Here is a 144,179-nt window from a genome sequence, read left to right as displayed (position 1 = left end):
CCCAGCGGGATGGTCTGACGGACCCATCGTTCAATGCCGTAGTGCGTGTGTACACACCTTTACACTGATGTAGACACAAAAACACCTGATCTGGAGGTTGGGCCCCTGTATCAGAGGGAGGGAAGGTTATTAGTTGGCAGGACCCCCATAGCTCTTGGGCCCCCTGCAGGTGCAGGGGTTTCTTTCTTAAAGCGGTATTGTCACCATAAAAAACACATTTCAACAGCAACTGGTCTGAGTGTATTAAGTGATAAAGATGCTAATCCTGCATTCAAAACTTTTTTTGCTGTTATGGTTTGGAGGTATCACATACTTTAGGAGCACTGGCCCTAGTGCCAAAAAGTTGAATACTGGGAGTTCTTTTGAATGCTGGGAGTTCTTTTTATCTATAATATTGTTAAGGTGGTGCTCTGTTGACCACTCCACTGAGGTGAGAGAACCCTTAGAGTGCAGAGTCTAAGTGCCCACGGGTGTTCACCAGAGCGCCCCGCAAGGGCCGATGGACTTTCAGCTGCCTATTGTTCACCAGGTTGCACTCCAGAATTCCCTACAGTGGATAGGAGAATAGGGGACACCCCGATGTGGAGGTGAGTCTTGAAATGTCTCTGAGTGGCAGATAACAGGAGGATGTAGTAGTTAAACAATCCGGGTCAGAGGCAGGCAGCACAGGTTCAGAGTGTTTGGGCAATCCGGGTCAGAGGCAGGCAGCACAGGTTCAGCACGTTTAGGCAATCCGGGTCAGAGACAGGCAGCACAGGTTCAGCACGTTTAGGCAATCCGGGTCAGAGGCAGGCAGCATAGGTTCAGCAAGTTTAGGCAATCCGGGTCAGAGGCAGGCAGCACAGGGTCAAGACGGGTAACAATCCGGGTCGGGGCTGGCAGCAGACAGGAAGGTCCAGAAACAAGCCGAGGTCAAACCAGAGGAGTGGAGATCAAGAGTAGTCAGGACAATCCGGGTCAGCAACAGGAGGATCAGAAATATAAACAACAGGACTGGCGAACAGACACACTACCTGACAGACAGATCAGCGCAGAGTGCTGTGAGCAGCTGCCTTTTATACTGCAGGGGGGCCGGCTCTGGGATTGGATTTGGCGCCACGCATGCGTCATCACGTACGCCTGCCGCCGCGCACGCGTACAACATGCCAGACGCCGCTTCCGCCCACTTCCGCACGCGTCCCCTGGCAACAGAGACCAAACCATCGCCAGGGACGCATGCGCACGTACAGATGCTTCCGCCCAGAGCCCGACCCGGAAGTGCGACCCGCGGCAAACCACGGCGCTCCGATTCCCCCGCAGCAATCCGGCCAGGCTGCACAGAGGATAGCTCAAGGACCCCCAGACCAGGTGAGCTTATTGCCGCATGACCCTGACATTGCCCCCCCCTTAAGGGCAGTCCCTGAATGACCTCTGGTCTGGGTTTCGGGATGATTTCTGTGAAATGCTCTGACCAACCTGGGAGAATGTACATTCTGACTGGGTTCCCATGAATTCTCCTCTACACCAAACCCTTTCCATTTGACCAAATACTGCAGCACTCCCGACCGAAGCCTGGAATCCAAAATTCTTTCTACTTCAAATTCCTCAGCTCCATCTACCAGAATTGGTTGTGGAGGGTTACTGGATGAGCGCCCAAAGGTGTCTGGAACAAATTTTTTGAGACAGGAGACATGAAAGATTGGATGTATCTTCAAGGAACCAGGCAAGGTAAGTTTGAAAGCCACCTCATTGATTTTCTTTTCAACTGGAAATGGACCAATATACCTTGGCCCCAATTTCTTGGAAGGACAGAGTAACCTCAAGTTAGTTGTAGCCAACCAGACCATATCACCTGACAATAATTCTGGACCCTTCCTTCTCCTCTTGTCAGCTTGTTCTTTCATTGTTTGCTGAGTCTGCTGTAAAACTTCTCGCACCAGTTTGAAATTTTCATTTAATTTAGAAATCCTGTCCTGTACTTCAGGAACTGAAGTCTCTTCCAGTACCCCAGGAATATTGGTAGGATGGAATCCATAATTCAGAAAAAATGGTGTCTGACCCGTAGAAGAATGTACAGCGTTATTAAAAGAAAATTCTGCCATTGGTAGTAATGTTACCCAGTCATCCTGTGCTGATGAGGAAAAACATCGAAGATACTGCTCTAAAACTTGATTAACTCTCTCCGTCTGGCCATTAGATTGAGGATGGTACCCCGAGGATAATGAGACCTTAACCCCCAATTGTGAACAGAGCTCCTTCCAGAACTTGGATGTAAACTGTACTCCACGGTCTGATACGATAATCCATGCAACTTGACAATTTCTTGTAGAAAGGTCTGGGCAGTAAGGACTGCAGAAGGAATTTTCTTCATTGGTATAAAATGTGACATTTTGGAAAATCTATCAACTACCACTAGGATTGTGGTAAACCCTTGAGATGGAGGAAGTTCCACAATGAAGTCCATTGAGATCATGTCCCAAGGGCGGGTGGGTATGGGAAGTGGTGACAGCAAACCCCATGGGCGGAGTCTAGGTGTCTTGGATCTAGCACAGGTAGCACAGGAGTCCACAAATAATTTACAATCTTTAGACATTGTTGGCCACCAAAACTTCCTTTGAAGGAGATCAAGAGTTTTCTTAAAGCCAAAGTGACCTGCCAGCTTGGAGTCATGATTCCATTGAAGTATTGATGTTCGCAGTGTTTCAGGTACAATGATCTGATGATCTTTATAAAAAATTCCGTCTTTACATTGAAATTGATCTTTCCACTCTGGAGGCAAAACAGTAGATGCTTGACGGATCTGGTCTATAACTTCAGGTAGGGATAAGAGGAAATTATGATCTGGTAAAATGGTGTCCGGAGACTCAAGAGTTGCTTCCTCAGATTCTGTGGAATACATTCTGGACAAGGCATCAGGTTTCACATTCTTTGATCCTGGACGGTATGTTACATGGAAATCGAAGCGTGAGAAGAACAATGCCCATCTTGCTTGTCTAGGTCTGAGTCTCTTAGCTGTTCTGAGGTATTCTAGGTTCTTGTGATCCGTGAAGATTAGAATTGGATGACGTGCCTCTTCCAGAAGGTATCTCCATTCTTCCAGGGCTGACTTAATTGCTAACAGTTCCTTGTCACCAATATCATAATTCTTTTCTGAAGAATTAAGTTTTCTTGAGAAAAATGCAATAGGATGTAGAAGTGCCTTTGGACCAAAACGCTGGGAGATGATGGCCCCAATAGCCCTATCAGAAGCATCCACTTCAACCACGAAGGGTAAGGAAGGATCAGCATGCCTAAGGATTGGAGCAGATGTGAATAGTTGCTTAAGTTCCTCGAAAGCCCTCTGAGCCTCTATTGTCCATTGAAAATGGTGGTGCTGCTTGGTCAATTGAGTGATGGGTAGAACTACTGTGGAGAAATTTTTAATAAATTTTCGATAAAAATTGGCAAATCGTTGAACACTCTTTTTATCGGTTGGGACTGGCCAATCAAGTATTGCTGAGACCTTCTTTTGATCCATGGAAACTCCTTGGGAAGAAATCTGCAGTCCCAAGAATTGAATCTCTTCCTTGTGGAATTCACATTTCTCTGGTTTGGCATACAACCCATGAGTACGTAGTCTTCCCAGAATCTTTTTAACATGCCCCTGATGTTCTTCCAGAGATGAAGAGAACACAAGAATGTCGTCCAAGTAAACTACCATAAAATCATCGAGGAAATCTCTAAATATGTCGTTAACAAAATGCTGGAAGGTTGCCGGAGCATTGCACAATCCGAACGGCATGACTGAATATTCAAAATGACCGAAGCGGGAGCGGAATGCTGTCTTCCATTCATCACCTTCTCGTATACGGACCAGGTTATATGCCCCTCTCAAATCCAGTTTAGAAAAAATGTTGGCAGAACGTACTCTTTGAAAAAGATCTGTGATAAGTGGCAAAGGATATCTATTTTTAACGGTGACTTTATTTAATTCCCGGTAATCCACACAAGGCCTCAGTGATCCGTCCTTCTTTTCCACAAAGAATATGCCTGCCCCGGCTGGAGAGGTAGAAGGTCGGATAAATCCTTTTTTCAAATTTTCGTCTATATATTCCTTGAGTACCACTAATTCAGCTTCAGAGAGAGAATAGAGGTGACCAAACGGAATTTCTGACTTGGGCCGAAGTTCAATTGGGCAATCATAAATCCGATGTGGGGGTAATCTATCTGCCCCTTTCTTATCAAAAACGTCCATGAACTCACGGTACACAGAAGGAATACAGTCTAATTTCTTAGCTTCTGAACATAATAGTGGGCCACAAGGGAGAAGACAGGATGATTTGCAGTATTCAGAAGTAAATGAGACGTCCTGAGTTCTCCAGTTTACGCTGGGATTATGGGCCTGTAACCAAGGCATTCCAAGGATAATTGGGAATAACGGGGAATTGATTAAGTTGAAACTGAGGTATTCTTGATGATGAGTATTGGTAGTAACCAGGAGGGGAACAGTTTCATGAGTGATTGGACCGGAATTGATACCGGATCCATCTGCAAGCTGAATGGAGAGACTCTGTTCCTTTTGACGGAGAGGAAGGTGGAGACTCTTGGCAAGGGTGACATCCAAAAAACATGAGCAAGCTCCAGAGTCCAGAATAGCTTTAATCTCGCTGATTCCGTCTGGGCCCTGAAGAAACAAAAACAAAGGAACATGAGTAGAGATAGGGAATTTCATAAGGTCCCCATCAAATCCTGACATCAGGTTCTTACCCGCTGGTCTCACGGGACAAGCCTGTCGAAAATGTCCGGGGGCTCCACAGTATAGACATAAACGAGAGGTAAAGCGTCGTTGACGTTCCTCAGCTGAGAGTGAAGGTCGAGCCAGACCTAATTGCATGGGTTCCACTTCATCTCCCCCAGTAGCTGAAACTCCTGAAGATGCTGGAGGACCTGAGCTAGGGATAGGATAAGTCCAGGAAGAAGAAGCACCTCCAGCTCTTTCCAAACGCCTTTCCCGAAGGCGTCGATCAATCTGAATCGAAAGAGCAATAAGTTCTTTAAGAGTAGCAGGAACTCCGACCCGAGCCAGTTCGTCCTTTAACTGATCAGAGAGTCCCTTGCGAAACTGGAACCGGAGTGCTGCATCGTTCCATAGCGTGTCATTCTGCCAACGGCGAAACTCTGTGACATATTCTTCGACCGGACGTCTTCCTTGTCGAAGTGCTTGGATAGCAGTTTCAGCAGTAGCTGCCGTGCCTGGGTCGTCATAGAGCTCTCCTAAAGCTTCAAAAAGAGTAGCCACAGTCTGAACAGACTCATGGCCCTGATCCATCATCTGTAAGGCCCATGCTTGTGGCTCCCCCTGTAGCAAAGAGATTATGGCACCAACCTTGGAAGCCCCGGAAGCATATGTTCTTGGCTGAAGTGAGAAGTATAGTTGACAGGCACCTTTGAAGAGTCTAAATTTACTCCTGTCACCAGAGAACCGATCCGGTAGTGGCATTTTAGGCTCCGGCTGAGGAGTAGTTACTGTAACACTAGGAGGAGGGCCTTGTGTAGGTGAAGTGGCAATTCCTTGCACTTGGGTTTGTAACTGCTGATAGCCTTGCTCGATCTTTTGGACGGACAGTGTCAAATTAGCGATCTGCTGGCAAAGTTGGTCAATAGGAGACATCCCTCCAGAGGCGTCCATAGTGGCTGATCTGTACTGTTACGGTGGTGCTCTGTTGACCACTCCACTGAGGTGAGAGAACCCTTAGAGTGCAGAGTCTAAGTGCCCACGGGTGTTCACCAGAGCGCCCCGCAAGGGACGATGGACTTTCAGCTGCCTATTGTTCACCAGGTTGCACTCCAGAATTCCCTACAGTGGATAGGAGAACAGGGGACACCCCGATGTGGAGGTGAGTCTTGAAATGTCTCTGAGTGGCAGATAACAGGAGGATGTAGTAGTTAAACAATCCGGGTCAGAGGCAGGCAGCACAGGTTCAGAGTGTTTGGGCAATCCGGGTCAGAGGCAGGCAGCACAGGTTCAGCACGTTTAGGCAATCCGGGTCAGAGGCAGGCAGCACAGGTTCAGCACGTTTAGGCAATCCGGGTCAGAGGCAGGCAGCACAGGTTCAGCACGTTTAGGCAATCCGGGTCAGAGGCAGGCAGCATAGGTTCAGCACGTTTAGGCAATCCGGGTCAGAGGCAGGCAGCACAGGTTCAGCACGTTTAGGCAATCCGGGTCAGAGGCAGGCAGCATAGGTTCAGCCCGTTTAGGCAATCCGGGTCAGAGGCAAGCAGCACAGGGTCAAGACGGGTAACAATCCGGGTCGGGGCTGGCAGCAGACAGGAAGGTCCAGAAACAAGCCGAGGTCAAACCAGAGGAGTGGAGATCAAGAGTAGTCAGGACAATCCGGGTCAGCAACAGGAGGATCAGAAATATAAACAACAGGACTGGCGAACAGACACACTAGCTGACAGACAGATAGCGCAGAGTGCTGTGAGCAGCTGCCTTTTATACTGCAGGGGGGCCGGCTCTGGGATTGGATTTGGCGCCACGCATGCGTCATCATGTACGCCTGCCGCCGCGCACAACATGCCAGACGCCGCTTCCGCCCACTTCCGCACGCGTCCCCTGGCAACAGAGACCAAACCATCGCCAGGGACGCATGCGCACGTACAGATGCTTCCGCCCAGAGCCCGACCCGGAAGTGCGACCCGCGGCAAACCACGGTGCTCCGATTCCCCCGCAGCAATCCGGCCAGGCTGCACAGAGGATAGCTCAAGGACCCCCAGACCAGGTGAGCTTATTGCCGCATGACCCTGACAAATATATTCCTCCTCTTCCTTTGATTTCCCTGCCTAGCTGATCACTTGTGTTTACAAGCAAGGCTGAGGTGACTCAGTGATTGGATGTGTAAATAAAAAAAAGACTCTGGGAGGAGGGCAGCTAATAAATACACAATGAGCAAGAGAAAGGAAGGGGGGGGGGGAAGAGTCAGGGAGGATATGATGTCAGCATTAGCTTGGCAAGATGGCCACTGCCTAGAGTAGTATTTTCTGCTTTTCCTTTGTAAAATTCACAGGAATCATTACATGGATAGCACAATACATCTGTTATGTAAGTAGAAGTAGTATTTATCTACTTATATATGTGTTTTTTATTTCTAGGTTAGCATGGGTGTCACTTGTTCTTTAAGCTATGTACTTGTGACCTAATAGCCACATCACCCAGGTAAGTATACCAACATATGCCAGGGATTGCATTACATGGCCACAGCACATGGATCTCATAAATTGTCCATGTGGAAGACTAGTTAGGAAGTGCAATGCCTGCTAATGAATAGGGAAACATGCACATACATGCATGATTCCCTATTCATTTTAAGGGAACTGATCTCGGCTGCTGATGTGCAGAAAACTACAGGAGTCTGTGGTCTTTGCACATTGTGGGCACACCACTTTCCAAGCAGGAAACGTGCCAAGAATGGTGTCCCTAGGTACTATGGTGGACACAACAATCCAGAATGCAGCAAAGGTCAGCACCAGTGCAACTAAAAAATTAGCTCTTTATTTAAACTTATTAAAAAGATGAAAGGCTGCATAACCTGACACAGTTGGCTATCGCTGGATACAGCCATACTTTTTGATATGTTTCATTTAAAGAGCTTGTTTTTTAATTATACTCGGAGGTGCCGACCTTTACTGCCTCCATGCAAGATGCAATGGAATTCCACTAGCAATTGCAGTCATAGGTGTGCTAAGCCAAAGAACGTCTGATTGCAAACCTTCAGCTTAGGAAATCGTATAATCGATTTTTCTAAAAATCCGAGAAAAACAATATGAATAAGAAGTTGGTTCATTTATTAGTACTTTCTTATACAACCTACTATATACTATTCAATTTCGCAAACAAATACCCAGATTCTTCCAACATGTCTGATCAGATTTTTATTAAAAAAAAAAGGAATAATTGTTCACTTTTTCTTGGAAAAAAAAAAGATTATTTTCAATTTTTACGCTATTTGATTGTTTTGGTCGAATAAACGGGAAAATCAAACATTTTAATTTTACCATGTATGGACACCATTAAATTTGTAAAATTGGAGTCTAAAGAATGAAAACATGATTCATAAGAGCAGGCCAGCTCCTTCCATTGTTCCAGTCTCAATTGCCCAATTGCTTAAAGTCTAAGACTAAAAATCTACTCAGCAGCACTGAAAAGGCTTAATGTTTCTTTAACAGTTTCACAGCATCAGACCTTTGTTTCTATTATACAAGCCTCATTTTTAGCTGCACAGAAGAAAACTGCCCGGGCATTTTTCCCCTGATGCTGTGTAAAGTATAATGGGATTTCTGATGTTGTTGTACTCGTTCTGCTGTTTTGATGCAAATTTCTTTTTTTTAAATTTGAGATTTGAAGCCTAGCGTGTGCAGCTGGAAGGGGTGATCAGGACACAGGACAGTTGGAACTGTGTCTCATGCTCCCTGTCACCTCCTTTCAACCAAAAAGATGGCTGCCCCCATGAAATCACAAACATTTGCCTGATATTTTAAAACAGGGTCGGTAAGAGATTACAGTATATTACCTATCTATTTTAATTAACATAACTAATGTAACTTAATGACAGTATGTTTGTTTAGGCTGAAGTTCCAGTTTAAGTGCCCATTGTAGGCACAGTCTACTGCAGATTAGGGTCAGCATGGGCATTATCACTGGTGTGCAGATACACAGCCTCATAGACAGCAAGCTGTGATGCACTGTATGTTCTGTTAGCTTCTTCTCTTCGCCAGCATTACAATTTTCAGCAATTTATGCTACAGGATTTAGGGGCAGTGTAGAGGCAAGGGGCAATTGTAAACACTGCTGGGTCCCCCAGATCATCCCTCTGTTTTATGCTCCCCAGGGCCCCAGCAAAATTTTGTCAGATAGCAACTCACCTTTTCTGGCTTGCTGCTTCACCCATTCTCCCTGTCTCAATTCCCGCTGGCTGCCTCTTCTCTATGACTCGTCATGTCATTACAGAATAACATGTGCCAAGTCACTGAGAAGAGACTAAAGACAAAAGCACATGGACAGGAATAACGCACCAGCAGGGACAGGTGAGTTGCTATGCTGACAAAAACAGTGAAGGAGGCCCTGGGGAGCATATTAAAGTTGAGGGGAGAGTAGGGTGGCAACTGGCTCCAGGACCCTGGGGGGTTAATATGCTGCAAGGTTGGAGGGGGGCAGGTTGGGACCCCCAGGTTAATTTTACCCCAGGTTTCTCCTGGGGCTTGAATTGGCCCTGCGTAGATCTAGACCAGAGAGGACAGAAAGTCTTTGCTCATTATGCACAAGTAATGAGTCTGGCGTGCTCATAACTATGATGTCGTTGACAAACAGTTCTTCCTTGAGACACTTTTGGTCTTTACTAACCAATGAATACCAGGAACGATGGACTCGCCCAGAAAGCTCTCTATCCCAGATGCTCTAACCCAGCCATGCAGCCTTCACGATTTGCCACTTGTCGCTCACATTCTTACGCTTGCTTGTTTTTCCTGTTTTTGATGGATCACCTTCAAAAAGTTCACTTCCATTGTATCATGTTAATAAACATGATTCACATCACCTATCAGTGTTTTTTTCTAGCTGTGGTTGATCAGTGTGTTACGTACGCTGTGTAACAGCACAGGTTTACATAGCATTATCTCCTACAAATACATAATATCATTTTGACAGCATCCTGTAATTTTATATATTCTTTCCAAGCAGTTATTACAAAATATTATAAATGAACTCTCACAACCTGTCTCATAGAATCTGAGTACAGAACATCACTACACAGCAGTCTCCTCCTAAAACCATTGGTATTTACATACATTCATTGCTATCACAATTTTAAAAGAAGGATGTGAATGGTTGTTCAGTCTATTCTATCGATCCCAAAAAACATACCACATACAAAAAGGTTAGATGCCAATAAGAATATAAAACCTTCAATTACTTAATTCACTTTTTCTCCTACAATTTCTCCTATGTGATAATTTTCACAGCTTAATTAAAAGCCTTTACAGCCACCAGAAAGCAAGAAAATACTCAGAATTAGTTTGACGGTACTTTTATACCTACTTTTTGGTACTTTTTCAATTGCAAAAGGTTATTTTTTTCATGCAGAGGATGAAAAATGATCTCCTAAGAGAAAACTTAAAATGAGATTGTGAATTCTTCTGAGGGACAGTACACACATAATGATCATTATTAGAAAGTGGATTATAATTAGGGTCAATTGGTGTGTAATCTGGACTTTATTAGGTTGATAATTCCAGCTCTACCTGTTGCTACGATTTCTGTCAAACATTATCTCAACTTGTTTATGGTCTTGTTTGCAGGGCCAGCGCTACCATAGAGGCAAAGGGGGCAATTGCCCCAGGGCTCCCAAAGTGTCTCACCCCAACTTAACTGTTGCTCCCCAGGGCCCTTAAGCAGTCTTTGGCAGAGCCAGGGGGTGTCAGCCCCTGGCTCAGGGGCTCTATGGGGAAATCTGGCTGCATAAAAGGGTCTCTACTGCCGCTTTTTGGTTGGGGGAAATCAATCTGGGGGGCCCCAGGTTAATTTTGCCCAAGGGCCCCATTGTTACTAGAACCGGGCCTGCTTGTTTGTTTATGTAAAATACAGCCATTCCACAGCGATTGCTAAAGACTGTCAGATTGTGTGTGTCAAAGCTGCTGTTAGTAACTCAGTTAGCGCAAGTGTGGTAAATAAGTAACAGTAGTATGGATGAAGTCTGCACACTCCCAGGCTAGGAAAGTCCAAAAAGCTTTATTGATGAATCACAGGCACAGCATAAAAACGGCTGACATTTTTCGGACTGAATTGTCCTTACTCATAGCCTTCAATAACCAATCAGGTATAGAGAAGTACAGCGGTTTTTCCTTTTACTCTATTCTACGGAAAATAAGTAACAGCTGTTCTTCGTGTGTGCATATGTGTGTGCGTGTGTGTGCGTGTGCGCGTGTGTATGTCTGTGTGCGTGCATGTGTGTGTGTGCGTGTGTGTGTGTGTACAGTGTGTGTGTACAGTGTGTGTGTACAGTGTGTGTGTGTGTGTGTGTGTGTGTGTGTGTGTGTGTGTGTGTGGCTGCAGCTGGTAACTAATAGAGGAAAAGGAAACTACTAGAGAATTCTGTACTGCAAATCGAGAACGGATTCCGTTCAATTGTGCTCATGGTCAGTTTTGTAAATTCTTAGCTGTCTTAAGATGGAAATAGTAGGTAATTTCAATACTATTAAATTACAAAAAGATTGGAGTATCACTGATACTTCCTTATTGGAAAATTTTAGTAAGCATGACATTTCACTTTAACCACTTCACCTCCCTTGCTACGCTTATCTACTCCCCACAAAACTTCATCTGAAGCTCAGGGGAGTAGATAGGCGTACTTGTGGTAAACAGTGTGCTGTATGCCCAATAAGCTATCTGATTATATATATAGGGTATCATTTTAACCGTGACAAGTGAGAGAATAGATTTTGTGGTGTTTGACAACTGAGGGATAAGTCATGTGATTTTTTTTACCGGAAAACTGAATGAAAAGCAATAAAACTGTTATTTACATGTACTCTATACCCCTAAATAAATACTAGTAAAAAAAAAACAAAAGTGACATCATTGAAAAGAGAATACATAGTTACCCTAGGGACTTAGCTTTTAAAATATGTATGCCATGAGAGTGTATTACTGTTAATCATGAAGATAAGGGCTTTTTAATTACTGATAGAGTACAATGAGAAAACAAAAAACACAAACCAGAAACTAATATATTATCGCCATACATTGTACTAGGAACATTATTTAAATGTTGAGATAACCAGGACAAATTAGCAAATACAATGTGTGGGTTTTACCTATGGTAACATTGTTTATTTGAAAACTATAGTGCATGGAAATGGAGAAATAGTGTATTTTTTCTTTTTTTTTCTCATTTTTCCCTTTAAAATGCACAGATAATAGCATAATTGCTAAAAGCAAATATCACCCTCACAAAGCATAATTTGTGGCAAAAAAACAAGATATAGATCATTTACATCTGATGAGTAGCAATAAAGTTATTGGTGAATGAATGAGAGGAGCGCTGAAATGTGAAAATTGCTCTGGATTTTAAGCAAAAAACCCTGTGGAGCTGAAGTGGTTAACCTTCAACAATTTCCTCTCAATCCACCCAAAAAAAGTGCATATATATATATATATATATATATATATATATATATATACACACACACACAGAGACCAGTGATCACAAAGTGCATGAATGATTGCAGATGTGAAGTGCACACGAGAGCCACAATATTGTCTGTAAACTTATAATCAGTTTGATAAAGACAGTGAACTACTTGGTCACGTCAAGTGGTGTGTATATATATATATATATATATATATATATATATATATATATATATATATATATATATATATATATATATAAAATAGCTTCCTGAACCCAACAAAATATTTAAAAAAATGCCATTTTAAGCAGTAATAAGCTAAACATTTTCCTAACATAAAACTCTCCAGTGACCTAGACAGGGAATTAAATGTATTCAATGAAAGCCTCAAGCTGCAGGTTAATTAACCAGCTGTCAGTTAACTGATCAGCAGCTGCGAGCTTTGCTCAGTTTCTTTCCCCTGTATGAGTCAGAGCAAATCTGCATATTAGGAGACCTTTTTTTGTACAATACTAGTCACAATGAGCTTGAATATTTTTAAAAAAATGAGAGGTAGGGAAAATAATGAAAGTTAAATTTTGTTTAGTTTATTAAAAAACAGGAAGGTGATAAGGTGAATGCGTTCTGTGCGAACATTTTGGTTGCTAATCTGTCTGTCTGTCTGTAACCACTTAAGAAAACCCAAGGATAGAATTGGTATGTCCTCTCTTAGACTTTTGGTTGGTTGCTCCCTACAAGAGTTAATTGTTTGGATTATGACCAAATATATAGATGTACGTTCTTGCTGGATTTGCGTGCCCCCCCCCCAACACACTCTTCCCAAAACAATAAATAAAGAAATAAATAAAATCAGTTGGTTCTTCATTGACCTTAGGCTATGAACAAGACATTAGACTATGACTATGTAGGTATTAGACTCCTCCGAAGGGATATTCATGACTATGTATTCTGAAAAGCACTGTAGAAGATGCCAGTGCTATATAAATGCATGATAATATTAACACAAAGGAAGCATACATTCCTTATCTGATACAAACAAAAAACTCTACTTACAGTAACTGTGCTCACCAAGTCCTAGTTTACCAAAAGTGGAAAAAATTGATGAATGAACAAAATTAAATATGCGTTCTTAAAACAGAAGGTATTTGCAATAATTCAACTTTCAGTGAGCAAGTATGATGTCCCATAATGTATCACTGCCAACTATGCAAATCAGCTCTTTATGCCCCTAAAAGCCAGGCACACATCTAGAACTGCTGGTGTACAGTAAACCTATAGTTTATAAGCTTTACAGAGCCACACCAGCCCAACATGCATACAGCTGTTTCTGAGTTTTTTTGCTCCTTATCAGAGCATGGCATGGATTGACATGCTCAATGGGATAGGGTTTGGGCCAGTACTATGGAATAACCAGATAGCTCATGGTGACCCAAACTACTATGAAGGTGTAGGGGGCTTAAATAATAACTTATCCCTTGTAAAAATTAAAAAAAATGTGTGGGCCAAAAAAGTAAGTATGATTTTGCATTCTTAAAAATGTCAACAATTCTTTCTGTTTTAAGTAGGCAAAATCATATTTAGCAAAGTTTTTTTTATTTTTTAGTAAGAGGGTTTTTTAGTCTCTCTATGCCCTTTATACCTTTTTACTGGTTCTGGCTCACCATGAGGTGTAGGGATATTCTAGAGAACAAAAATTATTGTCCTAATTCTGTTGTTAAGGAGCTGTCCACCATCACACAATCAAAAATTCCAAATAGCCCCCCTGGTAAGCTCCAGTCCTTTGCTATGATGGTGGCCACTGAAGATCTAAAGCTGCAGTGAGTATTTGATATATTTGCCCAAAAAATGTTTGTTTGTTTTTTCACTTTAGGTAAGACATTTATATTTTTTACTCTATATAAACAGTTTTAATCTCCCAAGGGCCTTTTTTGTTAATAAGCCCTCCATCGTTAGTGATGCAATTACATGCATTAGGTGAACACCAAATGACTACATACTGTGTTTTTATTCATACACAGTTCTTATACATTATAAATTTGGGTCACATGTTAAGTAATATTAATATATATATAAATTATGTGCACACAATCATTAATGTCACTATGAGCAATGATTTTTTTTCCTGTGTGTATTTCATAGATTTAATTCCCTATCTTTTCCTTTCAATATTTTTGGTCAAGTTTTCAGAAAGATACATGGCTGTTTTTAAACATTAGCAGAAATAGCTATGGTAAAAAAAAAAAAAAAAAAATACATGATAAAATAAATGTGACTCTTTTGTTTTAATTCAGGTAAAAAGTAGTTTTACAGCATCTGCACTAATATTTTCAATTATGTTTAAGAAAAATATGAGTATGATAATATACTTTTTTGTATGTCTCAAAAGTTTAATGAGCGCCATAATGAAATATGAGCTGATATTAAAAAAATATGTATTTATAATATATGTAATAATGTGCGACGGAAGTGTGTTATTATAGAAAATTTCAAAAGTTGCAGTTATCAGAAGTCAGTTTTAAATGAAATGCCAAAAATTATATTTTGTTTTTCTCCAAGTGCAATAGCGTGGGAACTGATAGATGTATGACTAAATAGGAGTATTTAATATAAAGATTTTTTTATCATAAAATGCATTAATGCTAAAAAAAAATAAAAAATGGCAGCAACACCTGAACACTTGAATTAGTTAATTGACATAATGAAAATTACATGATTTAAAAGATAAAACATGCTCTGTATATTTAACTATAGTATGTGCTTTTTGTAAATTGTAGTATGAATACTGCAGGTAAAAAAAATGGCGTCAGCATACGAAAAATAATTAATTAAATAAATAAGTATTTATGCATTATATTTGTGTTGAGCAGTTTCAGTGCAGAGATGTAACATTTCACATACAGTTTTAAATTCTCAGCTAAACAGAAATGATCCAGTATACAGGTATTAAAAATGGAAGAATTGAAAAAGTAAAATATGAAAAGATCAGCTAGATATCATATAAAAAGATCAGCTAAATATTAGACCATAATATACATGAAAATAAGGATAAAATAAATAATAATAATTTACAGAGATATTTTAAAATTCTATATCCAAATGCAGATTTATTTTTTTAAAGGATTTTTTTGGAAGTGTTTATCATTTTTGAAGGCTGCAATGTAAATAAATATCATTATATGCTCGTTAAATTGAAAATCTGATGTTTTCCCATTAATTGGGCCAGCTTAGTTTAATAAATGTGTAAGTTCATTGTGTTTTGTCTGTAAGTTTATTGTGTTTTGTATGTAAGTTTATGGTGTTTATAGTAGCCACGATGTTTTGACAGTAATAACCCTCTACTTCTGTAGAGTACATAAAGAAGTCTACCGCTAAGATATGAATAATTGTAACGGTGATAACTGTTTATGATAGTTGTTGACAGTTTTTCAGCAGTTCAGTAAGTATACTGTTAATTATCTAACCAACAGTAAATATTGGCATCATTTGACTTTCAGACTCTGAAGATGTCGCTATCATCCAAATAAAATATATTTTTTATTGCAATACAGAACAGTGAAAAATACATATAGCATTCAAAAATCACATGTTCTAGAAATATATACAGACCAAAACCACCGCAAACTACCGAATTGTGCATTATAAAATATTAAAAACGTAGATTACTTTTTTCTTACCTTGTTTTGGTTTTTTAGTTTTCTCCCTCAAGACGTAGAATATTGTATTATGCTGTTTAATTCTATTCCCCCATGGAAGGCATTTAACTCATTAATAATGATTCCTTTCCAAAAGCAGTACTGTTTCCCAGTTCATCACAGGAACTTGCAGCATCCATCATCTGACAGAGCTCTCTGGAAGAGCACGGAGGAGAAGAAAGAGGAGGGGTGGAAGGTAGACAAGGGCTGGATAATAGTGAAGTCCAGATACTCTGTATCTCATGTGGAAAGCAGATGATTACAATACAAGATCAATGATTTCTCATCATCGACAGCTGAGCAACATTTTTTTCTCCAGCAATTATTTAAGTAAAATGAGCATCTATTTAATTAAAAGATACTTTGTAACACTTATGCTACTGCTGTATTTTTTGCCTCTTTAATGTTTATCGGAATGTAAACTTCTGCTGTATTGAAAAGTGCCAGAATGGTCTTAAGTAACTAATAATGCTTTTTGATTACCTGGTGTGGATTAGTTTCACATTCTTCTGCTTACTAAGCCTCTTACAGACATTGCATGATAATTGTCGACACTAACCATTTATGGTCAAGGTTGTATGACAGTCCTATGTTCAAACAGTCCTCATCCATTGCAAACAACTGACCCTGGTCAATGAAAGAGTGATCACTGTCTTGGATTTCTTCTCAGCCTATCATTATAGTACTCTCTTGCAGCTGGCCAACTTTCTCCCATCCCTTCTCCAAAGGAAAGAACATCAGTTTTGGATGAGCCAAGTCTAGATGTTTGTAAAGCACTCACTGGCCATATGGTGATTGGTTACTTTACTGTACAGTGAACTACGTCCAAAGTCGAAATTTCACTATGCACAACTAGACTTCTCTAAGCCTAAGACTCTAATGAGAATTTATCAAAAAACACCACCTTACATTATTAGACATTTTCAGTAGATTCTGTGTTAGATTTGATAAAACATTGAATCCAACAAAAATTCTATTAAAATGTAATACTGGGAACACACAATGCAATTTCCTGTCCGACTGACGGGTGATCGAACAGGTAGTTGTACTGTGTGTACATGTCCAAACTGCTCCCGATCGATAAAAGGATCAATTTTCCAATGATAACTAAGCAAAATCGATCCCTTTCTCGATCGGAAACAGATTGGACTTATCGGAAATAATCGCCTGATTGCTAACAGTTGGACAGGAAATTGCATTGTGTGTTCCCAGGACAAGGTGCTTTCTATTTTCTAGGGCGGGAGTAGCATGCCATTGATGCTTTCTATAGCTTTGTACTACGCATTGAGCTACCGCCAGAGATTGCAACAGATATCTGATATTGATCGTTAAGGCTTCATTTCCATATGATGCAATTTGCGTGCTGCGTCATAGTCCGAAGCGATAATAGGGATAGCAATAGGGATTCGGATGTGATCTGTGGCTGTCGTTTCAGGTCCAGATTCATGGGCAGGGAAACATAGCGGATCGCCACATGTGAAAACTGAGCCTTACCAGATTTCAACCTGATCCAATGATGTATGATGGCTTTACAACCACATAAACACTTTCAATTTGTGTCACCCAAAATGTGACTGTTTTGGAAGAAAAGTTGGTGTGCAGCTGCCCTTGATGCTGCTGATCTCCTTTCTATTGTTCTGGTGGGATGGAATAGTGATGCTCATCATCTGCACAAAATTATGCAAAATTACGGTTCCTGGCTACAATTACAAAGAAAATTAATTTCAATTTTTCTAAATTTCGCATTACAGTTTTGTATCATAATTGCAAATTCTGATGCAAAATTACGATTAAGAGAAATTTGTTCTCGGTCATCACTAGGATAGAGAATAATTGGCCACCTGGTCCTCACCACAGTGCCCTGCAAGAGATAATGGACTGCTGCTCTAGTGGGCAACAGATTCTTCCCTACCAGTGACAATCAGGTCACAGTACATGGAACAGAGCGTCGATGTAAACAAGGGCCCCAGGCCCTGAACTAACCACACAACCCCACAGCATAATGCAACCTCCACCAAATTTGACAGTAGGTAGCAGGTGTTTTTCTTGGAATGCAGTGTTCTTTTTCCACAATGTTTAACAACTGTTCAAAACAGAGGCGCCAGATAATGATAAAATAGTTAAAAAAACATTTAAAAATGGGGGCGGTAGTGGTGGACTTACCTCCCACAAGTAGACACACAGTCAGTTATGTGTTCACTAAAAAATATCTTTATTCAAATTGACTCCAAAGTAATAGCAAGGCATTTCACAGGGAACATCCCGCTTCATCAGGCAGTGCATGGGGCTTGTAAAGATCCAGCCAGGTATGAGCGCCTTGCATTTCCCCAATGCAAATCGCTTTTTGTTATGACCAAATAATGTTATGACCAAATAACTAACTTTTTGTCCCATAATTCCAAAGAACCTTGTTCTAAAATGTATCTGACTTAATTGAGCATTTGCACACAACAAGCAACTCTGTGGCAGATTGAGCTACTTCTTCATCACAATGCCATTCAGATGTTCTTTGTGCAAACTGAGCTGAATTGTAGAATGATGTACAGATACACCATCTGCAGCAAAATGTTCTTGTTGGTCCTCAGAGGTGGTCTGTGGGTTGTCAGTAACCATTCTCACAATTCTGCACATATGCTGCTCCTGTATTTTTATGGCCTGCCAGACCTGTGTTTAACAACAACTGTGCTTGTGGCCTTCCATTTCCTAATTACTTTCCTTACAGTTGACAGTTTAAACCTTAGAGATGGCTCTTTTGTAGCCTTCCCCTAAGGGCTATATTACACTGAATGCATTTTAATGCATCACGTTTTAATGTGGGTTTATTTCTCCATAGCAGTGCATTGTGAAAAAACGTCAGTTTTTCAGCATAGTGTAAAAGAGGTCATAGGGAAACATGGACACTGGACTTCACATCAGTTGTCCTTTCAGTTACAACTGATAATGAGCTTGATTAATCAAGCAGCGCAGCTTAATGAGCGCTTGTTGCCATGTAAGGGGGGGTGCCTTCCTTAGTTATGTGCATTGCTTCCTGCTGCGTAATATGTTGGCGCTTTATAAATACAATAAATAAATATAAATAATTAATTAATATTAACTGCGGGTGGCCCTGCTTCTGTGAAGTATTGGTACCACTGTATTGCTACATTGCTATGTGTGGGGAGCCAGGTTGTGGTGCTGAAGGACAACACCACATGGTAAACCTCGCTCTCCATCGCCCATAACATGGGAGCATCGCTCAGGCTTTCACCTGAGTAATGCTCCCTAACGATCTGCCATCGCATGAGTAAACTAGCAATAGGATTTGCTGGTAATCCTCGCACGATGGCAAGGTGATATGTAGCTTCCATATGCACGCTACTTATCACCTTGAATAGCATCAGGCCCAATATCTATTGGAACGCCACTATTGCCGCCTTGTACTGCCCAATGCAATAAAAAGGCATAGGAATGCCCTCCACTCTGTGCTTATCTTTACGCTCAGTACAATAAAAGGCGACCTTTCCCATATAAAACCATCGTACATTGATTGGAATTGGTTCAAGTGTATGGGCTAAACACTAAATAGCCTGCACTCACACCAGAGCCAGTTCTCTCAAGAAGCAAGGTGAAACATTTGCATCAGGTGCAGATTACAGAGGCAGCAGGTTTGTACTGTGTTGAAACTTACAGCATGCAGTCAGAGTAGGAGGAGAAGAGAGAGGAGAGCGAGCAAGGTAAAGTGGTCATCATTGGGGAAAAGCTGCTTGTTGTGCTGTGTGAGGAGTCTGACAGTGAGTGAGGAGGGGGGAGGCAGGAGAACAGCAGCAGAAGGGTGGAGGTGGCACTGCTGTCCTGACTGAGGAGGAATGGAGAACGACCAAAGGGCTGAGTTTGAGCAGTTTTTTGTCACAGACTCGCAGCCAGCCAGCATGTTATTGTGTTGAGCTGCAGCATGTCAAGTCCCAAGTTGGTGCATATGCTCCCTTGCTGACTGAGAATTTTAATTAAAGCAAAGTAAATTGTCGGGTGCTGTACGATCATTCCAAATGGGGGGGGGGGGCATCATCACAAGTTTGCCTCAGAAAGCAAGAAGTCTAGAACCGGCGCTGTGACCAGAAATGCTGAGAGGGTGTCCATGTTACATTGTTACAAGCAGACCCAATTAAATGTAACCGTCCTTGCTCCACTATGTCAAAGCAAACCTGTGACTTTTCCTAATCAAAAAGTTAGACACTTACCTCAGGTGAAAAAAGCCTCTGGATCCTACACAGGCTTCCCTCTCCCATGCTACTGCGCAGGTGCGAGCTGGGACTGTTCCTCCAAAAGAAGGACAGTTGGGAGCTATGTGGTCATGGTACATTGTACAGGTAGTCATACTGCCAGTTAGAGTAAGACTCACCAATTACTGGCGTAAAACTGATTAGGTGGAATAATGCTAAGCATTGCATCCAGAATCATGGAGATCCGCCCCTAGCTGTTCCTATGACGAACTGATCATTGACTAGTTCAATAATTCCCAACTGGTGTGCCGCAACACATTCATTGTTGGCCATTTTTTTTTGTAGCCCTGCACCAAGTACTATGAGCGGAGGGTGGAGGCAATTCAGTGAGGCGGGAGCCAGAGAGAAATACTTGGAGAGGAGGAGGAGGGGAGCGATCCTGGCTATGGAGGGGTGAGTGGACATGAGCTCAGAACGTCCTCTCTGCTCTAAAAGATACACAACAGCATAATAACGTTTTACATATTGCCCCTGCAACAACCTAACCATACCAGCAGCAGCATATTATCCCTGCAGCCCCCCCCCCCCCCCCCCACACACACTAATTGTGCAGCAGCATTGTCCCTCTACCCCCCTCCCCTATTGTGCTGGCAGCAGCATATGCTCTCTGAGCCCCCCATTGTGCCAGCAAGCATAAGCATATTGTTTCTGCAGCCCCCCCCCCCCCCCCAATGTGCCAGCAGCATCAGCATATAGTCCCTGCAGCCCCCCCCCCCCCCCCCATTGTGCCGGCAGCAGTCAAATTGTCGCTGCAGCCCTACAATGCTCTAACCCTCATTTTCCAGTGATTTAATGATTATTATGCTATCATATGTGACGTGTCACGGATATCTGAATGTTTGGCGTAATGTGATTTGTCACGGATATCTGAATGTTTGGCGTGATGTGTCAGGACCTGGAAAAGGTTGGGAACCACTGGACTAGTGTTTACTTCTAGTGCTTCTTCAGCATGTTAGTTGTTCCTCTAGCAACTCTGCCATGGTGTACAAATGTGAAAGCGTTCTGTTATGATGCACAGTAGAATCTCGTTATAGTAAACTCTGATATAGTAAACCTCTGGATATAGTAAACTAAGGTCCCAGAAAATGTGTCTGTATAAATATACAATGTATGATGCTCTGATATAGTAAACTTCTGACATAGTAACCTACTTTTCCTGGTCCCGTGGCGTTTACTATAAAGGGATTCTACTGTATTAATGATACTGTATACATCATAGTGTACTTCTACTGATCAGGAACCACTCCCAACATTCATTTTAGAAATGTCCTCCCTGAACATATTCAAGATGTTTTAATGTTGGGATTCACTCCAACTAAATAGTTGTCTACATAATCCCCCACACTTCAAACTGTATTTTGCTCACATTGCTCCAACCATTCTAAAGTAAACCTGCAACCAGGGCGTCACATGGGATGCTGGGCAGCCGTGAATAGTATCAGCGACAGGAAGCTAAGCAATTACTGCTAATGTTATCATCCAGTACAACTGCTAACTACTATGGCACATACTGCTGGTGTAACATGTAGCTCATAGCAACTGCACTAGGTAACATTAGCAAATAGCAACGACTGCCTGCAGCTACGGAGTCTCCTGTTTGACATAGGCCTCAGGGACTTTCCACACTGCATGCACTTCAGTCTGATTTTTGAAAAACATGCGTTTCAGTCACATGGGCACCATGATTAACCTCCTTGGCGGTAATCCCGAGCTAGGGTTGGGGCAGAAAACTGCATATCAGAGCGGTAATCCTGACATGTGCTCGTGATAGCTGCCGGAGGCTGTATGTAGTGCAATGCGTGCAGCGGCCGTTTCAACAAACCTCCTAGAGGATCCCAACATCGGCCGCCATTCTTCTTCCTCTCCTCCAAAGCTCTGCTTCTTCCTCATGACGACAGCCGGCAATCTCCCTTTAGGGTTGCGCAAAAGGTGGATCAGCGCAACACCAGGCCGCCTCCGAATGGCCTCCAATCAGAGATGCGCTGAGCCCCCCCAGGAACTACAAACACACCTTGAACCCAAACAGAAGCTCTGCCTATACACCAAAAGCATGGCTGTTAAGTGGGAGCAGCTGACCAAAAACAAATTAAATTAGTACATAGCAAGGAAATGAGCAGCGCTACTTAAAAACAGACTAGTGCCTACCTGCAAAAGAGTGCAAGCCCCACTTGTGGGGTCAAATACACACCGAGCATACACATGACCTGTCTACCACTAGAGGAGGATGTTGGTTTCCATTAACAGCTTGCATGCAACCTATTAAGTACTCGTCCCTCCCACTGCGAAGAAGTCAATCCTCCATTGGAGGGACTTAACACTAACTAAATCCTAACCTATGTATATGCATAGCCTGTGTGCGCTACCAAATAAAATTGAAAAATCGAAAATTGCCCAAAAAGGTGGATCAGCGCAACACCAGGCCACCTCCGAATGGCCTCCAATCAGAGATGCGCTGAGCCCCCCCAGGAACTACAAACGCACCTTGAACCCAAACAGAAGCTCTGCATATACACCAAAAGCATGGCTGTTAAGTGGGAGCAGCTGACCAAAAACGAATTAAATTAGTACATAGCAAGGAAATGAGCAGCGCTACTTAAAAACAGACTAGTGCCTACTAGAGTTGGGCCGAACGGTTCGCCTGCGAACGGTTCCATGCGAACTTCCGTGGTTCGCGTCCCGCATGCGAACTTTTGCGGAAGTTCGGTTCGCCCCATAATGCACCATGAGGGTCAACTTTGACCCTCTACATCACAGTCAGCAGGCCCAGTGTAGCCAATTAGGCTACACTAGCCCCTGGAGCCACTCCCCCCCTACTAAAAGGCAGGCAGCGGCGACCATTACGGTCACTCGTGTGCCTGCATTAGTGAGAGTAGGGCGAGCTGCTGCACACTCTCTCTCATAGGGAAAGATTAGTTAGGCTTAGCTTGTCCCTGGCTGCATACCTGTTCTGTGAACCCACCACTGCATACCTGTTCTGTGAACCCACCACTGCATACCTGTTCTGTGAACGCACCACTGCATACCTGTTCTGTGAACCCACCACTGCATACCTGTACTGTGAACCCACCACTGCATACCTGTTCTGTGAACCCACCACTGCATACCTGTTCTGTGAACCCACCACTGCATACCTGTTCTGTGAACCCACCTCTGCATACCTGTTCAGTGAACCCACCACTGCATACCTGTTCAGTGAACCCACCACTGCATACCTGTACTGTGAACCCACCACTGCATACCTGTTCAGTGAACCTGCCACTGCATACCTGTACTGTTCAGTGAACCCGCCACTGCATACCTGTTCTGTTCAGTGAACCCGCCACTGTATACCTGTTCTGTTCAGTGAACCCGCCACTGCATACCTGTTCTGTTCAGTGAACCCGCCACTGTATACCTGTTCTGTTCAGTGAACCCGCCACTGCATACCTGTTCTGTTCAGTGAACTCGCCACTGTATACCTGTTCTGTTCAGTGAACCCGCCACTGCATACCTGTTCTGTTCAGTGAACCCGCCACTGTATACCTGTTCTGTTTAGTGAACCCGCCACTGTATACCTGTTCTGTTCAGTGAACAGTTTGGTGTGTCAGTGTGAAGCAGTACCTTAATTACACTACCTGATTGATGTATACACATGCAAGATGTTTTAAAGCACTTTAGGCCTGTCATTTAGCATTCAATATGATTTCTGCCCTTAAAACGCTGCTTTGCGTCAAATCCAGATTTTTCCCGGGGACTTTTGGCGTGTATCCCACTCCGCCATGTCCCCCTCCAGGTGTTAGACCCCTTGAAACATCTTTTCCATCACTTTTGTGGCCAGCATAAATTTTTTTTTTCAAAGTTCGCATCCCCATTGAAGTCTATTGCGGTTCGCGAACTTTAAAGCGAACCGAACCTTCCGCGAAAGTTCGCGAACCTAAAATCGGAGGTTCGGCCCAACTCTAGTGCCTACCTGCAAAAGAGTGCAAGCCCCACTTGTGGGGTTGAATACACACCGAGCATACACATGACCTGTCTACCACTAGAGGAGGATGTTGGTTTCCATTAACAGCTTGCATGCAACCTATTAAGTACTCGTCCCTCCCACTGCGAAGAAGTCAATCCTCCATGGGAGGGGCCTAACACTAACTAAATCCTAACCTATGTATATGCATAGCCTGGGTACGCTACCAAATAAAATTGAAAAATCGAAAATTGCGCAAAAGGTGGATCAGCGCAACACCAGGCCGCCTCCGAATGGCCTCCAATCAGAGATGGTTTGGTCAGCTGCTCCCACTTAACAGCCATGCTTTTGGTGTATATGCAGAGCTTCTGTGTGGGTTCAAGGTGCGTTTGTAGTTCCTGGGGGGGCTCAGCGCATCTCTGATTGGAGGCCATTCGGAGGTGACCTGGTGTTGCGCTGATCCACCTTTTGCGCAATTTTCGATTTTTCAATTTTATTTGGTAGCGCACCCAGGCTATGCATATACATAGGTTAGAATTTAGTTAGTGTTAGGCCCCTCCCATGGAGGATTGACTTCTTCGCAGTGGGAGGGACGAGTACTTAATAGGTTGCATGCAAGCTGTTAATGGAAACCAACATCCTCCTCTAGTGGTAGACAGGTCATGTGTATGCTCGGTGTGTATTCGACCCCACAAGTGGGGCTTGCACTCTTTTGCAGGTAGGCACTAGTCTGTTTTTAAGTAGCGCTGCTCATTTCCTTGCTATGTACTCCCTTTAGGGTTGCAGCGCCACCCGGAGGATGGACTGAAACCTGCAGCGCTGGAGCCAGGGAGGTGAGTGATTGCTGGAACTGCTGCAGATCTCCCTGGCAGCATGATTTTTTCCAGGTTTTAGGGTCTGAAAGGGTGCAAAAGCATTACACCGCTTTTAGACCCTAAAATCTGGAAAGAATCATAACGCCAAATGGGTTAAGATAGTAATCCCCATGCCCTGTACAGAGTAGGGCATTCTGTTTTTGAAGGACACACGAGGTGAAAATAAACAAATGAAATAAACAATTGCATCTCTCCGTCTTCTCCTAAAAAAAACTTTTTAAGATATTCCACAGTTTTATTTTATATTTAAATCGACTTTTTAATTGTTTTACCATTTTATTGTTTTTGCTCAATGACCCATTCATTGAAGTATGCCAGAGCTAAAATCTATGAACTATTATTCGTTTTTATCTTTTTCCTGCTCTCAGAAGCCATTTTCTGCGAGGATAGACATACCTAATGTTTAACTCTTTCAAGCAGAGAAAGAAAAAAAGGGACACAGTATAGTTATTTATGTGCTATATTGTACATACATATGTCTATCTCATCGTGTCACGTCACCTCGGGTATTCTTTAACCTAATGCTGCATTTCTCCTGCGTTTACGTTTGGGTTATTGGGAGGGTATGCAAACTGCATAACAAACGCAGTGCTATGTGATTTTACTATGCAATCTCCCATTTGATAAACTTCTGCCGCTTTTTTTTTTTTTTTTACACATTAGCAGTTGTAATCGTGCCCACTGATTGCACCCAAGTGGCAGTATGTATATGGTGAACAACAAAGGGGATAGTATTGCACCATATTTTAGTGGTGGTGGGGGAGTGGAGAGAAAGGGCCCCAAGGCTACCCTTTGTGTTCTGCCAGCCAGGAAGGAGTTGAACCACTGGAGAACTAAGCCATGTATGCCACAGTATTCTTGTAGCTTATTAAGCAAGATTTCATGATCAACTGTGTCAAAGGCCGCCGAGAGGTCAAGCAAAATCAGGATGGAACATTGGCTTCTGTCTCTTGCCATGAGCAGATCATTGCAGATCTGGGTAAGGGTTGTTTCACAGTTGTGATGCAACACTTGCATATCATGAGATGTGACTTTTCCTCTATAGCATTCCTGTTTTTACAGGGAACGCAATGCAATTCCCACTGTGATCCTAGCCTCAGACTTTTTTGTTGTAACAGACACTGTTCTGCACACTGTAATGCAGTCTGTGCGCAGTTCACATCTCATCAGTTACGATGTGATGCAAGGGATACTGTTATTACAAGGCAGAAAATGCAGGCACGCACGACGTTAGTTAATAAAGGTGCGCAATGGTGAGTTGCTTCATTGCATGTGTTACATTGCATGCCACCACAAATGTTGATTCGGGTTGCATTACATGTACACTGTGACACAACGCAATGCTACTCTCCAGTGTGGAACTAGCCTAAAGCCCACACTGTCCTGTAGTCCTCTGCCGCTTCCTAGGACATTCCTGCACATCATGTTCTCCTCTTTGTGCAGGAGCGTGACTGTGTGCACAGGCATAGAACCTGAAAGGAGCTTGTCGGATTCCTTTGGGGGGTCCGCACTCTGGATTGGAAGAGCAGAAGACAACATGGGGAGCATTTGGAGGATTCTGAGGCTTCCCTCTCCGTAGGTAAGTATTTAACTTTTGACCCAAGGTTTGCCTTGGCTACACCTTGATGCAGCAAATGCTACTTTCAGCGATTGGAAAAGAGATAGGATCAATAGTTGTCCTTCTCAAGATCATCATAAGAGGGGTGCTGTGGTCATCTTAGTGGATATCCATTATTCATTCGGTGAACCACCCCAGTATACTGTCTGGTGAATACAGATCTTTAAATGTGGTAGAGTTTACCATGTGTTAGCGCTGTATAATAGAGATGATTGTAATCTGCTAATCAGAATTACAGCAAATTTTGCATACATTTTCACAAATACGGACATACATACTGTAATTACAATTTGGAAACTCAATAGATTTTGAGTAATCCATTCGTAATTTCATGCCGATTTAATAGCGGTTAATAGCAAAGTCCCCGTACATGCTGTCGTCACAAAAATTGCAACGTATGTTAAGGGGAATAGTGGCAACAAGTCAAAAAGAACTTATAGTTTTTGAGAAAATTGATTTAAAAAACCATTTTTCTAGATTTTTAGAATTGATTTTCTCAAAAACTAAAAGGTCTTTTTAAAAAAAAAAATTCTACTTGTTCCCACTGTTCTGTAACATACGTAGCAATTTCGCTGATGATAACATGTATGGGGGCTTTGCTATTAACCCCTAAAATTGGCACAAAATTACATGAAAATCGAATCGATTGTGTATCCTAATTGCGAATTACGGTGCAAAATTACAATTATGCGAAATTCGTGCTCATCGATTCATATAAACAGTTTAGCAGCATTCAATCTAATCACCTACCTTCTTCCACAGTAACTATATAGAGCATGTTACACTGCCTTCCAGTCACCACAACAGTGAATCCTGAAGTTCCGTTTACCCCAAGAGACACACTGGTCCTACCTCTCCAGGTCCCTTGTCCAGGCACCTCCACCCTAACAGAGTCCACGGTGACCAGCAAGCAACTTCCTTTCTTGTCTCATCACTATGATGGTGAGTCGGTGGCAAAGAGCTCCTAATAAGGTACCAATCTGACTTGCCAAGAAAGCAACTTCAGAGTCATCTTGGAGTGTAGGGATCACCAGCATCTTCATTGTGCTAGCTTTGTTGAAGAGGGCAGAATTAATGATTTTAGAGCAGGCATGTCCAAAGTCCAGCACAGGAGCTAAATGCGGCCCGTCAAGACATTTCTTGTGGCCCCCGAAAGCTCTCTACAGACGTTAATTCCATGCAGCCTGCAGGCTGTAGCGCTGCCTGCAGCAGTAACAGCTACTGATTAGCAGCTGCCATTGTGCTAAATGCACACAGTATATGGGTTATTTCCCATGGAAATTCTTTATTTGACAAAATATTTAATTTCGCTAGTTCGGCCCCCTAGCACCCTCAAGATCGGCAAAATGGTCCTTGGCTTAAAAAGTTTGGCAACCCTGGTCTAGAAGGTATTACTGCCTGGGTACATTAATTACTATGTAACTTTCTTCTGTAACTTGTTTTCAAGGTTGGCTAGATAAATTGTCGGAAACATGGTAACTTTTTTTTTTGCCAATACAGATTAACCGGTGGAGAAGGATGTGCACTTGTGAGTGTGAAACCACCTGAGTTATCATCGATCGGGCCCATAATTGGGATGTATTATGTAACCAATCTGTTAATTTCAAATGGAATAGATCTGATAAATGGATGAATGAAACTATCGATAAGTTGATAATTTGTTACCGATTAGTACCATCAACACTATGCGATCTTGGAGTAGAGAGTAGATTAAAATTACACAGGCCAAGCACCAACAAAAATGGTGCTGCTATAGGCGGCAATAGTAAAAGCCAGGATTAGCAGCAAGGAGGTTAAATTATGGCGTCTGATAAATAGCGAGTGCCTAGGGCACCATCATTTAACATCCTTGCTGCTAATCGCAGCTTTTACTATTGTCGCCTATGGGGACAGGGAATAGGTTCAATTAGCCAGATGGTTAGGGTTAGGCATGGGGATGGAGTGCTTTGGGTTAGGCAGTGGGGTTCGAGTGGTTAGAGTTAGGCAGCCGAGGTGGAGTGGTTAGGCATAGGGGTGGAGTGGTTTTAGGGTTAGTCAGCAGGAGTGGTGAGGCTAGGGTTAGGCACCTGGGGGGGGGGGGGGGGGGGGGGAGGTGTCTTAGGATTGTTAGGCATAGGTAGAGGGAGGGTTTAGTGTGAGAGTAGGTTGTTTTTGCAGCCCATCACCACACGGCTTCAGTGCTCGCATAGTGATTGGCTGGCTGCAGGACTCCTGCACACTAACCAGGAAGTGTAGGAGGCAGTGCGTTCGGTGGGAGTAATGCCAATAACACCTTGTTACTAAGGTTGTTTAATGTTTTAGGACATTTCTAAGACCTCAAACAACCTTAGTAGCATTTTCGGGATCACCCTGCGCCATCTTTTTTGCGGCACCATTTTTTAATGTCCGCTGTGATCTGGTCGATTGGAAGGTGAATTGTTTGTTAAATTGTATTGTTAATCTGCAACTTTAGATTTGCCAAAATATACAGTAACACTAAGGGGTCTCTGCACTGAAGCTGTATTTTATGACAGTATATTACTTTTACCCCAGAAGTTGGTCTTTATTCTCCTTTACCAACCTCCACGGTAAAAGCATAAGGGCCCATTTCAACTAGACGTGAATTCGTATTGCAATTTTCCCCAATGGCTCTGCAACCAATGCATATCAATGGAGTTGTTTCCATTAAATGCGGTTGAGCCATTGCGGCCCAATACGGTGCGCTGCAGGGAGACATATGGATTGCATGCTGCAGATTTCTGCAGCACACATCTGATTCCCCCCAGCAGTAAGTGACAGACGCATCTGGACTTCCCGCGGCTGGTTGCGTTACTGAAAGCCGGATGCAGAAAGCATCTGGTTAGTGGAAACCGGCTCCAAGGCCAGGAACCCACTAGCAGCGCTTTTTTAAGCCTTTTGTATGTGCTTGTGATTTACAAAACTCTTGCTAATGTAATGCTATGAGTGTGATCCCACTTGAGGGATGTGATTTTCTAAAGATCCCCCATAGCATTACATTAGTGAGAGGATTTCAAATCACTAGTGCTTAGAAAAGCACTGCTAGTGGGTCCCAGGCCTAACTGTCATCAGATGAAACTTCAGGATTTTTATACATTTTAGGTTATGACAGCCAATGAGGTGGCATGGAACAGTAGTGGATAGCATGCTTGCCTAGCAACACTAGGGTCCCTGGTTTGAACCTGGGCCAGGACACTGTCTGCATGCAGTTAAGGAGTTTGTATGTTCTCCACGTGTCTTTGAGGGTTTGTTCAGGACACTCTGTTCCTCCCACATAAAAACATACAGATAAGTTAATTGGTTGTTCCCAAAATTGGCCTTAGCCCATGATATGACTATGCTGGGAATTATATTGTGAACTCCTCTGAGAGACAGTAATACCAGTTGTTCCTCTCCTCTTGAGAAAGCAGGTTGATAACTGCGATAAAGGATCTCTAGAAAAAAGAGGAGCGCGCCATAGTGCGTTACATCCAAGAGGGAAAATTTATTGTGGTTAAAAGTTATACTCACAATGTTACAGATATAATGAGCGTGTCAGCGGGTTAGCCAGCCGCTTCAGTTCAGTGGAGGATGGCTTTTTCTAGAGATCCTTTGTCAAGCAACCCCTAACGGAGCGTCGCAGTGCGCTCATTCGAAGAGGAAGCATCTATATGTGATAGCCTGGGTCCAGGAGCGCAAGAAATTTGTTTATTGATAACTGCGATACTAGTGGAGTCTGCTAGGGGAGTCTCGGGCCAGATTTATTAAATCATTACCGAAGGTTTTTTCTTCTAAAACTGTTCTAACCAGCGGAAGAACAATTCTGCATGATAGTAAGAAACTTCCCAAAGCCTATGTAATAGCGGCAGTTTAGGGTGGATTTCTAGAGCTACACTACAGTTAAGAAAAGTGCAAATCCATCCCTAAGCTGCTGCAGATTAAGAAGTGCTCATTAGCAGTTCTACAGATAGTGCAGGCTGTATGTGATTTGTGAAGGGCTCCTCCCTCCTCACTCAGAGCTTGCTGACAGCAGGCGTGTTGGTTACCTCAGCAACAGTAATTCCCCTCACACACAGCACTGCCCGAAAGACCTTCCTAGCTCCTTCTATTCCTTACAGTTTAAGACGGAATCTGTACTATCTAGTGATTTCTTAGGATGGCTGAGACAGTTCTGCACGGATTTCTAAAAACCTACTAATATTTTGTCTCAGACACTCTTGATAAATCTGGCCCTCTGTTCCTCACTGCCTTTTTGCCACCGCCCACTCTGCAACTGTACCTTGCATCCTAGGTGATGTACTTCACTTCTACTATACAGGCTACTCCCTGGTCAGCCTGCAGCATGGCTGGGCTAATGCAGAGGCACGGGAGGCCAAAGCTTATGAGTGCACAGCCCTGAAGGTGCACATAAGAGCAACACCCCCGCCCCGCCTCCAATTGTCCTCCTTGCCCGGTCATAACAAGTTGCTGTACATTAAAATGTACGTGCACATTACAGTTCAGTGAATCACGCCCCTTGTTTCTATGTCTACAGGTATTTTGTTTAGAACACATTTGTCTGAGAGAAACTTAATTTACTGCAACATACTAAACGATTTATTTCAAGTATGATATCCAGGAGTAGAGGACCATAGAAATACTTTCTACTCCACCGGTAAGGCAAAAATTCATCAGACTGGAACACAGATATTCACTGCCATCCTGTGGCTTATGGAGGAAGTATAAGAAGACAGTATAACTTGAATAGGTGAAGCCTGTATTCAAAGTGATGCAGTGGCATAGCTATAGGATCATGCTTCCCAGTACAAAAATTCCAGGGGTCCCCCCATATAGTACGTTGCATCTGGTCTGTAATAAATAGTACCGTATGTTATACAACAAATGTTCGGACTAGGAAAATAACGTGTATGTTAGAATGTGCAGTGTCTGCGTTATGACCGCGTTGTAGCGCAGATATTATACAATGCGCATAATATGAACTTAGCCTTTTTCCAAGTGCACTACTCAAATCCTGCTGATTTCAAAGGGTGTTTAACTTAATGCACCACTCTGGGATCAAATGGGAACACTCAGCCACATTTATCAAGGAAATCAAGAGAATGAACAAAAACATTTTCTCCTTATAGTCAGAGATCACCTGGTTTTAATTGTGCTGTAATTACTGTACAGGGAGTAAGTCTGGCAGAAAAGGGGTCTAAAAATCCATATACCTGGCTAACCTATACTGGGGCACATATACCTGGCTAACCTATACTGGGACACATATACCTGGCTAACCTATACAGGGGCACTAATACCTGGCTAATCTATACTTGGGCACCTATGGCTGGCTAACTATACAGAGACACCTATACCTGGCTAATATATAACCTATTGCTGGCTAACCTAAACTGGGGCACCTATACCTTTGCTAACCTATACTGAGGCACCTATAGCTGGCTAACCTATAGTAGGGCACGTATAGCTGGCTAACTATACTGGGGACACCTATACCTAGCTACCTATACTGGGGCACCTATACCTGGTGGCACCTATACCTGGATACAGCATCATGGAATATGTTGGCGCTATATAAATAAATAATAATACCTATAATGGCCTCAATTCACTAAGCTTTATCAAACACTTTATCAAAAAAGTTAAATCTAATTTTGAATTCACTAAGGTGTTATATATTTATCAAATGTTTTATGGATAAAACATGCAATAAATCTATAACACCTTAGTGAATTCAAAATTAGATTTAACCCATGAGGTAAATTATCAAACATTTGATAGTGTTTGATACAGCTTAGTGAATTGAGGCCATTGGGGTACCTATGCCTGGCTACCTATACTGGGTGGCTAAATGCCGCATCACCAATACACCAATAATGCAAATTTTACACTCTCGCCATAGAAGCAATTTAGCCTAGAAACTGCCCTGGATTAATTTCTGAGATAGACAGGTGGTGTTATTGTCTTATATTGTATGCTCTTATCCTGTAATATAGTACTGCTGATCTGATAGTTTCAGTCAGCGTGCAGTCCAGGAATCCAGGGTTTTATCCTGCCGACTACTCTCTGCACCTCCTGCTGACCTTAACATATATGCTGCTGCCATTGACGCCCTTTGGGTTTGATAAGTATCTTCTTTTTTTTTACTGCTGTGATGTGTTTAAAGGGAAGGTGCAGGCAAAAAAAAAGAGTTTCACTTACTGGGGCTTCTACCAGCCCCATGCAGCCACTCACTGCTGCTCCAGTCCCCCGCTGGCAGCTAGTTTAGTTTTTGCCGACCTCGGAGGTCGGGGGCCGCATTGAGTACATTTTTACGCATTCTCGCTAGTGCAGGAACATTAACACATAAATTTTTACGCGTTAGTGGTGCAACGAGTAAATTTTTACGCATTGCACCACTAACGCGTAAAAATGTATGTGTTTTGATTTGATTTGTTTTGCTTCAGATTTGCTTTATTTATCTCTGAGTTTAGGAGTGTATGGTCTAGAAGCACAGGCCAAACATGGTTTCATCTGACAGCATATGCTATCGCTTACCTGCAGAACCACTGCATTCATGCAGAACAAGGTCTACATCATTAACTACCAGTGTGACATCAGCCTACTCATCTGGTGAATTGCTATTTTCTCCCAGCACAGCAGAGTGGCGCAGCGGAAGCGTGCTGGGCCCATAACCCAGAGGTCGATGGATCGAAACCATCCTCTGCTATCTTTATGTTTTCTGCAAAATGTTTAATAATTTTTAGCAGTATTTATTTTAAACCAAATATCTTCCTACATATTAATGTTTGTAATGAAACCATATAATTTGGGACAAGGCAATATTGTTTACAAAAAAAAAACAAAAACAAAAAAAACACCCAGACATAGATTTTTTTTTTCCAGCAATTACACCATTGTAACTTTTTTTTAATTTTTTTTCATTCAAAGAGATGTGAAGTGTCTTTAAAAGAAACCTGTAATGTACCCCCCCCCCCCCCCGAAAGTTTCACTTACCTGGGGCTTCTGCCAGCCCCCTTTACCGTCTCTTAACGATCCTCTGATCACCAGCCACGGCTCAGTTTCGTTATCGTAAGTTGATGGCGCCTGCCACGCATGTCCTTGTCCGTGCTCCCCTAGCCGGGAGCACCCTGCGCAGGTGCAGTACATAGTTTTCTCATACTGCGCCTATGCAGGACGTTCCTAGCGACAGGTGCACAAATAAGGATGGCGCGGCCAGGGCCACGCAGGCGCAGTGGCCTTCGACAACGAAACTGAGCTGCGTCAGGGGACCGGAGGATCGTTCAGAGATGGCGCGGGCACAGGGAGGCTGCATGAGGCTGGCAGAAACCCCAAATAAGTGAAACTTTTTTGAGGCCCTTACAGGTTTCCTTTAAGCAAAACAGAGAAAAATATTTCTTTAATTTCCCCTCTCTGCTCTTTCTAAAGTTCTTTTTAGTACAACTGAAAAATGTGTAATGTTTCCATTAGACACTGCCTCAACCCACAAATTATAATAATAGTGTTACTATTATCGCTACAGTTGTTTTTTCTTAATTTGCAATTGGCACTGTAATTAGTGATAATAGCAAAACATGTTACATAGTTATTTTGGTTTGAGAAAACACATACAACCATCGAGTTCAACCAGTGTAAAGTACAACCCCAGTCTGCTCCCTCACATATCCCTGTTGATCCAGAGGAAGGCGAAAAAACCCTTACAAAGGCATGGTCCAATTAGCCCCAAAAGGGAAAAATTCCTTCCCGACTCCAGATGGCAATCAGATAAAATCCCTGGAACAACATCATTAGGCATTACCTAGTAATTGTAGTCATGGATGTCTTTCAACGCAAGGAAAGCATCTAAGCCCCCTTTAAATGCAAGTATAGAGTTTGCCATAACGACTTCCTGGGGCAATGCATTCCACATCTTAATCACTCTTACTGTAAAAAACCCTTTCCTAAATAAATGGCTAAAACGTTTTTCCTCCATGCGCAGATCATGTCCTCTAGTCCTTTGAGAAGGCCTAGGGACAAAAAGCTCATCCGCCAAGCTATTATATTGCCCTCTGATGTATTTATACATGTTAATTAGATCTCCTCTAAGGCGTCTTTTCTCTACAACCCAGTTTATCTAACCTTTCTTGGTAAGCGAGACCTTCCATCCCACGTATCAATTTTGTTGCTCGTCTCTGCACCTGCTCTAAAACTGCAATATCTTTTTTGTAATTTGGTGCCCAGAACTGAATTCCATATTCCAGATGTAGCCTTACTAGAGAGTTAAACAGGGGAAATATTATGCTAGCATCTCGAGTTTTTATTTCCCTTTTAATGCATCCCAAAATTTTGTTAGCTTTAGCTGCAGCGGCTTGGCATTGAGTACGATTATTTTAACTGGTATTGTTAGCAATTATATAACTATTTAAAAGGAATGTCTAGTGATTTTTTAAACTTTTTTTTACTGAATGGCTTAGCCCTGCACTATGTTAAAACAAATATTTTATTTAATTTAACTTGCACCTGTCAGGTTTCAGGTGACTGCAGAATTCTGGTAACTGTTTTTTTAGCAGCATCCCCAATCCCTCATCGGCTTTTATTATTATTATTATTATTTTTTTTTTATTTATATAGCGCCAACATCTTCCGTAGCGCTGTACATAGTACAAACAAATAATGGGGAACAAATATACATAAGAAATACAAGACACTGTACAGTCGTGACATTGAATAGAATAAATACAGATACATACATAGTTGATATGTAGTTGGTACATGTACATATGTTAAAATTACAGCAGTATGAGAAACACTAGGATGAGGTCCCTGCCCTTGCGAGCTTACAATCTAGAGGGTAGTGGGGAGGAAACAAAGGGGAAGGAAACACCAGGATTAGTGGGTGAGCCAGTGTGCCTTCAGTGCTGCCTATAGCAGCAGCTGCCTATAGCTTGATGCTACTACAACAAATGGACAGTGTGAGAGTGCATATATATCTGTACCTATGGGTGTATGACTAGAAGCACAGCCAAATTTGACCATTGCTGACATCATATGCTGTTGCCCACCTTCAGAAATGTTCACTTGCTATGGCATTGCCCCCACTCTCCTCCAGCGAATCCCTGTGCCCACCTGAGTGCCCTCCCCTGCTCAGTAGCATACAGTTAACTGTTTCTAGGCTCCAGCAGTGTGCAATAAACGGGAAAGGCCAGCTCTCTGCAGCAATGCTGTGTTACTGGGAGAATGAATTACACAGAGTGGTGCACACACGCAGTGTTGCTCCCCCTCCTGGTTCCTTTTTAATTGTAGCATAACAATCAATAAGGAGTGGGTGGTACTTTTTGCTAAGAATTATTTAATTGTGTGTGCATTTTAAAGAGGGGTTTGTCAACCAGAAAATCAAATTGCATTTACCCGCTGCTGTGTTTAGCCTGCTACTTTACCCTGCATTGCAAGCGCTCCAATCTATTCAGAAATGTTTCTGCTGTAATAAATCTTATCTCAGTCGGCCTGGCTCTATTTTTTACATTGCCGACGAGAAGGAAGCTTGTCATCACCCCTCCCACATGAAAAATTCCATTCACAGAATTCTCTTTATTTACTATATAAACAAAACGTGGACAGTGCAATACATCTGCTATGTAAGTAAAGCAAATAGTTATCTACTTATATATGTGTGTTTTTTTCTGATATAGTATGGCTGTCCCTGCTGCTTTAACCACCTTAGCGGTATGGACGAGCTCAGCTCGTCCATTACCGCCAGAGGGTGCCGCTCAGGCCCTGCTGGGCCGATTTTGATAAAATAAAAAGCAGCACACGCAGCCGGCACTTTGCCAGCCGCGTGTGCTGCCTGATCGCCGTCGCGAGCAGCGGCAAAAGAAGGTCCCCCCAGCCGCCCGAGCCCTGTGCAGCCGGAACAAATAGTTCCGGCCAGCGCTAAGGGCTGGATCGGAGGCGGCTGACGTCAGGACGTCGGCTGACGTCCATGACGTCACTCCGCTCGTCGCCATGGCGACGAGGAAAGCCAAACAAGGAAGGCTGCTCATTGCAGCCTTCCTTGTTACTTATGCTTGCCGGAGGCGATCGGAAGAACGCCTCCGGAGCACCCTCTAGTGGGCTTTCATGCAGCCAACTTTCAGTTGGCTGCATGAAATAGTTTTTTTTAATAAAAAAAAAACCCTCCTGCAGCCGCCCTGGCGATCTCAATAGAACGCCAGGGTGGTTAAAGGGAATAAAAAGAAAAAAATTAAATTATTCCACCATTTTCAGCCATGGTTTTAAAATAAACCATGCTATTGTAGATAAAACACACACATTTTATTTGCCAGTTTGTCTTGGTTTGTCCCTAGTACAATGTATGGTGACGACATTATATTTGGAAGTATACTTTATTGTTTTTGGTGTTCTTATTTTGCTCATTGTAAAATGCTAAGTCCCTAAAGTATTAATTTATGTATTGTCTTTTAAATTACATAACTTTGGCATTTTTTTCTCAAAGATAAAACAAGTTTAATTAGAACACATGGAATACCTGTTGAATACACTTTACATATTCATAGATTATCGTGAAGTATATATTTTTTTCTGTCATGTGCCCCAATGGCCCCACCAGCTCATTATTATAATTATTTATATAGCGCCAACATCTTCCACGGCGCTGTACAGAATATTTTGTCTTGTAACTTAACTGCCCCTCAGAGGGGCTCACAATCTAATCCCTACCATAGTCATATTTCGATGTATGTATTGTAGTCTAAGGTCTATTTAGGGGGAAGCCTATGAACTTATTTGTGTGTTTTTGGGATGCGGAAGGAAACCTGAGTGCCTAGAGGAAACCCATACAGACACAGGGATAACATACAAACTCTGTGCACATAGTGCCCCAGCGGTGATGTGAATTAGGCCAAGGTGAATGAGCTAACCACTACACCCCCCATAAAATATGTATTAACTTGGAATTATTGCCACCAGATTTATTGTTCCTTACCTTTAGTGAGTAGGTTCCATATAAAAAAAAAAAATTGGTTCATCCCTGCCGAATTTCAGTTTCTATAAAAGCAGATTAGTTACATTTTGTGATCATCCCAGAAAAAAAACTGTTATAAATCACCCTATGACATTAAGATGTACATGGAAGGTATTGTTGCTTTTGGTGATGTTTTTCTGATGTGACCTGTACCAAGAGCTCAGAAGGAAGGCTTTAAAAATAATTGTGCCCCGTGTGAGGATCGAACTCACGACCTTCAGATTATGAGACTGACGCGCTACCTACTGCGCTAACGAGGCAGCTGACTGATCACATCTACATATTGATAGCAATGGAAATTGGGTAGAGGTACACAGCTCCTAATACAAGCATCTTGATTGTTTTTAAATACATTAAAAACAGACAGTCCTCAAATTACAAGCAACACAAGTAAAAAAAGGTTTCAGAGATGCAAAGTTCCCATCATGCTAGATGTTTGGTCCTACATATTATGCTAGCTACTAAGCAGTGCATAGCAGCCCACTGGATATCTCTTTTTTTGTGTTAAGTTTCTTTTTATTTCAGGTATTATGACTACTGAACTGTAGCTATTAGACTGTTGGACTAATGTTCCCTTATGGATCCTATCATCATGATAACTTACAACTATGCAATTTAGGTAGTTATTATGCTTTTAGTATATGTTCAACTCTTTCCTACTTCTATTATGTATGCTTCGTTATAGTGAGCATGCAATGCTAATATCATTAATGTATTAAAGTATTCATGGTACTTTATTTTGTAATAATTGCTACCTATCTGCTAATCTCTTTTTGTTATGTACATTTTTACTAATTTTCAATAAAAATTATTGATAAACAAAGTGATACAAACGAAATAATTTATCCACTTTTAACACAGGACTCAACTTACAAACAGATTCAACTTACAAACAATCTCCCGGAACAGAACATGTGTGTAAGTAGAGGACTAGAGGACTCCCTGTACAAACAATGCACTAATTCCTAAAGTGTAACTGTCGGGCATAAAATCAAAAATCAATTCTTTATTTTTATCTGGTAAACAAGTAATAAGGATACTAACCAGGCAATCCAAAAGTTTAAATCTCTATTACTTTTCTTGTTGTTATATGATCATTACCTAGTTTACTTAACTCTTATTTGGTACACACAAAATTTGGTACACAAAAAGGAAGTTGCAGGGCATGCTGGGTTGTCTTTTTTTGCTTTTGTACTCCCCCTCTGTAACGATTTGTGTCAGCAAAGAGCAGAATTCTGATTATAAGGTGATCTGCAGTATCACCTATAATGCAGATGTATACCTGATTATATGGTGATCTGCAGAATCACCTATAATACCGGTATATCAGAAGCTGTGGTGACAACAAATAGCAATGTGATTGGTGCAACAGTAGTACTGATAGGTTTAGCAATACCTCACCAGAGGAGCTGGTGGGTACTAACAGTACAGCGCCCCTCACCAGAGTCAAGGGCCCTCTGGTGAGAGTAGAGTGGTCAGACAGATCGGGTTTGGCAACAGACAGACAGATGCAGTACAAAATCGGAAGGCAGAGACTGGAAGGTATAAACAGGCAGAGTCGGCAGCAAGATCAGATGGGCAGAGGTACAGAATCACTGAGCAGAAGAGTAGTCAGAACGAGCCACAGTCATGCACAAATAATAACACAGTAGTATAATATTTAAGGCTATCAAACAATTCCTATCTTGTGTGAAATCCCCGGTTTCCTCCCGGATCAAAGCACACCGGAACTATCTAAGGGTTTGAGCGCTAACACCAAGTATTCGCAACAGCAGACAAGTTGCGAGTGATTCAGCTAGGCTTATGAAGCAGAGGAGACCCTTCTGGCACGCCCCCTCCAATCAGCCAATGTGGAGCGGCGAGCGTCTCCTCTGACGTTAGTCGACCGGCCGGTCAGCTGACGCGCCTCCTCCCCTTATAAAGGTCTTGTCTGTGCGCGCGCGCACGCGACAAAGCAACCCTATGTGCAACTGACAGACCCGTCCTCGGCGTGCTAGACGCCTGAGGCACGGATACAACGCTAGACAGGGAGCTGGAGGCAGCTGCGGTGGTAGTGCTGTTCACCGCGGCTGCCTCTCCAACGTTTGTTACACCCTCAGATTTACTGGCTGAAGCCTCTTTACCTCCTGTTTTCCCCTCCACACCTCTGTTCCTCTCTGATTGGCCGATATTTCTCATGCTGAGACAATGCACTTTCTATAGTGAAGGGCGGGCAAATAAGACAGGGGAGACTAAGGGAGGAAATTCCCTCAGAATTGACCTCAAAATAGCTACACTTAAAAAGGGAAATGCTAAGAAGGATTTTTTCTTTGTTTACTGTAGAAAAATCACTAAAATCAAAATGTGGACAGTGCAATACAAATGTTATGTAAGTAGAGCAATTATTTATCTACTTATATAAGTGGTTTTAGGCCTCTTTCACAGTGCGACGTTAAAGTCGCACGTTAGAAAATGCTTTAACCTGGACTAACGCACAGCACTATTAAGTCTGTGCAACATTCACAGTGCACACGTTGCGTTGTGTGTAACGTGTAGCAATATTTAGAGAGTGCTGCATGCTGTGCGTTTAGCAATAAATCTGCTGCGTTGTGTGTGTTGCACATGCTCAATAATGTTTTTTTTTATGTAACGCATTCGCCGTTTTCGTTCCATCCCAGAGCGACGAAAACAACGCACCAAACGCAGGGCTAAAGAATGTACTATAACGTCTAAGTTGCATTAGGGGCATATTTTACGACCTTAACGTCGCATCAAACGCAACGTCCCACTGTGAAAGAGGCGTTATTCCTGGGATAGTATGGCTGACTAGCCCAGAAATGCATTAACCATTTCACACCTAGAACTTTTTTTTTTTTTGTTATTTTCGATGTGCCTTTAGTTTGTTTTTGACTACTTACAATACTGTAGCATGAAACAACAAAATGTGTAATAACAAAAACAGAACAATACATTTTGTACATGACGACAACTTTGTGTGTAGGAAAGTTGTAACTTCAGTTGTTTGTAAGTTGGGGACTGAAATTTGACATCTGTTTCATCACTCATAGTTTAAAAATAAAATTTCTTGCTGTAGATAAAAATCAAAAATTGTATTTGTCTATTTGTGTTGTCCTATATTAAATCTTCAATTTTAAGCTCTAAATATAAAGATAAATATTAATTTGTCTACAGACCCTCTTATTTTTTGAAGTGTTGAATTTTTTACACTGAATATAAAGGAATATTCAATGTAATATGTAATGTAAGCAGGAAATTGTAAAAAGTCCTCAGAACTCTTGAAAAAAAGGAATAAGCAGACATTCATAATTGTATAAAGTAACAGGATAAAAGGAAATCGCCCAACGTGGGGCTCGAACCCACGACCCTGAGATTAAGAGTCTCATGCTCTACCGACTGAGCTAGCCGGGCTATATGCAACAACAGGCACTCTTCCATTTCTGCTGCTAATTAGCAAATGTGTAATGAGTTGCACATTTGGTAATAAAACATCTAATTGTTTCTGCCCGGGGACCTTTCGCGTGTGAGGCGAACGTGATAACCACTACACTACAGAAACCACATGAAATGCTAGAGCAGGATAGAAATGTTCCAAATGTTGACTTTATCAATTTATTTTTTTGCGCTCAAAATGAAATTTTTGCCCTAATGCATTAAACACAGCAAATAATGAACATGAAACACTATAAGACCTATTCTGTTCTAAAATGACAGTGACATATAAAACATGTTTTGTTGCTGTGCCTCAATATATAAAATTTAGGGCAATGTGTTGTCATAAAATGCACCAAACCTGGAAAACCTGAAGAAGGCAGAGAATGGATTTGCGGTAGACCAACACCATAGTACTAAAAAATAGTCCGTGCTGAGATTTCAAAGCCAAAACTTACTCAGAAGTGTAGAAACATAGCATGTATACACAGTGGCACCTCTACTAACTGCAGGGCAGCAAAGCTATACAGCTGTCTCTGTGGCGCAATCGGTTAGCGCGTTCGGCTGTTAACCGAAAGGTTGGTGGTTCAAGCCCACCCAGGGACGCTTTCTTTAATCAACCTGATTCCTATTACTATTCTTGCAAGTAACCAAATGCTACGGATTACCATAAAGTATAAGGATAAACAATGAGGGGTTCTGACTGAGTCAGACGACCAACAAGGATTTATAAAAATATCAAAAAACTTTATTTATCACATAAGAAAAAATGTATCAAAACTTAACAAGACAACTTTGTTAAAACCAAGAAAGGTTTTAACACCTCGCTCTCTACTTACGCCATCCAACACACACACGTCCATACACCACTTTCAGCCTGACCAATGATATATTGGACTATAGATGAAAAAAAAAATAGATGAAAAAAAAAAAATAGATGAAAAAAAAAAATAGATGAAAATGCAACAATAGGAAAACCATTTCTGAGGATAATGGCAAATTAACTAAAAGTATTTACAGCATGGCTAATTCAAAATAATTACATACTGTCACAATTTAAAAAAAACATTTTTTTCTTTACATTTTCAAAATCCATTTTCTCAAAAACCATAAGATCTTTTTGATTTTTTTTTATTTGTTCCCACTACTCCCCTTAACATACCCAGCAGATTTAGTTACGATAGCATGTATGGGGGCTAAATTCGGTGGTACAGTATAATTTCGTTATACCAAACTCTGATCTAGTTAACATTTAACGACGTTAAAGTCGCACGTTAGAAAGTGTTTTAACGTGGACTAACGCACAGCAATATTGTAACGATTTGTGTCAGCAAATAACAGAATTCTGATTATAGGCGATCTGCAGTATCACCTATAATGCAGATGAATACCTAATTATATGGTTATCTGCAGAATCACCTATAATACTGGTATATCAGAAGCTGTGGTGACAACAATATATTGTGATTTGGTACAACAGTAGTACTGATAGGTTTAACAATACCTCACCAGAGGAGCTGGTGGGTACTAACAGTACAGCGCCCCTCACCAGAGTCAAGGGCCCTCTGGTGAGAGTAGAGAGGTCAGACAGATCGGGTTTGGCAACAGACAGACAGATGCAATACAAAATCGGAAGGCAGAGACTGAAAGGTATAAACAGGCAGAGTCAGCAGCAAGATCAGATGGGCAAAGGTACAGAATCACTGAGCAAAAGAATATTCAGAACGAAATAGGGTCATGCACAAATAATACACAGTAGTATAAAGATTAAAGCTATCAAACAATTCCTATCTTGTGTGAAATCCCAGGTTTCCTCCCGGATCAAAGCACACCGGAGCTATCTAAGGGTCTGAGTGCTAACACGAACTATTCGCAACAGCAGACAAGTTGCGAGTGAATCAGCTAGGCTTTTGAAGCAGAGGAGACCCATCAGGCACGCCCCCTTCTATCAGCCAATGAGTAGTGGCGAGCAGCTCCTCTGACGTCAGCCGACTGTCCGGTCAGCTGACGCACCTCCTCCCCGCATAAAGGTCTTGTCTGTGCGTGCGCGCATGCGACAAAGCAACCCTATGTGCAACTGACAGACCCGTCCTCGGTGTGCTAAACGCCTGAAGCACGGATACCAAGCTAGACAGGGAGCTGGAGGCAGCCGCGGTTGTAGCGCTATTCACCTCGGCTGCCTCTCCAACATTTATTACAAATATTAAGTCTGTGCAACATTCACAGTGCACACGTTGCGTTGTGTGTAACGTGTAGCAATATTTAGAAAGTGCTGCATGCTGTGCATTTAGCAATAAATCTGCTGCGTTGTGTGTGTTGCACATGCTCAATAATGTTTTTTTTTTTAATGTAACGCATGAGCTGTTTTCGCTCCATCACAGTGCGACGAAAACGGCGCACCAAACGCAGGGCTAAAGAATGTACTATAACGTCCAAGTTGCATTAGCGGCATGTTATACGAACTTAACGTTGCATCAAATGCAACGTCCCACTGTGAAAGAGGCCTTATTCCTAAAATAGTATGGCTGACTAGCCCAGAAATTCATTAACCATTTCACACCTAGAACTTGTTTTCACATTATGGACTAGAGCAGCTTTGATATTTGTAGTTATGTCCATATTTAATCAGTTAATCAACCATTGTGTAAATTTTTTTTTTGTTATTTTCGATGTGCCTTTAATTTGTTTTTGACTACTTACAATACTGTAGCATGAAACAACAAAATGTGTAATAACAAAACCAGAACAATACATTTTGTACATGACGACAACTTTGTGTGTAGGTAAAGTTGTAACTTCAGTTGTTTGTAAGTTGGGGACTGAAATTTGACATTTGTTTCCCTACCTCTCAAGCCCGCTGTCTGGGTGTCACCCTGGACTCCGCACTCTCCTTCATTCCCCACATCCAAAACCTCACAAAGTCCCTCAACTTCCACCTTCGTAACATCTGTAAGATTTGCCCTTTCCTGACCTCTGCCACCACCAAACTCCTCATCCATGCCCTCATAATTTCCCGCCTTGACTACTGCAATGCCCTACTGTCTGGTCTCCCTATGACCCGAACAGCCCCACTGCAGTCCATCATGAATGCGGCAGCCAGAATTATCCACTGCTCCCATCGCTTCACCACGGCAGATCCCCTCCTTGGATCCCTCCACTGGCTTCCTATCCAGTCCGGAATCAGATTCAAGATACTGTGTCTGACCTACAAATCTGTCCACAAAACCTGTCCAACCTACATTTCCGATCTTACTCAGAGGTACACACCTAGCCGCTCACTCCGCTCTTCCAATGAACTTCGCCTAACCGCCCCCCCGCATCACCCAGTCCCATGTACGCCTTCAGGACTTCTCAAGAGCTGCTCCAACACTATGGAACTCCCTACCTCCACCCATTAGGGCAGCCCTCTCCTTCAACATCTTCAAGAAAGCCCTCAAAACTCACCTTTTCACTCTGGCCTACTACCCCTCACAAGTGCTCTAAACCCACAGCTGAACTCTGGTCCCCTACCTTCCGTGTCCCAACCGCTCCCTCTAGATTGTAAGCCTTTGGGCAGGGTCCTCCTCCTTTTGTGTCCTACCTGATCATGCACCTCCATTACTGTGAACCCATGCTATGCATCTGAGGGAACCTAACTTGCCTAATCTCCATGCTCCCCTCCAGTGACTAACCATTACATTGTACTCATACTGTGCGGCATGATCTGGTCTTTCTTGTATTCAGGTATTGTCATTTTGCTGTATGTCACCCTTAAATATTGTATGTATCCCTATTTATTGTCCAGCGCTGCGTAATATGTTGGCGCTTTAGAAATACAATAAATAATAATAATAATCTGTTTCACCATTCATAGTTTAAAAATAAAATTTCTTGCTGTAGATACAAATCAAAAATTGTATTTGTCTATTTGTGTTGTCCTATATTGTATCTTCAATTTTAAGCTCTAAATATAAAGATAAATATTAATTTGTCTACAGACCCTCTTATTTTTTGAAGTGTTTACATTTTTTACACTGAATATAAAGAAATATTCACAGTAATATTCAATGTAAGCAGGAAATTGTAAAAAGTCCTCCGAACTCTTGAAAAAAAAGGAATAAGCAGACATTCATACTTGTATAAAGTAACAGGATAAAAGGAAATCGCCCAACGTGGGGCTCGAACCCACGACCCTGAGATTAAGAGTCTCATGCTCTACCGACTGAGCTAGCCGGGCTATATGCAACAACAGGCACTCTTCCATTTCTGCTGCTAATTAGCAAATGTGTAATGAGTTACACATTTGGTAATAAAACATACAGTTGTTTCTGCCCGGTTTCGAACCGGGGACCTTTCGCGTGTGAGGCGAACGTGATAACCACTACACTACAGAAACCACATGAAATGCTAGAGCAGGATAGAAATATTCCAAATGTTGACTTTATCAATTTATTTTTATGTGCTCAAAATGAATTTTTTGCCTTAATGCATTAAAGAGAACCTGAGGCGGGGTTCTTACATCGCAATCCTTAGACAGAGGCTGGGTCTGCCTATAGAGCCCAGCCTGTGTTGCTCGTTAGTTTCCTCCAAAGACCCCCCTACGCGCCGTCAGACCCCATAAAACACAGCCGCGTTATGCAGCTGTGTTTACCTCACGAATGTCAGTCTCGGCTGCTCCCCCGCCTCCTGAATCGCTCCGGTCCCTGCCTGCGGCCCTTTCCTCCAATCAGCGGGGAGGGAAGGGACGTGGGTGGGGACCGGAGCGATTCAGGAGGCGGGGGAGCGGCGAGACTGGCATTAGTGAGATAAACACAGCCTGCTGCGACACGCTGCGTGTCGCCAGCGCGGCTGTGTTTTATGGAGTCTGACAGCGCGCAGGGGGGTCTTTGGAGGAAACTAACTAGCAACAGAGGCTGGGCTCTATAGGCAGACCCAGCCTCTGTATAAGGATTGCGATGGAAGAACCCCGCCTCGGGTTCTCTTTAAACACAGAAAATAATGAACATGAAACACTATAAGACCTATTCTGTTCTAAAATGACAGTGACATATAAAACATGTTTTGTTGCTGTGCCTTAATATATAAAATTTAGGGCAATGTTGTCATAAAATGCACCAAACCTGGAAAACCTGAAGAAGGCAGAAAATGGATTTGCGGTAGACCAACACCATAGTACTAAAAATAGTCCGTGCTGAGATTTCAAAGCCAAAACTTACTCAGAAGTGTAGAAACGTAGCATGTATACCTTCAAAGTGGCACCTCTATTAACTGCAGGGCAGCAAAGCTGTACAGCTGTCTCTGTGGCGCAATTGGTTAGCGCGTTCGGCTGTTAACCGAAAGGTTGGTGGTTCAAGCCCACCCAGGGACGCTTTCTTTAATCAACCTGATTCCTATTACTATTCTTGCAAGTAACCAAATGCTATGGATTACTTCATGTGATCACTAGTAAAAAAGACAATATACTGTATTTTCATGCCATACAGTACATAAGCTTTACTGATAAATACATTTCAATTCTCTTGTGCTTGAAAATAATCAGTCAAGTTTATGAAAATGACACTTTCCTTTGGAAAACCAGTGAAACCCTGGCTCGAAGATACTTATCAGGGCATCTTCACAAATAAAACGAAATGCAAGTGAGAGGAATAAAGGCAAATACTTTATGCAGCGCAAGTGCAATGTTCACCTGTAATGCTGCAGACACTGCTTACATACATATGCCTATGATAGGTATTATACTATGAGCCCATCAGAGGGGCAATTAAGCGAAAAAGTATATACTTTATACAGTGCTGCGTAAGATGGCAGTGCTATATAAACATTTAAATTCACTTTAGTGAAAAAATCAGCCTGCCAGTTCTGTTCAGCCACTGGCAGGCTGATCACTGGGGCCGGATGTTTACAGGGATGGGAGCTCACGCTCGTGCAAGCTCCCACAAGATGATGTCATATGGCGTCCTGGAGCAACAACAGCGCCTCTCTGCCACCACCAATCTGCATTAGGCAGTGGCAAGTGTTTAAAGGACAGGTCTGAGGTAAAAAAAACCAAAAAAAAAAAAAACCCGGAGTATAAAAGCCACGGCAAGGGACAGATAGGCTGCCAGGGGCTGGAGGAAGCCCCAGGTAAGTAGATTTTAATAAGTGTTAGTATGCTTGCCACTATATATACACATGTCTATCTCATCTCGAGTACCAGAACAGGTCACCAGTCACAGAGCTGTGCCTCTCCAACAGCTGAAGCAACTGTGTGGTCTAGAATGTTTGCTCAGCAATATGAACACCAGCTGTCAGCAACACTGGGCTGGGAGCTATTTACCACTAATCACTTGCTCACACATTATCGAAAGATGTGTTCATTCCATAACAAACAATGCAATAACGTGTGTTTTGTATTGATGCACACAGTGTGCGCTGCGTCATGCAGTGCATATAGTGTGATAGTTCAAAAAGGAAAAAAAACCTGTTTCCGCCCGGTTTCGAACCGGGGACCTTTCGCGTGTTAGGCGAACGTGATAACCACTACACTACGGAAACCATTGTGAGCATGTTTCAAGAGCTCCAGCACACCCTCTGATTTTAAGAACAGAAAAGAAAGGTATAATAAAGACCACTAAATGTATTCTATGAATGACATTTTTATAAAACTACTGAGAGTATAAATTACATTTTAATTAATACTTAGCTACCAGATATAAGATAAAATAATCTCGTATAAACTGAGATCATGGAGGAAGAGAGAACAAAACAATTAAAATAATGAAAATGACAATACCAAAGCTGTTTGTAGCCCTAAAAATGCCGCTATCCTATCTTTTCCTGTTTGATGTTTATTGATGTGTTTTTATGCACCTCTATGTAACTAAGATACAATTTAAGGCCGTTTTGATTTCTTATGTTATTATGAAATCGTGCCTTATGCTTTGCTGTTTTGCTGTCTTTTTACTACTTGAAATTAATAAAAATTATTGAACAAGAAAATAATGAAAATGGTTTAAAAATTGGAAAAACTGAAAAAATCTAGTAAAAACAAACAAACAAAATAATAATAAAATGTATGTGAAAGGGTACCTGAAGTAACATGATGAGATACATGTGTAGAATGTAAACAAGCCACAATCCCACTCAGAACTTAGAAAACACCTGTAGTGGGAACGAGCCCTTCTTGTTAGTTTTTCAATTGCAAAATGCTGAAAAGGTATTCTAAGAGAAAATTATCTCTTAGGGGAAAACTCAGGAGAAAAGGTTATTGCATATGGGCCAAGGTCTCATCTTCTGTTTTAAATAACTTTGAAGCACTCTGCAGGTGAAAAAGTACCAAAAAGTAGTTGAAAAAGTACGGTTAAAATTATTCAGTGCTGCATAATATGTTGGCGCTTTATAAATACAATAAATAATAATAATAATTCTGAGTATTTACGTGCTCGCTGGTGGCTTTAACCTCTTCAGGACTGCAGTGCTAAACCCCCCTAGTGACCAGGCCATTTTCAGTAAAATGTGCCACTGCAGCTTTAAGACTAAGCTGCAGCTCCGCACAACACAGCATACAAGTGATTCCCCCCCCCCCCCTTTTCTCCCCACCAACAGAGCTCTCTGTTGGTGGGGTCTGATCGCCCGCATATTGTTTATTTTTTTTTAAACAAATATTTTTGTTCCTGTTTTTATTTAAAAAAAGTATGTTCCTTTAACAATATTCCCTCCCTCCCTCCCCACAGCCAGCAAATTGTGGCGATCGGCTGTCATAGGCTTCTGCCTATGAGAGCCGATCACTCTCCAGTGTCCCAGGGGGACAGTCGTGTCACACGGCTGTCCCCAGTATATCGCTGCTGCCGATCGCAGCGCTGTACACGTAAATAGACGGTGATCACGCCGTCTAACAGTCTCCCGAGCGCCGATAGCCGCTCAGAGACTGAAGGCGTGGCGGAGCTCTGCCCCCCAAGCCAGAAATGCGCGTGCAGCCTGCGCGCGATCTCCTGCAAAACAGAGCCCCAGGACTTTACGCCAATCAATGTTAGGCGGTCCTGGGGCTGCCGCCGTGGCCACCTCCATCGGCGTGACGCGGCCGGCAAGAGGTTAAAGGTATTTTATTGATATGGTAAGGAAATATCACCTAGGAGAAACGTCAAAGAAGAAGTGATTGGAATATGAGCCGTTATGTAATAATCCAAGTGCAAACTTTATTTTACAGTATTGCTAATAAAAATCCAAGCCTGGCTTGCTAGATCACATAAGTTCTCTACTTATCTTGTGTTTTCTAACGGGGAGAACCAATCAGGTGTGCAATGCCTTTTTTTGTATGTTTGTTTGTTTCACTTTACAGCGCATTATGTAAATTAGCTTCCAGTTTGGGAAGAAAAAAAATGGTTTCTGCCTGAGCCAGGGACCTTTGCATGTTAGGCGAATGTGATAACCGCTAATTAGAGATACTATGGTGCAAGAAGTAATGGGAAAAGTCTATATCAAATGAAGACAAGGCAAGACAGACTATTTATCATTATAGTATTACTGACATTATTACATGATGTCTCTTGCTCACTGATAGATAAAAAGATGGAAGATATGACTGTTCATCTAGTACCAAATACATCCCGTTCCTACATACATAGAAGGAAGCAATCATCAGGCCTCTCCTCAAAAAACCTTCCCTAGACCCAAATGCAATGACCAGCTACACACATGTCTCTAACCTTTCTGGTTAAGGTAATTGAAAAAGCCGTATTCCTCCAGCTAGAAGCCAAAATCTTACAAAACAACAGTCATGACCCATTCCAGTCTGGTTTCAGGAAGCATTCCAGCACTGAAACTCATCTAAATCTGCAACCACCTGCTCATGGCAAGAGACAGAGGAGAGTGCTCCATCCTGATACTGCTAGACCTTTCTGCAGCCTTTGATACAGTTGACCATGACATCTTGATAAGCAGGCTACAGGAATACTGCGGCATTGATGGCATAGTTATTCAGTGGTTCCAATTCTCGAGTGGCAGAACTCAAATTGTGTGTATGGAACCCTTCCTGTCCACCTCTGTACCACTTAAGTATGGGGTGCCCCAGGGCTCAAATCTTTTCTCCCCTGCTTTTCACAATTTTACATGTTACCGCTTGGAAAACAAATCCAAAAACACGGCCTGACATACCACTGCTATGCTGACGACACCCAATTATATCTTTCATTCAAGCCTGGTGTGACAGACCCAACTTGTGACGATTAAGGTGGCCATACACTGGTCGATTTGCCATCAGATTCGACCAACAGATAGATCCCTCTCTGATCGAATCTGATCAGAGAGGGATCGTATGGCCACCTTTACTGCAAACAGATTGTGAACCGATTTCAGCCTGAAACCGTTCACAATCTGTTGTGGTGGTGGTGCTGCTGCTGCCCCCGCCCGCCCGCATACATTACCTGCTCCGCCGGCACGACTCCAGTCCCCCGGTCACCGCTGCTCTGTCTGCGCTCTGGTCTCCAGGTCCGGCATGCCTCACTTCTTCTAGCCCGGCAGGAAGTTTAAACAGTAGAGGGCGCTCTAATGTTTAAACTTCCTGCCGGGCTAGAAGAAGTGAGGCATGCCGGACCTGGAGACCAGAGCGCAGACAGAGCAGCGGTGACCGGGAGACTGGAGTCGCGCTGGCGGAGCAGGTAATGTATGCGGGCTCTATTGCGTCGGTCGTCGGGCACTCGAACGCCGCTAGCGATGCGCTCTTTACCCGCGGGCGATCGACGGTTATTTTCCGCACGGCGCGATCGACGGGATCGGACGAAATGGATCGAAATTCGGCGTGTAGCGTGAACGATTGGCAGCAGATTCGATCCCAGTGATCGAATCTGCTGTCGAAACGGGCACAAATCGGGCCAGTGTATGGCCAGCTTTAATGCCACAACTCAGATGTCTGATTATTGGTGATCTGCGGAATCACCAATGATGCAGACGCTATACCCGATTATGTGTGATCCGCAGAATCACCAATAGTACCAGTATAGCAAGACCAAGAGCAGAGTATGTAGTGTTTGGTGCAACCGTAACTTTAATAGTTTTTACAGGACCTTACGATAGGAGTTGGTAAGGTACAATCTGGACACAAACAAGACAGATTAGACATAAGGCTCCCCAGTGGGGCTGGGAAGAACGCGGACAGAGAATACGGAGATAGTATAGCTAGTCTCTGCCAGGGATGCCGGCGAGAGACAAGAACCAATCAGACAGATAATCACAGATATTCACTAGATAGCAAACTAATCCTATCAGAGGAGCTAGCTTAACTGGCAGCAAGAAGCTACCCCAGGCCTTTCCAGTGGAACAGGAAAGGTGACACAAGGGACTTAGACCGCTTTGGTAAAACCTTTCAGTTTGGGAAGACCTCACCAGAGGGGCTGGTGAGGTACTATCAGTACACGAAGCGTGCACTAGCGTACAAGCTCCAGCAAGCTGGAGAACAATACTGGAGAGGCTGAAACTCCGAGGAGCAGGTGATTCAGAATCTAATGCAGGCAAGAGACAACAATACTACAATAACAGATACCCCACAGAGCAGGTAATTACGGCTGCATACAGCCTAGCAGAAATATAAGACCAGAGGAGCTGGCGTAGCTATACCTCACCAGTGGCGAGGAGGGCCCACAGGTGAGTAGAATGATCAGGCAGGCAGAGGCTCAGCAATAGGTAGGCAGATTGGCGAAAGTACAGGATCAGAGGCAGGATCAGAGTCAGAGGAAATAGCCAAGAGTCATACACAGGAGATCAATACAGTAAATAATATCCTAATCTTGGGTGTGAGGTCCCTGGTCTCGACACCCTGGAACTGGTCTAAAGTATAACACAGCAATGATACAGAATCCTAATCATGGGTGTGAGGTCCCTGGTCTCGACACCCTGGAACTGGTCCGAAGTATAACACAGCAATGATACAGAATCCTAATCTTGGGTGTGAGGTCCCTGGTCTCGACACCCTGGAACTGGTCTAAAGTATAACACAGCAATGATACAGAATCCTAATCTTGGTCTGAGCGCTGACACACAAGCGTTCACGACAACAGACAGCGCCAGACTGAAGCCGGAAGGCTTAAGAAGCAGAGAAGACCTCACTGGCACGCCCCCAGCAACAGACAATCCGGGGCGCCGTGAGTCTCCTCCGCGGTCAGCTGATGAGCTCTCTCCCAGAATAAAGGTCCTGTCTATGCGCGCGAGACAGCGTCCTTACAGACAACAGGTAGTTCCGTCCCCGGCGTCTTAGACGCCGGAGGGACGGACAGAGGCCCCGAGGCAGCCGCGGTGGCAACGCAGCCCGCCGCGGCTGCGCTTATTACATCACTACAACTATAAACACCTGCTGAGGCAAACTCTAGCAATTTGATAAGTGACAACTGGCTGAGACTAAATACAGATAAAACTGAAGTCCTTCTGATTGGAGGGCAGCTCATGACAACAAAACAACTTAACTTGTTGTCTTCACCACTGGGAATAGGAGGCACAAATCTACACAGCTCTGAGCATGTGCATAGCCTGGGAGTTCTAATTGATGGGGATTTAATCTTCAGAACTCACATCTCTGCTGTGGTGAAATCATGCTACTTTCACCTGAAGAACATCGCAAAAATCAAGCACCTCATCCCCCCAGAAGATCTGCCAACCTTAGTCCATGCCTTCATTATATCCCGACTAGACTACTGTAATGCTCTCTACACCGGCCTTCCAAAAAAGGACTTGTACCGCCTACAGCTGATACAGAATACTAGACTGTTAACCAACCAATCCCGTCACTGCCACATAACACCAATCCTGCACTCCCTTCACTGGCTACCTATAAAATGGACGGTCCTATCCAAGATCGGTCTACTGACATTTAAATCACTTCATAATCTGGGCCCTGGATACATGAAAGAAATGTTATAGCTGCATAGCAATCCCTGCAATCTCAGATCCACAGGTTCTAATAATCTTGTTATACCCAGAGTCCACCGGGAAACTTTTGGTCCCAGAGCCTTCTGTCATGCTGCTCTTACATTATGGAACTCCTTACCTCAGCAGATCAGGACAGCTCCATCTCTGGACGTGTTTAAATCCAGACTGAAAGCCCACCTGTTCAGTTTGGCATTTTCAGAAATAAAATTTTTGTTGTTGTGTGAATACTTCATCCGACTACCAACTACTGAATCTGAGATAGTCTAAGCGATTTGAGTCCTATGGGAGAAAAGCGCTATAGAAATGTTATTGTTATAGATACATAGATGACATTACATTAACTGGTTTGAGACTGTGAGTAGTTAAAACTATTGCCTAATACACATGATGAGATTTTCTGGAAGATTTCCTGCCAGCTCGATTATATCCAACCTGTCCGATCGTATTTCCGATCGATTTACCATAGAAATGAACGGAAAATCGATCCGTAAATCGATCAGGAATTAGATCGGACAGGTTGGAAATATTTGATCTGGCAGGAAATCATCCAGAAAATCTAATCGTGTGTATTAGACATGAGACACACTTAAAGAGAAGTACATGGAGGCTGCCATATTTATTTCCTTTTACACAATACCAGTTGCCGGGCAGCTCTGCTGATCTCTTTGGCTGCAGTAGTGTTTAAATAACACCAGAAACAAAATTGTGGCTAATCTAATCCCTCTCCCCTCCCCCCCATCTTCAAGTAATCACAAGTGTAATTCAAGGTTATTAGGGCTGGTTCAGACGGACGTTTGGAGGCGTTGCGTTTGCTGGCGTCGCGTTCAGCAGCGTTTGTGTGCGTTTGGATGCGGTCGCGTTTTTTCTTCCCCTAGGGGGACATTAGCCGTCGCGGTTTACCTCCCCTGGAAGCTACATGTAGCTTCCAGGGGCTCCTTGAACGCCAGGGAAAATCGGGACCCAAACGCCGCGTTTGTGTAAACGCGCTTGAAAGCTTGGTACAAACGCTCCCATTCACTTGAATGGGAGCGTTTAACACCAAGCCCTGAACGCTGGCTGTAAACGCTCTGCAAACGTCCGTCTGAACCAGCCCTTATGCTGTTGCCTTATCTTTTAGAGCAAAGAGGAAGTTCTGAGTTTAGCTTTAATCTTGTGGTTGATGCAAATTCCTGTGAGAAAGCAATGTTCTTGTGTTTCTGCTGCATTGTTCTTGTGTTTAATTGTGTATGGTTCTTCATTAGCATTGGGGGAAGGTATACAGTTCTTCATTAGCATTGGGGAAAGGCATACAGTTCTACATTAGCATTGGGGGAAGGTATACAGTTCTTCATTAGCAATGGGGGAAAGTATACAGCTCACTACTTGCATAGCTACTGGCCTGACTAATAAAGTGACTACACTGCCAAACTCCTTTGTATGCTATGTGTAGGAGGGCAATTACAATGATGGGAGGACCATAAAAGGGACACTATGGGGTATACTCACAAAAGAACATTCAAATTTAGGTGCACAGGCCACACACATAAACTTTAGCAGATGTTATGCAAATTATATAACGCATGCTACGGTATTTGCATAACTCATGTTACACAACATGCATTGTCTGCATAACTCGTGTTACAGAAATTGCAAAATGTCCATTACAATTCACTTGCACAGACAGCGCATGCACATTTTAATGGACGCTACGCAAACGACATAACGCACGTTATATGTTTTATGTGCAACAAACGTAAACCAAGGTGCTTGTTCACATTTAATGCGTTTTTAAATGTGCTTTGTAAAACAAAGAGAAAGGCTACACTCACACTGGGGCATTACAACAGACAATATAATAACATTGCTAAGTCAATGCATTTATATTTTAATGGTACGTTCAGCCCATTAACAGTGTGTTGTGGTGGAATCCAACGTGAGGTATGCTGTGCAGTGCTGGACAACATGTTCATGTACAGTTGCAGGGAAAAGCACTTTGCGCTCACTGTATGAGTGTAACGCATGGTTCAACTTTTTCCTACCAGGTTAGAGATGACAAACCTACATATATAATGTGTACCAAATGGCACTTTAGACAAAAAAACCCACTGTGCATAATAGAGTTTATAATGCAGAATGTGGGGGAAATTATTAATCAATCAATCAATCAGCCAGGATGCAAGTTTATCACCTATACCCCCAATAAATGATCAGAGAGTACTCCTGCTGCTCTGAAGTAATAACACATATGCAATTGCTGTCACCTTCCCTGGTGGTCTAGTGGTTAGGATTCGGCGCTCTCACCGCCGCGGCCCGGGTTCGATTCCCGGTCAGGGAACAAGGATTTTTTTTTATCCCCGTTTGCAGTTTCCTAGTAACAGCTATGTTAAACTGATCACCACATAGTTAAAGAAAGAAGAAGAAGTGCATCATCTATTTTGTTTTGTTTTTTCCCCCCCAAAGTTACAGATAAGTTTATGGTGAATCAGAACTTTATTTTCTAACAAAGGCAAGTAAGTTGGATGCAGAGGTTGTGTCAGTGATCTCTACACAGCATCGTAGCATTACTTTGTTTTTTTGTTGGCCTCCATTTTCGAAAAATGGTTTGATTGTTTTTGTCTAGTGTAAATCTAGCTTTAAAGAGACACTGAAGTGAAAAAAAATATATGATATAATGAATTGGCTGTGTACTATGAATAATTACTAGAAGATTAGCAGCAAAGAAAATATTCTCATATTTTTATTTTCAGGTATATAGCGTTTTTTCTAACATCACATCATTCTCTAATATGTGCAGATTACACAACATTCAGCATTCAAAATGATTCTTTCAGAGCAGTCTGTGAACTAATGACCTCTCCTCTGGCAGAGGAAAAGTAAAAAATTAAATAACAGTTGAGATAATAAAAGTCAGAAAACAGCCCTCTCCACGACTTTGAAAGTCGTAGAGCTTAATGGCTTTTTTGTATAGAGATAACAACTGGAGTTTCTTAACTCTTCCTGTACTGGATACAATTAGACTGATGTATCTGATCTTAATGTTTTATTTCTTAGCTGTACTACACATACAAATCATAATATCATAATTTTTTTTTTCGCTTCAGTGTCTCTTTAAATCCCTATTTATTTTGTATTGGTGCCTTAATGGTCGTTCCTGGGATTACCATTTCTAAACCATCAATATGGAAGTCTCAAATACAGAAAGTGAGAAGAATCTCTTTCAAAACTTGAAATAATGGTAACCCAGGGGATTTGTTCCACAATCCAAAAACAGTTATAATAAAATAGTATAAAATTAAAATGTAAACAAGACTTTTACTACAACTAACAGAATCATTGCCATCTGTTGGCTCGTCCCAACCTTTTTAGTGGCTTTAACAAGAAACTTATCCAATTAGTTACTTTTGAGGATTTCACGAAAATGTGACTTTGCACAGTTTCTACACCCAGATTAAGTGCAATTAAGTGCAATCCTGCAGCACCAAAGGGAGAAGAACTATTGGCTCAGTTGTGATGACGTGACGCATGCATACTTTTTTTTGCTTCTTTTGTATACCAAGACGTTGCTTGTATATCAAGTCAAAATTTAAAAATGTTTCTGCTTGTATTGCAAAGTGCTCTTAAACTAAATTACTCTCAATCCAAGGTTGTACTGTATGTATTTTCAGGATTATAAGAAGTACATGGAGAAGTACATGGAGGCTGCCATATTTATTTCCTTTTACACAATACCAGTTGCCGGGCAGCTCTGCTGATCTCTTTGGCTGCAGTAGTGTTGGAATAACAGAAGAAACAAAATTATGGCTAATCTAATCCCTCCCCCCATCTTCAAGTAATCACAAGTGTAATCCAAGGTTATTATGCAGTTGGCTTATCTTTTAGGTTGCTTTCACAGTGGGACGTTACAGGCGCACGTTAGTGCAGCCTGTAACGCAGCCCCACCACACAGTAATGAAAAATCAATGAGCTTGTTCACACTGCCCACGTTGCGTTACATTGTAACGCAGAAAAGTGCTGCATGCTGTGCGTTATGCGCGGCTAAGCCGCGTTAGACTGTTTGCACATGCTCAGTCATGTTGGGGAGGAGAGGAGAGCGGCCGGGCACATAGCTAATTAATATTCACTGCACTCAGTGACGTGCAGTGTTTACTTCCTGGAGCGGCCGCTCTGTGCGACGATTGGCCGGGCGGGATCACGTGATGCCGCATGCGTCTAAGAGTATGCATCACGGACGCCAGAGTGAGCTGCACAACGCGGCTCACTCTGACGTCCACATCAGAGAGCACCAGGCGTTGTGCTAGGGGCACGTTATGTGCCCTATAACGTCCCCTAAACGCAACGTCCTGGTGTATAACTAGCCTTAGAGCAGAGAGAAAGTTCGGAGTCTGTAATCTTGTGGTTGATCTATACCTGATTTAAATTCCTGTGAGAAAGCAATGTTCTTGTGTTTCTGCTGCCCTGTTCTTGTGTTTAATTGTGTATGGTTCTTCATTAGCATTGGGGGAAGATATACAGTTCTTCATTAGCAATGGGGGAAAGTATACAGCTCACTACTTGCATAGCTACTGGCCTGACTAATAAAGTGACTACACTGCCAAACTCCTTTGTATGCTATGTGTAGGAGGGCAATTACAATGATGGGAGGACCATAAAAGGGACACTATGGGGTATACTCACAAAAGAACATTCAAATTTAGGTGCACAGGCCACATACATAAACTTTAGCAGATGTTATGCAAATTATATAACGCATGCTACGGTATTTGCATAACTCATGTTACACAACATGCATTGTCTGCATAACTCGTGTTACAGAAATTGCAAAATGTCCATTACAATTCACTTGCACAGACAGCGCATGCACATTTTAATGGACGCTACGCAAATGACGTAACGCACGTTATATTTTTTATGTGCAACCAATGTAGACCAAGGTGCTTGTGCACATTTAATGTGTTTTTAACCACCCTGGCGTTCTATCAAGATCGCCAGGGCGGCTGCATGAGGGTTTTTTTAAATAAAAAAAAAACTATTTCATGCAGCCAACTGAAAGTTGAGAGCGGCGGCGATCGGGCAGCACACGCGGCTGGCAAAGTGCCGGCTGCGTGTGCTGCTCTTTATTTCATCAAAATCGGCCCAGCAGGGCCTGAGCGGCACCCTCTGGCGGTAATGGACGAGCTGAGCTTGTCCATACCGCTAAGGTGGTTAAATGTGCTTTGTAAAACAAAGTGAAAGGCTACACTCACACTGGGGCATTACAACGGACAATATAATAACATTGCTAAGTTAATGCATTTATATTTTAATGGTATGTTCAGTCCATTAGCAGTGTGTTGTGGTGGAATCCAACGTGAGGTATGCTGAGCAGTGCTGGACAACATGTTCATGTACAGTTGCAGGGAAAAGCACTTTGCGCTCTCTGTATGAGTGTAACGCATGGTTCAACTTTTTCCTACCAGGTTAGAGATGACAAACCTACATATATAATGTGTACCAAATGGCACTTTAGACAAAAAAAACCACTGTGCATAATAGAGTTGATTGTGCCAAAAATAATTCCGGGTACAACTCACCGTTGTACTTGGTGAAATAAATGATTCTGATTATGCAGAATGTGGGGAAAATTATTAATCAATCAATCGGCCAGGATGCAAGTTTATCACCTATGTCCCCAATAAATGATCAGAGAGTACTCCTGCTGCTCTGAAGTAATAACACATATGCAGGTGCTGTCACCTTCCCTGGTGGTCTAGTGGTTAGGATTCGGCGCTCTCACCGCCGCGGCCCGGGTTTGATTCCCGGTCAGGGAACAAGGTTTTTTTTTTTATGCCTGTTTGCAGTTTCCTAGTAACAGCTATGTTAAACTGATCACCACATAGTTAAAGAAAGAAGAAGAAGTGCATCATCTATTTTGTTTTTTTCTCCCCCACAGTTACAGATAAGCTCATAGTGAACCAGAACTTTATTTTCTAACAAAGGCAAGTAAGTTGGATGCAGAGGTTGTGTCAGTGATCTCTACACAGCATCGTAGCATTAGCTTTTTTTTCTGTTGGCATCCATTTTTGAAAAACGGTTTGATTGTTTTTGTCTAGTGTAAATCTAGCTTTAAATCCCTATTTATTTTTTATTGGTGCCTTAATGATCGTTCCTGGGATTACCATTTCTAAAGCATCAATACAGAAGAATCTCTTTCAAAACTTGAAATAATGGTAACCCAGGTGATTTGTTCCACAATCCAAAAACAGTTATAGTAAAATAGTATAACATTAAAATGTAAACAAGACTTTCACTACAACTAACAGAATCATTGCCATCTGTTGGCTCGCCCCAACCTTTTTTTGTGGCTTTAACCAGTTGCCGCCCGCATCACGCCGATGGGCGTGGCCGCGGCGGCAGCCCCAGGACTGCCTGACACCGATTGGTGTAAAGTCCTGGGGCTCTGTTTTGCAGGAGATCGCGTGCAGGCTGTGCGCGCATCTCCTGCTTGGGAAGCGGAGCTCCGCCCCGCCTTCAGTCTCCAAGCGGCTATTGCCGCTCGGGAGACTGTTAGACGGCGTGATCGCCGTCTATTTACATTGTGCAGCGCTGCGATCAGCAGCAGCGCTGCACTGGGGACAGCCGTGTGACACGGCTGTCCCCCTGGGGGACAAGAGAGCGATCGGCTCTCATAGGCAGAAGCCTATGGCAGCCGATCAGGGCCGGCGCTACCATAGAGGCAAAGGGGGCAATTGCCCCAGAGCTTGTAGGGGCCCCCAGTGGCTACAAGATGAAAAAAAAATCAAATCGACCTTATAGTTTTTGAGAAAATCGATTTTAAGGTTTCAAAGCAAAAAAATACACATTTAAAAACCTGCCGACTTTAATGGTCAATAGCAAATCCACCTTAAATTCTAGAAACCCTAAATTTGCAGGATATGTTAAGGAGATCATTGAGAATAAGAGGAAAAAACAATTTTTCAAAAAGACCTTATAGTTTTTGAGAAAATCTATTTTAAAGTTTCGAAGGAAAAAAGTATACTTTTAAATGCAGTAAATGTCACTTTTAGTAGCAAACCTAACGGTAGTGTAATTTTACATGCATCAAAAGAAAGCAATAAATTTCCTGACGGGGTTTCCTGGGGGTCCATACGCAGCCGCAGCGCTTTGGCCAGGGATCGCTATAGAGCCGCAATATGGCTGTATGAAGATCCCTGGCATTTTTTCCTATTTTCCCAATTTTTTTTTTATGTTTAGAGTGTGGGAATTATTTTTTTTTAAATGATGTGGGGTCCCCCCTCCTGAAACTTTTTAACCCCTTGTCCCCCATGCAGGCTGGGGTAGCCAGAATGTGGAGCTCCGACCGATTGGAGCTTCACACCCTGACTATACCAGCTGCAAAAAAGGTCCCTTAATTTTTGTTCCGGGGTATCTGTTGGGGGCCCCCCCCCCAGGTTTATTTTGCCCTGGGGCCCCATTGTTGCTTAAACCGGCCCTGCAGCCGATCACAGTAATTGGCTGGCTGTGGGGAGGGAGGGAAGAGATTTAAAGAAAGTGTTTTTACAAAAAAAAAAAAACAAAAAAAAAAAAACGAACAATATTTATTAAAAAAAAAAAAAAATAGACATGGGGGAGCCATCAGACCCCACCAACAGAGAGCTCTGTTGGAGGGGAGAAAAGGGGGGGGGCATCACTTGTGTGCTGTGTTGTGCGTCCCTGCAGCTTGGCCTTAAAGCTGCAGCGGCCAATTTCACTAAAAATGGCATGGTCACTAGGGGGGTTTAGCCCTGCAGTCCTCAAGAGGTTAACAAGGAACTTATCCAATTAGTTACTTTTTAGGATTTCATGGAAATGTGACTTTGCAGTTTCTACACCCAGATTAAGTGCAATTAAGTGCAATCCTGCAGCACCAAAGGGAGAAGAACTATTGGCTCAGTTGTGATGACGTGACGCATGTATACTTTTTTTGCTTTTTTTTGTCAAAAGTCAAAATTTAAAAAATGTTTCTGCTTGTGTTGCAAAGTGCTCTTAAACTAAATTACTCTCAATCCAAGGTTGTACTGTATATATTTTCAGGATTATAGGCTACAACAGTTTTATTTTAATCAGCATTGTATATTCCAAATACAAATCTAAAATTAGCTTAGCACTCCCTCTGCTGGCTTGACTGGTGAACCGAAAGCCTAGCAATTGTCAGCACAATATTAACTGTTACATCAGTGCACTAGAATAATGTACCTTATCCCTTGCCCTCTAATGCAGAATGTCTATAGTACATAAGCGGGAAGAAAAAGTTGTCATTTTTTAATGATCCTACCACGGCATTCATACTTTCCTGTAATATAGTGCCAAACTGTGCAGTGATCATCTTAAAATCTAGTATGTCTATTTTCAAGGAATGCATAGTCATTTTCTTATTTTAGTTTATAGGATAGAATAGGAAATATTAAACATACAGGAAGAATCCCAAAAGTAGAATTTTTTTTTTAAGATATTGGAATCTATCCTACTGTTAAAGGGACTCCGAGCTCATAAAAAAAAATTAAAGTTGTACTCACCTGGGGCTTTCTCCAGCCCAGTGCTGGTCGGGAGGTCCCACGACGGCGTCCTGGCTCTTCTCCCCGCTCCGGAATGGCTGACAGGCCGCAGCCCGGGCGACACTCTCCCGAGTGTCGGGCTGTTCCTTCCGCGTATGACGCGGATTACGTCACACGCCGGCCGCCTCGCGTCATCACGGCGGCCGGCGTGGCAGTACGGCGCATGCGCGCTTTAATCGCGCATGCGCAGTACTTTCACGCCGGCCGCCGTGATGACGCGAGGCGGCCGGCGTGTGACGTAATCCGTGTCATACGCGGAAGGAACAGCCCGACACTCGGGAGAGTGTCGCCCGGGCTGCGGCCTGTCAGCCATTCCGGAGCGGGGAGAAGAGCCAGGACGCCGTCGTGGGACCTCCCGACCAGCACTGGGCTGGAGAAAGCCCCAGGTGAGTACAACTTTCATTTTTTTTATGAGCTCGGAGTCACTTTAAGAACAAATAATTAAAAAAAAGGTACGTTTAGTGTGAAATTTACTGGATAAATTTAAATGAAATCATAAAGAAACAGTATACATTACACATAAAATAAATGCTTACCTGTGGAATGAGAATACCTTTACTTATTCTACAGAACATTCTGTTTTCTTTAGGGTTTAAAAGTAAACATTAAAGAAAAAGTATACATTTTCAAACTTTCAGATCAGATACCCCCATAGTTGAGCAATTCCCTTGCCCACACTTTTTCAGCTTGTGAGCTACTTCTAAAATTACAAAATTCAAAATATTCTACCAGGTAGAATCTACCTACAGAAGCAAGCCGCAACTGCAGCACATGCACAGCTGTCCATCAGTGATTACCACAGGCCGCAACTGCAGCACATGCACAGCGGCAGCCCATCAGTGATTACCACAGGCCGCAACTGCAGCACATGCACAGCGGCAGCCCATCAGTGATTACCACAAGCCGCAACTGCAGCACATGCACAGCTGTCCATCAGTGATTACCACAGGTCGCAACTGCAGCATATGCACAGCGGCAGCCCATCAGTGATTACCACAGGCCGCAACTGCAGCACATGCACAGCGGCAGCCCATCAGTGATTACCACAGGCCGCAACTGCAGCACATGCACAGCGGCAGCCCATCAGTGATTACCACAGGCCGCAACTGCAGCACATGCACAGCGGCAGTCCATCAGTGATTACCACAAGCCACAACTGCAGCACATGCACAGCGGCAGTCCATCAGTGATTACCACAAGCCGCAACTGCAGCACATGCACAGCAACATTCCATCAGTGATTACCACAAGCCACAACTGCAGCACATGCACAGCGGCAGTCCATCAGTGATTACCACAAGACACAACTGCATCACATGCACAGCGGCAGTCCATCAGTGATTACCACAAGCCACACCTGCAGCACATGCACAGTAGCAGTCCATCAGTGATTGCCACAAGCCACAACTGCAGCACATGCACAGTAGCAGTCCATCAGTGATTGCCACAAGCCACAACTGCAGCACATGCACAGCGGCAGCCCATCAGTGATTACCACAGGCCGCAACTGCAGCACATGCACAGCGGCAGTCCATCAGTGATTACCACAAGCCACAACTGCAGCACATGCACAGCGGCAGTCCATCAGTGATTACCACAAGCCGCAACTGCAGCACATGCACAGCAACATTCCATCAGTGATTACCACAAGCCACAACTGCAGCACATGCACAGCGGCAGTCCATCAGTGATTACCACAAGACACAACTGCATCACATGCACAGCGGCAGTCCATCAGTGATTACCACAAGCCACACCTGCAGCACATGCACAGCGGCAGTCCATCAGTGATTACCACAAGCCACAACTGCAGCACATGCACAGCGACAGCCCATCACTGATTACCACAAGCCACAACTGCAGAACATGCACAGCGGCAGCCCATCAGTGATTGCCACAAGCCACAACTGCAGCACATGCACAGCGACAGCCCATCACTGATTACCACAAGCCACAACTGCAGCACATGCACAGTAGCAGTCCATCAGTGATTGCCACAAGCCACAACTGCAGCACATGCACAGCTGTCCATCGGTGATTACCACAAGCCACAACTCCAGGCAGTCCATCAGTGATTACCACAAGCTGCAACTGCAGCACATGCACAGCGGCAGTCCATCAGTGATTACCACAAGCCACAACTGCAGCACATGCACAGCGGCAGTCCATCAGTGATTACCACAAGCCACAACTGCAGCACATGCACAGCCGCAGTCCATCAGTGATTACCACAAGCCACATCTGCAGCACATGCACAGCTGTCCATCAGTGATTACCACAAGCCACAACTACAGTACATGCACAGCGGCACTCCATCAGTGATTACCACAAGCTGCAACTGCAGTACATGCACAGCGGCAGTTCATCAGGGATTACGACACGCCACACCTGCAGCCCATGCACAGCGGCAGTCCATCAGTGATTACCACAAGCCACAACTACAGCACATGCACAGCGACACTCCATCAGTGATTACCACAAGCTGCAACTGCAGTACATGCACAGCGGCAGTCCATCAGGGATTACAACACGTCACACCTGTAGCACACGCACAGCGGCAGTCCATCAGTGATTACCACAAGCCACAACTGCAGTTCATGCACAGGAGCAGTCCATCAGTGATTACCACAAGCCACAACTGCAGCACATGCACAGCGACAGTCCATCAGTGATTATCACAAGCCACAAATGCAGCACATGCACGGCGGCAGTCCATCAGTGATTACCACAAGCCACAACTGCAGTACATGCACAGCGGCAGTCCATCAGGGATTACAACACGCCACAACTGCAGCACATGCACAGCGACAGTCCATCAGTGATTATCACAAGCCCCAACTGCAGCACATGCACGGCGGCAGTCCATCAGTGATTACCACAAGCCACAACTGCAGCACATGCACAGCGACAGTCCATCAGTGATTACCACAAGCCACAACTGCAGCACATGCACGGCGGCAGTCCATCAGTGATTACCACAAGCCACAACTGCAGTTCATGCACAGAAGCAGTCCATCAGTGATTACCACAAGCCACAACTGCAGCACATGCACAGCAGAAGTGCATCAGTGATTACCACAAGCCACAACTGCAGCACATGCACCACAGCAGTCCATCAGTGATTACCACAAGCCACAACTGCAGTACATGTACAGCGGCAGTCCATCAGGGATTACCACAAGCTACAACTGAAGCACATGCACAGCAGCAGTCCATCAGTGTTTACCACAAGCCACAGCTGCAGCACAACGTCAGTCCATCACTTATTACCACAGGCCGCAACTGCAGCACATGCACAGTGGCAGTCCATTAGTGTTTACCTCAAATTGCCAACTTTACATACTTGAGGAATTATTTTAAAAAATGTCTTTTTAATAGTGGATTTGTAGCCTGGATAGCTCAGTTAGTAGCACTTTACTATGTTGATTTGATTTTAAACCTGTGTGAAGAGACTTAGCGCGCCTTTCCACTAAAAATCACATATTATAAAGTAAAATCACTACTTCCTAAGGAAACCAGATTTGTACATAGCCATCATTTTAGGACATTCCTATCCTCACTAGGTTGCAATGACTAGACAAAAGGTAGGTGTGGCTTGAAATATGTCACACAGTTAATAACCTTGGGGCCTGGATAGCTCAGTCGGTAGAGCATCAGACTTTTAATCTGAGGGTCCAGGGTTCAAGTCCCTGTTCAGGCGATGATTTTTTTTAAAGTCTGTCACATAGATTTGCCTTCCTAAACCAGAAAGTGCTTTTTGGCTCTTCTATGCTCACTAAAAATGATCATTGTTCTTTATTCCTCATTACTTAGAAGAGTTCCTCAACTAGTCACTGTCCCAGGGGCAGTATATCTACGCCCTGCAGGACTTCAACTAAAGTCCTAGGGGCGTAGATATACAGTGCTGCCCATAATTATTCATACCCCTGGCAAATTTTGACTTAAAGTTATTTTTATTCAACCAGTAAGTAATTTTTTGATGGGAAATGACATAGGTGCCTCCCAAAAGATAATAAGATGATGTACAAGAGGCATTATTGTGGCAAAAAAAATTCTCAGCTTTTATTTACATTTGAGCAAAAAGTGTCCCGTCCGAAATTATTCATACCCTTCAAAAACTGTCACAGTCTGTGGGAAAATCCAACATTCTATACCATTCCAAATAGTCTACGCTGTTCTAAAGCATCCTAATTACCCCGACTAATTGGGAACAGCTGTTTTAATCATTAACCATTAACAGTGTAATAGCAGCCATTGACTTATTCCCCTTGAAATTCAATAGGTGAAATTTGATTGGCAGGTGTAGGCTCCACCCACTTTCCTGAATATAAGTCCCAGTCACCCAATGACCAACTGTGCAAAGTTTAAGAACTCTGCCACTAACAGTGTAAGAATGGCTGCAATTTACATTTTCCCAGTTACATTTTTTGGCTCCACCCACTTTGTGTACCCTTGACACACAGTCACTCAATGATCAAGTTAGTGAGCTTTAGGATTCCTGGCATTGAAAAAGTGTTAATGAAAGCAGTTTAGCCAGCAAAGAAATCTGATTGGCTGTTTGTGGCTCCGCCGCTTTTAGTGAATTTGTACCCCAGTCACCCAATGACCAACAGTACCAAGTTTGAGGCCTCTGGCATTAACAGTGTAAGAATGGCAGCAGTTTAAATATTCCCCTTGAAAATAAATAGAATTTTAATTGGCTGTTGTAAGCTCCAACCACTTTACATATATGTCCCCAACAAATGAACAGGCTTTCTGCTGCCCATAACTAACACCACATAAAGAACTACTATCACCTTCCCTGGTGGTCTAGTGGTTAGGATTCGGCGCTCTCACCGCCGCGGCCCGGGTTCGATTCCCGGTCAGGGAATAAGGATTTTTTTAATTCCTGTTTGCAGTTTCCTAGTAACAGCTACGTAAAACTGATCACCACATAGTTAAAGAAAGAAGAAGTGCATCATCTATTTTGTTTTTCCCCCCCCCAAAGTTACAGATAAGCTCATGGTGGACCAGAACTTTATTCTCTAACAAAGGCAAGTAAGTTGGATGCAGAGGTTGTGTCAGTGATCTCTACACAGCATCGTAGCATTAGCTTTTTTTTTCTGTTGGCCTCCATTTTCGGAAAATGGTTTGTTTTTGTCTAGTGTAAATATAGCTTTAAATCCCTATTTATTTTTTATTGGTGCCTTAATGGTCGTTCCTGGGATTACCATTTCTAAAGCATCAATATGGAAGTCTCAAATACAGAAAGTGAGAAGAATCTCTTTCAAAACTTGAAAAAACTTGAACTAATGGTAACCCAGGGGATTTGTTCCACAATCCAAAAACACTTATAGTAAAATAGTATGAAATTAAAATGTAAACAAGACTTTTACTACAACTAACAGAATCATTGCCATCTGTTGGCTCGTCCCAACGTTTTTTGTGGCTTTAACAAGAAACTTATCCAATTAGTTACTTTTGAGGATTTCATGGAAATGTGACTTTGCAGTTTCTACACCCAGATTAAGTGCAATTAAGTGCAATCCTGCAGCACCAAAGGGAGAAGAACTATTGGCTCAGTTGTGATGACGTGACGCATGTATACTTTTTTTTGCTTTTTTTGTATACCAAGACGTTGCTTGTATATCAAGTCAAAATTTAAAAAATATTTTTGCTTGTATTGCAAAGTGCTCTTAAACTAAATTACTCTCAATCCAAGGTTGTACTGTATATATTTTCAGGATTATAGGCTACAACAGTTTTATTTTAACCACTTTAGGATCCTTGGTACGCATATCCACGCCCCTTTAAACTTCACGTGCGGATCAGGGGGGTAGATATGCGTACTGCTGCCTTACCGTCACGTTCACGATCCCCGCGCTGTTTTCCGCCGATCCACCGTCCCAGCCCCCTCCATCTGTGATCAGGATGTGAGAATCTTTTGATTCTCAATCCCGATCACCGTTCCCCTGTCTTCGGAGAGCTTGTTAACGTCGCATAAGCTCTCAGACCCTACACTTCCATGTTCCGCTGTGTTCTATTAATAGAAACACGGTCTCAATAGCACCATCTTGTGGCCAAAAAGTAAAATACACCTATTTATGCCACTATACTGTTTAACATAGAAAGTTTATTATTATTAATTTTTTTTATTATTACTTTTAACCCATCCATCCCTGCCCCACAGTTACAGAAATAAAACACTTGTTAAAAAAAAATAAAAAAAATTACATCACTTAATTTTTTTTACATAAATAGTTACCTTAGGGACTCTTGTAATACGGAAGTCATTAGAGTATATTTTTTCAAAAAAAGTTCTTGTAATAAGTGAAAAAGTATTAAAAATCCCTAAATGGAAAAATGCTCCTTTATTTCCAGATAAAATATTATCACCATACATTGTACTAGGGACACAATTTAAATGTTGTAATAAACCGGACAAATGGGCAAATAAGATGTGTGGGTTTTAAGTACCAAAGCACATTTTATTTTAAAACTATAATGGCTGAAAACTGAGAAATAATCATTTTTTTTCTTTTTTTTCCTTATTATTCCCTTTACAATGCATATAAAATAAAATAATTCAGAGCAAAAACTACCACCCAAAGAAAGCATAATTTGTGGCGAAAAAAACAATATATAGATCATTTCAGTGTGATAAGTAACAATAAAGTTACCGCTGAATGAATGGGAGGAGCGCTGAAATGGGAAAGTTGTTTTGGTTTTTAAGGGGAAAAACCTGTGATCCTGAAGTGGTTAATCAGCATTGTTTATTCCAAAAACAAATCTAAAATTGGCTTAGCAGTAGCACTCCCTCTGCTGGCTTGACTGGTGAACCGAAAGCCTAGCAATTGTCAGCACAATATTAACGGTTACATCAGTGCACTAGAATAATGTACCTTATTCCTTGCCCTCTAATGCAGAATGTCTATAGTACATAAGCGGGAAGAAAAAGTTGTCATTTTTTTAATGATCCTACCACGGCATTCATACTTTCCTGCTTTGTATTTGGCACTGTAATATAGTGCCAAACTTTGCAGTGATCATCTTAAAATCTAGTATGTCTATTTTCAAGGAATGTATAGATGATGTCCAAGAGGCATTATTGTGGCAAAAAAAAAATCTCAGCTTTTATTTACATTTGAGCAAAAAGTGTCCCGTCCAAAATTATTCATACCCTTCAAAAATTGTCAGTCTGTGGGAAAATCCAACATTCTATACCATTCCAAATAGTCTAAGCTGTTCTAAAGCATCCTAATTACCCCGACTAATTGGGAACAGCTGTTTTAATCATTAACCATTAACAGTGTAATAGCAGCAATTGACATATTCCCCTTGAAATTCAATAGGTAAAATTTGATTGGCAGGTGTAGGCTCCACCCACTTTCCTTAATATAAGTCCCAGTCACCCAATGACCAACTGTGCAAAGTTTAAGAACTCTGCCACTAACGGTATAAGAATGGCTGCAATTTACATTTTCCCAGTTACATTTTTTGGCTCCACCCACTTTGTGTACCCTTGACACACAGTCACTCAATGATCAAGTTTGTGAGCTTTAGGATTCCTGGCATTGAAAATGTGTTAATGAAAGCAGTTTAGCCAGCAAAGAAATCTGATTGGCTGTTTGTGGCTCCACCCCCTGTAGTGAATTTGTATCCCAGTCACCCAATGACCAACAGTACCAAGTTTGAGGCCTCTGGCATTAACAGTGTAGGAATGGCAGCAGTTTAAATATTCCCCTTGAAAATAAATAGAATTTTAATTGGCTGTTGTAAGCTCCACTTTTTTTGGCTCCACCCACTTTATATATATGTCCCCAACAAATGAACAGGCTTCTGCTGCCCGTAACTAACACCACATAAATAACTACTATCACCTTCCCTGGTGGTCTAGTGGTTAGGATTCGGCGCTCTCACTGCCGCGGCCCGGGTTCGATTCCCGGTCAGGGAATAAGGATTTTTATCCCCATTTGCTGTTTCCTAGTAACAGATCTGTTAAAATGATCACCACATAGTGCATCATTTGTTTTGTTTACGTTTCATGGTTTAAATATTGAGGATTAAAGACTTTAACTGTTTTACTTTAATCAGCAATGTACTGTATATTCCAAACACAAATTTAAAATTGGCTTAGCACTCCCCCTGCTGACTTGACTGTTGAACTGGAAGCCTAGCAAATGTCAGTACAAATTTGAATTGCTATTTCAATGCATAAGATTAATAAACCTTGTCCCTCACCCTCTACTGCATTCATATTTTCTTGCTTTGCATTTGGCACTGTAATGATAGCACCAAACTGTGCAGTGAACATGTTAAAATGTATTATATCTATTTACAGGGAAAGTATAGTGATTTTCTTATTTTAGTTTGATTTATTAAGCTAAACATTACATTATTTTTCAACATATTCTTATTATTTAATTGGGGAAATAATAAATATTAATCATACCGGCCGAGTCCCATAATATTTTATGTTCATTTAAAATATTGGATAATAGTCTAATGTTAATAAATAAAAAAAAAGTGATTTTAGCATGAAAGTCACTGGACAATTGTAAACGAAATCATAGATACTGTATATTTTAGACATAAGATAAATGCTTACCTGTGGAATGAGAATACCTTTACTTGTTATTCCGACCATTCTATTTTCTATAGGGTTAAAATGTAAACATTAAAGAAAAAGACTAAATATGCGAACTTTCAGATCAAATACACAATAATTGATTCCCCTGGTTTGTATCCATTAATTTAATGGGATGTTCTACTTAAAGTCATTGGGAATCGTACAAATTAATAAATAAATAAACCAGATACTGGAGAGGTAAGGCTCTGATCCTATAGGACTTTCCCTCTTATCTCCCGGGCCCCTTTGTTGCAGCAGCAGCTCCTCCATTTGTATCCCCCCCCCCCCCCTTCGGAAGTTTTCGGGAGCCGAGTCCTCCCGAAGACAGGCGGCTCCATACTGCACACGAGCGAGTGTGCAAGAGAGGGCGCTCGCACATGTACAGCATGGAGCGTCCCATCTTTGAGACCACTTAGGGTCCCGAAGATTTCGAGGCCTCCTTCGCGGCAGAGAGCATTGTTTGACCAAATTGGTCGAATACTGCTACCGGGGTGCCAGCGCTTGAACCGGGACGGGGAGGAGAGTGGGAAGGCTCTATAGGACCCGTAGTCTTCCCTCTGCTTAGAAAAGTGTCTGGCGATTCCCATTCACTTTAAAGACTTGTATATAAAAGAGCAAATAACCTGTTTGCCAGAAAAAATAACCTTATTTCTGCTGAAATAATGCCATTTTCCACATCACAAAATGTATTTTAAAAAAAATGGTGCTCAGGGTTCAGGTACCTATAGCTGGGAGATTTTGATGGTGAGATAAGCTTCTTTTGCAGCTCACAGTCCAAAATCTCTGAAGGTGATACAGGAAAATGCAGAGAGCAAGGGGCAGCAATGCCAAATAATAATAATCTGAACATTTGTATAGCGCTTTTCTCCTGTTAGACTCAAGAGCTACAGCCACTAAGTCGAGAACGCTCAAGGGACCACCCTGCAGTGTTAGGAAGTCATGCCCAAGGACTTCTTACTGAACACATACTGACTCTAGCCAAGAGTCAAATCTACACTATCCAGCCAAAGGAGCCAGAAAAACAGTAGAGGGGGAATCAGGCAGGCCAAAGTCAATAGTACACCGTGTTGCAAATTATTATGCAAATTATATTTTCTCTGATTTTATTATTCGAATGTTACGGAACAAACCTCCTAATGATAATGGTATGTTTTTCAAAAATAAAAAAACTTGAATTTCACTGGTCCAAATGATTACGCACAAGAGTTTCAAAACATTTTATAGGTTAAAGCAAGTTAAAAAATGGTAATTTGCTGAATTTGCAGGAAAAGGCTGTCTACCTCCAACTTGAAGCCAGGCTCTCCAGAAACAACATCCTTGACCCTCTTCAATCTGGTTTCAGGAAATATCACAGCTGTGAAACAGCCCTCACCCAGATTTGCAATGATCTGCTCATTGCAAGAGACAAGGGTCAATGTTCCATCCTGATTTTGCTCGACCTCTCAGCGGCTTTTGACACAGTCGATCATGAAATCTTACTCAATAGGCTACAAGAGTACTGTGGCATAGATGGCATTGTTCTCCGGTGGTTCAACTCCTTCCTGGCTGGCAGAACACAAAGGATAGCCTTAGGGCCCTTCCTCTCCAACCCTGTACCACTAAAATACGGTGTACCTCAGGGCACAATATTATCCCCTTTACTGTTCACCATATACATGCTGCCACTTGGAGAAATCATACAAAAACATGGCCTGACATATCATTGCTATGCTGATGACACCCAGCTATATTTGTCATTCAAACCTGATGTCACAGACCCTACTCCACAAATAAACGCATGCTTAGCTGAGCTTCAGGAGTGGATGAATAATAATTGGCTAAAACTTAATGCTGACAAAACTGAGGTTCTTGTTATCGAGGGCCAGGGCTCAACAGCAAAGCAGCTCCAGTCTCAACCAACACCGCTAAGGATAGGGAGCTCAGACCTGAACAACTCAGACTGTGTGCGCAGCCTGGGAGTACTGATTGATGGGAAATTAAGCTTCAGGAATCAAATCTCAGCTGTTGTGAAACATTCCTTCTTTCACCTAAGGAATATTGCAAGGATTAAACACCTAATTCCTTCAGAGGATCTTCCAACCCTAGTTCATGCCTTTGTCACATCAAGGTTAGACTACTGCAACGTCCTCTACACAGGCCTGCATAAGAAAGACTTACGCCGCCTGCAATTAGTACAGAATGCCGCCGCAAGGCTGTTAACGAGCCAACCCCGCCATTGCCACATAACACCAACCCTGTGCTCACTCCACTGGCTACCGATAAAATGAAGAATTCTGTTTAAGATTGGCTTACTGACATTCAAATCCTTGCACAATCTGGGCCCTGGATACCTGAAGGACTTGTTGAAGCAACATCACACCCCCCACAATCTTAGATCAAAAGGACGTAACACCTTGGTCACCCCCAGAGTCCACCTCAAAACCTTTGGAGACAGAGCCTTTTGTCATGCTGCCCCTACACTTTGGAACTCCCTGCCACACCCAATCAGGACAGCCCCATCCCTGGAAGCATTTAAGTCTAAACTGAAAACCTACCTTTTCAGTCTGGCATTCATGAACATTGACTATCTCCTCTGTAACACAACCCAGCCTGAAACCCTGTATTAATCTGAGACACAGCTATGCGCTTTGAGTCCTATGGGAGAAAAGCGCTTTACAAATGTTATTGTATTGTATTAGGTCATATGTTCTTTTCAATCAAAAACATCTTCGCAGGTCAAATTATATATTAACATATTGACCCCTTATTTTATAGCAGCTTCTTCATTCTTCCATCCATTGGACCTGTGAGTTTTTGGAGAGCTTCTGCCTGACTTTCTTTGCAGGATGGCAAAATAATTACAAGATATGCACCTAGCGCTGTGGGGTTCTCTCAACGAGCCGGGTGTTAGACAAGGGGATCCCTTAAATATTTAGTGTATAGTCTAAAATGTGTAAAGTGTATAGTCTAAAATTTGAGAAATCTCTCAAATCCTCCTTAAGAAGGCCAACGTCCATTGGCTGAAATGCGTAGAAGTTTAACTTTAACTATCTGCAACAATCTGCACAGTTCCTGAGCAGGAGGCAAGCCGGGGAAGCGCGCAACGGCCGCCCGCACACGAAGTTCCAGAGACCTGAAGTGGTGACGTCACCCAAGAACAGTTGTCATGAAGCTGTGGTTAGGCACAGCTTTGTATAAGGTTGGGTGCTTGATATTGTGACCTAGGCAGTGTCACCAGCAAAGTCTTTCTCCAATATATCAGCGCACCAAGTTAGTTGCAATCACGCTCTCTATTGTATCCACAAAAAAGTTATCCGACAATTTGGTTTGGGGGCCTTGCAGGGACCCCCTTTATCAACCATAAACCACACGCCTTGATAAAGGGGGACCCTGCGAGGCCCCTGAAATAATTGTGGGCTAACTTTTTTGTGGATACAGATGGCTCAATAAAGAGCGTGATTCCAACTAACTTGGTGTGCTGATATATTGGAGAAAGTCCCCCAAGAACAAGCGCTAGCTAAGACTGGCTGGGCAGAAGTGCAGCGAGCGGATGTCTGGGACTTACAATCGGAACTGACGTATGCTGCACTGAGACACCAGCCTCGGGAAGCAGCGCGCGGATTTTTCAGAAAGAAACTACCCCGGACCCGCAGTTGAAAGTGCAATAGCCGGAGGGGAGCGGAGACGAGAGGGAGCATAGATCATCTGTGGAAACACACTAATGGTGAAATCCTGCTACGTTAAAACCGTGAGTGTTAAGGTGACCACTAATGATCCAATTTCTAGCGAAAAATCGTTTGAGCGATCAGAAATTCTGATTGGAAGTGAAATATTGTAATACATCGTTCACTACACCATCAACGAACCAATCTTTGCTTCCTATCTATCACAACCAACAAGAAAATCCAAATTTTGGTTCGACGAAATTTGTTCGGACGACATTTTTTTTCACTCGTTCATAATCGATTGTGTCCCATCAACAGAGGTTATTTACAACCAATCTGATCAGAATTTCTGATCTCTTGAATGATTTTTCGCTACAAATTGGACAGTTAGTGGCCACCTTAACACAGCTTGAACTCATTACACCCAAGGGATGACTGTTTTTAACAGTAAAAGGAAGCACAAGAGACTACTCTAGGAACAAAGTTTTTTATTGGTGTGGACCTTTTTTAGCATCAAGAAATTGTGTTCACATAGAGTAGTGGGTGGAAGGGCCCCTTCTACTATATGTGTGTATGATGAAAGTGAATGAGTGATGCAAACAGGTTTTTTCTATGGTTTTAAATTTTTGAATGTATGGTTTTATAGTTTTTTGAATTGGTACATACTTTAGCGTGTGTTAAACTTATTTTATAAATTTTAGGATGGCAAAATAGCCTCCTTGCACTGCAGATGTAAATTGCATCCTACCCGCATAGATCTTTTGCTGCAAAGGTGCTCAATAGCATTGAGATCAGGGAGGACGGGAGCCACACAATGAGTTTCTCTTCTTTTATGTCGATAGTAGCCAATGATGCAGAAGTATTCCATGTAGCATGAGATGGTGCATTGTCATGCATGAAGATGATTTTGTCACGAAAAGTAGAGTTCTTCTTTTTGTACAATGGAAGAAAGTGGCCAGTCAGGAACTTCACATATTTTCCAGCTCTCCCCTCAAAACATGACTCCACCACCTCCGTCTTGACATCACAACCTTGTTGGTACATAGTGGCAATCCACAAACCATCCACTACTCCATCCACGTGGACCAAAACTGTACACCATTGAACAAAACTGTAGCTCTGACTGCAGCTGCTTGTGAGCATTGGTGAGGGGTGACCGGATTGAAGATTTACGCATAATTGCAATCGTCTGGAAGATCCCGCACCCCGATTTTCACAGACTCAAGAGGCACCAGGAGCTTCAAATTTGTGCTTACTGCTTTGTAATGGCCTTTTAACAACTGCTCTCTTAATCTGATGTATTTGGCAGAAATCTTCCTCATTTTGCCTTGATCTGCACAAACCTGTGTGCTCATTCAGTCAGCCACAAATCTTTAAATAGTACAGTGAAATATCTTATATTTTCACACCTTGTCGAAGGCATTCAACTATTTTTTTTTAGATTGCAAGCTCGCAAGAGCAGGGCTCTCAGCCTTTTGTGTCTTGGAATTTGTTATACATTTTATTCATCATGTTATTTTTGTCACTGTAATTACCAATACTGTATTTTTTTTTTACCAATTCTGTATTTTGGATATAGGTGTACACAATTGCCTGTATTGTTTTGTGCCCCATGTTTGTTTCTTACTTTGTACAGACACAGAATTTTTTGGCGCTTTATAAAATAATAATATTTCACCCTTTCTGTCAGCAGAGAGATCCTTGTTCTTTCCTTGAAAATTGTGGCCTGCTTATAATGTGGAACATACTTCTTTAGTGGTTTTTCCTTTAATAGGGCTCCCCTGGCAGACTAATTATCACAGGTATCCGATATTGATTTTAGTGATCAAAAGAGCCCTGAGACTCAATACCATGAATTAGTTTAATTGAAAAATTGAAAAAAACCCTTAGGGCTGGTGCACACCAAGATCGGTTCTGGAGCATTTTTTAAAATGCTTGCAGGGGGAAAACCGCTTGGCTAATGAAAGTGAATGGGGTGGTGCACACCAGAGCGGTTTGTTTTTCCCCCAACGCAAACTCCTGTCCTGCAGCATTTTTTAGATTTCTGAGGCGTTTCTGCCTCAACGTTAAGTATAGGAAAGTGGAAAACCGCTAGATCAGAGCGGTTTTCCAAGTGTTTTTGTTACAGAAGCTGTTCAGTAACAGCTTTACTCTAACAAAATATGACATCTGCTACACAAAAACGCTCTGAAAAACGCTAGGCATGTTTAGAAAATCTCTCTAAACATACCTAGAATCGCTTTGAAAATCTGCTTCAAAAACCTCTAGCATTTTGCAGATCTGCTAGAGGTTTTGCGCTGGCCCTTAGAGTTTGCAGCATAGTAGTGCGGTTTAGTGCAGGTAGTTATACAGGCCGGAGTTCAGCAACAAATCAATTACAGAACAGGGATTAGTCATAGGAGCCAGGACACAAAAACTACAGCACTGGTGAGTGGCATTCCCCAGGCTTAACGTAACTGTGCACACATGCATAACACATAGCTCTGCACCTCTTGGAGCAAAGTCCTGCATCACACACAGACTGGCCTATTTTCACCAGCAACTCCATGTCTGAGGCTATGTTTATGCATGGTGAACCACATATAGACACATCTGTTATGAACACCAGACCCAGACAGCTCATTGACCATCACATTAAATGATGCAGGATCACTACTTTTTGCATTACAGATTGCCCAGCAAGCGCATGGTGAACCAGAACTCCTGGAAATGTGTAAGGGGCTGAAAGAGAACAAAATCTTCCTTAATAGGATGCTATGCAAAACAGAAGTTTGCCTTCTTTATGCATGAATGTCAAAATATTGGAATATCTGCCATTGTAAATTTGGTGATTGTGGAAACAAAGTGGAGATCAGCCTAACTGCCTTTTTATTAATCGCCAAACAGTGTTCTCCATTGTCACAGTGGAGAACACCGAAGGATACAGTGCAGAACAGAGTGCTATTTGTTTCAAACCCCCTTTGCTATAGATGGCCATTTTACGTTTTTGTGATATGAGGACGCAGCGCAGGTAACTGTGGGGGAGATTTATCAACGCATTAACGACAGTTCTTTCTTCTTAATCTGTTCTAACCAGCAGGGAGAACAGTTCTGCATGATAATAATAACCTTAAATCCTAGGTAATAGTAGCAATTTAAAATTAATTTCTAGACCTGCACTACAGTTAAGAAAAGTGCAAATCCATCCCTAAACTGACGCAGATAGCAGTTCTACAGATGCAGAACTGCAGACTAGACATGATTGCAGAGTGCAGGCTAGACATGATTTTGTGATGTGCTCCTCCCTCCTACTGAATTCCTCCTCAGAGCCTTCTGCTATCAATACAGCAGGTGTGTTGGTTACCTCAGCAACAGCAGTTCCCCTCACACACTGCACTGTCTGAGAGACCTTCCTAGCTCCTAATATTTTACAACAGTTTTAGAAGGAATCTGCACTATCTAATGATTTCTTAAGATGCCTGAGACAGTTCTGCATGGATTTCTAAAAACCTACCAATATTTTGTCTCAGACACTCTTGATAAATCTGGTCCTGTATGCATAGGTTCTCTAGAAAATAGCAACAAGTGCAGCTGGCAATCGTTACACAATGCAAGTGACTGGAGCTTCAGCGTAACAATGCATGGTAATTACAGTAACAGTAAACACATCAGATTTTGAAAAGCGGCAAACAGAGAAGTGGCAATCTGTTATCACACAGTCAGGGCTCGTTCACACTACGGGCATTTTGGCGATTTTCAAAATCGCCCATAAAACAATTGTGCAATGCATCTCTATGAGAAGGTTCATATCAGCACGTTGTGCCAGCTTTGCAGTTGGCAAAGCGGTGCCTGTACCATTTTGGGGGCGTTTTTGCTATAATGGAAGGTATAGGAAAAACGCAAAACGCTCACAAAATCGCTTTGTGCAGCGATTGTGTTCTCATTTTTAAGAATAAATTCATTGTATTGATGAAAGAGTTGGCTTGTGTCAGGGAGTGAATTGCAAAATCGCTCTGGTAAAGCGTTTTTACCAGAATAGCAGCACCTGGAGGGGGGGAAAAATGCACAAAACTGCAAAACACTTGCGTTTTCCATTTTAGGTGTGATTGAGGCCTGAATTCTTTATAAATAGGCCACTGTAATGCAAGGAAAGGAAAGGTAAAGTGATTTTTTTCTTCCAGTTCTGTTGTAACTGCATTACTACAACATGTTTTGTTTTCTTATCCAGTGTGATTGCTGAAGATGGTTATGTTTCTGTGTGCTTTAAGTTTTTATTTTACTTTACTGTAATTCCTTTATCATTGTTAGAACTTGTGCACAGACGTAGAAAGTAAAGTTAGGCAACATTTAGAGCCAAATGGTTCCTCATCTGTCATAAAATAAAATGCAGCAAACCTTATGATCCGGAAGGGATGTGAGCTAGACTAACAGCATGGTGCTAAAAATAGACCTCATTGAGTTTTTACAGCCAGAGCAGCCTTACCACATTCACAGCTTTTACCCAGGAGTGTGGAGGAAAAGCTTATACAGTAATGGGTACCTTCAGAGTGACAACTGATCTAACTGCAGGGCAGCTCTAATGCACAGCTGTCTCTGTGGCGCAATCGGTTAGCGCGTTCGGCTGTTAACCGAAAGGTTGGTGGTTCAAGCCCACCCAGGGACGCAATGCTTTTGTCCACTTGATTCCAATTTTTCCCTTGAATGGAACGTGACATCAAGATACACAAACCTAGTATGGAGTAGTACACAGTAAAACAAATGATATAATGATTTGTAAATAAAACATTAGGAGCAGAGACATAAGTCTAATTTTGTTTCCAGTACAGTAAGAGCTAAGAAACTCCAGGTGTTATCTATGCAAAAAAGCCATTGAGCTCCACAAAGTTGCAGAGAGCTCTGTCTTCTGAAGCTTGTTATCTTAACTGTCAGTGATTGTATCTTCTTTTTCTCTGCTGAGAAGGGGTTCAAAAGTTCACTGCCTTTCTGTAAAATCATTTAGAATGCTGAGTAGTGTGTAAACTGCAAATATTAGAGAATGATGCAATGTTATAAAAAAAAACCCGATATAACTGAAAATAAAAATATTAGAATATTTTCTTTGCTATTTATAATCTAGTAATTATCTGTACTACACAACCAATTCATCATTTTTTTTTTTTGCTTCAGTGTCTCTTTAAGCAGCCTGGCCCTCAACAATTCCCTAAATAATCGTCATAGTCTCACCTCTTAGGCTTCTTACACACTAAAACGTTGCGTTAGGTGCTACGTTAAGGTCGCATAACGTGCACCTAACAACGCATGGTGGTGGTGGCAGAGGACGTTAGCAAAGAGCCGCATTAAGTGGCTCTTTGATGCGTCCGTGATGCGTACTATAGTACGCATGCGCTGGTGGAGACCACGTGAGCGGAACACTCCGCATCACGTGGTCCCGCCAGTGACGTCAGCACAGTGCAGTGAATATTAATTAGCCATGTGGCTAATCACTGAGCCTGTGCAAGCAGGCTAACGCGGCAAAGCCGCTCTAACGCCGTAGCATGCTGCACTTTAGATTGACGTGCAGCGTTACAATGTAACGCAACGTGGGCACTGTGAACAGCCCATTGCAGTTACATTGCTGTGCGTTAGGGAGCGTTACAGGCTGCACTAACGTGCGCCTGTAACGTCTTACTGTGAAAGCAGTGAGACGTGTGTTTATAGCAAACTATAAACACACTATGACACACTATGAAACTTCATAGGGAACACTACTCCAATTATAGCACTCTACAACTTGAAGCGTTGTAACTGGCGGAATAGTGTGGGTGTAGTTATTACTACAACCCATCTGAAACCTAAAATTTCTAGAGGGTGCCGTCATAGGAGAACTGTTGAAACAACAATCACATACTAGCACTAGCCTCTTAATTAATTGTATTAATTAACTAGCTGCCAACGAATTGATCTGCAATTATCGCCTTTGATAGATTTCAACTTCCTGGACCAGAGTACATTTCCCTGTGTTTTTATTTTTGGTAAGGACATGCACAAAGATGCACTAGCAACGATTTTCATACAATTTTATGACAATGACCTTGGGAAATCAAGCAATCTTTATTTACATGTGCCGGCTGCCAATCAAATGCAAACACAAAACAAATACCTAGTTAAAGTGGATCTAAACTCAGAACTCCCTCTCTGCTCGAAAAGATAAGCCACAGCATTAAAATGTATGCAAATCATAAAAACCTGAAGCCTTAACATGGCATCACTTTCCTAGGAGCAGTGAAAGGGTTAAGCCTCAGGGCCAGTTTCCACTAGTGCAGAATCCGCAGCATTTACCCCCATGCAATTAGAGCAGGGAATGCTGCCTATTCCGTCAATAAGCTTGGCTCCCGAATTGCATGATGGTGCAATTTGGATTGCATGCGCAGTTTACCGCAGCATGCATCCGAATTCAGGATTTGGCTGCAGCTTCACAGGTGCCGCATCAGATTTGGAAACCGAGGCGGCACACCAGTGGAAATAGGCCTGCAGTGTTTCCTGTACAGGCAGAAAGCCTTGGCTCTCTGATTCACAGCTGCTGATAAGAGCTAATTGGAGCCTTTGATCTAGCTAAACAAACACAGAGCACTGTGCATTTCTTTAGCAACCATATGTGGAATAAAGACTTTTCATTGTGTGCTGTGCAAGAGTTCCCTTTAAACATTTCATTTACCAAAAAAGGCATGACTTTGTTTGGCTGCATAATCACCATCTACATTTATACCAAGTTCACACTAAGGATTATTACGTTACGCCCACACATTAACAAGGTTATTACTCAACACTCACTCTGCACATTAGTTTTCATAGTATGATAATTGCCATGATACTTTGCTGGTTAAAGGATACCTTAGCGCTTATTAAAATTAAAAAACGGAGGGAGCAGGCATGTGTAGGAGCCTTTTCTCATGCCCACCACTCCCTCGTTCTCTACCAGGACTGCTCTGTGCATGCGCACTACGTAGTGCACATACGTTGCGCTCTCCCAGATGCAGGCGCGCAATCAAGGACTCACGTCGCTCGGCAGCACCTGCGCAGTTCGCATTGGCTTGGAAGTAGGTTTGGGGAGTTATTACACCTTGGCGGAGGGGGGCAGAGGAGAACGGGGGGAGCAGTGGGCATGAGGAGAGGCTCCTACACATGCCTGCTCCCCATTTGAAATTTAATAAGCGCTAAAGTATCCTTTATCGATGATGGCATCTAGAAATGCAGTGTATAAAATGTTTTTGGATAAAGTGGTCCGTTACAACGTAGAGATGTGAAGATGCCCATACAGTTGTATGAACTGTGCATTCACATCCAGCAACACAGTGCACAGGAACATGCACAGTGTCAGGCAGGGGTCAGACTTGTTGAAAAAACGTGTGTGGCATTTTGCCACAGTGCGAAATTGCATGTGAAAATGCAAGTAATGCTTTCTTGTGGGGCTGGGATTCTACATAACATTTCTGCACAGCGCATGTGATTCCTGATTGAAATGCACTGGCTACTGTACGAAAAAACACCTGCATTCAATTGCAGGCAAATGCACATATTGTGTGGAAGATTGCGTTCAAAGTATTGTCTGTGGCTCCCACAGACAAGTGTGATCCAGAGTTGTGGCTTTGGGAGTCTTGGGCATGCGCAGTTTGGAAACCGAATCAGAAATCCGCACCCCCAGGACACTCCTGGGCTGTGGCTTCTGCACTCTGCCATGAGGGAGCGCTCTCAAAGAGGGCATGCATAACCTAGAACTGAACTTCATCCAAATCAGTAACTGATACCCCCTTTCCCATGAGAAAGCTTTTCCTTTTCTCAAACGGATTATCAGGGGGCTCTGAATGTCTGATATTGTGGTGAAACCCCTCCCACAGTGTGATGCCAGGACCATGGTGCTTACATCACACTGTGGGAGCCTTGTTGCACTGTGGTAATAACAGCTGTTTCCAACTGCCAAAAAAGCAAGCAGCTTCTCCTTCCATGGACATCACCTGCCAGTAGTAAAAATGTCACCATGGGATAAATGTCAGAATGTAAGTCAGGGAGAGGAAAGGTTTTACAATTTACTAAATCATTTATATATAATTATTGTAAAAATGAAGCCATTTTGTTATTACATTATTTTCAGTTGAGTTCCTCTTTAACAGAGCATGTGTTCTTCTGTGGAGATCACAGCTGTGAACAGGGCCTACTGCAGGACCATGGAGGCAAGGACTCTGGAAATGAGGGGATAGGAAGTTTATCTGCACACTAAAGGAGCCTTGGGTATGAAAAAGTTTTACAATTTTCATCACCACAGGTTTAATGTAAGTATATTTTTCACCCAAATCCTAACTGGCACAACAATAATGAAAACAAGCTTAGTTTATGAAAAGTGTTTCCTTGTCTTAAATTCCGATTTTTTTCTCACAAATTGCAAAATAGTGCTCATGTGTACAAATCTTATCATTCCAAAGTCCCTTAGTCCACATGTGGGCGCAGTCCTCATTGCCGCTTTGACTTGGCTCACCGGGCTTCCAACTCCTGCAAGACAATACAGTAATGATCAAGCTTTTGATTCTAAGTTTAAAATGTTCTTCATCTTCACTTTTCAAGCAGTGAACGCCATTTGGGAATCTATAAAGTGGCACTCAGCTCATCACTGGTTGATAAATAAGGCGATGGCTGCTCACTGGAGCTGTCTATATTGGCAAAAGTGGCGATCAGAGGAGACTGACAAATGCTTCTGAAAGTGCAGATCATTTACATTGGAGCCTTAGCAACAAAAAGGTTAAAAAGAGAATGCCCACCTTCAAGAATGCCTTGAAGCTCTGTAAACTTTGTATAAAGTGTCACAGACCGCTAGGCCGGTCTGCGGGTGGGGTAAATCGATCAGCGTCAGAAATCCTCTTACACGGTCATTTGTTCATCACGAAGGGTAACCCGCATTCGCAATTTGATGAACTGACTCGCGAAGGGAGCGTTCTGATACCAACCGAATCACTCCACACACATATACAATTCAAAGATCTGCCACCAAGCGAGTTACACAGCCCGCTACTGTAATTTTACTAGGACTTCGAGAACACTTTAGTAACCCCTAGCAGTATGCAAGAATCTGGGCCAGATCGTTATGTCTGGGCCGGGTTCTCGCATACGGGTTATAAATGTATACTTCTATTAAACACAGGGTAGCGAGTTCAGGAGAATAGGTACGATTGTGTATGTTCAGCAACAGGTCATAACCGCTAAACGATTTTTTAAACGTTTAATAACACAAATGCATTACATACAGTTATATACACCTATTAACATATAAAACACAGAGCTTAAAAATAAAAGGAATAAAACAGAAAGTTCTTACTTAGTTAGCTGAGCAGTCCATTTGAATCATGAAGAAAATAGTCCAGTTTAAACGTAGGCATTCAGCTTAAAAGTCCTTTGTACACAACATGCGCCCGGTTCTTCCGTGAGCACATGTCTGGACTTCCCTAGTCGATGTAAATTGAAGAACTGGGTGGAGTTCCTTGCAAACGCTTTTTACTGACCAGAGTTTTGGGGCGGTCACTACCTGGAAAGTAGGTGTGTTGGAGGCAGGGTTACCTCCTGGCAAGTCAGGTTACCACCCACAGACTTGGAGCAAGGAATGTACCAATTATTAATAATTTGTGTAATTCCGCCCCAGATGGGTGCATCGCAGATCCGAGACCATATTCATAAGCAGCATGCGACTCTGTATTAAATGAGACTATACACGCCTAGTCTAACGAATTTGCTCTACGCATGCCGGATAAAGCGGTTTCTCAATTGATTCCTGATAGCTAGAGAATGATAATTCATGTGAATTATAGACCTGTTTCCTAGGTATCAGGAAATGTAATTTTGGTCTTGCTGTGACAAACCTATTTTGAATTATTAATAAGTTAACGTTCCCTTTGTGTGAAGCTATACGCTTGGAGGGAAATTTTGAATCTCAACCAGTTTGAGCTGGTTTTCCTTTTGGGGAAAGATGAGCTATGTACCAAATGGCTTCTCGGCAGGGGAGCTAGCCAAGTGTGAATTCTGTCCTGACCTGAACAGGATGTGGGGGGAAGGTTACTGTTCTCAGTAAGAGAGAGGGAAATTGACATCTATTGTGCATTTACCCGGGACTGACAGGGACTGCGCACGACTATGCGAAAATCGATGGCGACTACGCGCACGACTTCCGTAATGTTCGTCACATCTCCCTCCTACCAGCCGGACGCACAGAGTGGGTCTGCATGACTCGCTCTACGCGGCGCTTAGCTACTGACCGGGTTCTCGACTTCTTATCTGACTGCCCGTTAGACAACTCACCAGAAGCGTAAGGCCTCATGGTCCGGTGTGTCCCAGTGTCCGCTTTGCGGACGGTGCGATGCACACCAACAGGCTTACCTCTAAAGGCCTGGCTGGGTTTGCATAGCGCTTCCTGTAAGGGAGAGAGTCGTTGGCTGACATCCGGGTCACTTCCTGACTCTCGGGTGTCAGCCTGCGAATCTGGAAGCAGCGTAGCATACCCCTGCTCTAACTGACTACACCTTGGCACAACATTTTGGTCAGCACAACCTAGGTGAACATTAGAGCACAATTTTAAAAACGAATTTGCCTTCACCTGGGTGGCGAGGCTTGCCCCTTCTCCAGGAAGGATAGAGGGTGGACCTGTGGGCAGTTTTGCACTGGGTTGCTTCTGCAAGGGGAAGGCATGCAAGGGTGAGACAGGGAAGGAACGGCCTGTCTCCACCAGCTGTTTGTTAACAGCAGACAATGGTGGAGCACTCTGGCTGTCATAGCAGGAGGGGAGGTCTAGGCCCCCAGCTGCCTGCTCTGACACCTGGCCTGCTTCCACTGCCCTGGACGGATATGACCCAGGCAAAACAAGACTGTTACCTCTTAGATTAGAGACTGTCACATTTAAACATACATCATTTTTAGCACTATGAGATTCAGCATGAAAGCTATTAGCAACATCTGGTACAACATTAACATCACAGTTACGTTCATTTTTCACATGTACACAGGTATCTGGAACAACAGTGACAGGTTTAGAGTCAGACAAACCGTGACTAGACAGCTGTCCATTAGAAACAGGTACCGCTTCCTTCCCTCCTTCCCTAGGAGGGCTAGGTACCATTACCCTGGCTGCCTCCCTCTGTCCCACCCCAAGCTTGTACAGTACCTGAGTGGGTCCAGACTGGCAATCCGGGGTGTTGATCACAGGTTCATAAAAGGATCGTAGGGTGCCAAGATCGGTGCCCAACAGCACAGGCACTGGGATGTCATCTGTCACCCCCACAACTTTTGACTGGCGGCCCCTTCCCCAATCGAGAACAACACGAGCTTTGGCGATGCGTGCGTGTGTGCCACCAACTCCCAAAAGTGTGACACGCTCATTAGGCAGGAAATTCTCCCTGGCTACAAGATGAGAGCGAACCAAGGTAAGCTCTGCGCCTGTGTCGCGGAAACCAACAGCGATCTGGTCGTTAACTTCCACGACTTGATGATTTCCGGAAAGTCGAGGATTTGCTGCTCCCATGACGAGGTAGGCGTGTGCAGTAGAGGATGCGCTAGCCACTTCTGCGCTAGGCTCTGGAGACGGCGTCCTCACCTCGGGGCAGGCAGACTTGAGGTGTCCTCGCTGTCCACAGTGGTAACACTTCGGAACATATGTGGCATCAGGCGGATGAGTTGCAGGTGCAGCATCCGGCCTCTGTGGCTGTGGGACCCGATTCCCACGGTTAGCAGGGGGAGGAGAGCTGGGTTGCATAGGTCTCCCCCCTTTCCAGCTCTGGGCTGGAGGTCTGCGGCTGTCCGGAACACGGGTGGCCACAAAAGTGTCTGCAAGTTCTGCGGCAGCTTTGGCGGATTCAGGCTTCCGCTCCAAGACAAACTGCCGGACATCTGGAGTGCAGCAGTTCAGCAACTGCTCCTGTACGATGAGGTCCTCCAGACCTTGGTGAGAGTCTTTTTTGAGGCCCCGTGACCACTGCCTGAACACAGTCAGCAGGCGACTCTCCAGGTCGGTGTAAGAGTCGGTGTGGCCTTTCTGCAGGGAGCGAAACTTTTTGCGATAGACCTCTGGGGTCAGCTGGTATTTGGCGATAATTGCAGCTTTTATCGCCTCATAGTCATTGTCCTTGTCAGCGGGTAAGTCCACAAACGCCTCAAGCGCTTTGTCCCGCAAGTTGGGTGTCAGATATCTCGCCCACTGCTCCTGGGGCAGATGATGCTGACGACAAGTCTTTTCAAATGAGTGTAAATAAGTGTCCGGGTCAGTTCCCTTCTCCATTTCTGGGAACTTAAATTTTGGAGTCCCAAACGGGCCTGCTGTGGGCCGGGGTTCCGGAGCACTTTGCGAGGGATTTTGGCCTTGCGCTCGCAGGTTGGCCATTTCAAGGTCATGTCTGCGTGCGGCTGCTCTCTCCTCTCTTTCCGCTTCTCTCTCAGCAAGCCACCGGCGCTCTGCCGCTTCCCTTTCTGCCTGCTCCCGGCGTTCTGAGGATTCCCGTTCCGCCTGGCGTTCTGAGCGGTCAGCATTTTCTCTGACAATCTGCATGTACAGCTCAGGATTTGTATCCGCCAGTCTTTGTAAAGCATGCTGCATTCCAGCCTCAGGAACACAGGAACGGTTGGCATGGGCGGGCTCCTGCCGGCCACCATGCTCCTCAGCAGTTACAGCGACCGGTTCAGACGCGGTACCGTTTTCCTCTGGGTCTGGAAGTGGGTTGCTTTGCTCCAACCGCTCACTTTCCTCTGCCCCAGTTACAGCACCGTCTGAACCAGGAGTGTGCTCTCCCAGCATCTGCTCCGGCTGGGTATTCAGTCGCAACAAGTCCTCAATCAATTGCGATTTCTTCTTTCTATAAGTCACAATGCCTTTTTCCTCACACAAGTTTACTAGGTCTGCCACTGACATTTTCTTGTATCTTGCTGCAGCCATTTTTGCCAAATAAAAGATAGGATAGGAAAAGAGATTGGGGGGGAACTCTGTGCTACACGTTTAGTCTATATAAATGGTAATGCACCGGTTATCGACCACAGATTTTTGATCTGTTCTGGCAGGTTAATCAAATAACGTTGCCGTTGATGTTCTGAACATACACAAATCCCAAAAAGCTGCCAAACAAATGTCACAGACCGCTAGGCCGGTCTGCGGGTGGGGTAAATCGATCAGCGTCAGAAATCCTCTTACACGGTCATTTGTTCATCACGAAGGGTAACCCGCATTCGCAATTTGATGAACTGACTCGCGAAGGGAGCGTTCTGATACCAACCGAATCACTCCACACACATATACAATTCAAAGATCTGCCACCAAGCGAGTTACACAGCCCGCTACTGTAATTTTACTAGGACTTCGAGAACACTTTAGTAACCCCTAGCAGTATGCAAGAATCTGGGCCAGATCGTTATGTCTGGGCCGGGTTCTCGCATACGGGTTATAAATGTATACTTCTATTAAACACAGGGTAGCGAGTTCAGGAGAATAGGTACGATTGTGTATGTTCAGCAACAGGTCATAACCGCTAAACGATTTTTTAAACGTTTAATAACACAAATGCATTACATACAGTTATATACACCTATTAACATATAAAACACAGAGCTTAAAAATAAAAGGAATAAAACAGAAAGTTCTTACTTAGTTAGCTGAGCAGTCCATTTGAATCATGAAGAAAATAGTCCAGTTTAAACGTAGGCATTCAGCTTAAAAGTCCTTTGTACACAACATGCGCCCGGTTCTTCCGTGAGCACATGTCTGGACTTCCCTAGTCGATGTAAATTGAAGAACTGGGTGGAGTTCCTTGCAAACGCTTTTTACTGACCAGAGTTTTGGGGCGGTCACTACCTGGAAAGTAGGTGTGTTGGAGGCAGGGTTACCTCCTGGCAAGTCAGGTTACCACCCACAGACTTGGAGCAAGGAATGTACCAATTATTAATAATTTGTGTAATTCCGCCCCAGATGGGTGCATCGCAGATCCGAGACCATATTCATAAGCAGCATGCGACTCTGTATTAAATGAGACTATACACGCCTAGTCTAACGAATTTGCTCTACGCATGCCGGATAAAGCGGTTTCTCAATTGATTCCTGATAGCTAGAGAATGATAATTCATGTGAATTATAGACCTGTTTCCTAGGTATCAGGAAATGTAATTTTGGTCTTGCTGTGACAAACCTATTTTGAATTATTAATAAGTTAACGTTCCCTTTGTGTGAAGCTATACGCTTGGAGGGAAATTTTGAATCTCAACCAGTTTGAGCTGGTTTTCCTTTTGGGGAAAGATGAGCTATGTACCAAATGGCTTCTCGGCAGGGGAGCTAGCCAAGTGTGAATTCTGTCCTGACCTGAACAGGATGTGGGGGGAAGGTTACTGTTCTCAGTAAGAGAGAGGGAAATTGACATCTATTGTGCATTTACCCGGGACTGACAGGGACTGCGCACGACTATGCGAAAATCGATGGCGACTACGCGCACGACTTCCGTAATGTTCGTCACATAAAGTACACAGTGAAGAGAGAAATCTATGAAGTGTCATTAAACTGAACATAATAATAATAATAATAATAATAATAATAATAATGACAAAAAATTGTCATTTATACTCTTTCTTTTTTCCTTTTTTTTCTCTTTCAAAAGTTATAAGAGGGTAAAACTTTTTTTTAGATGTCTTTTATCTCTTTCGTAAGGTTCTTGAAAACAAGATTGGATTCAGGCCTCGTTCCATGGGGAAGCGGACAGTGTAGTGTAATTGTAATAAATATCTGTTGGTTGCTATGGGCAACAGCACTGCACCTGTGTTCGGCACCATATCACAGAACTTGTGATAACTTGACACTCGTCACAGCAGCAGCAAAGGAGATAGAACTGAGTAGACGTCTTCAAACTATTTATTTAGCAAATAAAGTCATACAGGTGTGTTCATCAGCAATCTTCGTTACATGTTCGTTACCTCAGTGAAGCAAGTAATCTGTAGTAAGTCATCTTAAGCGTTCCATGGCATCTTGAACTAGTCCTTTATTAGCTAAGGCTTTCTCTGCTACATTGCACTAAGACAGTACTTAGGCCTATGTACAGCACACGGATAAATGACAGGAAGTTACAGGAAGTGAAATAGAAGTAGAAAGTAACTAGAAGTGAGCTCTGTGGCTCTCGCGTGGCTCTTATACTAGCCACTAAAGAGTTAAACTTTGACATCACCCGGCAGGGACGGACCAGTTACCAGTCGCATCCCAAGCCTGCAATTGGCTGATAAGAGCATGTGATGGATGCTGCTGCTTGTGCCTGCTCAGATGGGAAAAGGCAAATATGGTTTTTCCTCCCTTCATACCACCAAAATGAAGTAATATGTCCCAGGACCATTGTTTAATGTCCCGTTAGAATGTTTTCATAACAATCGTTCCTGTTTTGGGAATGTTGCCGACAACCAGTCTGGCATATGCACTGATATCGCTTCTACTGTGGTGTGAAAAACTATTTGCCCCCTTCCTGATTTCTTATTCTTTTGCATGTTTGTCACACTTAAATGTTTCTGCTCATTAAAAACCTATAACCATTAGTCAAAGATAACATAATTCAACACAAAATGCAGTTTTAAATGATGGTTTTTATTATTTAGTGAGAAAAGAAAACTCAAAACCTACATGACCCTGTGTGAAAAAGAAATTGCCCCCTGAACCTAATAACTGGTTGGGCCACCCTTAGCAGCAATAACTGCAATCAAGCATTTGCGATAACTTGCAACAAGTCTTTTACAGCGCTCTGGAGGAATTTTGGCCCACTCATCTTTGCAGAATTGTTGTAATTCAGCTTTATTTGAGGGTTTTTTAGCATGAACCACCTTTTTAAGGTCATGCCACAACATCTCAATAGTATTCAGGTCAGGACTTTGACTAGGCCACTCCAAAATCTTCATTTTGTTTTTCTTCAGCCATTCAGAGGTGGATTTGCTGGTGTGTTTTGGGTCATTGTCCTGCTGCAGCACCCAAGATCGCTTCAGCTTGAGTTGATGAACAGATGGCTGGACATTCTCCTTCAGGATTTTTTGGTAGACAGTAGAATTCATGGTTCCATCTATCACAGCAAGCCTTCCAGGTCCTGAAGCAGCAAAACAACCCCAGACCATCACACTACCACCACCATATTTTACTGTTGGTATGATGTTTTTTTGCTGAAATGCTGTGGTACTTCTACGCCAGATGTAATGGGACACGCACCTTTCAAAAAATTCAACTTTTGTCTTGTCGGTCCACAAGGTATTTTCCCAAAAGTCTTGCCAATCATTGAGATGTTTTTTTAGCAAAATTGAGACGAGTCTTAATGTTCTTTTTGCTTAAAAGTGGTTTGCGCCTTGGATATCTGCCATGCAGGCCGTTTTTGTCCCGTCTCTTTCTTATGGTGAAGTCGTGAACACTGACCTTAATTGAGGCAAGTGAGACCTGCAGTTTAGATATTGTCCTGGGTTCTTTTGTGGCCTCTCGGATGAGTTTTCTCTGCGCTCTTGGGGTAATTTTGGTCGGCCGGCCACTCCTGGGAAGGTTCTTCACTGTTCCATGTTTTTGCCATTTGTGGATAATGGCTCTCACTGTGGTTCGCTGGAGTCCCAAAGCTTTAGAAATGGCTTTATAACCTTTACCAGACTGATAGATCTCAATTACAGTACTTTTGTTCTCATTTGTTCCTGAATTTCTTTGGATCTTGGCATGATGTCTAGCTTTTGAGGTGCTTTTGGTCTACTTCTCTGTGTCAGATACCTCCTATTTAAGTGATTTCTTGATTGAAACAGGTGTGGCAGTGATCAGGCCTGGGGGTGACTACAGAAATTGAACTCAGGTGTGATAAACCACAGTTAAGTTATTTTTTAACAAGGGGGGCAATCACTTTTTCACACAGGGCCATGTAGATTTGGAGTTTTTTTTCTCACTAAATAATAAAAACCATCATTTAAAACTGCATTTTGTGTTCAATTATGTTATATTTGACTAATAGTCAACGGTTTTTGATGAGCAGAAACATTTAAGTGTGACAAACATGCAAAAGAATAAGAAATCATGAAGGGGGCAAATAGTTTTTTACACCACTGTATGGCCTTGTAGAAGACACACAGAAAGCTCTATTAAACCTCAGAACTGTATTTCTCCAAATGTCTTTATGTGATGTAAAGAGACACTCTGCAGAGCAAGTCTTTTTTCAAAGACCAGTTATCTAAAGTAACTGAGGGTTTAGAATTCAGGCATATACTTAAATTCCAACAATACTCTTTTTTTTTTTTTACTTTTTTCTCTCCTTCAAAAGTTATAAGAGGGTACGGCTTTTAAAGTTTATTAAGCTGTCTTTCAGCTCTTTCGTAAGGTTCTTGAAAACTAGGTTGGATTCAGGCCTCGTTACATGCAGAAGCAGACAGTGTAGTGTCTGCTCTGATGGTCCGCAGTGAAGCGGCTGGAGCCCGGGGCAGAAGCGCTCCCCCAAAGGCTTTACGGGGAACGCATCCGCCTGGCTCAGGATTATCGCGGACTGCACAAAAGTGCGGTCCACTTGCTGCCTTGGATCCATTGCAGCATAAGTGTGAATAGCTCCTATGTGTAACATAAGAGCTATTCACTCTCAGCTTAGTAATGAGCGGAGAACAGACGAAAAAAAGAGTCCGTTCTCCACTCTAGTGGGAATAGAGCCTAAAGGTGCGTACACACATGCGACTATAGTCGTTTGAAACGATCCTTCCCCGATCGTTCCAAACGACGATCGTTTAAAAAAAAGCAACCAACGATCATTAAGTCTAACGACGGACGAGCTAGATCGTTAAAACCGAACGATCTAGCTTGGCGGATTTTTTCCAACGACGATCGTTTGCAAAAGTAGTACATCGTTGGAAACGGTCGTTCATACTAGGCTTGACATGCGCATTTCGATATTTCTCCATGAAACTTCTCATTTTTATGCGCAAGCGCAATAGTTGCTTTACGTGATGTGACGTTCGTTCTAACGATCAGATCGTTACACACATTTAAAAACTAACTTTACTTAGGTCGTTCTTTCATCAATTAAAAGTTCGTTCGTCGTTTACAACGAACGATCGTTGTTGCATTTGTGTGCATAGCATAAGACATATACGTCAAACTCCAGCCCGCGGGTCAAATCTGACCCTCAGAGCCATTAAATTTGGCCCTCAAATGGTTTACCTACTTTGCATTATGTTTGGCTCACTCTAGACCACCATGGAATCTGTATTGGAGGTGAAGCCCTAGAACACCAGGTAACCCGTATGGTAGAGGTAGGGGAAAGCACTAAACACTAGGGAACTGTATAGGGGAGGGAGGACCACTAGACACCAGGGAACTGTATGAGGGTTAGAGGGGGGGGGGGCATTAGACACCTGGGAACTTTATAAGGAAGGAAGGTGGCCAGTAGACATTGAGGCTGGCCTGCGACATGGTCCCAGTGCACAATTTCGGCCCACTTTGAAACTGAGTTTGACACCCCTGGTCTAAGACTAATGAATTGCGTAATTAACAACTAAAAATGGAACAAAGGCAGATCAACAGAGCAGGCGGGGACTCAGGGGAAAAACGCTTATGGTTATTGACTTGCGGATGCTTCAGATTGTTCCAAGACACGCTTTCTTAGTTGTGTATGTCTTTCTTTCAATGTTTTATTCATTAAGTTGCTTATTCTCATTTCACTGACAATGGAAGATGTTGCTGATAAAATAATGATTGTTCTATAACAACAACATTTGTTAATTTGCTTACAAAATTCTTAAAATTACTGACTCGGTATTTTCACACTGTACACGTTGCATATTGTTGCATGTGAACTCACTACCCATACAATTGTATAAGCATGTTCCCTTTCTGCATTGGATTTCAGGCTTTTGCAGGAAATCGCCTGTGACATGAGATATACAAGACAATTTGGCAATATTAGCATGCCCTGGTTGTAGTATAGAGAACTGAATAATATAACAGGGGGACAAAACTTGCCAAAAAGTGAACAATGTTTACTTTAGGTCTCTAACACAAGGTGGCAGCAGTTGGCAGTATCACTTTCCGTAGCCTGACAGGTTCACTTGAATGACTGGTACCGTCAGAAGTGGAGCCCAATGCTATTGTTGCTAATTTGTGTAGACTGCTACCATCAGAGGTTGAGCCCAATGCTGGTATTACTATTTTCTGTAGACTGCTACCATCAGAGGTTGAGCCCAATGCTATTATTACTATTTTCTGTAGACTGCTACCATCAGAAGTGGGGCCCAATGCTATTGTTGCTATTTTGTGTAGACTGCTACCATCAGAGGTTGAGCCCAATGCTGGTATTACTATTTTCTGTAGACTGCTACCATCGGAGGTGGAGCCCAATGCTATTGTTGCTAATTTGTGTAGACTGCTACCATCAGAGGTTGAGCCCAATGCTGGTATTACTATTTTCTGTAGACTGCTGCCATCAGAAGTGGACCCCAATGCTATTATTACTATTTTGTGTATACTGCTACCATCAGAAGTGGAGCACAATGCTATTATTACTATTTTTTGTAGACTGCTACCATGAGAAGTGGAGCCCAATGCTATTATTACTATTTTGTGTAGACTGCTACCATGAGAAGTGGAGCCCAATGCTATTGTTGCTATTTTGTGTAAACTGCTACCATTGGAATTGTGTTTCAATGATTTTTATTGGAACATTTTTTCTTAGTTTTACAACAAGGCCTAAATGGCCAGAATACAGTAATATCAATAAAGTGTACATTGTTGATACAAAACAAGATGAACATATAAATGTATAACATAGTCATTATATGTCAGATACAATGAAAGTATACTGATGGTAAGTAGTACAATATTGAATAGTCTAGTAGGTACTGATTATTGTGACATATATGTAATGGCAACTATCCGTTGGAGCAGTACTTCTGGGTAACTGGGGGACTTAACCCTCCTACAAAGTTCCCAGGAGACGCATCCTATACTTTTAAGATGTCACAATCAGTGTTACAGAGCGTGTTGATATTGGGGCTAACCTGATAAAGAAAAACTTTATTAACCTGCTGGGCGGTCTGGACGAGCTCAGCTCGTCCAGTACCGCCGGAGGCTGCCGCTCAGGCCCTGCTGGGCCGATTTGGGTGAAATAAAAAGCAGCACACGCAGCCGGCACTTTGCCAGCCGCGTGTGCTGCCTGATCGCCGCCGCTCTGCGGCGATTCGCCGCGAGCAGCGGCGAAAGAGGGCCCCCCTAGCCGCCTGAGCCCTGCGCAGCCGGAACAAAAAGTTCCGGCCAGCGCTAAGGGCTGGATCGGAGGCGGCTGACGTCACGACGTCGGCTGACGTCGATGACGTCACTCCGCTCGTCGCTATGGCGACGATATAAGCAAAACAAGGAAGGCCGCTCATTGCGGCCTTCCTTGTTTATTCTGGGCGCCGGAGGCGATCGGAAGATCGCCTCCGGAGCGCCCTCTAGTGGGCTTTCATGCAGCCAACTTTCAGTTGGCTGCATGAAATAGTTTTTTTTTTATTAAAAAAAAACCCTCCCGCAGCCTGCCTGGCGATCTTAATAGAACGCCAGGCAGGTTAACCATGTATTTATATAATCTGTAGGGTAACTTAACCTAGACAGAACTAAAACAAACTAACTAAACTAGACTAAACTAACACATACCACACTTGTGTATCTAGTATTATTATTCCAGAGCTGTGAGTTACCATTGGAATTGGAGCCCAATGCTATTATTACTATTTTCTGTAGACTGCTACCATCAGAAGTGGAGCCCAATGCTATTATTACTAATTTGTGTAGACTGCTACCATCAGAAGTGGAGCCCAATGCTATTGTTACTATTTTATGTAGACTGCTACCATCAGAAGTGGAGCCCAATGCTATTATTACTAATTTGTGTAGACTGCTACCATCAGAAGTGGAGCCCAATGCTATTGTTACTATTTTATGTAGACTGCTACCATCAGAAGTGGAGCCCAATGCTATTGTTACTAATTTGTGTAGACTGCTACCATCAGAAGTGGAGCCCAATGCTATTATTACTAATTTGTGTAGACTACTACCATCAGAAGTGGAGCCCAATGCTATTATTACTATTTTGTGTAGACTGCTACCATCAGAAGTGGAGCCCAATGCTATTATTACTATTTTGTGTAAACTGCTACTACCAGATGTTGAGCCCAATGCTATTATTGCTATTTTCTGTAGACTGCTACCATCAGAAGTGGAGCCCAATGCTATTGTTACTATTTTGTGTAGACTGCTACCATCAGAAGTGGAGCCCAATGCTATTGTTACTATTTTGTGTAGACCACTACCATCAGAATTGGAGCACAATGCTATTGTTACTATTTTGTGTAGACTGCTACCATCAGAAGCGAAGCCCAATGCTATTATTGCTATTTTGTGTAGACTGCTATCATCAGAAGTGGAGCCCAATGCTATTGTTACTATTTTCTGTAGACCACTACCATAAAAAGTGGAGCCCAATGCTATTGTTACTATTTTGTATATAATGGAAACACAGATACATTGCGATTTGTGTCACCGGAAGAGGTTACATTTAGATTACCTGACACAGATATCTTACTTGTATGAAGAGGAGTATTGCGTTCCGTCCACCCACGTCCACTTTCCTTCTTCCTCATTGTCAGTTAGGCCAATCCAGTACTCTGTATTCCCTGTTTTAGCACTAAGAAATTTCTGCATGAATAGAAAACCGAGTATATTATTAGGACATAGTCTATACTTTGCATCTATATACAGGCCAGTCCCATATTAATCTCTCTTATATCACTGAGGGTGGGTTTAAAATTTAGGAGATTGAAGGAACGTTGAGGTTGATTCTCAAACTCATCTTATGAATTCTCTCAACAGTCAAAAGAAAATCTACCCTTATCTGTGTTAACGCCCAATTTATGTCATCTTGGGCCTGATACACAAAAGGCTGAAAAATTTGCTGTTTCATGGCAATTTTACCAGTATGGCGAGGGAAGCACCGTCCATTACACTATTCGCACTATACTGTCAAGAAGAATACATTTGAAAGAAAAGTTTACAGAGGTAGATCAAATTTGGAAAAATGTAGATCTTCCCCTCTGTCCTTCTCGGTGTTTAACTGTATCCTACAAGGTTTGAGGCCCATAGCCTTGCAAGCGACTTCAGACGAGTCTGTCATCAGATTTTTATCTAATTTGATATGTGTCGAACTGTGTATATACTCATGGTACGTGTAGAATGTGTCTGTATCCACCACGAGTGTAGGGACCTTTCAATAAGATTGCCTTTGATGCTGGATGAGGGACCTGTCCACGTTTGTGGGTATGTCGAGGTGTTGTGTGAATCTACAGGCTGGGTGTGAGTTTTGAGTTGAGGTGCCTTTGAATTTTACAAATGAAAGTCTCACCTGCTCGTTCTCACTGGTGATAACAGCAAGGTCAGCATTCTTTCCAACACACGCACTTCTGGCCTTCATCCAGTTTGATTTGGTGCTTGTCAGAAAGTAGCAGCTGCCTTCAAATTCTATCCAGCCAGTCTCACAGGTAGTGATTTCTAGAAAAGAAACATCATAGTGGTGTAGGGTTGCAGCAAGTGGAATACGAGGAAAAAGAATAGGCATTTTTTTTTATTTAGGAGAGACTTTTTTAGTAACGGGAGATAAAGACGAAGAAAATTTAGGTATAATTGCTGGGATCCTGAATGAAAACACCTTAGGAGTGAGACAAGGTAGACAATTAAAGTCCCAGACACGGGCTTTATGATACCTCCAACTCTATTTCTTCTATGACATGCTATTTTCCCTAAAGGTCCCTTCTCCAATTGTGCACTGTTCACAACACAGGTGGCCAAATGTCAAACTGGTATATAGCAATGCTTGCCACTTGCATTGTGGTGCAGATCCCACTCATTATAATGAATGGGATCACACTGTGTTGTGCACCAAAATGCAGGCCAAATGTGTTAAATAACTGCACCCAATCACAACAATCACAATGTATAAGTGGGGATATCAGACAATGCAGTCTATGCACAAGTGGGGACAAGGCCTTAAAGAGAGTCTGAAGCGAGAATAGATCTCGCTTCAGACCTCATATATAGCAGGGGCATGTGTGCCCCTGCTAAAACGCCGCTATCCCGCGGCTTAACGGGGGTCCCTGTCCCCCCAAATCCCCTCCGTAATGCGGGGGAGCGTTTCCGCATTGGGGCAGGGCTAACGGCCGCAGCCCTGCCCCACGCGCGTCTGTCAGACGCGTATCTCCGCCTCTCCCCCGCCCCTCTCAGTCTTCCTTCACTGAGAGGGGCGGGGGAGAGGCGGCGATGCGCGTCTGATAGACGCGCTGGGAGGCAGGGCTGCAGCCGTTAGCCCTGCCTCCAGGAAGAGAAATGTAGCGACCAAGTCTGCTACCAACTTTTGCGGGGGGTGGGTTGGGGGTGAAGGGACCCCCGTTAAGCCGCGGGATAGCGGCGTTTTAGCAGGGGCACACATGCCCCTGCTATATACGAGAGCTGAAGCGAGATTTAGTCTCGCTTCAGTGTCTCTTTAAGCACACCTGAACTGAAAATAAACTGATAAGATGAATTACTGTATCTATTTTTCCACAATAAATAGCATTTCTGGGAATTCCAACATTTGAATTGTGTTTGTGCTTTTTTTCAGTCTTAGCTGAATGATGACAGTTTTAGATGTTCTTAGATGTTCTTGAACTACTGACTTTTTTTTTTTTAAATCTAACGCCTTCACTCAGTTCTCTAACAGTCCAACTAACTAGAGAAACTGTCATTCTGAGCCCTGGCAGTATAAAGCGGTCCTGAACTTACCCTCTGCTCTACACTATAAGCAACAGCACACTAACCTTTAACCCCCCCCCCCCCCCTAAAATCAGGAAATAATCATGCCGCCAGAATTCCCTTCTCTCACTCCCCTACCTGGGCTCCAGCGCTGCAATTTTACCTCCGTTCTCCAGGTGGTGCTGTAACTCTTTGGAGAGATCAATAACAGCGATCTAAATATAGTGTTTCAGAGACTCCGAAGACAGGAAGGAGAACGGCTACCAATGTCTGGATCCCCCGGGAGGTGAGTAAAAGCTCCCGCTGTGTGCTATACATTTTATTGGTATGTACTCATTTTAAAACCATGTACTCCCCAAATACCCCCTAGCATAGTAAACACTTTCACAAGTACCCCTTGACAAATATATATTTAATAGTAGTACATGAGAATGGGTCTCAACAGTTTCCAAGCAATTACGATTGCTTTTAATTAGCTAAAATACTATTTTGATGTGGTTTAAATAATAATAATATAATTATTTTCTAAAACTCTAAATTTGTTATTCTTGGTTCAGTATATCAAGCCCGAGTACCCCCTGGAACCATAAGAAGTACCCCCTGGGGTACGCGTACCACATGTTGAGCTTCTGGCGGGTAGCCCAAGCGTAGTGTGCCTAAAAGTCCCGGGAAGGGGGGCTTTTAGGCATAATGCGAGGGGCAGAGAGGAGAATGGGGGAGCGACAGGCATTAGGCCAGAGTATATGCTGGCCCCCCCGTTTCTGTTACATAGTTGACATCTGGCTGAATCCAAATTGCATGCTGCGTTTTTTTGTAGAACGTATCTGAATCCTCCAATTTGGATGCAAATTTGCATCAGCAGGGGTGCCGATTCCATTTCTTAAAGCAGTAGGATCAGCCATACTATGCCAGGAAAAAAAAAAACACATATATAAGTAGATAAATACTTGATCTACTTACATAACATGTATTATACTGTCCACGTTTTGATTTCAGTGAATGTTATATAGTAAATGACGAGAATTCTGTTCCTGGTGGGGGCCATGTCTTTTGCCCACAGTTAAGGCTAACTCGTGATGTCATTTCTGCCCTTTACTTTTTTTCTTGTCTCCTCCAATCGCTGAGTCACCTCAGCCTTGCTTGTAAACACAAGTGAGTAGGGGATTAGGTTTCAGATAAGCAGCTGGCAGGGAAAAAAAGGAAAGAGGAGGAATAGATTATAGATAAAAAGAACCCCCAGCATGCAATTCTTTGGCAACGACTACTAAAGGGCCAGTGTTCCTTAAGTATGTGATAACTCCAAATCAAAACAGCAGAAAAAGTTTTGAAAGTTTTGAATGCAGGCTTAGCATCTTTATCACTTTATCACCCACCGCACCACCGCACTACTTGAACATGGTATGTGACTTTTTGTGACATGTCGTTTATCCATGCATGATTTTACCAAGTATGAATATGGAATAAAGCACCTGCAGTGCCGATAACACCTCCTTCTCCTCATCTTTATGCACTAGCGATTCTTAACTACATCAGAGCACGCAGGGTGCACCATAAGACAAGAAGTGCAAGTATCCTGTCCTTACCACTCCAGTGTCAGCTGTTTTGTGCTGTAGTGCCAACTATGCATCTCTCCTTTTGTTTATCACTTAACCTCCCTGGCGGTATGATATGTGCGGCTGCGCGGCCGCGGGAGGGTTTTTTTCAAATTTTTTTTTTTAGCATGTAGCTAGCCTAGCGCTAGCTACATGCTTCCCCCCTTCCTGCGGCGTCCCCCTGTACTCGCCGATCGCCGCCGGCGCCGCTTCCCCATAAGGAAATCCTGTTCTGAACGGAATTTCCTTGAGGGCTTCCCCCGTCGCCATGACGACGAACGGAGTGACGTCATCGACGTCGCTGATGTTGTGACGTCACAGGGAATCCCGATCCACCCCATAGCGCAGCCTGGCGGCGATTGGCCAGGCTGCGCAAGGGGTATGCGGGGGGGCTGTATCGCGGCGGGTAGCGGCGCATCGGCGGCGGCGATCAGACCAAACACGCAGCTAGCAAAGTGCTATAATTATGTAAATCAGCCCAGCAGGGCCTGAGCGGCACCCTCCGGCAACTTACCCCGTGTCATACACGAGGTTACCGCCAAGGAGGTTAATAAACTCCGACCAGTTGCTGTTGAAATTTGATTTTTATGGTGACGATACCGCTTTAAGGGTTACAATGGTACTGCTTGGATCACCAATTTTATGCAAAACAAGATCTGTGAAAATGACACGCTCATGACTGCTCAGCAATTAAGTGCAACTACTGGAGAGGATTTCTCATTCTTTTTAGAGAATAAAAATCTATGAAGTCATTTTGTCTTTGTTCCTGAAAAGTACAGTTAAGATTAATGAACTGTTCTTATGAGTATGTGGCAGCTGTGCTTTTTTTGTTTGTATTGGAGTAGCAGCAGCAGCTGTGTTCTTCGAGAAGTCTACTCAGTGATATGTAGATCAGCCCTCGGCAAAACGGAAGAAAAAAAAAACTGTTTCCGCCCGGTCTCGAACCGGGGACCTTTCGCGTGTTAGGCGAACGTGATAACCACTACACTACGGAAACCTGTGAAAGCATAGCAGCAAGAGCTCCAGGCCATCTGTTTTCACTGTTCTGTGCAAGCCTGATTGAAAGTAAAAAAGTCTAAAGGGATCTGAGCACCTATATGAACAAACATATTACACGGATCTACCTCTAAAGCTGGCCATACACTGAGATTTCCACTCAATGTTCCAAAATGATTCATTCCTTTCTGAAAAGAATCAATTTAAGCAATTCCTAACATTAACAGCACATCAATTTCCAATAACTACAGCAGAGAATCTGCTGAAAATCGATTGAACAGTAAAAAAAAAAAAAACTGTTTCCGCCCGGTCTCGAACCGGGGACCTTTCGCGTGTTAGGCGAACGTGATAACCACTACACTACGGAAACCTCTGATAGCCTTACTGAAGGAGCCCCAGGTCACCTGTTTTTACTTTTCTGCAGAAGCCTGAGTAGAAAGAAGAGATTTTCAATGTACCAGACCATATCTAGATTTGTTGAAATACACAACAGTGGCAAAAGGCAACAGACATGGGAGGGCAGACAGCTCGGGATCACCCCATCATACCCTGCAATGGCCTTGATTCATAAAAGTGAGTGCGGTAGTTCAGAGACGGGCGGGAAATTACAGCTAGCGGTAAATGAGGGTTTTTGCAGTGAATGCATACAAAAAATTCAGAGTGTGAGGTGATTGCGATAGCAGTCGGTAAGTGTGCGGTGTGGTGCGGAAAGCTGTCAGTATAATTTGCTGAGTGCGGTAGTTTGCCGCTGACTTCCTAATGACAAGGTGCATGCTGGGTAGAAGTGGGCAGTTTTAGACACACGTGACTAATTTTTTATAATATATATATATATATATATATATATATATATATATATATATATATACGATTTCTGTTGGCGATAACAGAATGTTCTTTATCGCTCCCTTACTCCCTCTTTTCTTTTTTTTCATGAATACACTTCATTCAGTTTACTGATACAAACAACGTTTTCATTACCGCACTATTACCGTATGCGGTAAAACATGCGTTACATTTTATGAATCCACTATCAACAACATACCATGCAGTAATTTAGCGCTTGGGCGATAACGCATGCGGTAATGCTTTATGAATGGAGGCCAATGTGTATGATCAGACTGAGTAGGAGATGGCATGTTCTGTAAACTACAGAATAGATATTCAGCACAATGCAGGAGGCTGTACTATAATGTTCCCTTTTCAATGTCTTACTTTTCACGTCCTTTTCTATTTGCGTCATCTTTGATGCCATTGCGCCAACTGCAAGAGAAACAGGCTGTTATGTTCAAAGTATATCAACAAACACAAATAATATTATTATATACAAAATCTAAATGTAATTTCATGTTATCCCTAGTACACACAATGCAATTTTCCCTTAGATTGACAGTTAAATCGTTTATTTCCGACAGGCCCGATCTATTTACTATAGTTTCTCTGATCAATTTTCCGATCACTTCTATACAAAATCGATCAGCAATCAGATCGGACTTGTCAGAAATAATCGATTCGACCTCCAATTTGACGGAAAATTACATCATGTATACCAAACATTGGACCTGTACGTTTTCTACAGCGTAACATGTGAAGAGCGATTTTACACTCCACCATATTAGATTGGCTCTGATTACATTGAAGTGTGTCTCCAGTCATAGAAATGATCACAGAAGGCGTGAATGTAAATCGAGTGGGTCTTCATTTTTCGTATACTTTTCTTAACCCTCTGGGCGATACAATTGCATCGCCCAGGAGGGGGCGCAGCACTTTTTTTTCTAATGTTTTCTTTTTTAAATCATGTAGCAAGCCCTGGGCTCGCTACATGATAGCCGCTGCGCAGCGTCATCCCCCCACCCACTCCGATCGCCTTCAGCGATCAGAGTAAGCAGGAAATCCCGTTCAGAACGGGATTTCCTGCTGGGCTTCCCCGGTCGCCATGGCGACGGGGCGGGATGACGTACCTGTCGTGACGTCAGAGGGAGTCACGATCCACCCCTCAGCACTGCCTGGCACTGATTGGCCAGGCTGCGCAAGGGGTCTGGGGGGGGGGGGGGCTGCGCGGCACGGCGGGTAGCGGCGGCGATCGGAAGTTACACGCAGCTAGCAAAGTGCTAGCTGCGTGTAACAAAAAAAAATTATGCAAATCGGCCCACCAGGGCCTGAGAAATCCTCCTGCGCGATATACCCCGAGCTCAGCTCGGGATTATCGCTCAGGAGGTTAACCTACTTGGCGGTAATCCCAAGCCTGGCTTAGGGTTGCCGCCGGAGGTATATGCAGAGCGTGAGTGCAGGGTAAATAGCTTGCTGGTTTTCTCTCCATGGAGAGAGGGGAGGCGGGGCCAGGTGCCGGATGACTCCGCAGGTCAATATAACTTTTTATTACAGCAGCACTGAAGGATTTTAATTTTATGGATGGAGATTCACTTTAAGTTCAATGATTTTATTGGGGCTTGATGCACAAAAGTTTGCGGTAGTATGGCCATGCACAGACGGCGATAATCGAGTAGCGCAAGCATTGCTACAGTAACATGTGTTACTAGTTAGTAACGCTTGCTACAGTAGCACTGCTCGAGCTACTGGAATACCGCGGGTCATGCTAATAGCTTGCAGAATACGCTACTGGTAGTAAGGGTAATAATGCTGTGTGCTGTCTGTGCAGGCCAGCATAATATTACCGCACTTTTGTGCACCACGTCCATATTATTTATTGTATTTATAAAGTGACTAATCTATGAAAGATATTGTACAATCTATGCCTCAACTGTGAAGACTGCGACTGACTTTCTGGTTGGATCTCACTGATTATAAGATTACAATTAGGGCTGGTTCTTTCATAGGGGCACACCGGGGGTACGGGAACCACTATTCACTTGTGGGGAGCCCAGGGAGTCTGTCTGCTGGATCTGGGGGACCATTCAGTTCTACTTAAGAGGGTTAGGAACAAAGTGGCCATCTATTCCTGCTTGTGGAGGTTTGGGGGTCTAGCAGGTCAGGGGGCCCCAAATGTAACTTCTGCTCGGGGCTCCAATGTGCCTAGAGCTGGCCCTGATTACAGTTCTTATGGTATTGCTCAAAATCACTTGCAGTTCTAAACCAGTTGATATAAAAAACAAAAAAACTAACAAAAAACAAAACAAACCACCCCTGAAACGTACCACTTGAATTCAAGCTCACAAGGTCCCTCTTGGAAGCAAGTTCATTCCCTGATGTGCTATCTACAAGAAATTTCATTCACATAAGTAAGAGTTCACTAAGACGAAAATGGAATGATAGGAGAAAGAGAAGGATGGGCAGAGATGGAGAAAGACAGAAAAACGAGACAGTGGGATGGGATGAGAAGATAGAAGCGAAAAAAGATGAAACATTGAAGCAGAAAGCTGAACAGTTGCTAATTTCAGAACAATTTTTTGCTAGCTTATTTGCAGATTAGCGCATACAAGCATGTTTGCTAGTATTACTGATGTGAAACAGAACATTTCCAAGCATGCAGTTATGACTTACTCTGCGAGAAGACGGTTATAAAGAGGGCAATGACCAGTATATAGGCCAATGACAGCAACCCATACGTGATCAGATTGGATTTCTGACTCCAGTTGACTAAAATGGCAAAAAGAAAAGATAGATAAGTGCAACTAGTACTATGGAAAAAAAAATAAACATCATGCATAACGTTATTACAGCATAACTTTACTGTACATTTACTTCAATGGCTACCTGCACTGTGGGTAAATTCAACCAAAAAGAAGCAAAAGTGGAAGCGCGCATTCAATAAAACCAACCATTTATTTCCTTCTTTTAAAAAAATACCATATTTTTTGGCATATAAGATGCACTTTTTTCTCCCCAAAAAATGTGGAGAAAAAGTCCCTGCATCTTATATGCCAAATACAGGGAGACCGTGACTTACGAGTGCCTGCCGATAGGAACAGCTGACCCACCGTGATGTCGGGGACTCCCTGTATTGTCACACATTCACCCACCGCTTCCCCCATGTGTCCTCCTCTGCTCTTGTGTATAATATTAGAAGCGGCAGCACCGCTCACCTAACACACAGCTCCAGCGGCAATCACAGACCTCTCCTCTCTTACGGCTCCCCTAATGACGTGATCAGCAGAAGCCGGCACTAGGGGCACAGTGCAGGAGAGGAGAGGTCTGTGATCGCCACTGGAGCCGTGGATTAGGTGAGACGTGCTGCCGCTTCTGATATTATACACAGGGGCAGAGGACACATGGGGGAGGGGGAGCGGAGGGCAAATGAGGGATAGAGGAGGACAAACAGGGAGGCAGAGGAAGACAAATGGGGACAGAAGGAGACACACTGGGGACAGAAGGCGACACACTGGGGACAGAAGGGGACACACTGGGGACAGAAGGGGACACACTGGGGACAGAAGGGGACACACTAGGGACAGAAGAGGACACACTGGGGACACACTGGAAACAGAAGGGGACACACTGGGGACAGAAGGGAACACACTGGGGACAGAAGACAACACACTGGGACAGAAGGGAACACACTGGGGACAGAAGGGAACACACTGGGGACAGAAGGGGACACACTGGGGACAGAAGGGGACACACTGGGGACAGAAGGGGACACACTGGGGACACACTGGGGACAGAAGGGAACACACTGGGGACAGAAGGGAACACACTGGGGACAGAAGGGAACACACTGGGGACAGAAGGGGACACACTGGGGACAGAAGGGGACACACTGGGGACAGAAGGGGACACACTGGGGACAGAAGGGAACACACTGGGGACAGAAGGGAACACACTGGGGACAGAAGGGAACACACTGGGGACAGAAGGGAACACACTGGGGACAGAAGGGAACACACTGGGGACAGAAGGGGACACACTGGGGACAGAAGGGGACACACTGGGGACAGAAGGGGACACACTGGGGACAGAAGGGGACACACTGGGGACAGAAGGGGACACACTGGGGACAGAAGGGGACACACTGGAAACAGAAGGGGACACACAGAAAGACAGGGTGGACACAGAAGGACACATGAGAACACAATAATTGGGGGAGAGCATCTACAAGATGCTCCTGGACCATGGATGCATCAGGTGTAGTATATATATTTTTCCCTTATTTTTGCCTCTAAACCTAGGAATGTGTTATAGTCCGGAGAATCTTATATGCCATACAGAATATCGCACACATTAGTTGTAACAGGCATGCACCCAATACATATAGAGCAGTAAGTATAATCAATTGATTGTACTAATTCCTCCGTATGTATAGGGTGCATGCTAGGGCTCCACGATATATCGCTTTTTAATCGAAATCGCGATGTGCATCATGACGATTTCAGTATCATCAGAGTGGCGATTTTTTTTTCATTGCGGCTGTTTTTCCGCGTGCAATGCTGGGGACAGCATTGAACGCGGAAAAACAGCCGCAATGAAAAAAAAAATCGCCACTCTGATGATCATCACCGGCTTGTCACTATGGTGCGCTTCCTCCTTCCGGCCAGAAGGAGGAGTGAGGCACTGAATCGAGGAATGCACGCCCAGCAGCTCTTGTGAGGAGGAGGATAGTGAGTGACACTGCCGCTATTTCAGATAGGAAGCCGGCTTTCTAGTTCCAGCAGTAGGCTCTGCCCCCTCTTAGCGTCTGCTGCTACATGTAATATTGTCCTCCTGCTACTGTTCTTAGCATAATCATCCTCCACGCAAGTCCCCGGTAAGCTCCAGGCTGCCTCCAGCTTCTAGCTGCATACCCTCTTTCTCTCTCTTCCTTTAGCTGCGCTGAAGCACGCATTGTTTTCTCTGATCCACCGCACAGTCACCCAGGCACTTTTGCACAGCGGGACCAGAGAACACGTGGCAAAGAGATAGACCACACACAGACTGTATACAGGCTGTATACAACATACAACGCAGCGTCCTGTTAAAGCCACTCTAGCTGTCAAATCAAATCAAAGTCAAATCAAAGATAGCTTTATTGGCATGACCAAGATTCATTACAGGTATTGCCAAAGCAAGGGGGAATAGGGGGCATGGGAGGGGAAACAGACAGCTCTTAGCTGTAAGGAGCTTTGCTGGCACTTTGAGGTCAAAAGGGCAGGATCCTTAGCCTCCGGCATCCCATCAGATAGCAATATATGGGCAGTGACACCAGTAATGACAGCAAAGATCAGATTACAGCTAGAGCTGTCTGTGTAAACGGACAGCTAGACTGGCTTTAACAGAACTGTGCTGCAGGCCCGTATCTAGGGCCGTGCGGGCGCCCTGGGCGCTGAAGGAGTGTGGGCGCAGTAATGGAGGGGGGAGTAAGCCGCGGGGAGGGCAGCCCGACTCTCTCCCTTCCTCTCCGGGCGCCCTCCGTGCTCCCCCCTCCGAGTTTGACTGCACAGGTAGCGCTGTCTACAGAGCGCATTAGCGCAACTCACCTCCCTCCCTGGTTCCAATCGCCGCCGGTCTCCTCTTCTCTTCATAGCCGCTGATAGATACACACACTGCTTCCTGTTTAGCCGGAAGCAGCGTGCGTAACTGTATCAGCGGCTGTGAGGAGAAGACGGAAGAGGAGACCGGCGGCGATTGGAACCAGGGAGAGAGGTGAGTTGCGCTAATGCGCTCTGTAGACAGCGCTTCCTGTGCAGTCACACTCGGAGGGGGGAGCACGGAGGGCGCCCGGAGAGGTCGGGCTGCCCTCCCCGCGGCTGACTCCCCCCTCCATTACTGGGGGCGGGAAGCTACCTATCTAACCACACTGGGGGGCAGCTACCTATCTAGCCACACTGGGGGGCACCTACCTAATCTAACCTATACTGGGGGCAGCTACCTATCTAACCTATACTGGGGGGCACCTACCTAATCTAACCACACTGGGGGGCACCTACCTAATCTAACCACACTGGGGGGCACCTACCTAATCTAACCTATACTGGGGGGCACCTACCTAATCTAACCACACTGGGGGGCACTTACCTAATCTAACCACACTGGGGGGCACCTACCTAATCTAACCACACTGGGGGGCACCTACCTAATCTAACCTATACTGGGGGGCACCTACCTATCTAACCTGTATTGGGGGCAACTATTCTGACTCCCTATATTAGAGGCACCCACCTAGCTAACCGGTACTGGGGGCACCTACCTATCTAACCTATACCGGGGGCACCTGCCTATCTAACCTATACTGGGGGCAACTACACCGGCTACCTATACTGGAGGCACCTACCTGGCTAAATGGGGGCAGCTATACTTAGGGACCTATGCCTGGCTACCTATACTATGCCTGGCTACCTATACTGGGGGGGACCTATAGCTGGCTACCTATACTGAGTGTAACTAGACCTGGCTAACCTATACAGCAGGCATGTATACCTGGCTGCGCGGGGGTGGGGGGCGCAATTTTAACACCCTTGCCCTAGGTGCATTTTAGCCTAGAAACTGCCCTGCTGTGCTGTATACAGTCTGTATACAGTGAGTCCGTGTTTATGCTTTATCTGCCTGGTCCTGCTGTGCTCTCTGTCACAGGCTCTGCTTCATGCCCATGCAGCTTAGCCACTACTTTAACCTAGCCTGTCTGCCTAGTGCTTCAGGCTTAACAGTGGCAGTTGCATTGTAGCTGCAGGGGTTAAGTGTAGTGTAGCTGGGAATGGAGGCAGAAGGTGTTAAGGTAGTGCCTTGTAGCAGCTAGCCTGTCTGCCTAGTGCTTCAGGCTTAACAGTGGCAGTTGCAGTGTAGTCATTGTAGCTGCAGGGGTTAAGTATAGTGTAGCTGGGAATGGGGGCAGAATGTGTTAAGATAGTGCATTGTAGCATAGCTGGTGGGCATCAGGAGTTAGCTTAGTGTGTTATTGATGGGAATCAGAGGTTAGCAGTGTGCAGTGGAGTTTAATTGGTGGGGCATCAAGATTCAAGTTAGCAGTGTAGTGTATTGGTGGATCATCAGGTGTTAGTGTGTAGTGGGGGCAATGTAAATTTAGTGTTAAAGATTGATTTGAAGAAAATCGTGAAAAAAGTCTAAATCAAAATTTTTGAGAGAAAAATCGCAATTTCAATTTTTTCCTAAAATCGTGCAGCCCTAGTGCATGCCTGTTACAACTAATTTGTGCGATACACTTTTTAAAAGAAAGAAAGAAATGGTTGGTTTTATTGGATGTGTGCTTCCACTTTTGCTTTTTTTTGGTTGTATACACTCTGATGGTCCATTGGAAGCTGCACCCCTTGTTATCCTTCTAGACCTCTTGCATTGACTGTAGGTAAATTCTGTTGATCTGACAAATTTGCCAGTATGTGGCCAGTAGATGACGTCACATGACATTGTGGAGAAAGCTGTACACAGTGTAGATGCAGGACAACACTCTTGACCAAGGTTTATCTAGCTTGTGAATGAGGCCCCTCTTACTTGATCTGTACTGTAAATCCAGAAGTGGGCTACAGTAAGACATCTGCTTCTTACCCCCACCCCAACTGGATAGACTATTCATTGGAAAGCCCAGCAGCATTTCTGTACACAGGCTGTGGGTAAACTTTCCCCCAAAGTGATTATGAAACATTGCCCCAGGCAACATTTATCTCCGCTGCGTAAAACGATTGTTTTTTATTTATATAGCGCCAACATCTTCCGTAGCGCTAAACACAGCACAAACACAAGCCCATAAATCTGTACAATCCAGCAATACAAATACATACATAATTGATGTGTGGTTTGAGAAATCACCAGTACTGGTATCTGTTCATATCATGAAATACAATAAGAAACACTAGGTGGAGGTCCCTGCCCTTGTGGGCTTACAATCTAGAGGACGGTGGGTTTGAGACATTAGAAAAGGAGACACAGGGGTTAGCAGATGAGGCAGTCACCATCCAATGGTACCTACAGCAAATTATAGGTTTGTCTGAACAGGTGTTTTGAGAGTACATTTCAGGCCCCATTTCATACTTACCGCATCAAGTCACGGTAGTCTCCCCCTGCAGCTCATCGCGGCGACCATAAATGTCTGTGCACCATGCCACAGTACTCATGGGTGCGGCTCAAAGGAAGTAGTCTGGCTGACGCAGCGGTTGCAGCGTGTTGCCGCACGGTGTGAGCGTTATATGACGCAATGGAAGCCAATGGCAATGGTATTGCGGAGCACATCCGGAAGTGTTTATGTGACTGGGGGGTAAGACGTTTCTGATGTTACTGGCTAAGACGTATCGGGGGCAGGGTCACTGAGTTTTCCCTCTCTTTGCAGTCTGCCGCAGGGACCAAGCTGCTTGTAATGGTGCAGTGCGATGCGCTGCAGTAGGTTTTTATGTCCACACAATATGTTGAAGGAGCCTCAAGGTTACCAGGCTCGAAACATGTGTACAAAGCTATAGTCAAATGTAGAATGAACAAGAAGAAAATAGTAAAGGTATTACCTGATAAGTTCATCCTCTTTTCTAGTGTTGTGCTGTCCGATTCTATGGTCAGAGCAGATATGCTGATGTTTTAAGTACAGTGATTTCTGTGTATCATTTTTGCTGACCAAGAGGAAGTTGTGCAAACACAGGAAAAACATGTTTTTCATTGTCGCTGGAACTGTCAATTTCCTGACAAGTGATTAATAAAAAAAAGCTCTTAACAATTGTTTAGGAGAAACTTCACATGCAGCACCCAGAATCAGTAGATCAGATAGAATCAGCATATTGGTATCACTGAGAACTTAAAGTGAACCGGGCAGCATTTTTATCCCCCATGGCAGCTCAATAGCACATTAAAAATACATGCCAACAATGTGAATCATTACTGAAAAACCCATTCTGCCTCTTCTGCTTACATTTAGATATTTGTTATAGGCTTTTATTACCCTATTTCCTCAGGCTGCTGTCCGCAGAAAAAGCAAGCAGAGGACTGCTGTAATTAGGAGTAGCAATGAGCAAAGTGGTTGATTCAAAAAGGTTACTTATTTTTCACCTTAACTGTAACGAGTGCTAATGCATGAGCTAAACAAATAAGGAGCGATAATTCATGAGATAAATAGATTAAATAGATAAGGAGAGCTAAACTATGAGTTATGTTAAATAAGGAGAGCTAAACCATGAGTTATGTTAAATAAGGAGAGCTAAACCATGAGTTTGGTCAATAAGGAGAGCACAACCATGAGTTAAGTGAGGTAAGGAGAGGTAAATCATGAGTTAAGTCATTTAGGGAGAGATAAATTGTGAGTTAGTAAATACAGTGGGTTGCAAAAGTATTCGGCCCCTTGAAGTTTTCCACATTTTGTCACATTACTGCCACAAACATGCATCAATTTTATTGGAATTCCACGTGAAAGACCAATACAAAGTGGTGTACATGTGAGAAGTGGATCGAAAATCATACATCATTCCAAACATTTTTTACAAATAAATAACTGCAAAGTGGGGTGTGCGTAATTATTCGGCCCCCTGAGTCAATACTTTGTAGAACCACCTTTTGCTGCAATTACAGCTGCCAGTCTTTTAGGGTATGTCTCTACCAGCTTTGCACATCTAGAGACTGAAATCCTTGCCCATTCTTCTTTGCAAAACAGCTCCAGCTCAGTCAGATTAGAGTTTGTGAACAGCAATTTTCAGATCTTATCACAGATTCTCGATTGGATTTAGATCTGAACTTTGACTGGGCCATTCTAACACATGGATATGTTTTGTTTTAAACCATTCCATTGTTGCCCTGGCTTTATGTTTATGGTCATTGTCCTGCTGGAAGTTGAACCTCCACCCCAGTCTCAAGTCTTTTGCAGTCTCCAAGAGGTTTTCTTCCAAGTTTGCCCTGTATTTGGCTCCATCCTTCCCATCAACTCTGACCAGCTTCCCTGTCCCTGCTGAAGAGATGCACCCCCAGAGCATGATGCTGCAACCACCATATTTGACAGTGGGGATGGTGTGTTCAGAGTGATGTGCAGTGTTTGTTTTCTGCCACACATAGCGTTTTGCATTTTGGCCAGAAAGTTCCATTTTGGTCTTATCTGACCCGAGCACCTTCTTCCACATGGTTGCTGTGTCCCCCACATGACTTGTGGCAAACTGCAAACGGGACTACTTATGATTTCTGTTAACAGTGTCTTTCTTCTTGCCACTCTTCCATAAAGGCCAACTTTGTAGAGTGCATGACTAATAGTTGTCCTATGGACAGAGTCTCCCACCTGAGCTGTAGAGCTCTGCAGCTCGTCCAGAGTCACCATGGGCCTCTTGACTGCATTTCTGATCAGCGCTCTCCTTGTTCGGTCTGTGAGTTTAGGTGGACGGCCTTGTCTTGGTAGGTTTACAGTTGTGCCATACTCCTTCCATTTCTGAATGATCGCTTGAACAGTGCTCCTTGGGATGTTCAAGGCTTTGGAATTCTTTTTGTAGCCTAAGCCTGCTTTAAATTTCTCAATAACTTGATCCCTGACCTGTCTTGGACCTGTCTTGTGTGTTCTTTGGACTTCACGGTATTGTTGCTCCCAATATTCTCTTAGACAACCTCTGAGGCCCTCACAGAGCAGCTGTATTTGTACTGACATTAGATTACACACAGGTGCACTCTATTTAGTCATTAGCACCAATCAGGTAATGTCTATAGGCAACTGACTGCACTCAGATCAAAGGGGGCTGAATAATTATGCACACACCACTTTGCAGTTATTTATTTGTAAAAAATGTTTGGAATCATGTATGATTTTCGTTCCACTTCTCACATGTACAGCACTTTGTATTGGTCCTTCAAGTGGAATTCCAATAAAATGGATTCAGGTTTGTGGCAGTAATATGACAAAATGTGGAAAACTTCAAGGGGGCCGAATACTTTTGCAACCCACTGTAAGGTGAGATAATTTAACCGGAAAGCTTTGTGAATCATGCCCAAAAGCTTTTATTAGCAGGGGAGGTAGGACACTGTGCTTTAAACCAGGGGTCCCCAACCTTTTCCGGCCCGGGGACCGCTTCCCGACCAAATTTTTCTCTGTGGACCGGAGGGGGGGGGGGGGGGGGGGGGGGGGGGGGGGGGGGGGGGTGGGTGGTGGTGTGTGTGTGTGTGTCCTGGTGTGATAGTTGACAGTCAAGCGCTGCGGGTTATGGGGGGGGGGGGCTTTGGGTGCAGCAGCATAAGCTAGCATAGTTGCCCCAGTAATAGGGCGAGGGTGGCATAGTGCCCCAGTATGGGTAGTATAGTGCCCAGTATAGCTAGTATAGTGCCCATTTCAGCTAGTTATAGTGTCCATTTCAGCTATAGTGCCCAGTATGGGTAGGTAGTAACGCCCCACGGACCGGCAGTTGGGGTCCCCTGCTTTAAACAGTTTAGAGAAGTTTAGAGAAGTAACACTTGGTTACCTTCAAACCTTCCTCTGGATAAATTAGGGCAGAGGGAAGGGGGGGGGATTGCAGCTCCTAAAGCTATTAGAAACCAGGACAAACTGCAGAAAAAAAGCTGCTAGGATCCCTTTAAGGTGGCCATACACTGACAGATATGGCCAACAAATCTATTTCTGTGTGGGGCCCTGTTGGAGTTGAAAATTATTTCAGATGTGCCTACATGGATTGAACTTTGTATGCTATACACAGGGAATCTTTTGATAAGCCTTGAGCGGTAAACAAAGGCCTGTATTTCATACTGTAAATGACTGTTTACAGCCACACAATAGCTGTATAGGAATGACGTCAATGCCCAGCCCCCGACGAGCGGCAATGGATGATTCAGCAGAGGACTCCTAGCTTACAGAAGCCAGTTTGTCTGGTTTTGTCAACAATGGTCCATGGGGACTAGCTACAACAAGTTCCTTCCCCCCAGCTGCTAAGGGCAGGAACTATTGATGTAGAACACAGAGGAGGTGTCTCTATACCTGTGGTATCCAGATATAAGACAATGCTTGGGAAGCTCTCTCTCTCTCTTGGAATGCTGACATGGACTGTGGGAAAGAATAGGGGCTCAGCTAATGCAAGTGTGTGACTGTGCATAGGGTATATAGAGCCATTATGTGAGTCACCGTTTGTGTGCTCTAACTTGTACATATGTATGACTGTAAATAAAACCCCCTTTTATTTAAACTCTTTGAAACGACCTCAAGTGTCTGGGCATTAATATACGAAATAAGTATAATAAGCGAGAGTACATTTTACAGGCCCGAAGGGGGAAGATGGTACTGTGCTTGCACTGGATCGTAAAGGTAAGTATCCCCGTATGCTGCAGCCACTACTGCGCCTGCGTGCATCTGCTGACAAGTTTGTTGGTGGATTTTTGGGGGAGGAGCCAGTGCTGGATCAGGGATACTGCGGAGGATGGGGGAGACTTCTGGATCTTAATTCCTCCCGAGGTAAGTACCTTATGGGGCACTTCTTTTTCCTACAGATTCTCTTGAAAGGACAATTATCATGAACTTAATGGCAGTTCAGCATGCATGCACCCATTCAAATTGAAATGTGGCTTTTTTAATTGTTAAGATTCTGTGTTTACAAATTAGCTGCTCTGCCATAGCAGAGGAGTTTCCTGAGCTGACACAGCTGAGAGATCAAATTATACTGTGATTAGTCACAGATGAGGAGGAATTAGACAGGCTAAACTCTCTTAATACATACAGGGTGCATTTCTCTATGTTTTCCTTCTGTCCTGAGCAAGAGTTCAGGTCCAGTTGAAATGACCACTATTAAAGTTAACTAAAATTCTAAATACAACATATACTGTATTTCCAGTAATTACTAGCAAATAACAATACAAGGGCTTATTTTCAACTGTTCATGATTTATGTGAAGAAAATGACATTTACAGAGAACAGTTTTCACTGTGGGCATTACTATGGAGGACTGTGTCCAACACATACAGAAACAATCTTCACCAGCAGTAATTCTGTGAGTAAAATGTGCTCAGAATGAAAAGGAAACAGAAATAAAGCTTCAAATGTGTGTAAATAAGCATCAGCTGCAGCAGCTCTGTGTGCCTGATCCTGCCTCTATCTCTCTCTGCCTCGCTGTGAAAAATAACCAGTTTATAGCCAGGTTACAGTTCATCTCTGCTCCCCCCCCCCCCCCCCCCCCCACGCAATGCTGACACAGAATTGTTAGAATCAGCTGGGTAAACAAGGCATTTTTTTTCACACAGGCTGTGCTGAGGGACCTCTGAAAAGCTTTCTAGTGTTGCTGGCTAAAAGTTCTAGAGCAGGGATGTCAAAACGGTCCTTCGATGACTGATGTCCTCACACATTTTTGACACAGCTCAAATTAATTGAGGGGTCTGAATTAGGAAAGGTGTGGTCCATCAGGTAGAACACATTCCTCTCTTTCTCACTCCATCCTAAATACTGGCATGGATCCGGCCCTCCAGGCCTGGAGTTCAACACCTGTGCCCTATAGGTATGTGGGGTTTACAGAAAAACAGTTTCTTTGATAGTTGTTCAAAGTGACTGCCTGAGCCTACGGCGGAGAGACAGATCCCTTCTTCACCAAGCTTAACTTGGTGAGTGCTGGTTAAAGTGTAATTAGCTACTCCTTTCCATTGAAATGGGCCCATGCTTATTTATGTAGTGGTTTTTATACAAAGTATTTTAGTTTCTCACATACTGGACAACTATCAGGAACCAAAATAAAAAATGTCCAAAGGTTGTTAAATATCCAAAAGTTGTTTTGTATGGTTCTGTAAATTTATTTTTAAAATTGCAAAGTTGAAAAGATTTTTATGATAGCGTAAAGGCAGAAGTTCAGTTTCTTGTCCATACTCAGCAGGGAGGAATGTTCATATAATTTTAAAGGTGCGCGCACCGCACACTACAAGCAGCACAGCCTATCTGGATGAACATATTCGTCCAGATAGGCTTAAGTGGTTAACCATTTCAGCCCTCAGTCATTTTTCACCTTATGCATCTGAGCAATTTTCACCTCCCACTCATTCGCCAATAACTTATCACAATTAATTGATCTATATCTTGTTTTTTTCTGCCACTAATTAGGCTTTCTTTGGGGGGGTACATTTTGCTAAGAATTATTTTTTTCTAAATGCATTTTAACAGGAATATTAAGAAACAATAGAAAAAATGCATTATTTCTCAGTTTTCGGCCATTATAGCTTTAAAATAATACACACTACCATAATTAAAACCTGTGTATTTTATTTGGCCATTTGTCAAGGTTATTACATCATTTAAATTATGTCCCTATCACAATGTACGGCGCCAATATTTTATTTGGAAATAAAGGTGCATTTTTTTAGTTTTGTGTCCATCACTATTTACAAGCAAAAATATTAGTAATACACCCTCTTCACATGCATATTAAAAAGTTCATACCCTTAGGTAACTATTTATGTTTTTTTTTTATTGTAATTTTTTTTTCATTAAAAATTTTATGTGGGTAATTTTTGGTGTGGGAGGGAAACTTTTTTTGATTCAGAACGATCGCAGCTTCTCAAAGAAGCCGTTGGTCTATCTGCCGCGGACTTAGATCAATGAATGGGAACTATGTTACTATGTTAGAATTAAGGCAGTTCTGAAGGCGAAAGGGGGTCAAACACCGTATTAGTATAGTGTTCCTAATAATCCTTTAGGTGAGTGTAAATCATACCGTTTATGAATAAACTTTAATCTACCTGTGAACTATAGCACGTATGCAACAATTCTATAACTGCCCGGCTAGCTCAGTCGGTAGAGCATGAGACTCTTAATCTCAGGGTCGTGGGTTCGAGCCCCACGTTGGGCGAAGTATATTTTGTTTCATGTTCTTTTTCATCTATTGGACTTTGTAAGTGTACTCTGGCCTTTATTTTTCAGTCAGTAGAGCATAAGACTTTTAATCTGATTGTCCAGGGTTCAAGTCCCTGTTTAAGTGAAAATATTTTATGTGTGTTGCATATATTTGCCTTTCTAAATTGGAAGCTATTTCCATAACACACACAAATACAGGAAGTCCTCGACTTGCCAAAATTTGAGATACGAATGCTGCTGATCCTGTCATGTATTTTATTCAGTCTGGCTTTGCTATAACTACTCAGCTATAATGATTCCTGAGCAGAGCCAAAAGGGGGCAGGCTTGGGCTTGAAAAGACATCAGAGAAGACAGACTCAGCTATAATGATTCCTGAGCAAAGCCAGACTGAATGCTCAGTCGGGAATTTTATCAGGGCTGATAAGAAGCAAGCTGTACAGTGAAGAATAAAACAAGAGAGCAGGGTAGGTGTTTTCTCTAATGTTCCCACTGATATACCGTATATGGTAAAATACATGAGGATGCTTCGTCTCTGGTTCACTTTAACCAATTTCTTTCTATTTTTAGGGATCTTAAAGAGAATCTGTATTGATAAAATCGCACAAAAGTTAACATACCAGTGCGTTAGGGGACATCTCCTATTACCCTCTGTCACAATTTCGCCGCTCCCCGCCGCATTAAAAGTGGTTAAAAACAGTTTTAGAAAGTTTGTTTGTAAACAAACAAAATGGCCACCAAACCAGGAAGTAGGTTGATGTACACATAGAAAATACATCCATACACAAGCAGGCTGTATACAGCCTTCCTTTTTAATCTCAAGAGATAATTTGTGTGTTTCTTTCCCTCTGCAGCTATCTTCCACTGAAGTGTCAGGCTGTTTCTTCCTGCAGAGTGCAGACAGCTCTGCCTGTATGTAATTCTTCAGTATGTGAAAGCCCAGCCAGCTCAGAGGAGGATTTATTCAGCTTGTAAAAGATAATAGAGCAGAGAGAAGCTGCACTAATCTAAATAATACACAGGCAGTGTGCAGAGAGGGGCCTGGAGGGGGAGATGCATCACAGAACCACAACACTGAAGAACTTGGCAGCCTTCCAGACACAGGCTGACAAGTCTGACAAGAGAGAGATAAGTTGATTTATTACAGAGATGGTGATAGTAGAACGTGCTGCAGTAAGCCAGAACACATTAGAATAGCTTTTGGAACTTGTAGGATGGAAGAAAACCGGATGAAATTTTTTTTACGGAGTCTCTTTAAATGAATTGCAAGGGTTCCCTGAAACGATGTACATTCATTCTCACTAACAAAGAAACCTGTCTCCACAGAGCTCCAGACACTTTCTTGCATGACGTCACAGCACATTATTCCTCCTCTGTGGGGGAAGCGGAGGAAGTGGAAACCACCCATCACTACCAGGGACGTTCTCATTGCTCCTTCTTAAAGGGAACCTAAACTGAGAAGGATATGGATTTTTCCTTTTAAAAGAATACCAGTTGCCTGGCAGTCTTGCTGATCCTCTGCCTCTAATACTTTCAGCAACAGCCCCTGAACAAGCATGCATAGTAGGTGCTCTGACTGAGGTCAGACTGGATTAGCTGCATGCTTGTTTCAGGTCTGTGATTCAGCCACTACTACAGCTAAAGACATCAGCAGGACTGCCAGGCAACTGGTATTGTTTAAAAGGAAAAATCCATATTCCTCTCAGTTTAGGTTCCCTTTAAATCAGGTTGCCTTTGTTAACACCATATAGTATAACATAAGAAAAAGCAAACAGTATAAAACATGTTTCCTGACTGTTCTCAGGCAAACTAAATGTAAAGATTACCTAAATTAATGTTCAGCTCTGCGTAATATGTTGGCGCTTTATAAATACAATAAATAAAGATCATAAATAAAAAAGAAAATAGAGGAGAATGCAGCCTTGACAGCAAGGAAGAAAAAGTAAAAATGCATCATCCGTGGGTGGGCTAAAACCACCAACCTTTTAGTTGTACTAAAATGGCCCCCACAGTCACCAGATCTCAACCCAATAGAGCATCTTTGGGATGTGATGGAACAGGAACTTCATGCCCTGGATGTGTATCCCACCAATCTCCATCAACTGCAAGATGCTATCCTATCAATATGGCCCAATATTTCTAAAGAATGCTTTCAGGATCTTGTTGACTCAGTGCCTCATAGAATTAAAGCCAGTTCTGAGGGCGAAAGGGGGTCAAACACCGTATAAGTATGGTGTTCCTAATAATCCTTTAGGAGAGTGTAAATCATATCCTTTATGCATATACTGTAATTTATAAGTGTACTATAGACTGTATACATCATTTTGTAACTCAACAATTACCCAATTGCCCGGCTAGCTCAGTCGGTAGAGCATGAGACTCTTAATCTCAGGGTCGTGGGTTCGAGCCCCACGTTGGGCGAAATATATTTTGTTTCATGGTTTTTTCATCTATTGGACTTTGTAAGTGTGCTCGGGCCTTTATATTTCATGTTATTTTTAAAAGGGAAAATTATCAGGCATTTCAATTTTAACTTACACATCTGGAATTTGTTATTATAGGGTTTAATAGGGGTGCCCGGGCTCTGTCAGTAGTCACCACTAAAATCATTGAACACTTTTATAATTTTAACAATTTATAGTATTACGTTACCATTTTATCCATTATTTAATCACTTCTGCTTTTGCTGATACTACTACTACTGGTCTCGTAAGGAGCCTCTTCATATCCACTGGTTCTTCCATAAGTCCTGGACCAGTTACCATTGAATCAGCTCCTGTCATGACTACCATTTTGAAAGAACCTTAAAGGTGTTATCAGGGAAAATGTAATAAAATAAGTGCTACTTACCGCTTGCGCAGTCCGCCGTGGCCCACGTGACGGTGATTGACAGCGCCGCTAGAGTGCCTAAAGACCGGCCTGATGTCATCGCCGGGGACCGGGACGGAGCTGCGGCGAATGGCTGAGGGGAGAGCTGCGGCGAGGGACATGCTGGGAGCTTGGGGCTGAAGGAAGCCCCGGGTAAGTAGCACTTATTTTATTACATTTTCCCGATAACTCCTTTAAGAACTTGACCTTGCTTCATCCCCTCTCTACCCGATAATCTTAGGTCTCCCTTGGCTTCTGGCCCCATAATACCACAATTGACTGGGCAAACGGGACGGTTTCATTCACGTCAGTCTATTGTGACAGTTCTTGCTCCCAGGATAATTCAGTATCCACAGTACTTCTATGGTGCACTTGAGACTTACAGGATATCATCCCAGCTCATTATCACAAAGTTTTCAATGCTCTCGACCAAAAAGGAGCATATCAGCTATCCCCTCACAGAACATACGATTGTCCGATTGACCTGTTACCTGGAGCAGCAATTCCCTTTGGATGTATGTTCCCACTTTCAGAACCTGAACAAAAGATTCTTAGGCAGAATATTGAAGAGAACCTCAATAAGGTTGCATCTGCCATTCTACCTCTCCAGCCGGAACTGGTATCTTCTTTCTGCAGAAAAAAGGTAAATTCCTTTGTCCTTGTATCAAGTAATGAAAGCTTTATAAAGTGACTATTAAAAATCAATATCTCTTATCTTTAGTACCAAAATTGTTTCCGGGACTTACTAGGTGTCTACTTCAACCTGAATAATCATAAATACTTTGTTTTGCATACCATGTAGTAAAGAGGAGTTTTGGTCTCTTTCAGCCCCTTTACACACTCCTAGGAGTTATCTGTGAGCTTACTGGGCAGTCTGGGTAACTTTAGCTGCATGGAAATGCAAATGACAACTGCCTGGAGATTTCTCCTGCTGCTCTGAAACTGAAGTACACAATCACACTGTAACCTTCCCTGGTGGTCTAGTGGTTAGGATTCGGCGCTCTCACCGCCGCGGCCCGGGTTCGATTCCCGGTCAGGGAAAGCAATTCTTTTCTTCCCCCTAGCGACAAGTGAATTGCTCACTCTCAGGTTTAGTCAATCATTAACACTCTGCACTCAAAGGTTATGCTCAGAACAATCTGGAATGCTGGTGGTGATAAAAGCATGATGTGTCACAAGTACAGCTCCTCTTTCTCTGCTGGTTTAGTTGCTACATGTGGATTGACTGGTGGCTTCCCATTCACTCTCATTCAAATGGTTACTACTCATACGGTTTGTGGTCCTAACTTTTGTAAGTCAGTAATAACTCAGCTGATGTATGTATCAGTAGTCTGACAAGATGGAGGGGCAAAATGACTTCTATTCCTAAGGGGGGTGTATCTAAGTTTTGGCATGTCCATGAACAAAAACTCTGACTCTGGTGGTCTGCTGGCAGATCGCCACAATACAAAGAAAAGTAGAATAATCTGTGCAATCCGATGCCTTATAAAAGGTAGTCTGGCCAACATGAAAGGGAAAAGGTGAGGTCTCTGTCTAAAAGTGACAGTGTGCAAGTAAAGGCAAGAAACTATTCCCCACTATGCTCATGGGGGAACTCTGGATTTGGTCCTCTGGCATAGTCAATCTTAAATGTTTGCTACATTGGCCCCCTTGTCTTGGTCCTTCTGCTCCTGGACTGGCTTGCCCTGGGATGTCTCTGGAGAATATGTTGTCAAAAAATCAGACATGTAGTGTCTCTACAGACATAACTTTTATCCCTCTCATTTCTCCCTGCCAGGCATAGACCAATCCTGAGGTATAAACTAATAAAATATCTTAGTTTATATTCGATAAGGAGTTTTAAGATCCAACACTATCCAAAGATGGTATCGCTTATTGGCAGAGGTACTGGTTTGATGTAGAGCCTTAACTGAGTGTGTCTCACTTCCATCCTCTGCAGTAGCTGCCCTCTCCATTTACAGGTTTTCCTGCACGTCATGTGATTACACGTAACTTGCAGGAGATTAAGACAGGCCAAGAGCAGACGGGAGATACGCCGCTAAAGGAGGCGAGGTTCTACTTATATCCCTGCTGCTGTACATACCTTTGCCGATGCTGGGGGAGAACAAGAGGGAAGCCCTAGGAAACGGAGGAGAGAAGCCAGACCTCCCTTCCCACCAGGGATAATATGTTTAAAGCAGACCTGAACATCAGTAGTTCTTCTCTGCTCTAAAAATACGCAACAGCATAACAACCTTCAAAGAGGAGCTGTCAGCCATACTATCTCAGAAAAAAACAACCACATATATAAACAGATAAATACTTGCTCTACTTACATAACATGTATTGATTGCACTGTCCACGTTTTGATTTTAGTGACTCTTCTACAGTAGAAAAAAAAGAAAATCCTTCTTAGCATTTCCCATTTTAACTGACTGTGGCTATTTTGAAGCCAATCCTGATGTCATTTCCTCCCTCACTCTCCTCTGCCTGATTGTGTATGCATTGCCCGCCCTTCACTATAGAAAGTGCATTGTCTCAGCATGAGAAATATTGGCCAATCAGAGAGGAACAGAGGTGTAGAAGGGGAAAACAGGAGGGAAAGAAGCTTCAGTCAATCAGGCTGCATTAGTTAAAGGAGTTATCAGGTAATGTGTGAGATGTAAAACATACATGCCTGCGTGTAACTAATCTTTTTTGTAGGTGAATCGCGCCCTCCGTTCCCCCGAGAAATGTAGTTATTGAGCTCGGTAAGCTCCGGTCGGGGACCCGACCCCGAGGTCGGGCTCCTCAACGACCCGGAACTTGATTGTGAACGCAGGCGCAGTATCCTTACTCACGTATGGGACGCTTGCGCAGGGAGCTTTCAAAAGCGTACATCCGTACGTTACGTATGGATGTGCATGCATAATTAGCTGCCGGGGGAGGGTTTGAGCTTGCTTCGTCACTCGCAAGCCAAACCCTCTGCTTCAGCCACCGCCCTAATACACGCCCACTCCCTTCAGCCCACTCCCTACAGCCGCCGCCTTGCCTGATGCGCGCTCCCAGCAAAGATCATTTGTGGAGACGACGCGAGGCGGCGGCTGAAGGCCGGGAGGAGTGGGAGTGATTGATGGGCGGTGACTAAAGCGGAGGGTTTGGCTTGCGAGTGACAAAGGCAAGCACAAACTCTCCTCCGGTGCTCTAATACACGTGCGCAGCCGTACCTCGATGTACTCAATGTACGGCAGCACGCAATGATTAACAACTTCCCCCTGCGTTCCAAGTACAGGAACAGGGAAGTGAACGAGTAAAATGGGCTATACTACTTCCGGGGCAGGAAATAGAAATGGCCCGAATTGCGGAGCCGGTGAAGCCCCCGGGGGAAGAAAAAACATGCGATCCAGCCCAGATTGGGCTTGTGAACTGGGGAAGGTAAGCCATTTTTAGTGAGAAAAATTTGCCTGATAACTCCTTTAAGTCTGAGGGGAAAGTAGAGAAGCAAAAAAAAACAGCACACTCTGAAACTTCCTTTTCGTGCACCAAATTTTGTGTGTGCCAAATAAGAGTCAGGTAATGGGAAATGATCATTTATCAACAAGAAGAGTAATAGGGATTTTATCTTTTGGATTGCCTAGTTAGCGTCCTTATTACTTGTTTACCAGATAAAAAAAAAATTATTTTTGATTTTATGCCCGACAGTTACACATTAAAAGAAAAAATATTTATTTGTTACAACTGATAAAAATCCTACAATAAATCTGCAGTGTTTTGACTTCCTGCTTTCATGGAAGCAGATTGTTAACATCCCGTGCTCTCAAATGACCTTATCTGCCGTGGTAGTCAGCTGACACAGGGGAGAGATCAAATTACAGTGGTGATTAGTCACAGATGAGGGGGAATTAGGGCTGGGGCACACCAAGAGCGGTTCTGAGCGTTTTTGAAAACGTTGGCGAGTGAAAAACTGCTTGGCTAATGTACAGTATGTCAATGGGATGGTGCAGAGGATGGTGCAGAGCAGTTCGTTTTTACCCCAAACGCGGGTCTGTGACGCTCACACGGTTCCTGAGAAAACCGGGTGTGCGCCATTTAAGTAACAAACACAAATTTAATTGCAAATAACCAAAATGACATTTTGGTTAAATCAACCTTTTTTCCCCCTACTCCCTGGCTCTGCAAGCAATCACTGATAGCTTTCAATTACGGAAACTTGCACGAAGGTGTGAAAGCTGTTCCTAAGCATCCCTGGAAAGTTTACAGGCTCATCCCTCAGATGAAGTCAGATAAGAGCTTGACAGAACCAATGTAGACCAAGAATGTCAGACTGGCCGGCATCAATCTCAGCAGGGGGGTCTCCTAGGATTCCCTCAGCTGAAAATATCAAAGGAGGCCATCCCCCAGCTGAGATTCTCATCAAGTTAAGAAAACCTTTCTGTGAACTCACAAATATGAAATCAATCGTTTGTCATAAATATGACTTTCCAAATGGGCGTCGGCCGTTAGAACCCGCTTATTATGAAATTCGGAACAAACCACACGATTGGATGTTTCCAAATTCACGGTAAGCCCAAAGCAGAGATATCTGCTGGGGTCACAGTTTGCTCCAGACCCCTCAAGTTTAATATCATTGTTTTTGAAAAATTCTGAACAACTTGAAAATGTTATTAGATTTAACATAACTTGTACGGTTTCAGAGATAGCCCACCTATCATGATTTAGGTAAATTTTCTGTCTCCAGGGGAAGGGCTGGCTCATCTCATGTTCCAAGAGGTGTGTGATCCCTGCCCTAACTCCTCCTTGCTGAAGTGAGGAGTATAACTTGACAGAGCGCAGAAAGCTCTGTGTCCAAAAGTCCAATTGCTAAAATCTGACGTCGAGTTAACATCCACCGACAAGCCAGCTGGACACTGGCAAAATCACTTTATTTCCTACCACAGCCTCTGGCTGCATAAGAAATCGCCATCTTGGACTTTCCGTCAAAGACTTGCGATTGCTGCATGGACTACCAATAGCGGTATTTGAACTGTATTTTAAGACATTCCGTTTCTCTTTCATCTCTACTCTGTTTCTATCAAACCAATCTGTTCTGCCGGACAGATATATTTATATGTGGGTTAAATTAGACTGTGTGTATGTAGTTTAGAATAAAACTAACAATTTCATCGTTCAGTCTTGTGCCTGTTCTGAACATCTGATTGTTGCTACAAAGGATCTGCTAGGTTGTAAATAACTGTTACTTCCTTTTAGGCTGCTTTCACAGTGGGATGTTACAGGCGCACGTTAGAGCAGCCTGTAACGCACCCCACCGCACAGCAATGAAAAATCAATGCGCTGTTCACAGTGCCCACGTTGCGTTACATTGTAATGCAGCACGTCCTGATAACGTACTGCATGCAGTACTGACTGTTTGCACATGCTCAGTACGGGTGGTTTTTTATTTTGGGGGCGGAGAGGAGGCGGGGAGAGGCCGCTACGTAGCCAGGCACATGGCTACTTAATATTCACTGCACTTGCAGTGTTTTCTTCTTGGAGCGGCCGCTGATTGGCTGGCGGGACCACGTGATGCGGAGAGCTCCGCTCACGTGGTCTCCGCAGTGCCTCCGACAGAGCAGGCGCACCAAGAGCTGCTTGTAACGCGGCTCTTGGTAGCGTCCTGCTCCAACACCACCAGGCGTTAGGGGCACGTTTTGCGACCTTAACGTCCCCTAAAACGCAACGTCCTGGTGTGAAACCAGCCTTAGGAGTAGCTAGTTGGAGACTGTCCACACCACTCAACACGGACAGTGGTGGCAGTGAAATTACCCGATTTCCAGCGCAAAACCTATATTTTTGTTTTTCCGATTGTACATACAATCGGGATTGTAGCAACATTTATTTCCTTATATAATTAGCTCATTTTGTAAAAAACAAAAGAAAACCCAGAACACATACACACAACAGACGTGTGTTTTTAAATAGGCCATTTTCACAAAGTCTCTGAAGCCCGGATAGCTCAGTCGGTAGAGCATCAGACTTTTAATCTGAGGGTCCAGGGTTCAAGTCCCTGTTCGGGCGTAGATGCTTTTTGTATGAACCACAGTTCCTGTTATGAATGTCACTTCTGTCACATAGAACTTTTCCTCATTTACATGGATTTTCCCTTTGTCAGTAGAGTGCAACATCTCAGGTTGAAGAGAAATCGAGAGCCCAATATGGTGTAGTATGTCAAAATTGATTGGATAAATGAAACAGTGAGATGGTAATACTCACAAACACGGGTTACCACCTAGGTAACCACTCATTAGGCAGGTGAGGAGATTAGACCTGTCCTCACTCAGGATTAAGAAGTCGCTCTCTGTAGATAGGAAGAAAGGGGGTAGATCACCCCTCCACCTGGGGTGGACTCAAATACATTGGTAGGTGAACAGAGGCGCCAGAAGGATAAAAGTACATAACATTTTTAAAAAATTGCTGGGAGGAAGTGGTGGACTCGCCTCCGTTAAAGCGAATGTAAATATATAGATATACACATTTATTGAAAATACCCCAAAGATGCAACGCATTTCGCGGGCACAGCCCTCTTCTTCAGGCAATAAGCATTTGTTTACAGTTGTTTATCCCCTGCTTATTGCCTGAAGAAGTGGGCTGTGCCCGCGAAACGCGATGCATCTTTGGGGTATTTTCAATAAATATGTATATCTATATATTTACATTCCTTGGTGTCTGCTTTAACGGAGGCGAGTCCACCACTTCCTCCCAGCAATTTTTTAAAAATTGTATGTACTTTTATCCTTCTGGCGCCTCTGTTCACCTACCAATATATCATTAATCTCAGGGATTTCTCAAAGAACTTCTTCTTAGCATAGCACATGAGTTGGGCACCGCTATGGCAACAATTCTATAGTCCGCGGCCTGCACACAGGTAATTCGGGGTTACAGCGATTACCACACCCCAAATTATTTCTCCCTATGAGTTGATACAATTCTAAGGGTTAATAACTGTTTCTTCCTTTTAGGAGTAGCTAGTTGGAGACTGTCCGCACCACTTAACACGGACAGTGGTGGCAGTGAAATTATCCGAATTCCAGGGCAAAATCAATATTTTTTGTTTACTGATTGTACATACAATCGGGATTGTACATGTATGGGCACCTCCAACCAATCTTAACCATTTACCGTGCACACAGTGAATTTACCTCCAGAAGTCTTTAGTGCAGGAGAACTGCATGGCAACAGTGGCCTAGTATACGGGATTGGTGAGAGATAGTCCCATTACATATTGTCGACAGCGTTGCGACCAATCTTATTGTCAGTCTGCTCACTGTACTTTCTGCCATTGGGTGCGACTATTCCCCGAATGCTAACGGGAGCAGATTAGACAGAATTGGGTGCGCTGTCACATTACTACCTTCTGGCGATCCAGCGACCGGTCTTAACGTCTTTTAGACGGAATCGCCGGGCTGGATTGTCACAGGGTCCTGCAGCAGGCGGCATCTATAAGTAATACATTTTGTGTGGGGGCCAGTGAAAAATCCTCAGGGGGCCACATTCGGCCCGCGGGCCTTAGTTTGAGGACCACTGGTCAAAGGGTTCGTAACTCCCCCACTAGCGCATAATTTATTCAAAAGGGTAAGCCCTACCCCACCTATCGGTAACAAATTCGGCCATTTTTCCAACCTGCATTGCCCGTCCTCAGCTCAGCAGCCACCAATTAGGCTTCTGAGCTAGGGGTGGACAGCGGCAACGCATGCGGGGGTGGGCCACAGCTTTGGAATAGGAAAGTGGAAAATCACTCTGAAAAGCACCCAGGTGTTTTTGTTACAGATGTTGTTCAGTAGTTTTTTTTTGCATTTTTATTTATGCACGCCTCCTGAACACTAATAACTGTATCAGTTGTCAATACTCCCAATTGATGATAATATATATATATGGACCACCATTGTAGGTGTGCACAGGGGGATATGAAAGTATGTAAATATGCAATTCATGTGATAATAACGTTATGTTGTATATATGTGTATATATATGTATATTGTAATATTCTGGTATGCTAAGGAGCCTCTTTTTACTGATGTAGGCACTGTTATTGGCCTGAGGAAGCGGGCTCTGACCCACGAAACGCGTTGCCTGTGCTACCAATAAAAACCTTTGTAAAATTCAAAGATTTTTTCGTCACTGAGGTAAGCTACCTCAAATTTATTTCCCGTTTTTAAACTGTTTTTAGATGCTTTTATTACACCAGGGCGCCTCTTATACCCTTATTGTTCAGTAACAGCTTTACTGTAACAAAATAGAACATCTTCTACACAAAAACGCTCCAAAAAAACACTAGGCATGTGTAGAAAATCTCTCTAAACATGCCCAGAATCCGTCTGAAAATCTGCTTCAAAAACCTCTAGCGTTTTGCAGATCCTCTAGAGGTTTTTTGTGTGCACTGGGCCTTAGAACAACTAAACTCTCTAAATACATACAGGGAACATTTCTCTCTGTTTTCCTGCTGTCCTGTGCAAGATTTCTAGTTAACTATACTGGGGGCACCTCTAGCTAATATTACTGGGCGGCATAGCTGACACAGAGAGACCAAATTGCACTTGTGATTAGTCACAAATGAAGGGAATTAGACAGGCTAAACTCTCTAAATACATACAGGGTGTAATTATATATGTTTACCTTATTGTCCTGTGGAAGAGGTTAGGTCACCTTCAACAACATTTACTTCCTAATACAATTATCTAATTTTGTAAAAAAAAAAAAAAAACATAAGAAAACCCAGAACACATACGAACAACAGAGGTGTGTTTTTGAATAGGCCATTTTCACAAAGTCTCTGAAGCCCGGATAGCTCAGTCGGTAGAGCATCAGACTTTTAATCTGAGGGTCCAGGGTTCAAGTCCCTGTTCGGGCGAAGATACTTTTTGTATGAAGCACAGTTCCTGTTATGAACGTCACTTCTGTCACAGAGAACTTTTCCTCATTTACATGGATTTCCTCATTTACATGGATTTCTGAGGCGATTCACTGGGGTGATTTGTTACAGCGCGTCCCCACAAATTCAATCAGCTATTGACATGTACACACGTGTCAGAATTATTTGTAGCTCACCAAACTGCACTTATGCCGAGCTTCAGAACCCATCCAGTTATTGCCATCCAACATGTCTGTCCGCACAGTAGACGGTTGGCTGGGTGCTGTTATGTTTGGGGAATCATTTTGCCATGTATATTTAGAAGGAACTGTTTTTGCCACATAATTGTAGATTTCCTGTACAGCCTGCATGACGCTTGTAACTTTAATGGCACAATCACACTTCCACACTTTTAGTGCAATTTTTAGTTCAGGTTAAATGCAGCCAGTGTTTTCTAATGCTGCTTGTATGCCATGCAGTGTGCTTCCACTATTCTCATGCATTCACTTTCAGTGATGAAGACAAAGCCTGTCATGTTAGGGTCCGTTCACACTGCACGCGTTTCCATATGCGTTTTGGAAACGCGTGCGGGGGGGGGGCCGACACGCAGGACATCAGACATTGCATAGAGTGCAATGTCTGATGTTCACACAGCATGCGTTCCGGACCTGTGCGGTCCGGGAACGCATGCTGCACGCAGATTTTACAAAAACGCGCGGCTGTCCCATTCACTTTTCAGTGATGGGATCAGCCACGCAACGCATACGAACGCGGATGGCGTGCGTTCGTACGCGTTGCGGTCCGCACTTTGTAGTCTGAACGGGCCCTAAGGCTCTGCCTGGATCTAAGGTCTAAGCAGGGTTCCCCAGAAGTTTTACATCAAGGGCCAGGTCAACATACTTCAGACTGCTGGGGGGCCAGAGAATACATAAAATGATGTAAAAAAAACAAACACTTTACATTGAACCTAGGTAGACAGCGACTATTAACATGAGCAGCCCTCATGTCTCCCATTGATCCAGAGCTGATATTACGCCATCAACACAGCTTTCTGGCTTCCATGTGGAAGGGTGGTGCCAGCACTGCTATGCTATATATGGGCCACCAATATTTAGAGATGCAGCAGGCGGCATCTATAAGTAATACATTTTGAGTGTTGGTGCCAGTGAAAAAGCCTCAGGGGGCTGCATTTAGCCCGTGGGCCTTAGTTTGAGGACCACTGGTCAAAGGGTTCGTAACTCCCCCACTAGCGCATAATTTATTAGAAAGGGTAAGCCCTGCCCCACCTATCGGTAAGAAATTCAGCCATTTTTCCAACCTGCATTGCCTGTCCTCAGCTCAGCAGCCACCAATTAGGCTTCTGAGCTAGGGGTGGACCGTGGCAAAGCATGCGGCGGTGGGCCACAGCTTTGGAATAGGAAAGTGGAAAATCACTCTGAAAAGCGCTAGATCAGAGCAGTTTTCCAGGTGTTTTTGTTACAGAAGCTGTTTAGTTACAGCTTTACTGTAACAAAATAGAACATCTTCTACACATAAATGCTCCAAAAACACTAGGCATGTGTAGAAAATCTCTCTAAACATGCCACATGCCCAGAATCCCTCTGAAAATCTGCTTCAAAAACCTCTAGCGTTTGCAGATCCTCTAGAGGTTTTTCGTGTGCACTGGCCCTTAGAACGACTAAACTCTCTAAATACATACAGGGAACATTTCTCTCTGTTTTCCTGCTGTCCTGTGCAAGATTTCTGGTTAACTATACTGGGGGCACCTCTAGCTAATATTACTGGGTGGCATAGCTGACACGGAGAGATCAAATTGCACTTGTGATTAGTCACAGATGAAGGGAATTAGACAAACTAAACTCTCTAAATACATACACGGTGTAATTATATATGTTTACCCTACTGTCCTGTGGAAGAGCTCAGGACACCTTTAACAACATTTCTTTCTTTGTGTAATAAGCTCATTTTGTAAAAAAAAAACAAAAAAACAAAAACAAAAGTAAAGAAAACCCAAAACACATACACACAACAGAGGTGTGTTTTTGAATAGAGCATTTTCACATAGTCTCTGTAGCCCGGATAGCTCAGTCGGTAGAGCATCAGACTTTTAATCTGAGGGTCCAGGGTTCAAGTCCCTGTTCGGGCGAAGATACTTTTTGTATGAAGCACAGTTCCTGTTATGAACATCACTTCTGTCACAGAGAACTTTTCCTCATTTACATGGATTTTCCCTTTGTCAGTAGAGTGCGACTGTTAATCTCAGGGATTTCTCAAAGCACTTCTTAGAGCATAGCACCTGAGTTGGGCACCGCTATGGCAACAATTCTATAGTCCGCGGCCTGAGCACAGGTTATTCGGGGTTACAGCGATCGCCACACCCCCAATTATTTCTCCCTATGAGTTGACACGATTCTAAGGGGGAATAGTATTGAACGCTGCTGGGAATTTCAGCGGCAGTAGGGTGAGGCGTCATTTGGCTCACCCTGCTCCAAGTTGACTGGAGAATACTGACACATGAGCTGGATTTCAGCTATAAGTTGAGCCAAGGTTATTTTGGCTACATCTTTAACCCCTAAATGACAGCTCCATGCCAAATGGCGTGAGCAGCACGGCAGCCCAAGGACCATTCCACGCCAATTGGAGTGAGCAGCATGGCAGCCCCTGGACTAGGGGCGGGGATTGCATGAGATCACGCGCATCTCCGCTTGAATGACGGAGCTCCGCCATCAATCTCCCAGCAGCGATTGCCGCTAGGAGACTGTTAGATGGCGAAACCGCTGTCTATTTACTCTGTACAGCGCTGCGATCTATGGCAGCGATGTACTGGGGACAGCCGTGTCACTCGGCTGCCGATCGCGCTGATTGGCTGGCGGTGGGATGGAGCGATATTTAAATAATAAAATAAAGGGGAAATGTATAAAAAAAACAACAACAAATATTTACCAAAAAAGAAACATCCTGAGAGCTCTGTTGGTGGGCAGAAAAAAGGGGGGGGGAGGGGAATCTATTGTGTACGAAGTTATGCAGCCCCCCTAGTCACCCATCAATCACTCCCTGTCACTATCTGTCAACACTATTTTTTTTATGCCCTAAACTGCCCCCTGGGGGCTCCTGATCACCCCCCACCCCTCAGATTCTCCCCAGACCCCCAGATCCCCCCCCTGTGTACTGTATACATCTATCCCCCTGTAATAACCCACTGATCACCTGTCAATCACCCATCAATCACCCCCTGTCACTGCCACCCATCAATCAGCCCCTAACCTGCCCCTTGCAGGCAATCTGATCACCCACCCACACCATCAGATCGCCCGCAAACCCGCCGTCAGATCACCTCCCAAGTGCATTGTTTACATCTGTTCTCTCCTCTAAACACCCACTAATTACCCATCAATCACCCATCAATCACCCCCTATCACTGTTACCTATCAGATCAGACCCTAATCTGCCCCTTGCAGGCACCCAATCACCCGCCCACACGCTCAGATTGCCCTCAGACCCCCCTTATCAATTCGCCAGTGCATTATTTATATCTGTTCGTCCCTGTAATAACCCACTAATCACCTGTCAATCACCTATCACCCATCAATCATCCCCTGTCACTGCCACCCATCAATCAGCCCCTAACCTGCCCCTTGGGGGCAATCTGATCACCCACCCACACCATCAGATCGCCCACAGACCCGCGGTCAGATCACCTCCCAAGTGCATTGTTTACATCTGTTCTCTCCTCTAAACACCCACTAATTACCTATCAATCACCCCCTGTCACTGCTACCCATTAGATTAGACCCCTAACGCCCTCAGACCCCAGCCCTGATCACCTCGCCAGTGCATTGATTGCATCTATTTTCCCCTCTAACCACCCCCTGAGACACCCATCAATCACCTCCTGTCACCCTCCTAGCACTCCTATCCATCAGATCAGACCCAATACAACCTGTCATCTAAGAGGCCACCCTGCTTATGACCGGTTCCACAAAATTCGCCCCCTCATAGACCACCTGTCATCAAAATTTGCAGATGCTTATACCCCTGAACAGTCATTTTGAGACATTTGGTTTCCAGACTACTCAGGGTTTTGGGCCCCTAAAATGCCAGGGCAGTATAGGAACCTCACAAGTGACCCCATTTTAGAAAGAAGACACCCCAAGGTATTCTGTTAGGTGTATGACGAGTTCATAGAAGATTTTATTTTTTGTCACAAGTTAGCGGAAATTGATTTGTATTTTTTTTTTTTTTTTTCACAAAGTGTCAATTTCCGCTAACTTGTGACAAAAAAAAAAAAAAATCTTCTATGAACTCACCATACTCCTAACAGAATACCTTGGGGTGTCTTCTTTCTAAAATGGGGTCATATGTGGGGTTTCTATACTGCCCAGGCATTTTAGGGGCCTTAACCGTGCAAAAAAGTGCCACCCATGTGGTATCGCCGTACTCAGGAGAAGTAGTATAATGTGTTTTGCGGTGTATTTTTACACATACCCATGCTGAGTGGGAGAAATATCTCTGTAAATGGACAATTGTGTGTAAAAAAAAAATCAAAACATTGTCATTTACAGAGATATTTCTCCCACCCAGCATGGGTATGTGTAAAAATACACCCCAAAACACATTATACTACTTCTCCTGAGTACGGCAATACCACATGATTTTTGCAGCCTAACTGCGCAAAGGGGCCCAAAGTCCAATGAGCACCTTTAGGCTTTACAGGGGTGCTTACAATTAGGCACCCCCCAAAATGCCAGGACAGTAAACACACCCCACAAATGACCCCATTTTGGAAAGTAGACACTTAAAGGTATTCAGAGAGGAGCATAGTGAGTCCGTGGCAGATTTCATTTTTTTTGTCGCAAGTTAGAAGAAATGGAAACTTTTTTTATTTTTTTTGTCACAAAGTGTCATTTTCCGCTAACTTGTGACAAAAAAAAAATACAATCCTCTATGAACTCACCATGCCTCTCAGTGAATACTTTGGGATGTCTTCTTTCCAAAATGGGGTCATTCGGGGGGTATTTATACTATCCTGGAATTTTAGCCCCTCATGAAACCTGACAGGTGCTCAGAAAAGTCAGAGATGCTTCAAAATGGGAAAATTCACTTTTGGCACCATAGTTTGTAAACGCTATAACTTTTACCCAAACCAATATACACTGAATGTTTTTTTTTTTTTTCTTATCAAAGACATGTAGCACAATGTCTTCGCCCCTAATGCTGGATACACACGTTGAGATTTCCCGTTCGATTTCCGGGATCGAATCGATTATTTCCAACATGCTCGATTCGGATTTCGATCGTTTCTGCCGTCGATTTGCATGTTAAGTATGCCAAATCGACGGCAGAAACGATCGAAATCCGAATCGAGCATGTTGGAAATAATCGATTCGATCCGTTCGATCCCGGAAATCGAACGGGAAATCTCAACGTGTGTATCCAGCATTAAGGACCAGAGCCTTTTTTTCCATTCAGACCACTGCAGCTTTCACGGTTTATTGCTCGGTCATACAACCTACTATCTAAATGAATTTTACCTCCGTTTCTTGTCACTAATACAGCTTTCTTTTGGTGCTATTTTGATTACTGCTGCGAGTTTTAGTTTTTATTATATTCATCAAAAAAAACATGAATTTTGTCAAAAAATTATATTTTTTTTTACTTTCTGTGCTGACATTTTTCAAATAAAGTAAAATTACTGTAAACATTTTTGTCCAAATTTATTGTGCTAGATGTCGGAGTCGGTGGATTTTTGGACCGACTTCACAGCCCTGATAGGAACACCACAAGTGACCCCATTTTAGAAAAAAGACACCCCAAGGTATTCTGTTAGGAGTATGGTGAGTTCATAGAAGATTATTTTTTTGTCACAAGTTAGCGGAAATTGACACTTTGTGAAAAAAACAATAAAAATCAATTTCCGCTAACTTTTGACAAAAAATAAAATCTTCTATGAACTCGTCATACACCTAAGAGAATACCTTGGGGTGTCTTCTTTCTAAAATGGGGTCACTTGTGGGGTTCCTATACTGCCCTGGCATTTTAGGGGCCCAAAATCGTGAGTAGTCTGGAAACCAAATGTCTCAAAATGACTGTTCAGGGGTATAAGCATCTGCAAATTTTGATGACAGGTGGTCTATGAGGGGCCGAATTTTGTGGAACCGGAAATAAGCAAGGTGGCCTCTTAGATGACAGGTTGTATTGGGCCTGATCTGATGGATAGGAGTGCTAGGGGGGTGACAGGAGGTGATTGATGGGTGTCTCAGGGGGTGGTTAGAGGGGAAAATAGATGCAATCGATGCACTGGCGAGGTGATCGGAAGGGGGTCTGAGGGCGATCTGAGGGTTCGGCGGAGTGATCAGGAGCCCACACGGGGCAATTAGGGCCTGATCTGATGGGTAGGTGTGCTAGGGGGTGACAGGAGGTGATTGATGGGTGTCTCAAGGTGTGATTAGAGTGGGGAATAGATGCAAGCAATGCACTGGCGAGGTGATCAGGGCTGGGGTCTGAGGGTGTTCTGAGGGTGTGGGCGGGTGATTGGGTGCCCTAGGGGCAGATAGGGGTCTAATTTGATGGATAGCAGTGACAGGGGGGGATTGATGGGTGATCAGTGGGTGATTAGATGGCAGAACAGATGTAAACAATGCACTTTGGAGGTGATCTGAGGGTAGGTCTGCGAGCAATCTGATGGTGTGGGAGGGTGATCAGATGCCCGTAAGAGGCAGGTTAGGGTCTGATCTGATGGGAGGCAGTGACAGGTGGTGACGGGGTGATTGACGGGAGATTGACAGGTGATTAACAGGTGATTACAGGGGAGAATAGATGTATACAGTACACAGGGGGGGTCTGAGGTCGTTCTGAGGGTGTGGGCGGGTGATTGGGTGCCCTAGGGGCAGATAGGGGTCTGATCTGATTGGTAGCAGTGACAAGTGGTGACGATGGGTGATTGATGGGTGATCAGTGGGTGATTAGATGGCAGAACAGATGTAAAAAATGCACTTTGGAGGTGATCTGAGGGCAGGTCTGCGGGCGATCTGATGGTGTGGGGGGGTGATCAGATGCCCGTAAGAGGCAGGTTAGGGTCTGATCTGATACGTGGCAGTGACAGGTGGTGATTGACGGGTGAATGACGAGTGATTGACAGGTGATTACAGGGGAGGATAGATGTATACAGTACACGGAGGGGGGGGGGGGATCTGGGGAGGATCTGAGAGTGTGGGGGGGGTGATCAGGAGCCCCCAGGGGGCAGTTTAGGGACTAACTAAAAAAACAGCGCTGACAGATAGTGACAGATGGGTGATTAGGTGCAAACAGGGGTCTGAGGGGTGGGCAGGGTGGGGGGCTGAGGGGTGCTGTGGGCGATCAGAGGGAAGGGGGGGCAGATCAGTGTGCTTGGGTGCTTACCTGCGTGGCTGCAGCCTGCCCTGGTGGTCCCTTGATCACTGGGACCACCAGGGCAGGAGGCAACCTGTATAATACGCTTTGTATATGTTATGGCCAAAACCAGAAATCGGCCAATTCTAGAATTGGCCGGCCATTTCTAGAACTGGCCGATTTGACGTCGGCCAAAGTCCAAAATGCCGGGAATTTCTGACATTGGCCAGCCAGTTCTAGAAACGGCTAAAGCCAGTCGGCCAAAGTCCAAAACGCACAAATCCCAGAACATCCCGGGTCCTGTCCAGCACCATGAATGGCACTCAGAACTTCCTCTGTGCTCTGAAAGATACAGCATAATAATATTTTTTTTTAAAGAAAAGCATTTCTTAGTTACAGATACAGCATAATAATCTTTTTTTTAAAGAAAAGCATTTCTTAGTTACAGCTGATACAAATCCTGCAATAAATTTGCAGTGCGTCTACATCCTGCTTTCTTTGGAGCAGTCATATTGTTAACATACTGTGCTTTTAAATTAGCTTCTCTGCTGTGGCAGTCAGGTGACACAGGGTACAGATCAAATTACAGTGGTGATTAGTCACAGATGAGGGGGGATGCATGGCTGGGGAGTGCTTTGCATGGCTGGGGGGCTTTTCTGGGTGCTTTGCTTTGCTGGGCACTTTGCATGGCTGTGGGTGGTTTGCTGGGGGGCTGTGCATGGCTGCGGATGCTTTGCTGGGGGGCTGTGCATGGCTGTGGTGGGTGCTTTGCTGGGGGGCTGTGCATGGCTGCGGTGCTTTGCTGGGGGGCTGTGCATGGCTGCGGGTGCTTTGCTGGGGGGCTGTGTATGGCTGCGGGTGCTTTGCTGGGGGGCTGTGCATGGCTGCGGGAGCTTTGTTGGGGGGCTTATGATTAGTGACAGAGGAGGGGGAATCAGACAGGCTAAATACATACAGGGTGCTTCTCTCTGTTTTCCTTTTACCTTGTGCAAGAATTCAGCGTGGAGAGCTGAGGGCGGAGGTGGTATCAGCTGCAGCCGGCAGCATACAGGCCAGCCCCGGGTCCCTGCAGGAGAGGAGAGGTGTGAGGAGGAATACGCCAAGGCGGCAGCAGGGACACCGCAGGGAGAAGTTGGGGAAGGAAGGCGGCGGTGAAATGAGCTGCAGCCGGTATCACGTCGGAACACCGGCAGCATATAGGCAGCCCTGGGTCCTCACAGAAGGTCCTCGAACAGAGAACAGGGGCCAGCGGGACATCAGCGGGGGACAGTGGGACATGGAGCGGCGGACAGCGGGACTGAACTCAGAGCGGGGGACAGCGGCACAGCAGTACTTAGGTGAGCTTCGGGACTTGGCCGGCCACATGTAGTTAGAATGCGTTCTGGCCGGCCAAAGTCCGACATGGAGGAGCATTTTGTACATTGGCCGCAGCAGCCGGCCACTTCGCGTTTTGACCGGCCAGAACCCGAAGTGGCCAGACTTCGGGTTCTGGCCGTAACATATACATTACAAAGCCTATTATACACTTTGTAGCGGCGATCCGGTAGCTAGTAACCCGCCGGCGCTTCGGAACAGCCGGCGGGTTACAGCGCGAGGGGAGCGGAGCCTGTCGCCGGCAGCTGATTGCGTCACGAATGACGCGATCACCGCATAACCACACCCACCGCCGCCAATGGGCGTATTGCAGTAGTTTGGGCCCAGCCCTTGCTGCCGCCCATTGGCTGTGGGCAGTCGGCAAGTGGTTAAAACGCCCCGCTGCGCGCTATACTCTGCAGTAACCTCCTGCCGGCTACCACGACTTCAGCTCGGGGATACCGATCCTGGCATGTGTTTTCCATCCCGAGCTGAGCTCGTGATTACTGCTAAGGAGGTTAAGAAACCTTCCAAAAGCTGTAGAAAAACGTTTCAACAATATTACTGATTTTTTTACTTCACATGGCAACCCATTAGCATGTTTGCCTTTTGCCAATGGCATTCAATGACAATGATCTCATATTTTGCAGAGAAGATTAAAAAACACTGTCCGCAAAGAAAATCCATCAATCACCAAGGCAAGCAACAAGAGTAGTTCACATCCCAATAGGATCTACTCCAATTGCATTGCTCTAAATAGTAGTTATGACGGAGTCTACAGTATCATCCACCTTTATGTTACAACTTACTCCATAAGGGTTTTATAAACAGTAATTCACCTCTGGGCCCACTACAGTGCTTTCAGCTTCCCTTTTGGAGTCGCCGATGATCGCCTGTATTTCCAAAGGTATAGGCTAATGAACAGTGATTGAGGTAAGCCCACGGGAGTGACTGCAATTTGCCAAAATCGCAATCATGGGTTATGCAGCATTTTTGGAACAACTTAATAGGGGAATGCAGACCTTTCCTATAAATTGCAAGAAGGTGTAAATCAAACTCGCAAGTGGGTGTCCAGCCACAGTATGCTGACGGAACAAAGTATATGTATTCTTGTATGCTGTTGTACAGCGCCATGGAAGATGATGACGCTAGATAAATCAACAATAATGATATGATTGTTGAATGCATGTCCGTCATGCACAGTACACACCCAGGAAAATTAATTTCCTGGTAAATACTTCTGCTGCCCCCATATGGTGACATGAGAAACAGGACTTACACCTTCCCTGGTGGTCTAGTGGTTAGGATTCGGCGCTCTCACCGCCGCGGCCCGGGTTCGATTCCCGGTCAGGGAAATGTGTTTTGTTTTTTTTACCTGGCGGCTGCTGATATGAAGCAGTGACCTCACATTCATGACTACATAGGACATAATTTATTTTGTGTAACTGACTTTGCTATAAAATCTATGTAGATGGCGCCTGTGCTGGGCACCTCGGACACATGGCTCCAGGCATTTCCGTAGTTTTTAGATAGTATAGTCTCAATTGTGCAGTTTAGTGGTAGATTTAGCGGTAGATTAGTAGATTAGCAGTTTTACGTACCTAGTTGCGTAGCTCTCAGTCCAATACACTCACCGAGGGCAGCACATTCTGTCCCCGGGACCCAGACATCTGCTCCTGGCTGCTGCAAACACTGGCTGCGGCTCCTGCTCCCTCACGGGAGAACACAGACACCTCTGCTGACGGACACTCCTTGGACATTAGCTTGCCCGCTCCGATCTCAGGCCCCCCTGCTGCCTCGACCCGGGATCACTCCAACTGTCGCTCCGGCCTCTGCTCCCGCCGCCACTCGGACCTTCGCTGCAGATGCTGCTCCGGACCCTGCCACCGCTGTCCGCATCACTCTCTGGACCCCTGCTGCCGCGACCCAGGATCGTTCCTCACACCGGTCCTCTGCTTCCGCCGCCACTCATATGCCTTTCTCACGCCGGTCCTCTGCTCCCGCCGCCACTCGGATTCCTGCTCCAGGCCGGCAACTACTGGATTGCGGCGGCCAATGCTGCTCTGGTCTCCATCCGCTCCCAGCCACCACTGACGCCAGCGGCCTTCCGCTGAAGCTCCTGCCGGAGGGCACTCCACGGTACCCTCGGGCTTCCTGCAATCATCTGACGCAACTCAGCACGCGTCCTGGCCGGGGCTTGAACCAAGGTACGTCTCTCCTCGCCTGCACGCCCAACCTCCGGCCCCACGGGGCCAGGCCAGGCCTGGCCTGCACCTCTGGCCCGCACCCTTGCCGGCCTGGCCTGCGCCAACTCCCCACCTGGTCCTCCAGCCCCACGTGACCCCGCTCAGCCCCTGCTCAAAACCCCAGCTCCATGTGGCCCGGCCTGCACCTGATCCCACTCAGATCTCATACCTGCTATGTTGCTCAGTATACATAGTGCCAGCACCAGTACCAGCCCCCTAGGGCCAGGATCACCACTCACCTTACATGCGGTGGCAGAGAGCTCATGGACTCACGCACTAGGCCCCCTCCCCCTTGCACAGGCGGAGGGCAGCCATTCCACACTGTGCCCCCACAGTCTAGGGTCTTGTCAAGGGAGGACCTTCTTTAGTGGGAACGGAGAGCCCACTGCAAAACGTTCGACGGCAGATCCCTGTGGGACACAGTTAGCTCGAACATCGACCACCTAACTAGCAATGTCAACAGCACCTCGAGGAAGCGGCGCCATAGGGGGTGCAGGGCAGGTGCCCTGGCACGACTCAAAAAGAAAGGGCTCCACTCCCCCATCCCTGCCATTCTACTAGCGAATGTTTGCTCTCTCCCCAACAAGGTAGACGAGCTGCTCCTACTTCTCGACAGCAAACCTGCAATCAGCAGGAACACCCCATTTCTCTGCTTCACTGAGACCTGGCTGAACGATGGCATCCCCAACAACCTCCTGCAGGTGCCAGGCTATAACCTCCTCCGTGCCGACCGGGATCCCACCCCCTCGGGGAAAAAGCGGGTTGGCAGGATATGAAACTGAAGGAAGTGGCGCACAAGTCCGGTTCCCCGGAGGAGTTCAGAGCTGCCAGAAATGCCTTAAATCGGGAACTAAAAAACGCAAAGAGGGCCTTCTCAGACAAGTTAAGCCGGAGCCTCCAGTCCAACAACTCACGAAAGGTATGGAAAGGCCTGAGGGCAGCTACGAACCTCAAGCCCCCACCCCAGCAAGCAGCCCCCAGCACTAAACTGGCCGACGAACTCAACGAGTTTTATTGCACTGGCACCCAAGCAGCCTGGCACGACAACGGCCAAGGACAATGGGGCGCACTCCCCTCTATCTGTCCCGGAGATGGCGGTGACGCTCCGATCGCAGTTAGTGAGGAGGATGTACTACGGCACCTACGCAAGTTTGACCCTAGGAAAGCTTCGGGCCTGGATGGTGTAACGTCGATCTGTCTGAGGACATGTGCAAGCCAGCTGGCCCCTGTCCTTACCTCCATATACAACAGATCTCTTACGGAGGGCAAGGTCCCCTCCTTCTTCAAAAGGTCCACGATTATCCCAGTCCCCAAAAAGTCGGGTAACACAGATCTCAACAATTACAGACCAGTGGCCCTAACACCCACCATCATGAAGATCTTTGAACGGCTGGTCCTTGCCTCCCTGAAGCACTCCACTAATGTCCTCCTTGACTCACATCAATTCGCATAAAGGGCAAACCGGTCAGTAGAGGACGCCATCAACATCAGCCTGGCGTACATCACAGAGCACCTCGACAGGCCCAACACCTACGCCAGGCTACTGTTCTTGGATTTCAGTTCTGCCTTCAATACCATCTGCCCTGACATCCTGCTTGCCAACCTCGCACAGCTGGGAGTAGCCCCCCTCCCCCCCCCTCCTCTGCTGGTGGATCGGGGACTTCCTTTTCAACAGAACGCAGAGGGTCAAGCTAGGCAACTGCTACTCCAAGGTGAGAACTACTAACATAGGTGCTCTCCCTGTACACCAACAGCTGCACCTCAACTGATGACTCTGTCAAGGTCATCAAGTTTGTGGATGACACCACAATCATTTGACTCATCAGCGGTAACAATGAGGTCGCCTACCGCGGTGAGATAGACAGGATCTGCAACTGGTGCATAGATAACAATTTAGTCCTCAATGCAGCAAAGACAGTGGAACTGGTCGTGGACTTCAGGAGACGCCCCCCCCCCCCCCCCCCACTCCACCCAATTCTCATAAGGGATATCAAAGTCTCCAGGGTCCCCTGCGTTCGGTTCCTCGGCACAACCATCACTAAGGACCTAAAATGGGGCAGAACACCACCATAACCCAGAAAAAGGCCCAGCATAGGTTATTTTTCTTGCGCCAACTGAAAAAATCTGGCATCCCACGCGAGTTGCTCAGGAGCTTATCTCTCATCGTCTGGTATGTAGGGGCATCTGCTAGCGACAAGTACAAACTCCACAGAGTAATCAGCACTGCAGAAAAAATAATCGGACTGCCACTGCCACCCCTCGATCTCCTGCACACGGCCAGAATGAGGACAAGGGCCACCAAGATCTCGACCGACCCCTCCCACCCGGGCAGTCGGTTCTTCAGAATCCTTCCACTGGGCAGCCGCTACAGGGCTGTCCCCACCAGACGCTGGAATACCTTCTTCCCCCAAGCGGTTCTCCATCTGAACTCGAACCCTACATGACAGCTTGTGTCTTTCTTCTTGCATATAACCCCGGATTGACTGAATGCCTCTCACTATGAACATGTCTATGTTCATGTTTATGTAGCCCACCCTACACCGTATGTACGTAGGTCTTATGTATGTATGTGTGTACGTACAAATGCCATGCCATGTGCTCCAAAAACAATTACGGGTATGTCTCTGGCATACTTGGCGAATAAAGCTGATTCTGAGTCTATGTACAATGATTACTGCAGTCACTTAACAGTGAGACTGAAACTCAAGTATTGAGTGTCATGTGACTGCTACGAGCCTGGAGCTCTAGTGTTGAGTATGAAGCTGACAGGTAGACACATGGGCATACTTCCCAACTTTTTTAGATGAGAAAGAGGGACATTTAAGCCCCTGCCACACCCCTTATCACACCCCTAGTCATGCATACCATAAAAACTTCATAAGAAAAAGATGTTATTTTATATCTCAAACCACACTGGTCCTCTCTATCCTGGTTCATTTTCCTTCATATTAACATTTGAAAATTTGAAATATATACATTTAAGGCATGCAGAAAAAGTTTAAGGCATGCAGAGAATTGTTTTGCACATTAAAGGACCACTATCATGAAAAATAAAATACATGAAAACACACAATTAACATTTCTCCCATAGTAAAATGTAGTGTGTTGCAGAAATCTGACAGGTTGTGGACTAGAATATCTCCTTATGGGGGATTATCAGGGTTTTCTTTACATTCAAAAACATTGAATGAATAGCAGTTGCACAGTCCAGCTACCAGAATAGTGTGCAACTAGTAAGGGGTGGGAGGGGGGAGCCTGCATCTTTGTATAGATCTTTTCCAGGGAGTGCTGTTGTAAAGAATACATGAATTGCTTTTATCAATATTTCAACCAGAAACAATGTCACTGAGTTCCTCTGGACAAAATGACAGGTTCTGACATTCTTTTACTGCTTACAATAATGCACATTTGAAGCTCTTGAGGGACACATAAAATGGCCAGGAGAGCCGCATGGTTTGAATTTGACTCCTGTGCTTTAGAGTGTAATTATCTGTAGGAGTGCCTTATCAGTAGGTGTAACTCAACACCACAGCTCTATTCCAGGGGGAAAAAACACATATAAGTAGATAAATACTTGATCTACTTACATAACACATGTATTGTACTGTCCACGTTTTGATTTCAGTGAATGTTATATATTAAATGACGAGAATTCTGTCCCTGGTGGGGGCCATGTCTTTTGCCCACAGTAAAGGCTAACCTGTGATGTCATTTATGCCCTTTACTTTTTTTCTTGTCTCCTCCAATCGCTGAGTCACCTCAGCCTTGCTTGTAAACACAAGTGATTAGGGGATCAGGTTTCAGATAAGCAGCAGGCAGGGAAATAAAGGGAAGAGGAGGAATATATTATAGATAAAAAGAACCCCCAGCATGCAATTCTTTGGCACCGACTACTAAAGAGCCAGTGCTCCTAAGGAATATGATAACTCTAAATCATAACAGCAGAAAACGTTTTGAAAGTTTGAATGCAGGATTAGCAACTTTATCACTTAATACACTCAGACCAGTTGCTGTTGAAATTTGATTTTTATGCTGACGATACCGCTTTAACCCTTTGCTCCTTGAAGGTTAATCCAGTTAAAACTTCAGTTTTTTTAGGATATCTATTAATTGTAATGAAGTGTCGTCAATCCCCCCCCCCCCCCCCCCCCCCTCTTTCGGCAGGCTGATAAGGCTGGTTTTCACTGATCCACCGAGCGGATCAGTCAAAACCAGCCTTATCAGACTGTACACACAGGGAAACTGTCATCAGAACGGCCACCCCGCGGGTGGGTCTAACGACCGGTTGTTTGAAGAAATCAGGAGTGTGTAGGTAGCTTTAAGCCCCATACAACTTTTGTTGTGAAACAAGTTGAAACAACTAAAAAAAAAAGTATTTTGCTATTGTTTAAAAAGCTGATCAGACTGAAAAGAAGTCAATACAACTGTTGGATTGACTTCTTATTAGCTTTTTGAACAATAGCAAGAGACTTTTTTTTTAGTTGTTTCAACTTGTTTCACAACAAAAGCTGTTTGACTATTGTGCTGCAGAAAAGACCACTGTTGAGCTTTTGTTTGGAGCTCAACAGAGAGGTTTGGCAGATAGTTGGAGGGCAGATAGCTCTCCCCTGGTAAACTATACTGGGGGCACCTCTAGCTAATATTACTGGGTGGCATAGCTGACACAGAGAGATCAAATTGCACTTGTGATTAGTCACAAATGAAGGGAATTAGACAGACTAAACTTTCTAAATACATACAGGGTGTAATTATATATGTTTACCCTACTGTCCTGCGGAAGAGCTCAGGTCACCTTTAACAACATTTATTTCTTTGTCTAATTAGCTCATTTTGTAAAAAAAAACAAAGAAAACAAAAGAAAACCCAAAACACATACAAACAACAGAGGTCTGTTTTTGAATAGGCCATTTTCACTAAGTCTCTGTAGCCCGGATAGCTCAGTCGGTAGAGCATCAGACTTTTAATCTGAGGGTCCAGGGTTCAAGTCCCTGTTCGGGCGAAGATACTTTTTGTATGAAGCACAGTTCCTGTTATGAACATCACTTCTGTCACAGAGAACTTTTCCTCATTTACATGGATTTTCCCTTTGTCAGTAGAGTGCGACTGTTAATCTCAGGGATTTCTCAAAGCACTTCTTAGAGCATAGCACCTGAGTTGGGCACCGCTATGGCAACAATTCTATAGTCTGCGGCCTGAGCACAGGTTATTCGGGGTTACAGCGATCGTCACACCCCCAATTATTTCTCCCTATGAGTTGACACGATTCTAAGGGGGAATAGTGTTTAACGCTGCTGGGAATTTCAGCGGCAGTAGGGTGAGGAGTCATTTGGCTCACCCTGCTCCAAGTTGACTGGAGAATACGTACACATAAGCTGGATTTCAGCTATAAGTTGAGCCAAGGTTATTTTGGCTACATCTTTAACCCCTAAATGACTGCTCCATGCCAAATGGAGTGAGCAGCACGGCAGCCCCAGGACCACTCCACGTCAATTGGAGCGAGCAGCATGGCAGCCCCAGGACCACTCCACGCCAATTGGAGCGAGCAGCATGGCAGCCCCAGGACCACTCCACGCCACTTGGAGTGAGCAGCATGACAGCCCCAGGACCACTCCACACCAATTGGAGTGAGCAGCATGGCAGCCCCAGGACCACTCCACGCCACTTGGAGTGAGCAGCACGGGAGCCCCAGGACCACTCCACGCCAATTGGAGCGAGCAGCATGGCAGCCCCAGGACTAGGGAGATCACGCGCATCTCCGCTTGAATGATGGAGCTCCGCCTTCAATCTCCCAGCAGCGATTGCCGCTAGGAGACTGTTAGATGGCGAAACCGCTGTCTATTTACTATGTACAGCGCTGCGATCTACGCCAGCGCTGTACTGGGGACAGCCGCGCCACTCGGCTGTCCCCTGGGGAGGCA

The 144,179-nt window shown here is 43.9% G+C and overlaps 2 protein-coding genes, 1 long non-coding RNA gene and 23 other non-coding genes across 29 annotated transcripts in view; 17 read left to right on the top strand and 9 right to left on the bottom strand.

The window, feature by feature from the left end:
* Positions 1-16,171, top strand: part of LOC137561019 (uncharacterized) — a 55,754-nt gene extending 39,583 nt beyond the window's left edge. The window contains exon 3 of the long non-coding RNA XR_011029855.1: positions 15,937-16,171. This is a non-coding gene — a long non-coding RNA (uncharacterized lncRNA). The remainder of the gene's footprint in view (positions 1-15,936) is intronic.
* Positions 1-16,544, bottom strand: part of LOC137561018 (LIM homeobox transcription factor 1-alpha-like) — a 69,518-nt gene extending 52,974 nt beyond the window's left edge. The window contains exons 1-2 of one of the 3 annotated variants that reach the window (XM_068272230.1): positions 16,320-16,544; positions 15,819-16,069 (exon numbers count right to left, since the gene is read on the bottom strand). The gene's annotated coding sequence lies outside the window, so the exon portion shown is untranslated. Of the gene's footprint in view, positions 1-10,051; positions 10,089-15,818 lie in introns of those variants that run through there. The other 2 variants (XM_068272229.1, XM_068272231.1) reach the window with 2 other exon arrangements.
* Positions 16,545-37,687: 21,143 nt separating this feature from the next.
* Positions 37,688-37,760, bottom strand: TRNAM-CAU (transfer RNA methionine (anticodon CAU)). The gene has a single exon. It is a non-coding gene; the product is annotated as a tRNA-Met (tRNA).
* Positions 37,761-40,835: 3,075 nt separating this feature from the next.
* Positions 40,836-40,908, bottom strand: TRNAK-CUU (transfer RNA lysine (anticodon CUU)). Its single transcript has one exon. It is a non-coding gene; the product is annotated as a tRNA-Lys (tRNA).
* A 553-nt stretch (positions 40,909-41,461) lies between these two features.
* On the top strand, positions 41,462-41,535 carry TRNAN-GUU (transfer RNA asparagine (anticodon GUU)). The gene has a single exon. It is a non-coding gene; the product is annotated as a tRNA-Asn (tRNA).
* Positions 41,536-45,072: 3,537 nt separating this feature from the next.
* TRNAK-CUU (transfer RNA lysine (anticodon CUU)) lies at positions 45,073-45,145 on the bottom strand. Its single transcript has one exon. It is a non-coding gene; the product is annotated as a tRNA-Lys (tRNA).
* An 86-nt stretch (positions 45,146-45,231) lies between these two features.
* TRNAV-CAC (transfer RNA valine (anticodon CAC)) lies at positions 45,232-45,304 on the bottom strand. Its single transcript has one exon. It is a non-coding gene; the product is annotated as a tRNA-Val (tRNA).
* An 898-nt stretch (positions 45,305-46,202) lies between these two features.
* Positions 46,203-46,276, top strand: TRNAN-GUU (transfer RNA asparagine (anticodon GUU)). The gene has a single exon. It is a non-coding gene; the product is annotated as a tRNA-Asn (tRNA).
* Positions 46,277-47,369: 1,093 nt separating this feature from the next.
* Positions 47,370-47,442, bottom strand: TRNAV-AAC (transfer RNA valine (anticodon AAC)). The gene has a single exon. It is a non-coding gene; the product is annotated as a tRNA-Val (tRNA).
* Positions 47,443-55,045: 7,603 nt separating this feature from the next.
* TRNAE-CUC (transfer RNA glutamic acid (anticodon CUC)) lies at positions 55,046-55,117 on the top strand. The gene has a single exon. It is a non-coding gene; the product is annotated as a tRNA-Glu (tRNA).
* Positions 55,118-58,517: 3,400 nt separating this feature from the next.
* On the top strand, positions 58,518-58,589 carry TRNAE-CUC (transfer RNA glutamic acid (anticodon CUC)). The gene has a single exon. It is a non-coding gene; the product is annotated as a tRNA-Glu (tRNA).
* A 6,389-nt stretch (positions 58,590-64,978) lies between these two features.
* Positions 64,979-65,051, top strand: TRNAK-UUU (transfer RNA lysine (anticodon UUU)). The gene has a single exon. It is a non-coding gene; the product is annotated as a tRNA-Lys (tRNA).
* A 1,098-nt stretch (positions 65,052-66,149) lies between these two features.
* Positions 66,150-66,221, top strand: TRNAE-CUC (transfer RNA glutamic acid (anticodon CUC)). Its single transcript has one exon. It is a non-coding gene; the product is annotated as a tRNA-Glu (tRNA).
* Positions 66,222-69,212: 2,991 nt separating this feature from the next.
* On the top strand, positions 69,213-69,284 carry TRNAE-CUC (transfer RNA glutamic acid (anticodon CUC)). The gene has a single exon. It is a non-coding gene; the product is annotated as a tRNA-Glu (tRNA).
* Positions 69,285-78,171: 8,887 nt separating this feature from the next.
* Positions 78,172-78,245, top strand: TRNAN-GUU (transfer RNA asparagine (anticodon GUU)). Its single transcript has one exon. It is a non-coding gene; the product is annotated as a tRNA-Asn (tRNA).
* A 1,408-nt stretch (positions 78,246-79,653) lies between these two features.
* On the bottom strand, positions 79,654-119,078 carry LOC137562762 (hepatic lectin-like). Of its 2 annotated transcripts, none has more exons than XM_068274426.1 (7): positions 118,944-119,078; positions 103,445-103,540; positions 103,099-103,158; positions 101,159-101,206; positions 95,974-96,119; positions 95,158-95,270; positions 79,654-82,105 (listed from the first exon to the last, which is right to left on the bottom strand). In XM_068274426.1, exons 1-7 carry the CDS (start codon positions 119,047-119,049, stop codon positions 81,970-81,972), a joined length of 705 nt encoding a protein of 234 aa, XP_068130527.1. In that variant the 5' UTR covers positions 119,050-119,078; the 3' UTR covers positions 79,654-81,969. The 2 variants fall into 2 exon arrangements, with proteins under 2 accessions (XP_068130527.1, XP_068130528.1); XM_068274427.1 differs by lacking the exon at positions 118,944-119,078 and adding an exon at positions 109,321-109,428.
* On the bottom strand, positions 99,872-99,944 carry TRNAV-AAC (transfer RNA valine (anticodon AAC)). The gene has a single exon. It is a non-coding gene; the product is annotated as a tRNA-Val (tRNA).
* On the bottom strand, positions 100,241-100,313 carry TRNAV-AAC (transfer RNA valine (anticodon AAC)). Its single transcript has one exon. It is a non-coding gene; the product is annotated as a tRNA-Val (tRNA).
* Positions 115,509-115,581, top strand: TRNAK-CUU (transfer RNA lysine (anticodon CUU)). Its single transcript has one exon. It is a non-coding gene; the product is annotated as a tRNA-Lys (tRNA).
* On the top strand, positions 117,933-118,005 carry TRNAK-CUU (transfer RNA lysine (anticodon CUU)). The gene has a single exon. It is a non-coding gene; the product is annotated as a tRNA-Lys (tRNA).
* Positions 119,079-119,421: 343 nt separating the features above from the next.
* On the top strand, positions 119,422-119,493 carry TRNAE-CUC (transfer RNA glutamic acid (anticodon CUC)). The gene has a single exon. It is a non-coding gene; the product is annotated as a tRNA-Glu (tRNA).
* A 4,898-nt stretch (positions 119,494-124,391) lies between these two features.
* Positions 124,392-124,464, top strand: TRNAK-UUU (transfer RNA lysine (anticodon UUU)). Its single transcript has one exon. It is a non-coding gene; the product is annotated as a tRNA-Lys (tRNA).
* Positions 124,465-127,221: 2,757 nt separating this feature from the next.
* TRNAK-UUU (transfer RNA lysine (anticodon UUU)) lies at positions 127,222-127,294 on the top strand. Its single transcript has one exon. It is a non-coding gene; the product is annotated as a tRNA-Lys (tRNA).
* Positions 127,295-129,367: 2,073 nt separating this feature from the next.
* Positions 129,368-129,440, top strand: TRNAK-UUU (transfer RNA lysine (anticodon UUU)). Its single transcript has one exon. It is a non-coding gene; the product is annotated as a tRNA-Lys (tRNA).
* Positions 129,441-137,298: 7,858 nt separating this feature from the next.
* Positions 137,299-137,370, top strand: TRNAE-CUC (transfer RNA glutamic acid (anticodon CUC)). The gene has a single exon. It is a non-coding gene; the product is annotated as a tRNA-Glu (tRNA).
* A 5,817-nt stretch (positions 137,371-143,187) lies between these two features.
* On the top strand, positions 143,188-143,260 carry TRNAK-UUU (transfer RNA lysine (anticodon UUU)). Its single transcript has one exon. It is a non-coding gene; the product is annotated as a tRNA-Lys (tRNA).
* The last annotated feature ends 919 nt before the right edge of the window (positions 143,261-144,179 follow it).

This window comes from Hyperolius riggenbachi, chromosome 3 (genome assembly GCF_040937935.1).
Source record: "Hyperolius riggenbachi isolate aHypRig1 chromosome 3, aHypRig1.pri, whole genome shotgun sequence".
NCBI classification, from domain to species: Eukaryota; Metazoa; Chordata; class Amphibia; order Anura; family Hyperoliidae; genus Hyperolius; species Hyperolius riggenbachi.
This window is presented reverse-complemented; position numbering and strand designations above follow the sequence as displayed.

Excerpts from the sequence above, each read along its gene's own strand:
- LOC137562762 (XM_068274426.1), bottom strand. The coding sequence starts at position 119,049 with ATGGCAGATGCAACCTTATTGAGGTTCTCTTCAATATTCTGCCTAAGA. Across the intron at positions 101,207-103,098 it reads TGTGAGCTTGAATTCAAGTG|TTGGCGCAATGGCATCAAAG; the intron begins GTACGTTTCAGG and ends TTTCTCTTGCAG. Across the intron at positions 95,271-95,973 it reads TCACCAGTGAGAACGAGCAG|AAATTTCTTAGTGCTAAAAC; the intron begins GTGAGACTTTCA and ends CTATTCATGCAG.